Raw genomic sequence first — 119,602 nt, 5'->3', positions numbered from 1 at the left:
CCAAAGAGCCAAAACATAGAACAGAAGCAATATTGTAACAAATTCAATAAAGATTTTAAAAATGGTCCACATCAAAAACATAAAAAAAATAAGGTCATACTACTAACCAGTGTCTAGGGTAAAAATTTGTTCTCATTTATTCATAGGCCAAATCTATAATTGCTAGGATGGTCAAAGTAAGCTATGTAAGGAAGGTGAAAAATCTTGTATAGATAACAGTTCCCCCATTACCAAATACTTTAGGGCCTGCTATTTACCTACTGCTATTCTCTGCTTTTTTCTATTTTTTTTTCTCTAAGCTAAAATATGATCTGTCTTCATCACAGTTTTCTTATCCGACACCCCTATCTACCACTCCCAGATCACAGACTTATCGGTTACTCATCCATGTTACTACTATATCTGATACCCATTGTCTAGAGTTTACCCAACAGTCTGAATTGTAATTATTTGCTTATTTGTCTGCTTCCCCCACTAGACCATGAGTTCCTTGAAGGTACCATGAGTTCCTTGAGTGCACCATGAATTCCTTGAGGGTTCCTTAATGTCTTATTCATTGCTCTCCCTTCAGAATCTGGCATAATATATAGTTCAGAGAAGCTGGTACTCAATCAAAGTTTGCTAAAAGAATGGACCCATCCTTTTTCACAAACAAAGTCCATGCATTCATGCTCAGTTGCTTCAATTGAGTCAGACTCTTTGTGAACCTATGGACTGAAGCCCACCAGGCTCCTCTGTCCATGGGATTCTCCAGGCAAGAATACTGGAGTGGGTTGCCATGCCCTTCTCCAGGGGATCTTTCCAACCCATGGATTGAACCTGAGTTTCATGCATCTTCTGCTTTGCAAGCAAGTTCTTTACCACTGAGCCACCAGGGAAGCCCTAAACAAGGTCCATTTCCTGCCAAAGAGTACCAGATAGGTTTGGTTACCTTGGATACTTAATTGCTCATGGGAAAATATTCAATACAGGCGCAAGGTACCAATTAGTTACTTTACTCTCACTCTCTTTGACTTACTTGTGTTAGTGGGGAGGCCAGAGAAGAATGGATAAGGTCCATAGATAGAACTTTATTTGAGCCAGTTTCAACTTCCTACCTTTTAAAAACTTTTGTTAAAGTTCCTAATGAGAAGCAGAACTGACATATTTGAGTTCCACCTTTTATTTCCCAGACTGACTGCAGAGAAAACCTGAAGGGCAAAAACATAGGAAGAGACAGAAGACTTGAAAGACTGCCGACCCACTGGGAGGGAGGAATGGAGGAAGTTTGCTAAAAATGTTAATAGTCTGTGCAAAGTCCCAGCCAGAAGAGCTCTTTAGGTTTCAAAATTTGCCTCTTCCGGTTCCACATAGTCCCTGAAGATGGGAAGTATGCTCCTGGGCTGGGTCCAAAAGCAAGGCCTATCTCCTAGTTTCCAAGGCTGCCTCTGGGGTCATTTTTCTGCCTCATCAAAGCAGATTTTAAAAAATCGACTTTTCAAAATACTCACCATCTTGTGAAATGGATATGAGAAACAAATATACACATCCTGCTTTTGGGGACTCTGTCCCTTCCCTCAGATATTTGCTACCTGGGGCCATTCTTTTATAATTATTGGACTATAGTTGATTTATAATGTTGTGTTAGTTTCAGATGTAAAGCAAAGTGAATCAGTTATACATATACATATATCCACTCTTCTTAGATTCTTTTCCACTATAGGCCATTACAGAGTATTGTATAGTTTCCTGTGCTATACAGTAGGTCAGGAGTCCCCAACCTTTTTGTGGAAAGGGACCAGTTTTGTGAAAGACAGATTTTCCATGGACTAGGGGTGGGGGAGATGGTTTCAGTTTTACCCACTGCTCACCTCCTGTTGTGGAACCTGGCTCCTAACAGGCCATGGGCTGGTACCAACCAGTCCATGGCCTGGGGTTTGAGGTCCCCTGCAGCAGTAGGTCCTGATTAATTATCTATATTTATATATAGTAGTGTATACATGTCAATCCCAATCTCTCAGTGTACCTTCCCTCTACCCTCACCCCCTGGTAACCATATATTTTCTACATCTGTAACTCTATTTGTGTTTTGTAGATAAGTTCATTTGAACTCTTTTTTTTTTTTTTAGATTCCACCTATAAGCAATATCATATGATATTTGTCGTTTTCTGTCTGACTTACTTCACTCAGCCTGGCAATCTCTAGGTACATCCATGTTGCTGCAAATGGTATTATTTCATTTTTTCAGGCTGAGTAATATTCTACTATACATATGTGCTACATCTTTATCCATTACTCTGTCAGTGGACATTTAGCTTGCTTCCATGTCCTGGCTATTGTAAATAGCACTGCAGTGAACACTGGGGTGCATGGATCTTTTTGAATTATGGTTTTCTCTCTATATATGTCTAGGAGTGGGATTTCAGGACCATATGGTAGCTTTAAGTCTTTAGGTTTGTCTTTTTTTCCCTTAATCTTTTTTTTTTTAATTTTTATTGGAGTATAGTAGTATAGTTGCTTTACAATATTGTGTTAGTTTCTGCTCTACAGCAAAGTGAATTAGCCATACACATACATATATCCCCTCTTTTTGGGATTCCCCTCTCATTTAGGTCACCACAAAGCATTGAGTAGAGTTCCCTGTGTTATACATAGGTTCCATATATTCCCTATGTTATATGTAGGTTCTCATTAGTTATCTATTTTATACATAGTATCAATAGTATATATATATGTCAGTCAGTCCAAATCTCCCAATTCATCCTATCCACCTTTTCTCCCTTGCTATCCATATGTTTGTTCTCTATGTCTATGTCTCTATTTCTGCTTTGTAAATAAGATCATCTATACCATTTTTTTCAGATTCCACATGTATGTATTAACATATGGTATTTGTTTTTCTCTTTCTGACTTGCTTCACTGTGTTTGACAGTCTCTATAAATGACCTAAATTTCATTCCTTTTTACGGCTAAGTAATATTCCATTATGTATATGTACCACATCTTTATTCATTCCTCTGATAGACATTTATGTTGTTTTCATGTCCTGGCTATTGGAAATAGTGCTGCAATGTACATTGGGGTGCATGTGTCTTTTTTTAAAGATTTATTTATTTATTGTTGCACTGGGTCTTTGTTGCTGCAGGCAGGCCTTTCTTAGTTGCAGAAGAGGGGCTACTCTTAATTGTAGCACACAAGCTTCTCATTGCTGTGGCTTCTTTTGACGCGGAGCATGGGCTCTAAGGTTTTCGAGCTTCAGTACTTTCAGCAATTGGGCTTGGTAGTTGCAGCTTCCAGGCTCCAGAGCACAGTCAGTAGTTGTGGTGCACGGACTTAGTTGTTCCAAGGCATGTGGGATCTTCCTGGACCAGGGGTCAAATCCATGTTACCTGCATTGGCAGGTGGATTCTTAACCAGTGGACCACCAGGGAAGTCCAACATATTTTTTTTTTTTTCAACATATATTTTTAAGCAAGCATGATCTTTTGTTTTATGCCTTCACATATTTAGGGCAGAAAAGATTGATAAGCTTTGAGCTTTTAGCCAGTGCATGACTGGTTGCTTCGGTAAGATGAGCTGATTTTTGAGTCCCACTTTGTCTTAGGCTTTTGTTGTTACACTCAATCTTTACATCAAAAGAAGAAACAGATTAATTTTTAAATTCTGTTTCCCCCTCCAAGTACTGAGAGGTTTGATCTTGGGCCCTGATTGACTGTGACTTACCTCCTGCTCCGTCTTCCCGGAGAGTGTCTGCTATCTAATAACAAGGCAGAGGCGAGGTGTAGAGGGGCCTGTGAGTGCTGGGAAGCTAGCAGTAATGAAGGTGGATTAAGAACAGCCTCAACAAGAATATACACTGGAGAAAATACAGTCTCATCAATCAGTGGTGCTGGGAAAACTGGACAACTCCATGCGAACGAATGAATTAGAACACTCTGTGACACCATACACAAAAATAAACTCAGTTCAGTTCAGTTCAGTTCAGTTCAGTCACTCAGTCATGTCTCTTTGTGACCCCATGGACTGCAGCATGCCAGGCTTTCCTGTCGTTCACCAACACCCGGAGCTTGCTCAAACTCATGTGCATTGAGTCAGTGATGCCATTCAACCATTTCAATAAACTCAAAATTAAAGTCCTAAATGTAAGACCAGATACTATAAAAATCTAAGAGGAAAACATAGGCAGGACACTTTCTTTTTTGATCCACCTCCTTGAGTAATAAAAATAAAAATAAGCAAATGGGACCTAATTAAATTTTAAAACTTTTACACAGCAAAGGAAACCATCAACAACACAGAGACAACCCTCAGAATAGGAGAAAATATTTGCAAATGAAGCAACTGACAAGGGATTAATCTCTAAATTATACAAACAGCTCTTGCAGCTCAATATCAAAAAAATGAACCACCCAATTTTTAAAAATGAATGGAAGCTCTACATAGACGTTTCTCCAAAGAAGACATACAGATGGCTAAAAAGTACATAAGGTGTCATCTCAAACCCATTAGAATGGCTATCATCAAAAAAATCTACAAACAATAAATGCTGGGAAAAGTGTGCAGAAAAGGGAACCCTCCTATACCGTTGGTAGGAATATAAACTGGTACAGCCACTTTGGAGGTTCCTTCAAAAACTAAAAATAGAACTACTATCATGTGACCCAGCAATCCCACTACTGGGCATATACCCAGAGAAAATCATAATTCAAAAAGACACATTTGGGCTTCCCTGGTGATCCAGTAGTTAAGAATCCACCTGCCAATGGAGGGGACATTTGATCCCTGGTCCAGGAAGATCCCACATGCCATGGAGCAACTAAGCCTGTGCGCCACAAATACTGACCTGTGCTCGAGAGCCTGGGAGTTACAACTACTGAGCCCAGGCTTTGCAACAAGAGAAGCCACCACAGGGAGAAGCCTGTGATCACAATGAAGAGTAACCCCTGATCACCACAACTAGAGAAAGCCCAAGTGCAACAATGAAGACTCAGTGCAGCCTGAAATAAATTAAATATATATTATGTAAGTGAAAGTCACTCAGTGGTGTCTGACTCTTTGCAACCCCATGGACTATACAGCCCATGGAACCTAAAAATGGAGTTGGTAGCCGTTCCCTCCTCCAGGGGATCTTCCCAACCCAAAGGTCGAATCCAGGTCTCCCACACTGCAGGTGGATTCTTTACCAGCTGAGCCACAAGGGATGCCCAAGAATACTGGAGTGGGTAGCCTCTCCCTTCTCCAGTGGATCTTCCTGACCCAGGAATTGAATTGGGGTCTCCTGTATTGCAGATGGATTCTTTACCAGCTGAGCTTTTTATTGATTTCTCTGTTAGAAAGGAAGTCCATAGCTGGGAAGGTCATTTCTTTCCCTCCTCCAAGGTATGTAGTGTAAAGTTTTCGTGGCTGTCCTTTTTTTTGGCCACACCAGGTGGCAAGTGCAGGATCTTAGTTTCCCCCACCAGGGATCAAGGAACTTGCACCCTCTGCAGTAAAAGGGCTTAAACACTGGACTGCCCAGGATGTCCCCTTTTATGGCTCTCCTTTTAATCACATTCACAAATTAAATATAGTTCTTATTCTTAGACGTCTGCAGCATATCCAACCACCTGTTAGCAGCCTACACACCTCCTCTCAGTCTTCTCTCCAGGGTCACTCCCCTGGGCAGGAGAGAGGGGAGGGGGTCCCCCTCCAGACTGCATTCTCATTCCAGCTCATCATTTCATTCACTCAGCAAACATTTATTGGTGCAAGTACCAGTCAAAGTGCCAGGCACCGGGAATCAAAACATGAATAAAACCAAGTCCCTGACCTCAAAGTGCTTACCATCTAATAGCGGAAGTCTGTCATAAATAATTCAACCTTGCCCAAAGAGAGGCTGGCCTTTGCCCTTGGCTCCTGGGAAGCAACCTCTAAGCCCTTGGAATGTCTTGACTAACAATAATGTCTTTGTTTGCACAGGCATCTTTTGCCTCAACAGATAATCCAGCAATGTGACACGTAATCAGCCAGACCTCAGGAACAGCTGGAGAATGAGGTCGGCCAACCAGGTCTATATGACCAAGTTCAACAACAAACTTTAGACGCCAAGGTACAGGTGAGATTCTCTGGTTGGCAATATGCCATGAGTTTTGTCACACAATTACTAGGAAATTTAAAGCTGTCCATGATGCTACTGGGAGAAGACCAGTGGGCAAGATCCATGTTTGGAAGTTTCCACTCCATTCATTTCTTCCCTTGGTTGACTTAATATGTTTCATTTCACTGTGATAAACTTTAACGGGGAATAAAACAGCTTTCAGTGAGCGTATTGAGTCCTTCTGGTGAATTATCAAATCAAAGGACTGTCTTGGAGACTATCCTAACTTTGGGAAATAGATATGTAGTGGAATGGGGATGGCACAAAGATGAGAATGGCTAATTCCACCTGCAGAGATAATGTTCCAAACAGGTATCTGTTTATTCAACATGTGGATGGTAGGGACTTCCCTGGTGGTCCAGTGGCTAAGACTTCATGTTCCCAACACAACAGGCCTGGGTTTGATCCCTGGTCAGGGAACTAGACCCCACATGCTGCAACTAAGTTTGTATGCCACAACTAAAAAGATCCCATGTGCTGCAACTAAGACCTGGAGCAGCCAAAAATACACAGATGGGTAGGTATATTCACCAAGTGGATGAAATCAGAGAGAGGAGGGCTGGTTGGGGGAGGTGGCGAGGGGAGAAATATGAAACACGTGTTTGTACTAAACCATTAAGCAGCATGGCTAGAAAGGAGGCAGTAAAAGCGGCAAGGTATTCCATGAGACGAGACAGATACACGAAGGCCAGGTCATGAAGAAACTCGCACAGCAGGTCAAGGAGCTTTATGCGTGCCTTGTAGGCCATGGGAAGTCCTTGAAGTAACATGATCAGATTTGCATTTTTACAAAGGGTCACTCTGCCAGTTGTTGCAACAGAGACAGATTAGAGCTGAGGGGGAGGTGGCAGGGAAGACTGGGGGCAGGGAAACCAGGTGAGAGACGCTGGCAGCGCTGCAGGAGAGAAATGATGGAGACTTGAATTAAGGCGTAACTACTGCCGAGTCAATCTCCCAGTCATTTCAAAATCGGCTTGCCCCAAACTGAGCTCATTATCTTTCCGCCCCGGAGTCCCTCCCAGTCATGTTCTTCCTGAGATGCTTATCCTTGTTAATAGCATATAGGCACCCAAGTTAGGAACTTAAGAATCATTCTGATGATTCCTGTCCATTTCTTTTTTTTTTTCTTTCTTAATGTCTTTATGCATAATTTATGGCAAGACAATTACTCGGCCCTCCTTTTTCACAGATTTGGTATTTGTTGCTATTTGCCAAAACTGGAAACCACCCAAATCAATACTTCACATTTTTTACACTCATTCACATTTTGTTGTTGTTCAGTCGCTTGGTCATGTCTGACTCTTTTGCGACCCCACGGACTGTAGCATGCCAGGCTCCTCTGTCCACTGGAGCGGGTTGCCGTTTCCTCCTTCTGTCCATTTTCATTTCACAGCTAGCGAGTCACCACGTCCTTAAGTCCCACCTCTCTCTTCTCCATTTCCTCTACAATCTAAGTTTGGAGTTAGATGTCAAAATAACTAATATCCAATCACAGAAACCGACAACACAACCGTCTTTGAAATGGGTGGCAGGAGGTGAACTCATAATTCACAGAGAAATATGACCAGGAGACACAGTCTATTCAGTGATTGATAAATCATACTGGCTCATTTAAAAACATGAGGGCACACCCCTGAGAAACATCCTTCAAGGTACCATTCAACAGTATCAAGTTGTACGTGGTGATAAGTTTGGCTGATTTGTTCTTTGATTCATGCATCTGTCCCCAGAGAGCACTCTTTGAGGGAAATAGTCCTTCCAGACCAGATTATTTTTGGGCAGTCTGGTCAAGTCTCTACTGACACTAGCAGGCACAGCTCCTGAAATGATACAGTTGGCTGCTGAGAGCACAAACTAGAGCATTCAGAAGATCATTAAACAGAGACTAAACCTCTAAGCAGCCTACGACATGCTTTTTGGCAAGAGGAACACGATGTTCCTATTACAGAATTGACCTAAATTCAGGAAACAGCTTACTGATGTAGGCATGCTTAAATCTGTGGCCAGCTGGGTCATTACTGGGTACGGAAGGGGGTTTCTTCCTTCTCCAATTTTACAGTGTCAGCCTGAGCAGCCCTCTAAGAGCCCAACACTGAGGCTAGTTCCAGTGGGGTGCTGAATTTGTGTAATTAGGCTCTGCTTAACCACAGCTTCTGCCCGGATCCGTTCCCAGAATTGACCAACACAAAGAAACAACTGCATGTCAGACAAGATCTGACCTGGATCCTTCTGAAATTTTCTCCACAGGATACTAGTACACTGGAGTGGAATAGTGAAGACCTTTTTTCTACTAAGAGAAGTCCTAGAAAAGTGGAAAGCAGTATGGGGAGCAGATTGAGGCCATGGGAAATGGGACACATTTCCTGAACAAAGAGCAGAATCTAACTGGTTGGTGTTAGAGGCCGCCTTCCACCCCCACAGCTGCCACAGAGCTCCCGTCCACAAATCTAAGTGGATCCTGCCTGCTCAAAGCACTTCATCAGTTCCCTTTCATCCATGATATAAAACCCCAAACCTCTGTATAACACACCTTATACACACAGGCCACTTACAGTCAGGCCCATCTCTTTCCAGCCTCCTTTACCACAGCCTCCCAGCCCCCCTTTAACCTTGAGCCATGCTGAACCAACTTCAGGCCCCAGAGCAAGTCCTGCTCAGCTCTTGAGGGGTGCAACTGCATAAACTCCTGCTTCTGTGAGAAACTGCCCCCTCCTTGTCCACAGAGCACATTTCTGTCCCTCCTCTGAGTCTCAGCCCAGCTCTGAAACCTCCCTCTGCTCCTCCCAATCTCCCCTGCCCCCTTTTTGCACTAAAGCCATCATCCCACCATCTAGATGCTGGTGGGTTTATTTCCTCACTGGATCCTGAGCTCAAGGGTAGGGATGAAATCCTGTTCCACACCATAACCCACTCTACATCCCCGGACCTAACACAAGGCTTATTTTCTGGAAGATGTTCAAATGTTGGTGGAAGCAGTGAATGAACTCTATTTGCATTTTATCTCTGGCTGTGTCGAAACCAGAGAAAATCACACTTGTCTTCTCAGAAGAGGGAACATATTCAAATACCAAGAACTGCAGTTCCTGGTAAGACCTTTTAGAAAATGACGTTACCAACAGCAGCAACCAGAAACTCAGCAGAATGCTTAAGTGCTAAACAGAGTGAAATGGGCCAACACTTGAACAGTCATGGTTTAGGTAGCCTGAAGGAGTGGAGGTGGGGGAGATTCCTGACAGTCTAAAGTTTAAGAACCACAAATAACTTCTTAAGAATGACATATATTTACACTGTGGATCTGTGATACATTTTCACAGGAGTTGCTGCTCAAATCCAAAGACCACCCAATGTGGGAACCTTCCCCTACTGTTAAAGCCAGCATTTCAGATAGAAGACAAGCTCTTTCCAGCTGGAATGGATTTGGAAGTTCTGCCTTAAAATGAAGGCACTTTGTTCTTGTCACCGGCCACCTCCCCAGCCCTCCTCTGAGACCAGCCACCATCCTGTGCCTCCCAGAGGAGGCTGCCCTGCCTAGTTCTCCATGAGGCTCTCCGGGTGGCTGGGGCTCTGGGGAGGGCTCTTCAGCGTGGGGGTAGACAGGTGCTCCAACTCATAGCATCCATTCTCAGAGGCCCTGGGTGTGAGCTTCCCCATTACGCCCTCCTTCTGGCTCTTCTTGTGCTCAATAATCTGCTGGAGCTGGTAGCCAGCATATTCTGGCTTGGTGGTCAGTGGGCCGATTGGCACAGCTACGCCAAGAACATCTGACACCATGTAGGGGCGCAGCCAGCCCACCAGAGGAGTGCTTCCAGGGCTGTAGTGGGCCTGCTTGTGGTAGAAGAGAAGCCCATCCACCTACGAGAGAGGAAACCTGGGATGAGAAGGGATTCTGGGGCCCACGTCTCCAGGAGAGCTATGTACAGTGTGACAATTCCTATGGTCCAATTCTTTTTTCCTGGGTCACTGCCAGATGAAAGACAGTCCTCATTTCTCACACATGCATTTCTCTAAATGAAGAAATGGCCTAGAAAATGAAATTTTAATATATAAAAACATACAAAGTACTTTCCCATTTACAGGGTGCTTTCCTACCCACTATTTCACCCTCTTCAAGTATGTGTTAGTCACTCAGTTGTGTCCGACTCTTTGTGACCCTATGGACTAGAGCCCACCAGGCTCCTCCGTCCATGGAATGTTCCAGGCAAGAATACTGGAGTGGGTAGCCATTCCCTTCTCCAAGGGATCTTCCAGACCCAGGGATGGAATCTGTCTCCTGCACTGCAGGGAGATTCTTTACCATCTGAGCCACCAGGGAAGCCCAATTTCACTCTCTAACCCACCATGAAAGCGTCTGAGAGCTGGGGCTGCTCTGGCTCCGGGAGTTCCGGGGCCTCCCCCAAACACACTGAGGATGAAGTAGCAATCCACCCTGAGCCCAGGTCTTCTCTCCTCTGATTCCATGTACTTCCTACCACCTGGAGGTCCCAGTAGTGGGGGATGTGCTCCACACAGGGAACAAAGCGGGGAAACTGGACAAGCCCCTCCAAGATGCCTGACTGCTGAGTGCAAGGGAAGCAGCCGGCCAAGCAGCCAGCATTTCTGGCTGCCTGAACCTCCCCCTAAATTGTTTGAGAGCTACGTTCTGGGAAACTCAGTTTTTCTCAACGGGAAGACCTCCCACAGTCCCATATTTTCTTTTCTGTGATTCAGTGACTCATCTCTAAAAAGCATTTATTGTCACTGGGGCATAAGGGTTATAAATAAAGATGGTGTTCTTACCACCTTCTTAATTGACTCCCAGAAATGAAGGCAGCTCAGCCTTCGCTATTTCCTTATTCGGGAAGCTATGGTTCTTTTAGCAAAATTATATTCAGTTCAAGCAAACACTTGTGGGCGAGGCAGAATTTTAAAGGGTACGATGGGCAAAGGAAGTCTATGGAGAGGGTACTGGCACATTCTGAGGAGGACAAAAGGCTGCCCCGGGCTTAGCAGACCCTGGGGACCTGAGACTTTGTGTTGAGCACTAGAACCCGGGAAGTCCTGGGCAACTGGGGACAAGTTAGTCACCCTGCTGCCCTGCCACTGCTCAGCATGCACTGCCGTCCCTGGGGACCATCTGCTGGTCGGAGGAAGGAAGGGTTAGGAGTTCAAAGCCCTGCAGTCTGTTGGCCACAGAAGCGCCTTTACAGCATAATCAGCCGTGGCAGTCAAACATGGGGCTGATTCTCACGCTTGTAGCAGAGGACACAAGGACCCAGGAATGGAACCCTCACCTCTCTCTGGGCCTCAGTTTCTCCATCTGTAAAATGAGGGAGTGAGATGAGCTTTCCTTTCAGGGCCCTTCCAGCTCTGGCCTTCTGACTTATCTGACTCTGAAGGGTCATGAGCACATCCTTTCCCGCGAGTCAGCTTTCAGCCCTTTTTCTGATGCTCTGACACAGCAAAGTCAGAGGCACTCTTAAGACTCCAGGTAGCCAAGTTTCCCTGTGTCCCACCATCACGTCAGAGCAATAAAGACAATGGTTTTGTTACCTCAAAAGGGAAGTCCATAGACAGCACTTTACACAGGCTCTCAGGGGTACAAGGGAAGTTCTTCAGTCCCACAAATTTAAACTGAAACATGAATTAGAACAAATAATGAGTATAGGTTACAAACAATACTGGTTCCAGCAGTTGAAGAGCTAATAATGAATCAAAGAAGAAAATTTTTACTCTCACCCTAACCGCCCCCCTCTACCTGTCCTCTAATTACTAGGCATAGAATTCTCAACCTTGTTTTTTACAGGAGAACCATCTGGGAAACTCTTAAAAATTACTGATGCCCAGGCCTCACCCTGAAATTCTGACTGAACTGCTCTGGGGTGGGACCCAAGCATTTTTGTTTTTTAAGTTCTCCTGTTGATTTTAACATATGATCAAGACTGTGAACCACCACCCTGTACTAGGTGTGGGGACTCTGTTATTCTCCCAACCCTATGACAGCTGCCCCAAACAAAGGGCTGGTGAAATGCCACAACAGCAAAAATTTTTATACTAAAGCAACATAACAAAGTGATGAGGATTATGACAAGCTCTCAGTCAGATTGCTCGGGTCTGAAGCGCACCTCTGTCAATCATTTAATCTCCATATGCCTCTATTTTCCTGTCTATAAAAAGGGATAATAAAAGCATCCACTGCATAAGCTTGTCATGCAGACACAGTGAGACAGTACAGGTAGAGCATACAGAACAGCATCTCAGAGGAAGCAGCACCCATGTTCTTCCTGGACCTTATTGATAACGTCACTAGAAGTACTGGCTCCATTTACTGTCCTGTAATTGGTTATCTAGTTGCCTTTAAAAATGCTGTAAGCAACCCAAGCAAATGCCAGTCTATAGAGCTTAACAAATAAAATGCAATGAAAATAGCCATCCTGTGTTTAATCACTGAGCAAATAGCAAAGACACTTGGGCTATCATCCTGGACCGTGGGACCTTGGGGAAGGCAGCGCCCTCTCTCTGCACCTGCATCCTCTTCTATAAAGAGAGGGAACTCACTAGATGAGGTCACTCTTAGCTCAGATACAAAAGCAGGGGTTCTCAAAGTGTGGTCCATGGGCCAGCAGTACCAATTTCACTGGGGAACTTGTTAGAAATGCAAACTCTCAGGCTTTACCTCAGACCTACTGAATCAGAAACTCTGGGGGTGAAGCCCAGGAGCTTGAATTTCAACAAGCCTCCAGTGGCTATGGATGCAAGCTACAGTTTGAGAACCACCATATTAGCATTCTATATAGCATTATTAATAAAAGAAGTTATTAGCATTTTCTATCAACCACTATTCATTGAGTGCTCACCCTAAGTATTATGCTAGAAAGACATACACATTTATATCATTTGGTTCACAGAACAGCTCTGTAAGGTAGGTGTTATTAACCCTATTAAACAGATAAAGAAATTAAAGCCAAGTGAAGATATTAACTTAACCAAGTAATTGTTAAAAGCCAAAACTGGAATCTGGATGACTATTGAGTGCATACTTTTCCCACTATGCCATGCTGCCTCAAAAAGAAAAAATAAAGATAATTTTATCCATAATGATTGAATTCAGACAACAGAGCAATCCAAACTGATCCCCAGAAAGAACTCTGCAGTCCTAACACCAGGCCTTACTGGATTGAGCTTGGTTTTCTCTCCCAGTCCTTCTTCCTCTGGTAACTTTGAATGCATCCAGTAGAATCGGAAATCAGTCTGCCAAAGAGACAGGGAAAGATGAAATGAGGCTCACTGTTTCACGAACAAAATATTGTTTTATGAACAAAAACACTCCGTTCTAAAAACTGCTTGATGGTCAAAAGGCACAAATGTCCAGTTATAAGATAAATAAGTACTAGACATTGAAAGTACAACACGATGACTATGGTTAACTTTGCCGTCTGGTATATATGATAGCTGTTGCAAGTTGTTGATCCTAACAGTTCTCAAGGCAAGGAAAAACTATTTCTTTCTTTTTTTTGGTATCTATATGAGGTGATGGGTGTTAACTTACAGTACCATATATGTAAATCAAATAATTGTGCTGTACACCTTAAACTTACACAGTGCTGTATGTCAGTTACACTTCAATAAAACTGTGAAAAAAAATAGTCACCTGATTGATGAAAACATAAGCCCTCCTCTCATTACCCTCAATTCTGTTAAAACACTGCTATAAGGTCAGGAAGATATCATAAAATCTTTGGATATATTTTCCTTAAATCCAATAGGATTATTAATAGTAGTAATGCCAACATTTATCACTGAAGCCTACCATGTTTCAGGCTCTATGCTAAGGACCTTATGCACATAATCGTATTAATCATCAAGCATCCTCTCCAAACTGCATTATTACTATCTCCATCTTACAGGTGATGACTCAGGCTGAGAGAGATTACATCACTCACCCAGGCGCACACAACATTACCACAGGACCAGGACTCTACAACTCCAAAGCACATTGTATTAACTTTTGTCTTACTTTACCTGAGAGTTAGGAACTACTTTGTAGTTGTAACTTCTCATAAACTACTACTTCTGATACATATCCTTCTGTTGATATTTAGGGGCTTTTCTTTTTCTTTTCAAATTTTCAACCCCCCCAAAACAAACAAACAAAAAAAAACCACAGTCTTTTTTCTTCATATTATCAAAATATAGGTGGCTTTAGTTATCAAATTTGTAGATTGTGAATTTATGTTACGAAATACCCTTCAACAGAATTAAAGAAAAATAGGTTCTGGACTGAATTTGTGAATTCTGAGTTTGGGGCTTGGCTCTGTGTTTGGGCAAGGTAGTTAACATCTGCAGCTCTCAGTTTTCATATCTAAACAGTCAGGAGTAAAAACAATAGTACATACTTATCTTTTAGAGTCGTTGTAAGGGATTCAGTGAGATCATGCTCACAAAGTGCTTAGTGATACAGGTCTTGGCTATTATTTTTTGAATTAGATGCATGTTAAAATTCTGAACTACCACCATCTGGCATGATTTGGAAACCTAGGCTGGGGTAATGGCTATGGAAAGAAGCAGCCTATGGTGATAACCTGTGATTCGAATGCTTAGGCCTCCGTGAGGATCACTTGGAGGCTTGTTAAAACATAAGCCCCATCCCCATAGTTTCTGATTCAACAGGTTGAAGAATTTGCATTTTGAACAACCTTCTAAGGCCACACATTGATAACTACAATGATAAACTATTACCAATTAAGAGGGAGCATTAAAAACCCACTACTATAAAACTGGACAGAGCTTGCCAGGTGGCTCAGTGGTAAAGAAGCCACCTGCCAATGCAGGAGATGTGGGTACGATCCCTGAGTTGGGAAGGTACCCTGGAGTAGGAAATGGCAACCCACTCCAGTGTGCTTGCTTGGAAAATTCCAAAGCAGCCTGGTGGGCTACAGTCCATGGGGTTGCAAAGAGCTGGACATGACCTGGTGACTAAACAACAACAAATAAAACCAGGACAAGGTTGGGGGAGCATGGGAGTAGAGATGGACCCTGCGGGGTGACCTGGCCTCTCTCTTGATGACTGCTTGTCACTTGTAAGTATCACCAATCTGAGAAAAATGTTGTGGGAAGGTGAAACTTGAGGGGAGAATATTGGGGGTGGGGGGTGTATTTCCTCACTTGGAAAACCTGCTTCCAGAGCTAGCCCCTCAGGGGTTCATGCCCTTATAGTCATACTAAGGAGGCTCTGACATTCAGGGTCAGGATGTGGCTGGTAAGGAGTGGAGGTGGCAGAAGTCTATCTGATGGTGCTTAACATTCCACCTTCTCTTCCTGGTGCCGCCTGCACTAGGCAGCATCCCCTCCACCCACAGTCTTTCCTGCCAGCAAGCCTCCCACTCTGGAGAGAGGGGAGGGCTACAGCTTCCACGAAGTCCCAGCCTATCCCTCCACTCTGCTTCTCTTTCCTCCCCTCGAGAATGGTGATGCTTCCCTTAGTTCCTCCTACCTCTTTTTAGAAATGAAGCTAATTTAAACACACTCAAAGATGCAAGGAACATTAGATGATGTTCTTGATATACCACATCCTGTAAACATCAAGAAGCTGGTCACGGACTAAACCCACATGCTGAGCCACTTTCCTGGGAAGGGAGGAGAAAGCAGGAGAAGACATGAGGAGAGCATCAGTCCTTACCTGGCAGTCATAAAACGGGTGTCCCCGCCAGCACATCACATCCAGAACGTAGTATGTCTGGTTCACCTCATTGTAAATGCAGTCCAGAATGGTGTAGTCTGTGGGCAGAAAGTCAGTACAGGGTACCCATCAGGGCTCCCTCCACCATAATCGAGGGAGCCCCATCTTCAGGGCTTGGGAACTGCATCCAACAACCCTCAGTGATCACAGCAAGCACCAGCACTAAGGGACAAAGTTCTTCACAGCCTTTTCTGGCTGCCTGGTATAGCCCAAAGGTGGCCTGAGGTGTGACAGTACAAGAGGGGTCAAGGCCGTGCCACATGTGAACCTTTAGATAAGGTTTAAGAGAAGCTCAAGCTTGAAAGCAAGTAATGTCACCTTGCTTATTTAACTTCTATGCAGAGTACATCATGAGAAACGCTGGGCTGGAGGAAGCACAAGCTGGAATCAACACTGCCGGAAGAAATATCAATAGCCTCAGATATGCAGATGACACCACCCTTATGGCAGAAAATGAAGAAGAACTAAAGAGCCTCTTGATGAAAGTGAAAGAGGAGAGTGAAAAAGTTGGCTTAAAGCTCAACATTCAGAAAACTAAGATCATGGCATCCGGTCCCATTACTTCATGGCAAGTAGATGGGGAAACAGTGTAAACAGTGGCTGACTTTATTTTTCTGGGCTCCAAGATTGCTGCAGGTGGTGATTGTAGCCATGGAATTAAAAGACGCTTACTCCTTGGAAGGAAAGTTATAACCAACCTAGACAGCATATTAAAAAGCAGAGACATTACTTTGCCAACAAAGGTCCGTCTAGTCAAGGCTATGGTTTTTCCAGTGGTCATGTATGGATGTGAGAGTTGGACTATAAAGAAAGCTGAGCACCAAAGAATTGATGCTTTTGAACTGTGGTGTTGGAGAAGTCTTTTAAGAGTCCCTTGGACTGCAAGGAGATCTAACCAGTCTAACCTAAAGATCAGTCCTGAGTGTTCATTGGAAGGACTGATGTTGAAGCTGAAACTCCAATATTTTGGCCACCTGATGCGAAGAGCTGACTCATTTGAAAAGACCGTGATGCTGGAAAGATTGAGGGCAGGAGAAGGGGATGACAGAGGATGAGATGGTTGGATGGAATCACTGACTCGATGGACATGGGTTTGAGTAGACTCCAGGAGTTGGTGATGGAAGGGAGGCCTCGCGTGCTGCGGTTCATGGGGTCGCAAAGAGTCGGACACGACTGAGCGACTGAACTGAACTGAATCTTCCATTTTAGTTGACAGTTACTTTTGAGTTTCTATCATAGGCACTGAGTTCTGTGGGGAGTATTGACTGTAAGTCATCCCTGCCTTTAGGGAAGTTACAATCCAGTTGAGATAAGGTGATTGAAGAGGAAAAAACCAAGAGCTGCACTGTATAGCACAAACTAAGAGAAATGAGAGTTCCAGGAAAAGGGGACTGAATAGCAGGAAATGCTTCACGAACAGATAGGATATGAACAGTCTGGTGGGATCAGAGGACTAAAATAGCAGGGCAGGGGGCAGGGGAGGGCCCATTTCAGGCCAGAGTGAAAAAAAGCAATGGCGGGGTCAGGGCTCAGGACAGAGGACAGCAGGAAGCACCAAGGGAGCTTAGAGACAAGAGAACTGTGTAGGCCCAGCTCTGCCAACTCCTTGCTGAATGACCGCGGGCAAGTTATTTAACCTTTAGTCTCCTCGGCTGGCCCCAGGTGGGAGGGAGAAGCTAAGGTGAGGACAAAGATAAAGGAGATAAGGGCATTTGGCAGGAAGCCCCCGGCAACAGCTTACTGTATGTTACACTTGGTCTTCTGAGGGACCTCTCCCCAGAAAACCGCACCTGTAACCTTGTGACGGAAATCCATGGGAAAGGTGCGCTGACTTTAATTCAGGGGTTTAATTCAGCAGGCCTCATAAGTGGCAACTATTCTGCAACTGAGGAGGCCTGACCTTGAAGGAGAGCCCAGTGGGCAGGACAGTATCTTTGTGCAGTTCCAAAGGTGTTCTTTCAAAGTGGGTCTTTAAAACAACTAAGCAAGTAACCAAGTACTGTCTCTTACTGATTATAAAACTTAATAAACAGACAACGTTATGTGGGCACCTTTCGCTGTTGTTGAGTTTCGCCTGTTGCCTCCTGGCAGAAGGGAAGAAAACCTGTTGACACAGTAGCCGCTCTTGGTGTAGGCACTGGTAGAACCCTGTGGGGAGAGACAGTTACATCAGGCATCAAGGTCTCCTCCTCCTTTTGCTTCCACATTCTGCACGGGTGCCATTAGTCCAAGGATGGCTCTCACCAAATTCCTCCCGCAGCACAGTGTTTCAATCCCTGGGCAGGCACAGCTGCCTGACAGATAAGGAACACAGAGCGTGCAGAGAACCCCTCAAGTTGCAGGCTGGGCATGCTGGCACGGGCATGGGAGTGGCTACTCACCTGGGAAGCCACGATAAGGGCTCTTTTTCCAACAGGGCACACGACCACAATCCATTCCTGCCCCAAATCTGAAGGGACGTCAATTAACCACTCTGAGAGCATTAACTGGGAACACAAAAAATGGTGTTAAAAGTGAACAAGGCTGATGATCCGAGTGGATTTGTGGACAGAACAGGGAAAGGTGAAGATGGGGTGAATTGAGAGACAGCACTGACATATATACATTATCATGTGTAAAACAAATAGCTGGTGGGAAGTTGCCATTAATATTTAACACAGGGAGCCCAACCTGCTGCTCTGTGATGATCTAAAGGCGTGGAATGGGGGTAGGAGGGAGGCTCAAGAGAGAGGGGAGATATATATATATATATATATATATAAATAAAATGATGAGGATTCGAGTTGTTGTATGGCAGAAACCAATACAAGACTGTAAAGCAATTTTCCACAAATTAAAAAAAAAAACAAAAAAACAGTCAACAGGGCTGTGCTGCTCCTGTGTTTACAGTGACAAAGAATTTATGTCCTGGGACTTCCCTGGTGGTTCAGTGGCTAAGACTTCTCCTTCCCAATGCAGGAGGTCCAGGTTCAATCCCTCGTTAGGGAAGATCCCACAAGCTGCAACGAAAGATCCTGCCTGCCACAACTAAGAACTCAATGCAGCAAATAAATAAATATTAAGAAGAAAAGAATTATATATATATATATATATATACACATATGTATATATGTACATGTATGTATATGTACATATATATGTATACATATATATGTATATGTATATATGTACATATGTGTATATATGTATATATACATATATATATGTGTATACATGTATATGTGTATATGTATATGTATATATATGGCTTCCCTGGTGGCTCAGATGGTAAAGAATCTGCTGCAAGGCAGGAGACCCAGGTTCAATTCTCGGGTCAGAAAGATCCCCTGGAACAGGAAATGGCAACCTGCTCCAGTATTCTTGCCTGGAGAATTCCACTGACAGAGGAGCCTGGCGGGCTACAGTCCACGGGGTTGCAAAGAGTTTGACACGAGTGAGTGACTAACACTTTCACTTCATGTATATATTATAATGAAAATACATGTAAAAGAATGAAAACAGAAAACAGTGACAGTGGGACCTCCACCTCACTAGCTCTTAGTAATCAACTCATCTCCTGTTCACCCTGAACTTCTCACCTTCCTTATCTGCATCCTTATATATTCTTACTACCTCATTTCCTATACTGGAGGATTCGACCCTCTTTCCTTCCTTCCTTTGTCCACCCACCTACCTTTATCACACCATTATGTTCTAGGGGTTATACCTCAGAGATGAATAAAATCCTTTACCTTGAGATACTCTAAACTAGATCAAGTCCCAAACTACTGACCCAAACACTACACTAAAAGATGTTAGGAAATCTACCTTAAAAAAGAAAAAAAAGGCTGTGGTAAAAGGAATTTGAAAAGATCTGCTCTTCCCTTCATCACTGGTCCCTCCCACTGATACCAAGACTTTGGCCTATCAGGTAGTCCCTCCCATTGAATCTACCGTCTCTCCCAACTCTCCTTCCCTGTAGGCCACAAAATACACAACCGCTAATCCTCAAATCCAAGGCAAAAATGAAACCTTTATACTCTACATTTCTATTAAGCTCTTCCACTTTCTCTAACTATTAATACTTCATATTTCCTGCCGCTGCCTTCCCACCCACTCTGACACCCTCAGTCCCGATTTGCTACCCCCCAGATGTGCCTTACCTCCCTGCAGCCGAGCATGTCTATTCCCTCATCTCCCCCTCCTTCCTCCACTCCTGGTGTGATGCTGCCAGTCATATTCTCCTCCTTGACACATGCTCCCTTGGCTCCATGACCCACAACTTTTCTGTTTCTCCTCCAAACAGTCCTCCATACATGCCCCTAAAACATGTAAATAATCTTCAGGGGGCTGTTTTAGGTCCCCCTTTTCTTTTCTCTTAGATGCTGTCCCCCGTTAGGGGTGGATCTCATCTACTTCTGTAGCTTTACTTGTCATTCCAAAGAAGATGCCTCCTAATTCTCTTCTTTTTCATCTCCATACTTCTTTCCTTTGCTCCAATTTCATATTTCCAGCTGTCTACTTGGTATCTCTTTCTCTGCTGGTCCTCTCTGTACCTTAAACTCAGCATATCCAAAACAGAATTCACTGCCTTCTGTACCCCAAGTACTTCCCATTCCTGAAACACCCACCCTTCCCCTTCTGCATTCTGTGCCCTATTTATAATATCATCACCTCCCTCTACGTTAATCAATCTTAAACCCAAGGCATAATCAACAATCCCTTAAACAACAGTAGTAATACAACATCAAAAGCACAAATGAGGAAACAAAAGATAAATTCAGACTACATCAAGCTGGACAACTTCTGTGCTGCCAAAAACATCATAAAGAAAGTGAAGACAACCCACATAATGGAAAATATTTGCAAATCACGTATCTCATAGAGAACTTATAAAGAACTCTTACAACTCAATAACAGAAGACAAATAATTCCACTTTTATATGGGCGAAGAATTTGAACAGACATTTCTCCAAAGATACTGGCTAATAAACACATGAAAAGAAGCTCAACATCATTAGTCACTAGGGAAATGCAAATCAAAACTGTGGAACAGCACTTCACACCCACTAGGATGGCTATACTCTAAACGCTGGACCATAACAGGTACTGGCAAATATGCGGAGAAAGGAGCTCTCACACATCCTTGGTGGGAATGTAAAATGGTATAATCACTTTGGAAAATAGTCTGGCAGCTCCTCAAAAGGCTAAACACAGAGTTATCACATGACCTAGTGACTCCACTCCCAGGTATATATCCAAGAGAAGTGAAAACGGATGTCCTCACAAAAACATGGTAAACAAGTATACATAGCAGCGATATTCATAATAGCCCCAAAGTGGAACAATTCAAACCACCAACTGATGGATGGAAAAACAAATGTGGTATATCTATACAACAGAATATTACTTGAAAAGGAATGAAGTTCTAACACATGCTACAACATACATGAATCCTTTTGCTAAATGAAAAAAGCCAGATACACTTTTATGCCCTCAGTAAACTCACCATCAGCTCTTTTAGCAAACCTAGCTCCCTACCACAGTCTCTCTCTTCCAGGCCTTTCTACACACTGATGTGGGAGTCCCCCCATGAAGTCCCACCTCTGCCCCTGGCTCAAAAATTCTTAGTGCTTCCTCACAGTATAGGCCAGAGTCTAAATCGCTGTACATATTTCTGCTCTATACCTCCCCCAACCCTACACTGCTCCATCCGCACACACCCTCTGTACATCCCTCCTGAACACATCATATATTCCTCTCCACATCATATATTCCTCTCCCACCTCTGCCTCTTGTTCAGTCTTATTGTGCTGCCTGAAACACCCTGAAATGCTCTGTACCTCTGCCTGTCCTACCCATGATTCAAAGCTGTCTTCTCTTTCATTAACCTTTTCCTGATTTCAAAACCCTGCTTCCTTCCCTGCTGGAAGTTAATAGCACTTTCTTACTGAAAAAAACATACTCTACACTTACTCTAGGAGTGCACGGGCTATTTCCAGCCCATGTCTACTTTCTGAGCATAGCCTAGCTTAACAAAGAACAGGGCCTTCAACAATGTTTGCTGGGGACTTGCCCAGTGGTCCAGTGGTTAAGACTCATGCTTCCATTGCACAGGTTTGATCCCTGGTCAGGGAACTAAGATTCTGCATCCACAAAGGCTTGCTCAACAGAACTCAACTGTACTTTGTCACAGAAGATGTTGTCTGTGCTATATTTGAGGCAGAGAAAGAGGATGGGAGTGTGTGTACCCAGGAACCATATTCTACAAGTAGGAGAGGAGGCTGAGGTGACAAGACACTTGGGTCACAGAGAGAAGTATGCAGTAGCAGGGTAGACCCCTGGCCCCACTCAGATACATGCCCTACCTCTGCAATAGCTGGGTTGCCCAGAGCACTGGACAGTCTCCAGGCCTGCCTCCCCTATGGCACCACAAGCCACAATGGTTTCTTCTCTGGAATTAGCAGGGCACTAAGTGAAGTTTGCTATAGTGGTCTGTTGTCTCATATAGTGGTCTGTTACAGTGGTCTCAACCTCAGCTGGCTAGCCTGGAGGTGCTGGGCAGTTCCCAGTCTTCAAGGGCAGCTATACTTCCAACCTCCAACCACCTGAATGTAAAGATCCAAGACTGGCATATTAGTCTACCACTTGAGAAAGATTACTAACCTGGGAGGTGGGGTGGGGCACAGTGCTGGACTGGGCAGGCCTAATCTAAAACATCTGTATAATGACTAGTAGAGAAAGCGAAGAATGGAATCAGCTAGCATATCAATAGCTCAGGGGTTTCTGGCAACAGGTCAGAAGCCTTTGCTAACAGCATGGGGTGATGATTCTGAAACCCACTATCCAGACTCCATCAGCGACACCCAGCAGCACACAGAGCTGTAAGCCATCTCTTCATCTCAGAAATGCTCTGCCCATCAGCACTTTCAATGCAGTTCCTATTCTTCCTGTCTCTTCCTCTCTGTTCATGGTTAAGTAAAGAGCTCTGATTGCACAGTAAATGGAGCGGGACCAGCTACACCTAATCTTCTCTGGACCACTCACTTGATTAGCATAGCGTTTTGGTAACTTCTTGCCAGTGTCAACCTCCATTTCCTCATCATCTTTCTTTTCTTCTTCTTCTTCACTCTCCATCCCCGTCCAGTCATCTTCAGCCAGTCTTCTGGCATGGTTCACATAATCCAGCCGCTTTCTGGGAGGAAAAAAAAAAGTCATATATGACAGATGTAATTCAAAGTCTCTAAATTCAGGAGCAATTTGGAAATTGTGGTGGGAGTAAGAGATGATAGAATTTCCTTTGTAAGCCTTAACTAGTGACCACCTCCTCACAGATCCTAAATAGGAAACCCAGTTTAAGCACACTCGGCTTTCTTCAGAGTTTCCTAGGAACAAGCAAAGTACAATATTTAAAGGAATTTTCAAGTTTTGCCAGTGGCTGATCCCACTCCCTCCCACTCCACCCTAGACACCCATCTCCATGCACAGAGCTGACACTTCTCTGCCTGGCAGACATCAGTCTGAAGGCTCTCAGGGACTGCAAGGAGGAAACACTGGGATGCAGTGAGAAGTCTGAGACAGGGACAGCTTCTGGGGCTTTCTGAGGAACAGCAATGCATCTCTCCTAACTTTCAAAAAAGACCACTTAGAAGAGCTAAGGAAATCTAATAATAATGTATCAACATTTATTCATCAGCTGTAACAAGTATACCATATGATGTGGGGAATTCCCTGGCAGTCCAGTGGTTAGGACTTGGCATGTTCACCACTGTGGGCCTAGGTTCGATCCCTGGTCGGGGAACTAAGACCCTGCAAGCCGCTCAGCGTGACCAAAAAAAAAGAGTGAGAGAGAGAAAGGAACTTGATGTCTAGAAGACAGATTTTTCACCATGTACTCTTTTATGTATTGTGAATTTTGAACCATATGAATGTATTATCTATTCCAAACTAATTAATCACAATTAATTAACTGTGGAGGTTATGGGGAAGGAGCGATCTGAGAATGTAATCTGCAAGCAACCCAGAAGCCACAGGGAACCATCTCTGCTATACACATCTAGCGATGAAGCAGTGGGCAAAAATGGAGACTGCATCCAAACTGCAGCTGTTGACAGTTTCTCCTAATCCTTAATTCCTTACCCAGAAGAGGCCTGTGTTGCACTGAGAATAAAAGGACAGGCCTTGCCTTCAGAGCAGCCCAGCCTCAAACACTCGCTATCCTATAAACTCTCTTTCCCTGTTTGCTCAGCTTGGCACTGAGACTGAAGTGTATGGAAGACATTTCCTCAGATTCCCTGTGGAATTATTTGTCTGGAACTCCCAAGGGCTCCACAGAAACATCTGGGCTGAAGGAAGACAGGAAGCCCACACCAAAGCCAGAAGTCAGAGTGCAGGAGAAGCCACACAGGGAATGTGCGGAATGGAAGTCTGGGCGTGACTTTCATAAGTCCTTAAACTGCAAAGCTCAGTACTGCTGCCAGGAAAAAAGAAAAGAAAAAGTTAACCAGATAGTTGAGCTTTTGCTTTCAAACTTCAGTCTCTTCCTACTTCCTCACCTTTTCCCAAGCTCTGGATGTCAAGGATGTCTACCTCTGCCGGGATTTATCCCTCCCGACCTTGTGAGCAAGAACAATCTCCAAAGGGGCCACTTTGAAGGGGGTTCTGTAAAGACAAGCCCGGAGCCTCCTGTGTGGTTCACAGCTGCCAGCCTACAGAGAGAAGCTAAGGAGTTAAAACATCTCTTACAATTTCTGCAGTTCCAGTAACTGGCGCCGCCGCTCACTCTGCTCCAAGGAACTGTACTTGGACTTGTACTGGGACAGGCGGGGGTGTGGGGCGGCTGTGCTGTTCAGATCTTGAGACACAGAAAAGCTACCAGCCAGGGCTTGACTCAGCTCTTCCATCTTCCCTACAAAGGAAAACATAAGAAAATGGTTCATTCATTTTGTATCACCTCCTGGGTATAGGCAGTTATGATGTAACATGATGGCTACATTTCTAAGAAACCTCACTTAATCCAAAATCACAATTATTTCCATCAGTGAAAAAAGGAAATCAAAGGGTGAGTTACATATGAGCAAAAACTTTTTTCCTCACAGATATTTTAATAATGATCATTTTGATAGTTCTGAATGTATAAACTTCAACATCAATCACTAAGCAAATCTACCTGGTGACTGAATCTAATTTTTGCTCTTTGCCATCATTCACCAGGGATCTTATCACTAATTCCTTCTTACTACCATTGGAATTCAGTGATGTGATCAACTATCGAGTTTTTCCCTGAATAGTTCTAAAAATGCTTTTCAATAACTAATGTAATTGTCTTTTTAAGACAATTTTTTTAAAAGTAATTTCAGATGCAAGTTTGATGGGCTGTTTAGTTTTCTAAAAAATGCCAACTCACATCAAGAAAATCAAGCTCCAGGAAAAGTGCTGGTTCTGAAGCCTCGGGAGGAAGACAAGGAGCCAAAAACCCAAACCTTGCAGTTACTTTCTCGGTCTGTAGTTTGTTTTGTATGTTTGTTTGGGGCAGGCACAAGCAAGGTTTCAAGGCCACATATGGAGGACTCACTTGGAAAAGAACTAGAATATGGAAGGCCACCTCCCAGTTCAGTTAACACCAGCTTCTCTAAGAGTGTAAAGGACTAACTGTGGCACGTTCGGGAGACAGAGAGTAGATGTCACACTAGAGACAGACTACCAAGGGCAACCCTAAAGAATGGGAGTGGAAAGAGACGATTTCACACTTCACTCACCCTTCCCTGAATGAAAGCATGGGGCAGTACAGAAGCTTGTTGCTGTTTAGTCGCTCAGTCAAATCTGACTCTTTGCAACCCTATGGACTGTATGTAGCCCATCAGGCTCCTCTGTCCATGGGATTTCCCAGGCAAGAATACTGGAGTGGGTTGCCACTTCCTGCTCCAGGGGATCGTCCCCACCCAGGGATGGAACCCGAGTCTCCTGCTTGGCAGGTGTATTCTTTATTACTGAGCCACCCGAGAAGCCCTGCACAGGTGCTAACCCAAGGATTAAATGTGTGCCTCAGGGAATTCCCTGGTAGTCAAAGGTTAGGACTCTGTGCTTTCCCTGCCCAGGGTTCAGTCCCTGGTCTGGGAACTAAGATCCTACAAGCTGCCACGGCCAGGAAACAAAAAGTGTGCCTCAGACTGTAAGAAAACAGGAATATTTGGGAGAAATTTGACTCACACAGCTGGGCTGGCCCAACCCTTCAAGTTCTAGTACAAACCAGAGGGCATCACTAGTGCTTAACTCCACCCCAGGCCAGGTCCAGCACTCTCAGCATCAAAACCAACAGGTTCATTTTAGAGCCTCCATAGTTAAAAACACAACTCTATGGGCCTCTACTTGGCAACGAGTTATTTTCCATTGCACACTTGAACTCAGATTTTATTTCTTAATTTACAGCATTAGGTTTTGTTTTTTGGTTTTTTTTTAATGCCTGCTGCAGGGTTTGTGGGATCTTAGTTCCTCAACCAGGGATGGAACCCCACCGTGAAAGCACCAAGTCCTAACCACTGGACAGCCAGAAAATTCCCTAGTTTTTGTTTTTTTTTTCCTAATTTGAAAGGAACTTTTGTGTGTGTGTGGTTAAAAACACATGACATAAAAGTTTACCACTTCATCATTAAGTGTACAATCCAGTTGTGTTAATTACATTCACTGTTATGCAAGCAATTTCCAGAACTCTCTACTCTTGCAAAATGGAAACTTTACCCACTAAACATGAATGGAAAAAAACCAAAAACTTAAAAGTTATCAGTATGGATTTGAGGCATCCTGACACATACATGTTATGCAACTAGGGGTGGCCATTCATGCTTGAGGCTAGGTGGTAAGTACTTAGGATTCTAAATTGTATGCTATTTTCTGTATTTTTCCATACTTTTGTGTAAGTCTGAACACTTCCATAATAAAATTTTTTAAATATTCATTATGACTTCAGTTTACTGAAGTAATGACCAAACCAAAAATACATTTATTAGGCCTCATCATGCCTTATCGTGGTGTGGGCTCATGCTCTGCCAAGAAGTATAAAATCCTTAAAACTGATGCCTTGTATACTGGGGCGGCTCGGCCCCCCCGCCCCGCTCCCCTGTACCACGCTTTATGGCTGTCCTTGGCTAGCTCCTGATCTTTCAAGCTACTCTTCGAATGGAGATAACTCAAGCGTTTTGACTTGGCGGTCTCAACACCTGCATTCATCCTCTAACTCTCAATTTCCGACCAGCCCAGGCCTCTCCTCCGAGCTCCAGACTCCGCGTGTTACCCGCCACGGCTTCTTCCTCCTTTCCCTCCCCCTCTGGGGACCCCCGCGTCGAATCCCCCAGCCCAGGATTTGGGCTTCCTCGGCGTCTCCCACTGGGCTTCAGTTCGGGGGCCTCTACCTGTTCCACTCGACAGTCCTCCCCACCACATCCCTGCACTGTTTTTCCCTATGGACCGGGTGCATGACTCGTCCCTCCCCCACGAAAGTATCCCCGAGGGGTCCTGGCTCGACAGCCGGGAACTTGAGAGTGGAAGCCCGCCCAAAGAGAGGCCCCGGCCTCGCTCGGCCCCTCCAGATCATGCCTCGGGAGGCCGGGAGCGTGGAGCCGGCCCGAGGGAGTCACTGCCGGGAGCCTAGGGACAAAGCCAGAGCCGGCGAGGCGCAAGCTCGAACTCAGGACTCACCAGGCCGAGGTGACGATTTCACGCGCAGCCTCCACCACCGCCGGGCCGACCAATCAGCTGCCGTGAGAGGGCCGGCCCCGCCCCCTTGACCGCCGCCCGGCCCACCCACCTCGCGCGGGTAGTTTCCGGCTCCTCCAGCCGTTGAGAACCCTGGGAGTTACTCCGCGATTCGGTCACAGGTTTGCGGCTACTTCCGCCCGCAACGGCCGTGTATTTTCCAGTCCGCCCGAATTTGGGGTCCTCCTTCTGCTTTTGTGTTGTGACCCGCCTGCAAGGTGACTTGGGTGGACCGAGGCCTCACTCCTTGGCACAAGCTGCTCCAGGTTTCTTTGGCCAACAACAGGAACTCCGATCTCGTGGCCGGGCATTCAAGTTCCTCCAGCGCCTGTGTCCTGTCGCCTCCCCAAGATTCTCACAGTCCTTAAGGGTCCAGCTGCAGTCCGCTCCCACTCCCGTGCCCGATACAGGCAACGCAAGTTGCCCTGAATGACTGCCTCCTCCCCACCCACCCCGCGGACCCCTAAGTCTCACAGTCGTCCCTTCCCCATTTCCTCCTTAGAACACTGGAAACCTTGATTACAGCCCGTTAGTCGGCTGTGAGCTTGGCAATGGTAGGGACCTGGTTTGATTTCTGCCTCCGGCAAACGGCAAGGTACTGGTGAAGGAATGATTGATTGAATTGGCGCTAAGGGTAGAGGGAAGCAGCTGAGGTTTAGAAAGTTAATCAAACTAGACAGCGGCCTTTGTAAACTAGGACCGCAGAGATGCAAAATAGAAATGTGAATAGCCATTTATTGAATACTTACGTTGAGGCGGATACCGTGTTTCACATGCATTATCTTATTTAATCTTACAGTAATACAAGGAAGTACAGACTGAAGCGCAGAGAGGTTAAGTAACTTGGTGGAAGTCACACAGCTTTTGAGCCAAATATTTAAGTTTGCGGCATGGTTGTCTTACAGGGAAGTTGAATATTACTATACTACAGAAAAAGTGTTGGCACATTTTGAGTCCAAGGAATGCCAAGGTGTGGATTTGTTGCATATTTTATGTACACAATTCCATCCATTTGGAGGTCAGATTGATGGAAGGGCAGAGGGGTCCTGGAAGACCAATTTTGTAAAAAAAAATTTTAGAATTTATATAAGTGAGCTTTAACTTGGCAATGATTAGGCTGTGCACTAGGTTATTTGGTGCATCGGCAGATAAAAGGTGATTTATGAGACTGACTTTGACACCAGGATATTAAGTATTTTGTGTCTTAGAACCACCATTCTCTACCCACCACCACGGAGGTCGCAGAAAATAAAAGCCCTATACATTGGAGGAAAATAGACTGACATGGACAAATTCATGCACTGAGGTCCAGGAGAATGGCTCCAGTCCATCATTCACACCAGCTGAATAACTTCCCATGTCACTGAAAAACACAAACTAAATGACACTCAGCCCAGGGGCTCATCTGGGGCCAGTTTACCATAAGGGGAACTATGCTCTACCTGCAACAATGATACCATAACTGTAGCCTCTTGCACTCCACAAGGTTGACCACATACACCTGTATTTAATGTCTTTAAACTAGTTTACTTTTTAGAAAAGCCTAGTACTTTTATTGTGCCCATCTTTGCATGAAATGTTGCCTTGGTATCTCTAATTTTCTTGAGATCCCTAGTCTTTCCCATTCTATTGTTTTCCTCTATTTCTTTGCATTGCTCACTGAGGAAGGCTTTCTTATCTCTCCTTGCTATTCTTTGGAATTCTGCATTCAAATAGATATATCTTTCCTTTTCTCCTTTGCCTTTAACTTCTTTTTTCAGGTATTTGTAAGGCCTCCTCAGACAACCATTTTGCCTTTTTGCATTTCTTTTCCTTGGGGATGGTCTTGATCATTGCCTCCTGTACTATGTCACAAACCTCCACCCATGGTTCTTCAGGCACTCTGTCTATCAATAAAGGACAGAAATGGTATGGGCCTAACAGAATCAGAAATATTAAGAAGAGGTGGCAAGAATACATAGAACAACTATACAAAAAAGATCTTCATGACCCAGATAACCATAACCACTTCATGATCATTCATCTAGAGCCAGACATCCTGGAATTCAAAGTCAAGTGGGCCTTAGGAAGCATCACCACAAACAAAGCTAGTGGAGGAGATGGAGTTCCAGTTGAGCTATTTCAAATCCTAAAAGATGATGCTGTGAAATTGCTGCACTCGATATATTTAATAAATATAATAAATTTGCACTCAGCAAACTTGGAAAACTCAGCAGGACTGGAAAAGGTCAGTTTTCATTCCAATCCCAAAGAAAGGCAATGCCAAAGATTGTTCAAACTACTGGACAGTTGCACTCATCTCACATGCTAGCAGAGTAATGCTCAAAATTCTCCAAGTCAGACTTCAACAGTACATGAACCGTGAACTTCCAGATATTCAAGCTTGATTAAGAAAGGCAGAGGAACCAGAGATCAAATTTCTAACATCTGTTGAATCATTGAAAAAGCAAGAGAGTTCCATAAAAACATCTATTTCTGCTTTATTGACTATGCCAAAGCCTTTGACTGTGTGGATCACAACAAATTGGAAAATTCTTCAAGAGATGAGAATGAATACCAGACCACCTTACCTGCCTCCTGAGAAGTCTGCAGGTCAGGAAGCAACAGTTAGAACTGGATGTGGAACAACAGACTGGTTCCAAATCGGGGATTTCGCTGGCAGTCCAGTAGTTAAGACTCTGGTTCCACCTCTAGTCAGGGAACTAAGATCCTGCGTGCTGAGCCACATGGCCAAAAAAAAAAAAAGTGGAATTTGTGTACCACCTAAAATCTGGTAGGGTTTCCCAGGCGGTGCAGTGGTAAAGAATCCACCTGCCAATGTAGGAGAGACCAGAGACTCGGGTTCTATTCCTGTGTTGGGAAGATCCCCTGGAGAAGGAAATGGCAACCTACTCCAGCATTCTTGCCTGGGAAATCCCATGGACAGAGGAACATGGCAGGTTACTGTCCTTGGGGCTGCAGAAGAGTCAGACAGGACCAAGTGACTGAGCACACAAAATCTGGTAAGCACCTACAGGCAGAAGAATCTCTACCTTGAAAATAGGAGATTGAGGGCAGAAAGGTGTCCACCCTTTTCCCAAAGAGGAGCCCTGAGTGTCTCTCTCACTCAATTAACAAATATGTGTTTAATGCCTGCTGTTGGTCAGGTACTGTGCCAGGCCCAAGAGATACTAAAACTACCAAGACTGAGTTGATGCCTGCCTTTCAGGAACTTACAGCCCAACTGTGGTAGGAAAGACAAACAATAGATGCCATAGCTGAGTGCAGACCAGTACCAGGGAGCTCAGGTGACTGGGCAGAGAATGAGTTGGGTGGAGCTGCTGAAGCTACAGTGTTTGGGAAACTCCTCTCCCAGGAGGTAACATCTGAATCTAGACCTAAATAATGAAAAAAGGAGCCAGTCACAAGGATAGGAAGACCAACCATTTCCAGTGGAAGGCCACCATGGGTGCAAAGAGAGGCTTTGTGTGAAGGGTAGACAGAAAGCCTTTATACAGTTCATGAGGTTCTCACAGCAAGTATACAGGATAGTTTGCCATTCCCTCCTCCAGTGGATCATGTTTTGTCAGAATGCTCTGCTATGACCCGTCCGTCTTGGGTGGCGCTACACTGCAGGGCTCATAGCTTCATTGAGTTACGCAGGCCCCTTTGCCATGACAAGGCAGTAATCCATGAAGGGGTGAACTGTAAAGAAGACAGAACACCAAAGAATTAATGCCTTTGAACTGTGGTGCTAGAGAAGACTTCTGAAAGTCCCTTGGACAGCAAGGAGATCAAATCAGTCATCAACTTTAAGGGAAATCAACCCTGAATACTGGTTGGAAGGACTGATGCTGCTGAAGCTGAAGCACCAGTATTTTGGTCACCTGATTTGAACAGCCTACTCATTGGGAAAGTCTCTGATGCTGGGAAAGATTGAGGGCTCGAGAAGAGGGTGTCAGAGGATGAGATGGCTGGATGGCATCACCAATGCAATGGACCTGAACTAGGGCAAACTTTGGGAGATGGTGAGGGACAGGGAGGCCTGGCGTGCTGCAGTCCATGGGGTCGCCAAGAGTCATATACGACTGGGTGACTGAACAACAACAGACAGAAAACCAGCAGGAGGGGGACGCAGAGGGAGACAGAGGGAGTCATAGAGGCAGGCGGGACACAGGCCTGTGGGCCAAAAGGAGTTCGGGTTTTACCTCCGTTACAAAGGTTTTTAAACAGCTGTAACCTAACCAAATTTGAGCTGCAGAGAGAATACACTGGCTATTGGATAGAGAACTGAATTCAGCCAAGCAAGCATGGAGGTCAGGAGGTCAGTAAGCAGCACTTGCACTCAAGTTGTGGCCGTGGACATTATTGGAAGGGCTGGACTGGGGATATAGTCTAGAAAAGAAACCAAGAGGGCTTACTGTTCTTAAAAGGAAGACGTCACTAAGAATTATACATGTGTAAAAGTCTAGCCCCCAGCAAAGACTTTCCCCTTGAAGTTATTGAAACTGAAAAGGGAACTGCTTTCCCCTATGTAATTCAATATTATTTAAGGCCTGGAAGGGGAAATTGAGACTGTGGAGTTGAAATAACTCACTCAGGCCATCACCTACGCCATCTTAAGACCAGTGCTTCTCACTGCCCACTTGGAGACACCTGCAGGAGAGGACCTTTTCAACTGTTTGTGGCAGGAAGGAGAAGTTGAACTGAGAGCATGACAAAGTTGTGTATCAGTGGGAGGGGTCTGATGAGCCAGGATGCAGAAACTCAGTCATAGGAGACTATAAAGTTCTGGGACATGGCAAACCTCTTCTCCATCCCAGCATGGTTCCTAGGGCTCAGCTCTGGGTTGCAGGAAGCATGTAAGAGTGATTAAGGTTTTAGGCTCTGGAGTTGGATGGCTTGGGTCTAAATTTTAACTCAGTTACTTGCTGGCTCTGGGGCCTGCATGTTTATTTCATCTCCCATATGCCTCAGTTTCCCATTTTGTAAAATGTGGCTAATAGCACCTACCTCATAAGATTATTATAGTTAAGTGAGTCATTCTAGGTAAAGTCTTTAGAACAGTACCTGGCACAGGCTAAGTCCTCAAAAATGTTTTGTTTGTATTTAACTTCTTCTAATAAGATAACCTTTCTCAAACTTCCCTGGTGGTCCAGTGGTTAAGACTCTGCCTCCAGGACTTCCCTGGTGGTCCAGTGGCTAAGACTCCATGCTCCCAATGCAGGGGGCCTGAGTTCGATCCCTGGTCAGGGTACTAGATCACACAGGCTGCAGCTAAAGGTCCCAAGTGCCACATCTAAGACCCAGCACAGCCAAATAAGTAAATATATTTTTTAAAAAAAGATTTTGCTTCCACTGTGGAGGGGGTAAGGGTGTGGGTTTGACCCCTGGTAAGGGAAGTTCTCCATGCTGCATGATGCAGCCAGAAAACCAAACAACAGCAAAAAGATAATCTTCCCCTTACTGATTTACTTACATCATAAATAAATCAACCCCAGATTAGCCTAAGAGGATGTCTTCCCTGCAGACAACAGTGCTTACCCAGATTAAAGGGCTTGAAACAACTTGTCCAAGTTATGTACAGCCAGAAAGCAATGGGGCGAGGATTTTAATCCAGGCCCCACTGATTCCAAAGTCCTAATCTTTCCTCTGCAAGATCAAACCAGTCAATCCTAAAGGAAATAAATCCTGAATGTTTGTTAGAAGGACTGATGCTGAAGCTGAAGCTCCAGTACTTTGGCCACCTGATGGGACTCATTGGAAAAGACCCTGATGCTGAAAAAGATGGAAGGCAGAAGGAGGAGAGGACAACAGAGGATGAGATGGTTGGATGGCATCACTGACTCCACGCACATGAGTCTGAGCAAGCTCTAGGAGGTGGTGAAGGACAAGGAAGCCTGGTGAGCTGCAGTCCATGGGGTCGCAAAGAGTCAGACACAATTAAGCAACCAAACAGCTGGTGGTTAGGACTCTTGAGGTTTGTTTTTTCTATTTTGATTTGTTTTTGTTGTTGTTTGTTTATTGACTGTGCTGTGTCTTCATTGCTGTGAGCAGCGGCAAGTTGTGGCAAGCAGGGGCTATTCTCATTGCGTTGGCTTCTCTTGTTGCAGAACTTGGGCTTTAGGGCACGCAGGCTCAGTAGTTGCAGCCCACCGACTTAGTTGCCCCGAGGCATGTGGAATCTTCCTAGTTTAGTCACTCAGTCATGTCCGACTATCACTCTCGTCCCCTTCTCCTCCTGCCTTCAGTCTTTCCCAGCATCAGGGTCTTTTCTAATGAGTTGGCTCTTTGCATCAGGTGGCTAAAGTATTGGAACTTTAGCATCTTCCCGGACTGGGGATCAAACTGGCAGGCAGACTCCCAACCACCGGACCACCTGAGAAATCTGTTAGAACTCCAATCTTTCACTGCCCAGGATCCCACAAGCCTCGAGACGTGACCAAAAAAAAAAAAAAAGCAAATTCTCAGGCCCACTCCAGACCTCTTAAATCAGAAACTCAGAAGGAATGGGCAGCATCTGTTTTCACAAGCCCTCTGGGTGATTCTGATGCCTGCTCAAGTTGAGAATTAGTCTAAGCCGTAAGTGTATGGAACTTGGAGCCAGCAGGAAGCAAATCCAAGGTGCGTATGTGTGTAAATAAGTGACTGGGGTTTTGATAGTGGCTCAGTGGTAAAGAATTCACCTGTCAATACAGGAGACATGGGTTCGATCCCTGATCTGGGAAAATCCCACGTGCCACGGAGCAACTGGGCCAGTGGCCCACAACTATTGAGCCTGTGCTATGGAACCTGGGAGCCGCAGTTACTGAAGCCTGCAGGCTCTAGAGCCTGTGCTCCCCAACAAGAGAAGCCACAGTGAGAAGTCTGCGCACTGAAACCAGAGAGTAGCCCCTACTTGCCACAACTAAAGAAAAGCTTGAGCAGCAAGGAAGACTCAGCACAGCCAAAATAAATAAACATATTTTAAAAACTTAATAACTAGAACTGGAAAAAAAAAAAAAAAAAGAACCAAAACTGAAACAAATGAAACTGTAAAACTTGTAGAAGAAACCACAAGGGAAAATCTTTATGACATTGAATTTGCCAGTGGTTTCTTGGTTATGACACTGAAAGCACAGGCAACAGAAGAAAAAAGTAGATAAATTGGACTACATCAAAAGTAAAAACTTCTGTACATCAAAAGACACTATGGGGAATTCCCTGGCAGTCCAGTGATTAGGACTCTGTGCTTCCACTCCCAGGGGCCCAGGTTCAATCCTGGTTGGGGAACTAAGATTCCCTAAAGCTGCATGGCATGTCCAAAAAAAAAAACCCAGAAAGCAAAAATAAACAAGGACCTTGTCAAGAGTGAATAGACAACCTACAGAGAAAATTTTGTAAATCAAATATCTGACAAAAGGCTGATATCCAGAATACAAAAAAGAACTACAGCTCAACCAAAAAGACCTAACTTATTTTTTTTTTTTTTTTTAAGACCTAACTTAAAACAGGCAGGAGGGGACGTCTTTGTTGGCACAGTTGATGAGTCTGCCTGCCAATGCAGGGGACATGGATTTGATCTGGGCTCTGGAGAGATACCACATACTTCAGACAACTAAGCCCATGCACCACAACTACTGAAGCCCATGCTCTAGAGCCTACGAGCTGCAGCTACTGAAGCCAGCATGCCCTAGAACCGGTGCTCTGAAACAAGAGAAACCACAGCCATGAGAAGCCCGCACACCACAACTAGAGAGTAGCCCTTTCTCAACACAACTAGAGAAAGCCCTCGAGCAGCAGGGAAAATCCAGCACAGCCATAAAAAAAATAAACATAAAGTAACCCAAGGGAAGAAGCCCAGATCTAAGATTTTCCATTGTCCTCTCCCTATGGGGTCAGGACAACATTCTTCTGCTAGCTTCCATGGATGACAATATGCACAGAATGCTGCCCCCCAGAGAAGATCACCAGGCCAGAGTCTTTACTGGGGCTCCGTTACACAGAAATGGTTAAACTGTCAGAATAGATGGCTAGTTGGAATTTGCTATATGACTCAGGGGGCTCAAACTGGTGCTCTCTGACAACCTAGGGGGTGGGAAGGGGTGGAAGGTGGGAGGGAGGTTCAAGAGGGAGGAGATATATGTATACCCATGGCTGATCCATGTCGAGGTATGACAGAAATCAACACAACATTGTAAAGCAATTATCCTTCAATTAGAAATAAATTAAAAAATAAATGGCTAACTGTCCACCTCGGGGCAGTTTTCAGCCCCTTCGGGACTCCAACTATTGCTCCAAAACTCCCACCCTTCATCGTGGTGTGGCTCAGAGCCCCACCCTAACTCACACTGCTGTTATCTGTGCCAAGGGCACCAGGCAAAGACATTCCTATCAGATAGGATGGTCCAAAAGTTTAGGGATTACCTCCCAGAAGAAAGGGTGATGACCTTTTGGGGCAAAGTTATATTCTTTTTTTTTTTTTAATATTTGTTTGTTTATTTTAACTGTGATGGATCTTTACCCGTTGTGACATGTGGGTTTTTTTTTTTTATTTTTATTTTAGTTGCAGCATAAGAACTCTTAGCTGTGGTTCGTGGGATTTAGTTTCCTGACCAGGGATTGAACCCAGGGCCCTGGCATTGGGAACACAGAGTGTTAGCCACTGAACCACCATGGAATTCCCCTAAGTTAAGTTCTTTACTACACCGTAATGCCAGTGGGAAGTGGCTATGGCAAATGGTGTGATAATGGTTCAGAATGACCAGACCCTGGGAGACCCAGAGTGAGGCCTGTTAGATACTCCTCTGGCTTGCTCAGCTCCCAAACCCTCAGCTGCTAGTGAGTCCAGAGATGTAAACAGCTAGCTTACTGTAGCCTCTGTCTTCTTCAGATAGGGACTGTGACTTCTCTGTACTAATTTTTCACGAGCTTTGAGAGCACCATGCCTATCACCAGGGCAGGAGCTAAGGAGAGACAAATGAAGGGTGCAAAATTTAAGCAGGTGCTCATTTTTGGGGTCTAGCAAGTGCCCTGGGTGCCTTCTCCCCTTTTTTTAAAAAAAATATTTATATGGCTGCACCAGATCTTAGTTGCAGGATGCAGGATACAGTTCCCTGTTGTTGTTTAGTTGCTAAGTTGTGTCCAACTCTTTTAGACCCTATGGACCATAGCCCGCCAGGCTCTTCTGTCCATGGGATTTCCAGGCAAGAATACTGGAGTGGGTTGCCATTTCTCAAGGGGACTTTCCCAACCTAGGGTTCGAACCTGTGTCTTCTGCTTGGCAAGTGGTTTCTTTACCACTGAGCCACATGGGAAGCCCACATTTAAGGCTGAGTTGTGAGGCATGCAGAATCTTAGTTCCCCGAACAGGGATCAAACCTGCATTGGGAGCTCACTAGACCACTAGGGAAGTCCCTCCTTTGCCTCACCTTGATCCAGCCCAGCTGGTCACTACAAAGAGGCTAAATTTGAAGCAGTTATTAAGCATCTACTGTATGCAAGGCCTCATCCTAGGTCTCATGGTGGTGACACAGCTAATTTTCCATCATGCCTGAGCCACACTCTTGGGCAGTCACACTAGCCACAGGCAACTTGAGACTAATATTAAAATACCATGCAAGTTAACTGCTGCTGCTGGGGGATGAGACAAATGCATCTCAGCCAAGTTGCCAGTTTTCACAGCCAAGGCATCCTAGACCAGCTGACAACCACCCAGCCTATCCCCAGACTTAAGAGACAGCATAGTCAAAGTCAGCAGAGTCATTAATCCAATACACATTCAATCACAAAATCTAAGTGAGCCCAGCAAAGATCTGAAGTGCCAGGTGACCTGCAAATTCATGAGCTAAATAAATGCCTACTGTTTTTAACTCTTGAGTTTCAGGTTGGGTTTGTTATACACCGTTATTGAGGCAATAGATAACTGATACAGAAATTGGCCAGACCAAACCAACACAATAATGTGAAGCAATTATCCTTTGATTAAAAATAAATAAATTTAAAAAAAAAAATTCCTCACACCAGAGGTGCATGTGACTAAGCAGGCACAGAACTGGGCAGTGCCAAAAGCTCTGACCTAAGTACTTAAAGACTGAGGCCTGGGCTCTTCTTTCCTTTTGTTGCTACTCCTCTGGCTTCTACAGCCCCCAAACCCTCAGCTGCTCTTGACTACTGTGGTCAGAGACATATTTACCTTGACATAGCTCACATGCGAAATCAAGTGCAAAGGCCTCAGGTGGAATGACAGCCTGGGACCTGCCTTTATCCACAACGTTCCCAGGTCAGCTTGGTTCTATAATTTTGTTTTTTTTTTGGCTATGCCACAGGATATGTGGGATCTTAATTTCCCAACCAGGGATCCAACTCATGGCCCCTGGTTTGGAAGCTCATAAGCCTTAACCACCGGGCTGCCAGGGAAGTCCCAATCCTATCATTTTGACTCTTCAGATCCAGCCAGAGTCTCTTGGACATCCCTTGACAGTGGGGCCTGCCCAAGAGTCCATCTGGGCACACAAGCTCATTAGAGGGCTTTGTGATATCGTCACATTATCTTCATTTCACAGATGAACAAACAAGGCTCTGAGGTGGGAGGACGCTTATTTGTGATTAAATGGGAAATAGATGGGGAAACAGCGGAAACAGTGCCAGATTTTATTTTTTTGAGCTCCAAAATCACTGCAGATGGTGATTGCAGCCATGAAATTAAAAGATGCTTACTCCTTGGTAGGAAAGTTATGACCAACCTGGATAGCATATTTAAAAGCAGAGACATTACTTTGCCAACAAAGGTCCGTCTAGTCAAGGCTATGATTTTTCCAGTGGTCATGTATGGATGTGAGAGTTGGACTGTAAAGAAAGCTGAGCGCTAAAGAATTGATGCTTTTGGACTGTGGTGTTGGAGAAGACTCTTGAGAGTCCCTTGGACTGCAAGGAGATCCAACCAGTCTAACCTAAAGGAGATCATTCCTGGGTGTTCATTGGAAGGACTGATGTTGAAGCTGAAACTCCAATATTTTGGCCACCTGATGCGAAGAGCTGACTCACTTGAAAAGACCCTGATGCTTGGAAAGATTGAGGGCAGGAGGAGAAGGGGACAACAGAGGATGAGATGGTTGGATGGCATCACTGACTCGATGGACACGAGTTTGAGTAAGCTCCGGGAGTTGGCGATGGACAGGGAGGCCTGGCGTGCTGCGGTTCATGGGGTCACAAAGAGTGGGATATGACTGAGTGACTGAACTCAACTGAATTACCACAGAATCTTCTCTACTTCTCTATGGTTGAGATCAGAGACAGAATGCCCATTATATTTTCTGTAAGTTTCAGTTTCCTCCTTAGAATGCTTGATTCGAAATTCTTGGTCAGTTTCCAGAGGTTTGGATTGTGGCGCTGTTGCCATAGGGTGCAGTAGCAGTCAGTTGGAGAAACTCAGGAAAATAGAGCCATATGATGATAAAATGACCTGATGTACCAGTGAGATGTTATTCTTTCCAAAAAGAAAGAACTACATTGGAAATTTCTCCAAGTCATTGTATTAAGAAAGACATGTTTCAAAGCCCCACCAAATATAGGCAAGTAAGTGGGAAGAGAGGTAAGGACTAATCAAAGGCAGCAGAGAGAACATGAAAAATTAAACTTTTTACAAGTTTAATCTGGAGCCATTCTGTCAAACTAGAAGTCACAGATAAGAAAATTTATATTGTAGTTGTTGTTGAGTCTGTTGGGGGATGTTGTTCCTTTGGGTGCATCCGTTTGTTGCCTGGCAAGTCATAAATTTGTTGCTTAGTCACTAAGTTGTCTGACTTTTGCCACTTCACAGCCTGTAGCCCTCCAGGCTCCTCTGTCCATGGAATTCTCCAAGAAAGAATACTGGAGTGGGTTGCCATTTCCTTCTCCAGGGGCACAATTTTTAATCCATTAGGCTTTTTTGTGTAATATGCTTATCTCCCTGTACTTCTGTGACCTGGGGAAAGAGGATGGGAGCTCAGCTCACATGCCAGTAACTTCTGTCAGGGCTTTATAGGAATTAAGCCATTTATTCCTCTCTATAGTTTTAAATGTCAGTACTATTATTACCCATCTCCCTTTTCATTTTTATAAACTGTGGTATGTATATGGTGGTGGTTTAGTCACTAAGTTGTGTCCGACTCTTTATGACCCTATGGACTGTAGCCTGCCACGCTCCTCTGTCCATGGGATTTCCCAGGCAAGAATACTGGAGTGGGTTGCCATTTCCTTCTCCAGGTGTGTGTGTGTATAACAAAATTTGTCATTTTAGACATTTTTAAGTGTACAATTCAGTGGTATTATATTTGCAATGTTGTACAACCATTACCACTATCTATTTCCCATTTTTTTTCATTGCCCCAATCAGAAACTCTGGACCCATTAAATAATAATTTCCCATTCTTTCCCCCCACTCTATATTACCATATATGTGACAAGGAAAATGGAGGCACATAGAGGCCAAGTAAAATAATCATTACACAGCTAGTTGGGCACAGACCTGGTGGCCTTCTGAATCACTTGTCTTGCAGGGGTTTTTTTTTTTTGGTTTGTTTTTTAAGCCCAAAGTTTCTGGTTACAGGTTCTGGTAAGTTATTTCTTTCCACTCTTTCCCCCCGAAGAGAGAAGAAATAGCTTTTCTAAAGAATCTTGAATTTTACTCCTAACTTTCTAAACCAAGTTTCCTTCATGAGAACTTTGAAGTTGTATCTGCTTGAGTGCTAAGGGCAGGATTCAACTACACCAAAGGGACCAGTCTGCCTTGCCCTGTGGGGTCTAGTGAGAGTTGGAGGGCTGCAGGCAGTTTCCACTTTCTAGAACCACCAAATTCTCCCCCATAAGATCCTTAATTCTAAGATCCCTGAGGACACTCCTCAAATGGACAAGAGATTCTGCTCAGCCACCACACTGGAGGAGTGGGATTCTTTCTTCTTCTTCTCTTAAATGAATGGCACTGAGAAGAATACAGACTTTGGAGCTGCATGAACCTAGACCCGACCCCAGCTTTGGACAAGTTCTCCCAATTTGTTTGCCAAACTGAAAATGTGTAAATACCACCACCTACCTGTAAGGGTTGTTAGGAAAAGAAATGGCGGCTTAATACAGACAGGACCTCAATGAATGTTAGTCAAACCTTGGCAACTCAATGCGTGCTCCTTGTTCAATTCAAACCTTTACACCCTGTTGGGGACCAACCATGTTGTCTAGAGCTGCTGCTTCTCTGCTGGCTTGGATACTCAGGTTCAGGAACTCTCTCTAAACCCTGATGTTTCCCAAGGGCTGGCTGTGACAATGTTTGCACTTTTTTTTCTGTTTGGACATGCCCTGTGCCATGGGACATCCTTGTTCCCGACCAGGGATCAAACCAGCGCCCCCTGCATTGGAAGCACAGAGTCTTAACCACTGGCTTGCCAGGGAAGTCCCGCATGACTCTTTAGAAGCATTCCAGCTCCACCACTTAATTGGCTATGCAATCTGGGGTAGTTTGACCCATCTCTGCCTCAGTTCCCTTATTTGAAAAGTAGATAACTGGGCTCCCCACATCATTGAATTGTTGGATTAAATGGATTAAGATACATAATGCACTAATTGTCTGACATACAGTAGAAGCATCTGCTATTATTGTCATCTCCAGTGTCACCTTCTCTTGTTTCTTCACCAAATGTTGCCTTACACCTGGGGAAATGGAGATGGTACAGGTAAAAGCAACCCAGTGGTCTTGGCATTCTATTATTTTCCTTGTAGTGGTACTGAGTAAAAGAAGTAGTCTTCCTTCAGTGAGCCGGCAGCATTAGAACAGATCCTCTCCCTTCATGTTCTTCAATTGTCATCAGGCTAGGCTCCCTGACTCCCAATTCATCCTTTGTGTCCCTCAATAAAACCCACTCTAATTGGGCAATTAACCTTTCTCTAAATTAAAGGCTGGGCAGGTAGTGATGGCAGGCTGTGATGGATAGTAGCTGTGGAGCCGCTGCTCTGGGCAGGCAGCCCTGGGGCCTCCTGAGGGCTCCATTCCTAAGAATTTTCCAAGATCCTCCTGGGCTACGTCTAACCACTAGATGGACAAGCTACAGGGTGATTATTTCCTTAGGCAAGCAAACACTTCAGCCCTTTAATATGGTATTTCCTGAGGCTGGAATAGTAACAGGAAGTCCTGTGGGGAAGAGTTCTGCCAAAACACTCATTCTGAGGAAGGGATCAGTAAACTGACAAATCTGCCCAGCGCTGTACAACATCCTGCAGCCTCCACACGTGGAACCCAGGGCAGGTCTCACCCACAGGCAGCTCACTGCCATCACTATTCTTCTGTGGGTTCCTGAATTCAGGGAGACCTATAGATGCGACCCTATGTGACAAACCCAGACAAAAATCTGCACTTAAAAAGCAGGTAGGTCATTTATTGGCATTAGGAGAGCATTCCTTTAAACAAGAGAAAGAACTCTGACCACTAAAATCTCATCCATTTTATGAAAACTTGAGACCAACCTCTACGACATCTATATACAGTTTAATCACGAACAAGAGCAAGGATTCGAGTTAAATTAAACCACACTTCCTGTTACAAGGAAATGAAAGGAAAGCTGGGGGCGAGGGTAGGCCCTCCCCCATCCCAAGTCCCTGCATTCACACCGCAATGTTTCAGGTACAAGAACATAACAATTCCCCAGTGCAGCACAAAACCGCTTCCCATTGTTTCTTACGGCAGTCACTGAATTACCAATTGTCCAGGGGCTAAGAAAATTTCGTGGAAAAGGGCGTACCCTTTGGCTCCGCGCGTGGCCTGTAGCTGAGGAAGCAAGTTCTTAAGAACCGACGACTGGCTGATACACTCTTGCGGAGACGCGCCTTCATAGAATCTCAAGCTCGTGTCTCAGCTTCACCATCTATAAAATGCAGTCTTGGCGAGGGGAGATCCGCTAGGCGTCCAAATCGAAGTCGTCACGCTCCTCATTGTACTCCAGCACGTGCCGCTTGATCTTGGACGAGTCAACCCAGGTGACAAAGTCCTCCATGCTTCGCGTGACAAGGAAGGCGGGGTCTGTGACCACGTCGGGGCCCACGCGCACGTGGCCCTGCTCCACGAATGCCACGGCGGCCTGGAGGTGCTGAGCCATGCGCAGCTTAAGCAGCACGGTGGGCAGGCGGCGGCGGCAAAAGGACGAGGCCGTGACGAAATCGCAGAGCTCCAGCGATCCCCGCGTGGGCACTAGGCCGAGCGCATACAGCTTATCCAGCAGCGCGGCCGAGGAGCGCACGCGAAACGGGTCACGCTCCGGCAGATCGCGCAGGCGCCGGGCCAACTCGCGCACAGCACGGCTCAGCTGGTTGTAGCGCGTATAGTCCTCGCGCCGCTGCAGCCGATAACGCCGCAACACGCGTAGCTCATGCAGGTTGTGATCTGTGACCTCCCAGTTCAGGAAGTCCACCTGCTTCAGCAGCTTCTGCTCGTGAAACTTAAGCTTCCGCACCATGATGGCGGCTCAAACGCTGCCGGTCCGGAGGCTCGGCGCGCATTCCGGCTGTCGCGCGACTTCCGCCTCAGTACGGCTAGACCCGGCCGCCTTGGGGACCCTGCGCCAATGAAAGGAAGACTCAGGGCCAGGCCTCCCATTACCATTGGTCAGGATGAGGCCACGCCCCGTGTTCGTATCTCGCGTTTCTTCTCCGCGTTCTCTGAGGGAGGCGGAGGGAAGAAACGCCCGGAGAGGCCGGGGGTGGGAGAGGCGGCCTCCGAGGCGAGTCTGTGAGGTTTTAAGTTGCTGAGAATTATTTACCTAGTGCCGTAATTATTTCCTCTTGTTTAGGTGTCTGTCATTCAGGGCCTCTCTGGAGAGCCTCTTCCAGAAGAGCCCAAGAGGATAGCTCCGGGAAAGAGGGGTGACCGCCGCGCTAATATGGATTTACTGTGCTAACTGTGGCGGGGGGCGGGGGGAGGGTAGGGGGGCTGCCCTCTCACCGAGTAGGGGCCTCTCGGAGCCGACAGGGGCTGATCGAGTATCCCCACAGCCTACTAACCACAAGTCCATTACGAGGCGGCGGAGCTTTTTCACCCTACCAATTGGGGCTTGAATTCAGTACTGATTCCCAGGCTACTTCCTGCACGCCCAGAATCAGGATCTACACTGGAGTCGCTTGGAAATCTGTATTGTTAACAAGAATGCCAGGTGATTCATAAAATCCACTAAATTTGAAAAACTTGGATAGTACAAATCCTTACTCTTTAATCCGGGCTGAAAAGAATTAGCCTGGCAGGTTGGATTTCTGGAGTATTTAGTGAACAGACAACACTTTTCCTGCAAATTATATCTGTTTTAGTTTAGTGCAGCGCTACAGGACTAACTTCTTTATTTACCCAAGACTATGACGCCACCTAGCTTCTTTGCCTATAATTTTATTTTTGTACGCTTTTCATTGTTTTTTTAAAGATACAATATTTGATATGGGCGATACTATATGTAACATGTGAGATACAAAGAATACTTGTGGACCCAACAGCCAGTTTAAGAAAGCATCACCAGGACCTATTCAACCACTGTCCCAGTCAGAGGTAGAGATATCTGTTGTCCTGAATTTAGTGTTTATCTTTGCCTTTTATTTAAAAAGAAAAATAGTTCTATCATTTTATGCATCCCTAAGTATATTGAGAATTTTCTTACTTGAAGCATAGCCCATGGATCAGCAGAGAGCTGTTGAAAATGCAGAATTTCAGACCCCATTCTGAACTTACAGAATCAGAATCTGCATTTAACCAGATCCCCAGGTAATTTGCATGCATGATATTTGAGAAGTGTTGCTTAGATGATATCACATATGGAATTTTTTATAAATAGCTGCAGTTGCTTTTAAAAAAACTGCTGCATTATATTCCATTGTTTTGTTGTTATTCACTTGCTCAGTTGTGTTTGACTCTTTGCGACCCCACAGACTGCAGCACTCCAGGCTTCCCTGTCCTTCACTATCTTCTTGAGTTTGCTTAAACTCATGTCCATTGAGTTGATGATGCCATCCGGTCATCTCATCCTCTGTTGTTCCCTTCTCCTCCTGCCTTCAATCTTTCTTAGTATCAGCGTCTTTCCTGATGAGTCGGCTCTTTGAGTCAGGTGGCCAAAGTATTGGAGCTTCAACTTCAGCATCAGTCCTTCCAATTAATATTCAGGGTTGATTTCCTTTAGGATGGACTGGTTGGATCTCCTTGCAGTCCAAGGGACTCTCAAGAGTCTTCTCCAACATCACAGTTGGAAAGCATCAATTCTTCAGAGCTCAGCCTTCTTTATGGTCCAACTCTCACATCCATATATGACTACTAGAAAAACCATTGTTTGGTTCTATCCAATTTATTAATCCATCTCCTGTTGGATTTTTTTTTTTTTTGGGAGTGACTATGTTCCTGTAGGTTTCCTGTTGTACCTATGCAGTAGCTTCTAGTATACATCTTGAAGTTTAATTACTGAGTTGTAAAGGATACGTGAACATGTAAAGTGCATGCTCAGCTTTACTGCTGCTGCTGCTAAGTCGCTTCAGTCGTGTCCGACTCTGTGCGACCCCATAGATGGCAGCCCACCAGGCTCCGCCGTCCCTGGGATTCTCCAGGCAAGAACACTGGAGTGGGCTGCCATTTCCTTCTCCGATGTATGAAAGTGAAAAGTGAGAGTGAAGTCGCTCAGTCCTATCCGACTCTTTGCGACCCCATGGACTGCAGCCTACCAGGCTCCTCCGTCCATGGGATTTTCCAGGCAAGAGTGCTGGAGTGGGGTGCCGTTGCCTTCTCCGGCTCAGCTTCACTAGCTATTTTCAAATTGTTTTCCAAAGGGGCTGTACCAATTTATATTCCTTTGTCGCTACATGAGAGTTTCCTTTGCTCCTCATTCTTGACAGTGCTTGGTTGGTAGACTTTTTAAATATTTGTGAATCTGATGAGTGTGTGATGGTATTTCATTGTGATTTTAATTTGCATTTCCTGATGAATAAAGGTTTCATATATGTTTCTTCCTCTGTGGAATGCCTCTTTGTGTATTTTTCTGTTGGTTTGTGGGGTAGGTAGAATAGTGACCCCCCCCCACCCCCCAAGATGTCCACCCAGAGCCTGTGATGTTACCTTATATGAGAAAAGGGATCTTGCGGATGTGATTAAATTAAGGATCTTGAGACAGTGACATTGTCCTGGATTAACTGAGTCTCATTAATCACAAATGTCCTTAGAAGTGAAGAGGGAGGCAGAAGAGTCAGGGATATATGATGATGCATGCAGAAGTCTCAGGTGTGATTTCTGACTTTGAGGATGATTGGGAGCCAGGAGCAGAGGAGTGTGGGCAACCTTCAGAAGTGGGAAAAAGCAAAGAAATGTTTTTTTTTGCCTAGAGCCTTCAGGAGGAACATGGCCCTTGCTGACACCTTGATTTGAGCCCAGTGAGATCCAGTTTGGTTTTCTGGTCTCGAACACAGTGAAAGAATAAATCTGTGTTGTTGTAAGCCACTAAGTGTGTGGTAATTTGTTGCAGCTGCAACAGGAAACATACAGATTGTTTGCTTTTTTTCTACTTTATTTGAAGGTGTGATTTGTATATTCTGGATAGTAATCCTTAACCAGTTATCTATGGTGTGCAAATATCTTTTCCCAGTTTGCACTTCATCCCCACCTTTCATATTCCCCCAGCCCCACTCCCTTCCATCTTCAGCCTTTGTTTGGTGTGTGTGGGAGGACTCTCCCCAGACAATAAACATAATAAATAAGTAAATTATATTTGTTAGCAGGTGATAAGTGTCATGAAACAAAATTGAGCCAGACAGAGCTTGGGGTAAGGATGGGCTGTAATTTTAAACAGGGCATGTCAAGGTAGGTCTTACTGAGAAGGTAATATTTCCTGGTGGGTTAGCCATGTGGATATCTAGAGGAAGAGCATTTCAAGAAGAGGAAGCAGTGAGTGCAAATGCCTTAAGATAGAAATGTGCCTGGCATCTCAGAAGAGGAATAACAAAGCCATCTTGGCTAGAGCAGAGTGGGCCAGTAGGTGAGGAAAGGGGGCTCAGATAACAGAGGCTCCACAGGCTCTCTTAAGGTCTTTGGTTTTTAGGTTGAGTGAGATGAGGACACTGGAGGGTTTTGAACTGAGAACTGACATCTAACTTATGTTTTAAAAGAACCACTCTGACTGCTGTGTTGAGAACAGACTGTCAGGAGGCAGACGTGGAAACATAGAGGCCATTAGGAAATTACGGTGATGTAGGTGAGAAGGGTGGTAGCTGGGACCAGGAAAGCAGTTGTGAGATGCCAGTGAGAGAGGAGTTCCAGAATAAGGAGAAAGGGCAAAGGTCAAAAGGTCAACGCTCCAGTTTTGGACCGAAGCAAGTGGCAGAAAGTACTTACTGCCTGAGATGGGGGAGATTGCCAAACAACAGATTTGGGCGGCAAGATTAGAAATTCAGCTTTGGACATGTTGGGTTGGAGATGTCTACTAGACATGCAAAGGGAGATGGCAAGGAGAACGACATGTAAGTCTGGTGTTTTATTTTTTATTTTTGTTTTTTGCCAAACCTCGAGGCATGTAGGATCTTAGTTCCCCAACCAGGGATAGAACTTATGCCCCCTGTAGTAGAAGCATCAAGTCCTAACCACCGGACCACCAGGGGGTTCCCTCAGTTTGGTATCAGCCCAGAAAAAGGCCTGAGCTGAAGATTTAAAATTTGGGATATTATTGGCAGAAAGATGGTGTTTGAAGCCATGAGTCTGGGTGAAATTGTCAAATAAGTGAAAATAGAAAAAGACAAGAGGACCACGCTACTAGTAGGCACTCTGGTGTCAAGAATTATTGACTTTTTGTCCCTTTCCGGCATTCAAGAAGTCGAAGCGAGGTGTGAAATTCTGGATTTCCTTGGGTCTTCCGGTTGGAGCCATGATCAACTGTGCTGACCACACAGGAGCCAAAAATCTGTATATCATCTCTGTGAAGGCAATCAATGAATGACTGAACAGACTTCCTGCTGCTGTTGTGGGTGACATGGTGATGGCCACAATCAAGAAAGGCAAATCAGAGCTGAGAAAGAACGTACATCCAGCGATGGTAATTTGACAGTGAAACTTATACTGGAGAAAAGATGGTGTGTTTCTTTATTTTGAAGATAATGCAGGGGTCAGAGTAAACAATCCCTGGAGGAGGAAATGGCATTCCACTCCAGTATCCTGTCCGTGTACGGACAGAGGAGCTTGGCGGGCTACAGTTCATGTGGTCACAAATAGTCTGACACGACTGAGCAACTGAGCACATAGTAAACAGTAAAGGCAAGATGAAAGGTTCTGCTGTTACAGGATCAGTTGCAAAGGAGTGTGCAGACCTGTGGCCCAGGATTGCATCCAGTGCTGGTAGCATTGCATGCTTCTTCGATGTATTTGTAAAAAAGATGTAAAATAAAAATTATCTTCTCCCCCTCCCAAAAATAAACAACAGAATTATTGGAGAGAAGTGGATGAACCAGTGTGGTAGAAGGGAAACCAGGAGAGTATGGCTGGCCAGTGCAAACGAAGAAAGTGTATCCAGGGGGAAGGAGTGATCAACCTGGTCAAATGCTACAGAGAGCCTAAGTACAAGAGAAGGGCTGAGAATAACCATTAGGTCACTGATGACTGACAAGAAGAGTTTCAGTGGAGTGTGAGATTGAAAGAATGGCTAGAGGGGTTTAAGAAGAGAAAGGGAGGAAAAATGTTGCAAACAGCTGTTAGAGATGGCTGTTTTGAGGACTTTGCTGCAAAGGTGAGCAGATAAGGGACTTGCTAGATGGTCCAGTAGTTAAGAATCTGCCTTGCAATGCAGGGGGCATGAATTTGATCCCTGGTCAGGGAACTAAGATCTTACGTGCCCGGGGCAACTAAGGCCGTAAGCAGCAACTTCAGAGCCCTTGCGCTCTGGAGCCCATAACATGCCATAACAAAGATCCTGCATGCCACAAGTAAGACCTGATGCAGCCAAAAAAAAAAAAAACAAAACACCAGAGGTGGGGTGCGGGGGGGGGGGGGAGTGGAGTCAAGAATCTATTTTTTAAAGGTGTGGATTGACTCTTCCCTCAATATCGACATCTTGTTGGTTGTCATTCCAGTCTGTTCTACCCCCATAAAATCCCAAATCTACTTCTCTCCAAACCATTACCTCAGGCCTTCATCATCTCTTGAATGCATTTCTGTAGTAAAAGTCCAGTGTGTCTACCATGCTAGCCACCAGCAGAATCAGCCTGGAAACCACTAGCCATTGTTCTCCCTTACTGATTCCTTTCCTAAAGGAGGAAAGCTGGGATGGGGGACTGATGCTGTTTCCTGTGTCTGAGTCAGGGTCGCAGCAGGAAAGAGAGAACACACTCCAATTAGAATAATACGAGGATAATTTAATAAAAAATTTCCCAAAGGAATGGGCAGGGTGTGGGGAAACCACAAAGGTTAGTGCAGTTGCCTGAGAGTGGTAACTGTGGGTCCTGTTACCCATAGGTTTGAAGAGAGTTGGGAATAGAAGATATAGGTTCTGGAAATCTCGGTGAAGCTTAAGAGTGAGTTTTCCTCAAGAACCTGAAAATAGGGTGGCTACTGTGAGACAGAAACCACCACTTCCCTCAACAGATACAGAAATAAATCCAAGGTGTAAATGTGTATAAATATGTGACTTGGGTTTCCCTGGTGGCTCAGTGGTAAAGAACCCACCTGCCAATGCAGGAGTTATGGGTTTGATCCCTAATCTGGGAAGATCCCACATGCCATGGAGCAACTAAGCCCGTGTGCCACAGCTGTTAAGCCTGTGCTCTAGGTGCTCCGCAAGAGAGGCCACTGCGACCACTCTAGAAGCTTGTGCACCACAACTAGAGAGTAGCCCCACTAGTTGCAACCAGAGAAAGCCTACGTGCACCAACAAAGACCTAGCACAACCAAAATAAATAAATAAAATTATAAATATGTGACTGAAGCATTTGGGAACCAACTAAAGACCATCAGGGTGGTGACTGGGGCTCCCTCTGAGGGGTAGGGTTAGACTAGGGGTTAGGCTGAGCGCCGAAGAACTGATACTTTCAAACTGTGGTGTTGGAGAAGATTCTTGAGAGTCCCTTGGACAGTGAGGAGATAAAACCAGTCAATCCTATAGGAAATTAACCCTGAATATTCACTGGAAGGACTGATACTGAAGCTCCAATGCTTTGGCCACCTGATCCGAAGAGCCAACTCATTGGAAAAGACCCTGATGCTGGGAAAGATTGATGGCAGGAGGAGAAGGGAGTGACAGAGAATGAGATGGTTGGGTGGCTTCATCAACTCAATGGACATGAGTTTGAGCAAATGCTGGGAGACAGTGAAGGACAGGGAAGCCTGGCATGCTGCAGTCCATGGGGTCACAAAGAGTTGGACACAACTAGTTGAACAGCAACTAGTAGGGTGAGTAGAAATCCCATCAATTTTATTAAGTGAGTTAATAAAGGTAGAACATTTACAACAGTCTAGCACTCAACAAGCACTAAGAGAGTAGCTGCTTCTGTTAAACCAAGTTTGGAGAGAGGTTCTGCAAACACAAGAGAGATCATAGAAAAGGGGTGTCCCCAAAGCATCCCTGAATATGTAGGAAACATATTCAGGCTCTGGTCCTGGTGATCCTAGGCTGAACTGAGTCCTTAGAATCAAGGCTGCACCTATGGTTGAGGGGACCAGACCTTAAGGTTTCTTGGCGGAGAGAACCATTGGTTCCTCCCATCCTGAGGCACTCAGTTTCACTGAACCAAACTTCTGGTAACTGGGCTTCCCAGGGAGCAGCTCAAATTGCCTTGATCTATTGATGCATAAATTCAGGTGTGTCTGGACAGTTGAATTTCTTTTTGCAAAGTAATACCTGGGCTTCTGGGGTTTACACATAAACCTTTATTCTGGTCAAATGCCAGCTCTGCATGGGGCATTGGATCTACTCACTGAACCAGTGAAATTGCCTTTTGGAGCTAGAAGCCTGCAAATTACACCCTTCAAAACAACCCAAAGTGGGGAATTCCCTGGCAGTTTAGGGGTTAGGGCTCTGTGCTTCTACTGCAGGGGGCATGGGTTCTATTCCTGGTTGGGGAACTAAGATGCTGCATGCTAAGCCGCCAAAAGAAAAAAACTAAAACAACAGCCCAAGGTGCCCACCTTTACAGCACCACCTTGTGCCAGTTAATCTACAACAAGTGGGAAGTATGAGCATGAGGGGGAAGGAGGTTCTAGTTAGAGGAGGTAGACAAGGCTCACGGCATAGCCAGGAAGGGGAGTAGGGGCTGAAGCCTTTGTTCATCTTGGGTACCTCCCGTCGACTTAAAAAAATTGCACAACATGAGAGTTGCAAATTAAGTTTTATCTGGGGGCAAATGCAGATTGTAGCTTTGGAAACAGCACCTCAGATAGCTCTGAAAAGCTGTTCCACAGAGGTGGGGGGGGCGCGGGGAGGACAGTATATATGTAATTTTGGTAAAGGGGGAGTACATTGTAATCAAGCAAATATTTTTTGTAGAAGTCTCTGCTAGTCTTATGAAGCTTCTGTTAATCAGCATTAAGGATTTTAGTTTTAGTGCTTTTCTTAATATGAGGAGATACAAGAATTGGGCTCATAACAGCTCCCGAGAATATCTATCTGAAGACCTGTTTTTCCCTGAGCATAGAGTACCCCATTTCTGCTTTCCACCCTGAACTCCTTAAGGGATGTTGAAGGTCAGTGCTGCAGCAGCACATGCTTTAATCCTTACAGAGTTATAGGTAGATGGTAAGTGCCAATTTGTAGTTGACACTCCTCCTCCGGGAAGCGTTCCTTGATCTTTGTTCAACCCAGGTTGGGATAGGTGACCTTCCAGTCACATTTCATGGCACTGACCACACTGCACAGGGAACATGGCTTTATTTTCCTGATCCATCTGAACTTCCGGTAGGTGAGGAAAATGCCTTATTCGTCTTTGTAGCCCAGGAGGCCTGGTACAGAATACTCAGTTAATGTTTCTTTGAGTGCAGGATCAAATGAATGAGACAAAGACAGAATGAATGAACAGAGGACAAGAGTTGTTATTGTTAGATCACTCAGGCGTGTCCAACTCTTTGGTACATCATCAACTGCAGAATGCCAGGCTTCCCTGTCCTTCACTATCTACTGGAGTTTGCTCAAACTCATGTTCATGGAGTCAGTGATGTCATCCAACCGTCTCATCCTATGTCACCCCCTTCCCCTCCCACGTTCAGTCTTCCCCAGCATCAGGGTCTCTTTCAATGTGCGGGCTCTTCTTGTACGACAAGAGGGTAGACTGTAAACTCTCCAGGGCAGGCACCACCACTACCGTGTGGTACCGTGATCCCCAGTGCCCAGCACAATGTCTGGCAGAATCAATGACCAGGGTCAAGTCCCCTTTACCTCCTCCCAGAGCCCCAACCCGACCATTCCCCTCTTCTTCTTGGTGCTAGCAAAGACAAGACGCTGGTCTCCGCCAGCCGCCCAAAGCACGACGGAACCTGATCGTGCCTACTCTAGTTCCCCGTCACTACAGATGCAGAGTCTTGTCTTTCTTCCTGAAGCGAGTCGCCCAGGACAAGGGTTCTCCTGGCCCTGTCCGTTTAGGGTATGAGGACCCGTAGCAGCCCTTATTCCAGCCTGTTCAAGCTTTTTCCAGGAGGGCACCGCTGGCTCTGGGGCCCCCTCCAGAAAACAATCCCCAGGCGGCGCCACGGCCGCGTCCGCCGGAGCGCTGGCGGGGCGGGGAAGCGGGAGCGGGGATCTGCGGGTTTCCGCGCACCCTTCCTCCTCCTCCCGTGTCCTGGCTCTGGCGCTCTCCTTGTAGCCTCGCACGTTGCAAACTTTCAGAGTTTTCCTCACTTGCGTCACGGAAAAGGCAAGAGGGTGACGGAGGCCGGGAGGCGAGGCGGCTGCTGGAGAGCTCCCCCGCGCGGCGCTTGAGCCCCTCGGGGCGAGAGGTGTCTCCCTGAGAGCGCGGACAGGCTGCGGGGGTGCGGCTGCCCTAGGGCTGTCCCCGGAGGCTGCCTCTCGTCCGCGATCGATCGTCTCCTTGCTCTCGCATCCCGATCTCCCCGCGAGTGAGCGAAGGCGCCCGCCACAAGAGAAAAGAGAGGAGTAGGCGGGAGCCGGGCTGTTGCGTCCCAGGCCAGCGGGAGGGCGGAGCCGGGCAGTCCCTGGCCAGCCAGGACGCACGGAAGTGCCGCGGAGTTTGTCCAATTCCCCAGCCTGCTTTCCTTTTCCCTCCCTCTCCCCACCCCTCAACCCCCCTCCCCGTCCCCCCGCCGGCTATTCCCTCCTTCCTCGGGACGCCACCTCCCGGAATCGCCTTTTTTTCTGTTGTTTTGGATCTGGCTTCTCGCTGACGGCGCCGAGGAGCCGCGAACGCTAGAGAAGAACGCGGGCTCGGGGCGCAGCCCGCCGCCCACCGGCGGGATCCCGCAGGGCAGAGCAGAGGACGGACGGACAGACGGCTGGACAGACGGCCGGCCGCACCATCACCTCTCCGAGCTCACTCTCCAAACTCCTGTTGAGTGTGTGCGTGCACGCGAGGGGTGAGGGGTCTACGTCCGGCTCGCCGGGGCCGGTTACCAAGGGGATTACCTTTGGACGGGGGTCCTTGGACTCAGATCAGGGTCATCTTCAGGCTCAGAAACTGCTGAGGAATTAGGCAAACAAAAGAGGCCACTCAGCTAGTGGCCAGGAGTCGCCTGAGCGCCTCGTCGCGTCCCCTCCTTTCCCCCGGGTGGAGGCTGGCCGCTTGGGGGCGGGGAGAGGGCACCCGAGCCGGCTGGGGGCTGGGGGCCGGGCCGGGCCGCCGGGTCGCAGAGTTGGCCGGCCTGTTGTGTAAGCCTCAGTCCTTGTTTTCCCGGCCTGGCTTGTTGTGAAGCCGGACACATCCACCCCTGGATTCGACTCAGGAGGTTGCCGATTTTCTCCTTGCCCCTCTTGGATTTTCTGGATTTTTGAAAACCCAGTGGCCCAGGAAGAGGAGGAGGAAGGAGGAAGGAGATCTGCAGAGGAATGTGAGAGCCTCCAGAGGCCCAGGCTGGAGGAGCCAGAAGGAGCTGGGAGCCAGAGCTGCCGGAGTTTCTGGGACGGTGGTTTCCCAGTGATTCTCTTCTATTTTAGAACATTGTTTCAGCGGAGAGTGTCCAATTTTGCCTGCTCAGGGCTGGTTTTCTCCTAGTCACTTGACTTTTCTTCTAGGAGTGGGAGGAGGAGAGACTCTCCCGTGCAGGGGCTGCGGAAGGAAGGGAGGAAGACATGAGCCCTCCCCGCTCACAGGCATGTGCCAGCAGACCTGGTAGGGCCGATTCTGGGCCGTGGACATTGCTTTGAAGAGAGGAAGGCTGGATACCCTCTGTGGGTGCTCAGACCCCGCAGTAAGGACTGAGAGACTGAGGGCTGTGGCCGGCCTTGAGCTGCTCGTGCATCCTCAGACACCCTAACAAGTGTCCTCAGTTCTGGACAGGACTCTCCTCATCGTTCTCTACCACTGGCCCAGACATGGCACTCAAAGGGCGAGCCCTCTATGACTTCCGCAGCGAGAACAAGGAGGAGATCAGCATCTGGCAGGACGAGGACCTGGTCATCTTCAGCGAGACCTCGCTGGATGGCTGGCTGCAGGGCCAGAACAGCCGTGGGGAGACCGGGCTCTTCCCTGCCTCTTATGTGGAGATCCTCCGTTCTGACACCGGCTCCAACCATGCCGACTACTCCGGCAGCCCTGCAGGCTCTCTGAGCACCCAGGTGAGCTTGTATGACAGCTCCAACACTTCCAGGAGTGGTGGCTTCCTGTCAAACCAGGGTAGTTTCGAGGAGGACGATGACGATGACTGGGATGACTGGGATGATGGATGCACGGTGGTGGAGGAGCCACGGGCTGGTGGGCTGGGCACCAACGGGCACCCTCCGCTCAACCTCTCCTACCCTGGTGCCTACCCCAGCCAACACATGGCCTTCCGGCCCAAGCCGCCGCTGGAGCGGCAGGACAGCCTGGCCTCTGCCAAGCGAGGCAGCGTGGTGGGGCGCAACCTCAACCGCTTCTCATGCTTCGTGCGCTCTGGTGTGGAGGCCTTCATCCTGGGCGACGTGCCCATGATGGCCAAGATCGCTGAGACATACTCCATTGAAATGGGCCCTCGCGGCCCCCAGTGGAAGGCCAACCCCCACCCGTTTTCCTGCTCCGTGGAGGACCCCACCAAACAGACCAAATTCAAGGGCATCAAAAGCTACATCTCCTACAAGCTCACACCCACTCATGCCAGCTCACCTGTCTACCGGCGCTACAAACACTTCGACTGGCTCTACAACCGTCTGTTGCACAAATTCACTGTCATTTCAGTGCCTCACCTCCCGGAGAAGCAGGCCACAGGTCGCTTTGAGGAGGACTTCATTGAGAAGCGGAAGCGGCGGCTTATCCTCTGGATGGACCACATGACCAGCCACCCTGTGCTGTCCCAGTATGAGGGTTTCCAGCATTTCCTCAGCTGCCTGGATGACAAGCAGTGGAAGATGGGCAAACGCCGGGCCGAGAAGGACGAGATGGTGGGCGCCAGCTTCCTGCTCACCTTCCAGATCCCTACGGAGCACCAGGACCTGCAGGACGTGGAGGACCGCGTAGACACCTTCAAAGCCTTCAGCAAGAAGATGGACGACAGCGTCCTGCAGCTCAGCACGGTGGCCTCGGAGCTGGTGCGCAAGCATGTGGGGGGCTTCCGCAAGGAATTCCAGAAGCTGGGCAATGCCTTCCAGGCCATCAGCCACGCCTTCCAGATGGACCCCCCCTTCAGCTCTGAGGCCCTCAACAGCGCCATCTCTCACACGGGCCGAACCTATGAAATGGTTGGTGAGATGTTCGCCGAGCAGCCCAAGAATGACCTCTTCCGGATGCTCGACACACTGTCTCTCTACCAGGGCCTGCTCTCCAACTTCCCCGACATCATCCACCTGCAGAAAGGTAAGGGCCAGTGTGGGCTGGAGACCCTGACAGCGTCTGCGCTCTGCAGGGCACAGGGGCTGTGAGGATGGCCTAGATGGGGCAGAGCAGCTCAGCTAGTCTTTCGGTCTCTGTCTCATTCGTTCATTCAGCAAGGGTGTTGAGTACCTAGCAGATGACAGGTGCTATTCTAGGTACAGGATATTTATGGGCAGGTCTGGTCCCTGTCCTCATGGAGTTCACGGTTTACCTTCTTGTCTGTTCATTCATTCACTCACTCATTCATTCATTCATTCATTTTCTCTGTTTCTGTATCATTTACTCATTATATATCGAGTCCTTCAAGTTATTAGGTTGAGTTCTGGGAACATGGAGCTGACCAGGGCCCAGGCCTTGCCCTTGAGGAGCCCACAGGCTTATGGGGGACATGGACACAGACCCAGATAACGAGAGCACAGAGCGTAGCCTATTTTCCCACTTGTCACCAGCTCACCTCCCTGCCTTTGCAACTTCAGAGACTGTTCTCATGGCTGCACATCCTATCTATGAGTTTCCTCCCTATCTGTGTTCAGGAGGGGTGGCTGTCCCCATTCTGCAGACGAAGGAGCTGTGTCCACAGAAGGGTGGCTTGCACAAGGAGTCCGTGGCCTCGCTGGGACTGTCCCTTCCTTTTGCACCTCCCCAAGGACACATGCTTTTTGGCCACCTCCCAAGCTCAGCCGTGTGTTCAGTTCTCACGGTCTCCTCCCTAGGGGAGGGACAGGATGGGTCCCTGTTACCGTGCGGCTGTCAAGGAACTGCCAGGGAAGTGACTCATAGCCGGGTCACCGAGGGGCACCCGGAGTGGGCTGAAGGAGAAACCGGGGGTCCAGGGCACTGCCCACGTGGTCCATCCGATTCCCGCTTCCTGAGCCTGGCTTCTCTTCTTGCCTGAGCACTGAGTCAGGAGCTGACCCGGCAGGTGGCTGAGTCTTGCGGACTACAGGCAGGGCAGGAGGGAGGTGTGGTCCTCCCCAGGGCTGCTTGGTAACTCAGGAAGAACGTCTGCAGGGCGTGGGGCTGGCTCCCAGGCCCCTGAGCCCTGAGGTCAGGCCTGGCTTGGTGGAGAGTTTTCCTCTGGGCGGGGTCAGGAAGCCGGCTCTGCACTGAGCCTGGGGAACAGCAAACATCACCGCCCTACCTTGGTCGCTGGTAGCAAACCAGCCTTGTTCTCCTTTTGTTGTTGTTATTCAGTCACTAAGTTGTGTCCGATTCTTTGCGACCCTGTGGACTGCAGCACAACGGGCTTGCCTGTCCTTCTCTATCTCCCAGAGTTTGCTCAGATTCATGTCCATTGAGTCAGTGATGCCATCCAACCATCTTTAGGAGGTTAACTTCTAAACCTTCTCCAGCTTCCAGACTCTTTTCTCCCCTTACTGTCTGTCTCTTCCTCCTTCTCTCTGCTTTTTTTTTTTTTTTTCTTCTCCACATTCCTCTTTGCCTCCTTCCCTTCTTTCAGCTTCAGGAGACATGACCTGAGTTCTGGTCTTGGCTCTGCCCCCAATTTGCTGTGTGTCCCTGGGCAGTGCCTTCCCCTCTCTGGGCATTAGTTCCTCAATCTGTAACACAGACTGGACACTGTGAGCTCTCAGGCCTTCAAGGGAGTGGGGTGGGGGAGAGAGTCCTGGGGAGGGTCTGGTCAAGGACAGAGTGATACCTTAGTTTCGGCTCTGAGTTCTGGGCAGGGACAGGGCAGGGGTGGTGGCTGGGGCCGGCTGGCCCACTGGGGCAGGTGTTGCCTTGTGCGGAAGTAGAGCCACGCTCACTGCTGCACTAGGGCCTGGGAAAACTGGTTCAACCAGCTCCTCGGGTGGCGTGTTCCTGTGTGGGCAGCAGGAGAAAGGTGAGCAGGGGCACAGTGATGAAACAGCTGCTGCCATGCGTGTCTGGGGACCCTCCACCCAGGGCAGAGCTGGGGGTGGGAAGGCAACCCTGTACTCAGGGCTCCCAGGCTCCCATTAGAGCAAGAGGGAGTAAAGGCAGTCTGGCCTTTCTGACCCTGGATCGGGGGGACAGAGCTGAGAGAGGCCACTTCTGAGTTTCCACTGGAGGCTAAGATGAGGGGCCAGTGGTCCTCTGGGGGTGATGTATTCAACCTCAGACAGAGGCCGCACCCACCTTCCCTTACCCAGAGGACGCCTCCCCATTCAGCCAAGGGCTTTGGGGCTTACTCTTCCACTTTCTAGGCTCTGTACCACCACTCCCAGCCCTGTGTGGGGCAGGTACTACAGTGGTTAGGGAGTGGGGCTTGAATTTGGCTGAGACAGAATCGGGCAGGCTTTGGGGAACCACAGCCTGCCGCGGAGAGAAGAGGTCCCATGGTGGCCCTGTGGATAGAGACCTTTCACAGAGGGAGGAGCAGGAAAGTTGGGGCCTGGGTGCCCAGGATGCTGTCAGCCTGTTCATACACTCTAAAACATCGTGAGCATGTGGGAGAGGCTTTGCAAGGAAGGAGACAGGAGGCCTGGTAGGGTTTAGGAGACCAGAATTTGGACAACTGTTGTCTTTGAGGTGACCCTGATTGAATTTCCTCCCCTGAGAAAGCTTAGGAAAATGGGCCACGGAACCCATTTGGTGCAGAGTTGAAGCCCACCAGCCTGGTCTGCTACCAGCCTGGTCCCTGGAGCTCAGTTCAGGGGTTTCTCCTAAAGGGAGAAGGGTAACCATGTGATTTATCATCCAAACCAGGGCAATCTTGTGGGGGGAAAAGAGAGCCTTGATAATAGTTAACCTGGGACAGCAAAGGGAAACAGTGACTGTCCAGGGCCCCTGCCTGAGAGCCAGCCAGGGCAGGACTCTGTCCTAAGACTCGTCACAAACCACGGAGGTCAGTGTGGGTCCCTCTGTTCTCAAATGAGGGGCAGTGAGGGGGGCTGATCATCAGAGCAGGAATTGGAACCCCAGTGTCTCTAACTATACAGCCAGGCTGTTGCCACTGTGCCAGACAGATGGGACAGGGAGGTCCCTGAGGGGTGGTGCCTGGGGTAGACAAGCCAGAAGGGGAAGGACCAGGGAAGGAGTTGAGTACTCTCTCACCAACTCAGCTGGCATCCTCTGTGGACTAGAGGCAGGCCCTGGACCACACAGCATGCATGGAGGGGTCATGGTGCTTACAGGTTGTCCAAGGCAAAGTGGCCCTTGCAGGACCAAGTTCTACCCTGGGGGAATAGGTGGGTTTAGCCTCTGTGCTCTGGGCCATCACCTAACTTTCCTTCTGCCTCCCCTCCTAGGCTCCCATGAACAAAGAATCATATGGCCCTAAGCCACCACCAGCTGGGTCTTGGCTGTGAGTGAAAAGCAGTTTGCACCTAGCTACACATAGCATCTGGAGCTCTTATCTTGTCAGGCTCCATCCCAAGTGCTTTAAACGTATTAGTTCAATTAAACCTCTGCTCTAACTAGAAGGCGGGTACCATCATTATCCCATTTTACTGATGTGGAAACTCTAAAGTGCTATATTGCCCTGAGCAGCTGTCAGCAGCATCATATGTAGTCCAACCTGTCCTGTTTGACAGTGGGGAAACCTGCAGTCCTTGTTGGAGGTGACACAGTGGATTAGGACCCAGACCTCCTGCCCTCAACCTAGGGTAGGGACAAGATGGATTCAGGTGGGAGTTTAGGGAACATGCCTGAGACCCTGGGGATCTGAAACTCCAACCTTCCCGTCCCTGTTTCTGGGATCCGGCCTACAGGACAACTGCCAGGGCAGGAGGTGCCCAGGGTCCTCAGCTCTCAGGGTGAGTCCTAGGTGGAATGTGGTGGGGTGAGGGGGGACTGGCCCAAACCCTGACTCCCAGTTTGTCTCTGGGGTGCGTTAGTGTTAGCTGGTACCAGTCCCACATCTGAGTCACAGGGTGGAGGGTGACAGAGAGCAGGGTGGGGCCTCCTCTGGCCCCCATAGCCTTTGCCCCCCATCCCTGGCTCCCTGCCTGTCTGTGGATACCTAGCAATTGCAATAGATTCATTCCTATTATCTGGGCCTCAGTTTCCTTCCTCTAGAGCCATGGGCTTGTGCTTAGTCGCTCAGTCATGTCTGACACTTTGTGACCCCATGGACTTTGTAACCCACCAGACTCCTGTCTGTGGGATTCTCTAGGCAAGAGTCCTGGAGTGGGTAACCATTCCCTTCTCCAGGGGATCTTCCCAACCCAGGGATCAAACCTAGGTCTCCCGAGTTGCAGGTGGATTTTTTACCATTTGAGCTACCAGGGAAGCCCAGGGCCATGGGCTGTTTAAGGCCTTAAATAGCTTCTCAAATGCAGGTCCACCCCCACCGCACCCAGACTTTCTCAGGAAGGTGGAATCCAGGCTGGTATGTTCCCTTTGCAGAAGCCTAACTCTAGTTTCTTTGTCCAGCTATTTTCTACCTTTCTTCTTCTGGTTCTTTCTACCCCTTGGGACCTTCTCAAATTCCCTAGTCCATTGTCTGGATGTCTCACGTATGTGCCTGGAGGACCTGGCCTGGGCTCCCTGCACTAGAAGTGGTGTCCACTCCCCGCTCTGCAGGGCTCCCTTGGGGCCAGATATCCCGCACTTTGTGGGCAGGAAGGAGGCTGGGAGCCCCTAGACAAGTCCTTTCCCACCAGGGCCTGAGTTTCCTCTGAAGAATACTGGCATGGTGGTGGAGATGAAGGTGGCCGTGGGGGTGGGGGCTGGACAGCTGTCCTCTAAGGCCGCTCCAGCTCTGAGGCCTCTCATGAGGGTCTCATCTTGGTCCCATGGTCAATCCCTCTCCTTCTGCCCGGGTCTGGGCGATCAACCTGGGAAAGGGACCCAATTTGGAAGAATCTGAATGAATCAATAAGGATGAAACCAGAGGCAAGAAGAGGTGGTTCAAGGAAGGTGCTGCAAGGACTGAGTGGGCTGGGAGCTGGGCACTGCGGAGTTCTTTTGGGTGCTGTGTGAGCAGTCCTGGAAGTGTTGCAAATGTGACTCGGCCTGCCCGAAATGGCGCTATTTGCTGATTAGCCATACACTTGCCACCTTCCACGGGTACTGCTCCCTCTAAGGGCAGAGTTATTTCCAGCACATAATAAATGCTCAGTAAATGCGTCCTGAATGCATTGAACAACTTGAGAGTAAACAGACTGTGTTTCAAAGGTCCCTGAGAGGCCCCCTTAAGGAGGAGGTGGGAAGCATGAAAAACAAGCCTGTTGCTCATGTGCAGTGGGTGCTTTTGAAGCGCTCCGGGAGCATGCTGTCCTCTGTGCCAAGCCTGCCCACCTCCATACTCTTCTTCACACGGTGGATTCCCTACAGCCCTGAGAGGAGTGCCTTGCTAGGCACAGGCAGACTGCCTCCCCAGCTCAGCAACTGCCCACTGGCTTCAGCGTAGCATCAGCCAAGTGCCCATTAATTCAGAACTGAAATCGTTTCACCAGCTGCTTGTTGATTCACTCAGGTTCTTCCAAATTGGGTCCCTTCTGCAGGTTCATCCCCTGACTCCCCATCTGTCACCTGGTTATGACAATGGCCTCCTCTAGTCCCCTGGGGACTGGGGTGAGGAGGGAGCAGAGCTTATATGTGAGATACACACAGAGGAAAACTCCAGGTGGCCTTTCAGCCTCTGTTTTAGAATCAGCAGTGTGTTGGGGGCAGGGAGAAGGATGCTCCATGTGGGAGTGGCACCTGATCAGAGCCTTGAACTATGCATAAGGATCCAGGAGGCAGAGATAGGGAGGTAGGAGAGAAAGGGTGAGTTTGATGAATATGGGGTCAGTGCAGAACAGGTGCAGGGGTCAACTCCCAGAGGGCCTCCCAGGCCAGGAGAACGGGGGACCTTGCTCTGCAGGCCAGAAGGAAGCCAGAGGAGACCTGGAGCTATGGGTACCAGCTTGGCTGCTCGTCAGGTGCCGTAGAGAACCTCTCAGAGGTTGGGACTGAAGTGGGGAGACCCGTGGGGGGGGGCCTGTTGTAGCAGTCCAGTGAGATTGAATTAGTTTAGCAGACACGTGTCAGAATCTGCGTGGGCTAGGCTTTGTTCTAGGTGCTAGAGACATTGAGCTCATACCTGGAGAGATGCAGTCAGAAAAACCACAGAGAGGGAAGAGCTGTGGTAGAGGGAAGCCCAGGACGCCTGAGAGCATGGAGACACACCTGATGCACTGGGACCGCCCAGAAGGCTTCCTGGAGAAGGTGATATCTGAGCTGAATGGGGAACCAGCATGAGGGGTGATGAGGCCTCTGGTGGATGGGGACAGCCTGGTTGTAGAAGTCAGTACAGCTCGCAGGGTTGTGACTGGTCAGGTGTGTGCTGCTGGCGGTGCCTCAGGTTTGGAGGGAAGCTGGCTTAGGACATGCTGAAGGTGAGGGTTCGGGGACATCCCGGTGGAGACATCAAGTGGCTGGACCATGGGTCTGGAGTCCAGGAGGGGGGCCCGAGTTGAGCCGGTGAGGGTGCTGTCTGCCCTCGAAGGGTCTCAGGGCAGGGTTAGGGAGCAAATGGGAGCGACCGGAGCCCTAACCGCCCTTGCCCTCCGCTCTGTCCGTGCCAGGCGCCTTCGCCAAGGTGAAGGAGAGCCAGCGCATGAGTGACGAGGGCCGCATGGCGCAGGAGGAGGCTGACGGCATCCGCCGGCGCTGCCGCGTGGTGGGCTTTGCCCTGCAGGCCGAGATGAACCACTTCCACCAGCGCCGCGAGCTCGACTTCAAGCACATGATGCAGAACTACTTGCGCCAGCAGATCCTGTTCTACCAGCGGGTCGGCCAGCAGCTGGAGAAGACGCTGCGCATGTATGACAGCCTCTGACCGCATGGCCCAGGCCCTCGCCCCGCCCCCGGGGCTTTCCCACACCAGCAGTGCCTGGAGGGCGGGGAGTTGGGGGTGGCCTCTGGAGGAGTCATGAATATCCCTGGGAGAGTCCCCCACCCCTTAGAGTTGGGGGCACAGCAGGGATGAGAACAGGGCCAGGAGCCCTCCAGGCCCAGGCCTGGGCTGCTGGTCAGTCATTTGAGGCCAGGCCGGGGTCTTAGCTTCCCCTGGAGCCTTTAGCGCATGCCCACCTGGCCACTTCCCCCTCATTTGTTCGGTAGACATGCGGGCTTGCTGCGGCCCCAGGTCAGACACTGGGCATCCAGGGCTGCGACACGCCTGCTCTTGTCCCCAGTTGAAGTGGGGGGTCAGACACAGAAGCAGGCAGGGGCAATACAGAATGATCGATGGTAAGGAAGGGGCTTCTGGAAGCTTGTGGAAGGGACCACTCGTTCTGCCGGTCAGGGATGACTCCATGGAGCAGGTGACGTGGGAGCAGTGTGTCTTGAAGGATGACAAGAACCTGCCAGACAGTGGGGACAGTGGACCGGGAAGGCATTCAGAGAAGAACAGCCTGGACAAAGCTGTGGAGGCATAGAAACACCTCTTCTCCTCTCCTTTATCTGTTTGGTGCCCCCTTGGTGTGATAGAGGGCAGGGATCTGCCTGGCTCCCATGCCCCTGTCCCTGCCCTGCTCCCCGCCACCCCGCAGGAGGGGCTGCAGGCCAATTCCCTCCTGACTCCCCCTTCACCAGCTGAGCCCCCTCACTCCCTGGCTAGGGACCATGCAGCATCTTTGCCCTGGGCTCAAGGTGCTGAGACAAGCCACAGACCGCAGGATTTTGGTGGTACCAGCCTGGAGGGCACACCCACAAGTTACTGGGTCTTTGAGTTCACCAGCCATAGCTCTCACACTCCGGGCAGGCTTGGATCTCCGGCTCCCAGGGGCCAGCTTACCCGTCGCCCCAGGGATCCTGGGCCCACCTGCCCGTCACCAGGCTCACTGTGATGCCATCCAGGTCCTGGGGGGATTGTGCTGTCTCCCACTCATGTTTACATCCTCGAGGGAGCTCTTCCCACACCCCCCAGGCCGGGGTATGGTCGGAAACTGACAGATGCCACTGCTGGCCCTCCCGGGAGGTCATGGCTATTTCTGGCTGCTGCTGCTTCAATCTTCATTCTTTCTTGTTTTCTTGATAAACCTTTTCCAATTATGATAACAAAAGTATGACTCCTTATTTGGATCCTGGAGGGGATGAGGGTGGAGGGAAGGATGGAGCTCTAGTTGTCCCTGGGAGCAGCTGGACCAGATTCTGAGGTCGTGATGGGCACAGCATTCACCCCAGAACCTCAAAAGTTGGTGGGGAGAGGGCAGTGCAGGTGGTTGGGGCTAGCTGGGGACCTCTGGGTGGCCATGGACCCCAGCTCAACGCAGACCCTTCCTAGACCTCACTCTCCTCTTTTCTCAAGTGGGTGGAGTCCTGCCGGGGGTTTGGCTCTGCCGCTCTGTGATCCATGACTGAGGGTCACATGAGGAAGGGACAGTCTAGTCCACAGGGGGTTCAGTCTCCCCAGGAGGCCACATCACAGCCTTGCCCCCAGGAAAGCCCAGTCCAAGAGAGGGGGTAGGACTCAGACCCTGTGTCCTTCCCCGGGCCGTCCAGTCCAGGGTGCCCAGCCCTGAGTGGCTTCCTGGTTGGAAACTGAGGTGGACCCCCCAGCTGTGCCCTTGGGCGTGTCCTAGGCAGGATGGACAAGAATCTGTTTGCACACGGGAAAGAGGAGGGCTGGGAGGTCAAGGTCCTCTTGGGGCAGTGGGGACTGGGTGGAGGGAGGGCTGCTGGGGTCCGGGCATCAGGGGAGGCTTTGGCTGTGCTGGGGGCTGCGGGAGCTCACGGCAGTGAGATGGAATAAGGGGCGGCAGGTATAGCAGGGTAGAGGCAGTAAAGGCTCCCAGATCCAGCAGAGCGTCCTCAGAGGAACTTCTGGAATGGGCCCCTGGCCCTGGGTCAAAATTAGGTCAGATTTGGGACTTTCTGTGGAATTTTCCCCTCTCTTCTCCCTGCCCTCCTTTCATTTTCCAACCCATCCGAGGACCTTCCCACCCTTAACCTCTTCTCAGCTTCAACCTCCAGGCCGCCTTCTGCAGTGAGCTCTCTGACCATGGGGAGAGGCGGGGGTGAGGGGTTGGTCTTCCCAGGGCTCGTCTGTGTTGAGTGATGGGAATGCTCTTAACACCAGTGCCTGGAGAGTCCCCTGTTCATGCTTCCTGCCCTGGGAATAGCGTCACCTCTTGTGTTTCTCGAGAGGAGGGACCACCTCCCACACCTTCTGTCCTCAGGGTGAGGGGGTCTGGTCTGACACGTTTCTCAGGAGGGGCTGCACCTAGGAAAAGTATCGAGATGTGAGGTAAGGGAAGGGAAGGACAGGCCAAGCCTCTGAGGTCTCTAGGCTGGGATGGACATCTGTGTAGTGGAAGCGGGGATGTCACAGCCCTTCTCTCAGTGTGGGTCGGGGTGCTGGGGAATTTGAGATTGATCTAGGCTAGCCGGACTCTTTCAGCAAGGGCTGGGGGACCAATGTGCATGGGGGACCAGTCTGGTGGTGGCTGGGCCTGCTGGCCGGCCTCAGTCACACGCCAGGCAGATGTTCCAGACTGAGCTGGGCCCAGCAGCTTCCAGTTTCCTCCCTTGGGAGGAGGGTGGAAAACAAGGCCTCTCTTTCTGCCCTGGGCAGCTACCAGGACCTGGAGGTGGGGGCCAGGGGACCCCGAGCCCCAGTCTTGGCCCAGCCCAGGGAAGGAGTCTGCTTTGTGGCCTCATATGGGAATGGGGATGGTTCTGTGATCCCGCATCCTATTGCCTCCTGGGCACAGGAGGGCCATGGATCACGGGGCCACTGCTGGGCCACGGCTGTAGCAGAGCCAGGTCTGGTCACAGACACGGTTGCCCAACCCAAAGCAGATGGAGCCGCACAACCTGCCCATGGGCACACAGGTCACACCTGGCTACACACACACACACACACACACACACACACACATATGCATGGTCACATGCTGACACACCTGCACTCCCAGCCACAGTGCCACACAGTCACACCTTCCCAGCCACGTCCACACTTGCCCACACCTACATGCATGTTGTCTGTCTCAGCCACTTTGTCACTCATAGCCCCACCATAGTCCTGTGCACACAGGACTCACCCAGGGGCACACACGCACCAAGACATGCATGGCCACAAAGTCACACATGCACATAGCGAAGGTGTCATACACATAGATGCTCATAGACTCGGCCTGCATCACCTCCTGGGGGAACTAGTCCGGATCCTCCATTATCTGACACCACCAAGTTCAGTTCCTCGTTGCACAGATGGGAAACCTAGCTATATCACCCAGCAGGGATGGGGTATGCTCTGGGGTCGGAGACCAGTTCCCAGTAGGCTCTGTGGCCTGGCCTTGGCCACTCCTGGGCAGTCCCTGGGGCCAGGCTGCCTCTGAAGGCCCCTGGCTGAACCCACTCAACAAAGCTCCAGGCATCTCGCATCTAAGAGCCAGGATGTGGTGGGCAAGTCCCAGGCCTGGGCGGGAGGAACATTCCTGCACCATCTCCTCCCCAAGCCTGCAAGGACTGGGCCCGCCCTGCCTGCCCGCCCGCTGACTCAGGCCTCCAGGAGCCAAGCCGGCTTGGCTCCCTCACCCACCCCAACCCACCCCAACCTGCTTCCCCACCACTGCGGCTCTGATCCCTCTCTCTGCTGCTTGGGGCAAGAGGAGATGGTGAGGCCTTGGCAAAAAGACCATGAGGAAGCATAAAAATTCACCTCCCCCAGATATAGCTCAGAAGGGCTGATTGTGAAACCCCGCTCCGGGCTTTGGCAGAGCTTTTTTCCTTTGGTTTTGTTTGGTTAGTCAAACCCCAATGCAGTCTAGTCTGTTTAAAAAGCAGTGTCTCACACAGTTGCGTTCTCCTTGGTCCACATGGCAGCCCTGGTAGGCAGTTATGCCATTTCACAGACAAAGAGACTGAGGCTTGGCCCGAGAGAGGATGCGACCTGGCTAGGATCACACAGTGGGTCAGGGGTGGGGCTAGACTTGAACCCAGCTCTCTGGCCTCATTCCCTAAAGTCACCTTGATTAACTCCAGAGGGGTTGGCAGATCTTAGCTCCATAGGTGTGAAAGAATGGGAGGCTGGCAAACTAACTGCTGAAATGTGCAGGGACTTTGAGGGTGGGGTGACTCCCGCCAGCCCCCCAGGGATGAAGAGGCTGAGGGCGGCATTGCACAGTGAGGTCTGCAGTGACTCAGGGTCTCCATTTACAAATGAACATGTGCGAGGAACATCATTTCATTTTTCTGTAATGACCTGAATTTCCCTTTTGCTTTCTCATTAACCCACCCAATAGAAAAGTAATCTGAAATCAATCTTGGGACCCTCCTTTCCTCAGGGAGGCATGTAAGTTTTGGGGTTGGCACATTTGAAGACCCTAGGCAGACCCCTGGCACTTTGAATTTTAGATGCTGAATCCCTGATCCTATCACTCATATGAAATTTTGCCTGCATTCCTCATTAAAGGTCATTCATATATAGCTACTTGAGTTGGGTTCAGTTAATTACTTGACAGTGTCTTGTCGTGTAGATATTTAATTAAATTTTATTCATTTTGATTTTGTCTTTATTTTCTTTTGCTTTTTGGTGTTTTGCTACTTTTTGTCCACCTGGCTACAAACATTGCTGTGGGTCTTGCAGAGCCCTTGGACCCTGGCACTGGGCCTGGGTGCCCTCCATGGTCCTAGGTTAGCACCGGACCTTTGGCTCATCTTCCTGAGTCTCCTGCCTTCCCACCACCTGCTCCTTTGATCCCACCCTCAAGCCTCCATGGGTCTGGCCCTTTTTCAGTTTGGGGCACTCCAGGTTCCCTCAAGTGTCCTCTTGCCTTCTGGGCCTCAGGGAACCTCAGAGTGAAAGTGAAAGTGAAGTGTTTCAGTCATGTCTGGCTCTTTGCGACCCCGTGGACTGTAGCCCGCCAGGCTCTTCTGTCCATGGGATTCTCCAGGCAAGAATACTAGAGTGGGTTGCCATTTCCTTCTCCAGGGGATCTTCCCAACCCAGGGATCGAACCTGGGTCTCCCGCATTGCAGGCAGACGCTTTATCCTCTGAGCCACCAGGGAACCTCAAGGGGCTGGCAACATCCTTCCACAGCCTCCACCGCACATCCAAGCATCAGGTGCTCTGGGAAGCTGTTTAGAGACCCTGTGCAACCCTTTGTCTTCTGAGGTCTGGTTCTGCCTGGGAAAGGCATTCAAGTCCCCACTGTGCCTGGATCTCCCAGCATCTGGGGCATCTACCACCCCCGGGGCAAGCGGTACCGTGGTGGACAATGGATGGCCAGTGTTTCACAACCACCCAATATGCAAGAGATAATCAACATCATTTCACAGACCGGGAAATAGGGCCCAGTGAGGGAGGTGCAGAGTAGCAGACTGGTGTGAGTGGTACCCAGGGTCTGGGCTACATCTGGTGGGGAAGCAAATGGCTGATGCCTGAGGTAGGAGCTGAGGGCTGGCTGGTGCCTGGAGGTACCTGAGGCCTCTTCTGGGCTTAGTCCCTTGGCTGCCATTGGAAGGAGTGCTCTGGGTGAGGGTAGCATGAGGCTCCAGCACACAGCCCTGCTGCCCCCCAGACACGAAGCCCCTTTCCCTCCACCGCTCAGAGGCAGGATCCGCGTGGCTGAGTCTGAGTACAAATCCACTCTACACCTGCTTGTCGTTGGGATGTTACTCAACGCTGCCATGCTTCCGCTTCTCCATTTATAACAGGAATTCCAGATGGCTATGGGGGGGTCTATGAGCCAAACACGTCAGCAGGACAGTGCCTGCACATAGCCAAGGGCCCAGTAAGGAGCAGCTGGGATTACCAGCCTCTGAGCAGCCCTAGAGACAGGTGGGACCAGGAATACCATTACCCCACTACATGAGTGAGAAAACTGATTGGATGAGCTCTCTAAGGCCACCCAGTGGGTGGATGTCAGGGCTGGGCCCGAGTGCACAACAGCGGCCACTGAATGGCTGCCACGTGCTGCTCCGTGCTGGGCACTGGCCTCAGTACCCCCGTAAACTGTCTCCTTGCTCACCATGGTCTGGAAGGTGAGAACCACTTCTGGACCTCTCCAGCAGACGGAGACTCAGAGGCAGAGTCACCTGCGTGAGACGGTGCAGCTGCTTGGTGGCAGGGAGGACTGACTTCTGCCTGGACACAGCCGTGCCCTTCCCATGGCACCAGGCGCCCTTCCAAGGCTGGCAGGCTGGTTGGTGGGCAGGGGTGGGTGGGCAACTGTCCTATGGCAGAGAGAGTGCAGGAGTGCTAGAATCGAAGGGAATCACGGGGGAGGTGGTGGGGATTGGTGGAGGTGACCATGCGCCTTCAAGGCGTTAGGTGGAAAGGCAGAGGGCTTGGCCCACAGAGAGCGCTGAGCAAATATTTATTGAGTGATCATTTTCTGTGGGCTTCTCTGATGGCTTAGATGGTAAAGAACCTGCCTTAGGCTGGGGTATGGGAGCAGGATCTGAAGGCAACTGGACAGATGAGGCTGGGGGCGGGGCGGGGGGGGGGGGGCTGGGTTCTGGTGTCCAGGAAGAATGTGAGTCAGAAGCCTCCTTGTTCGAGGGGCTGACATGGGAGGCGGTGGTGAGGGTTGGTAAGGAAATGCTAGGACTGGGGACCCTGTGGGTGCTGTGGTTGAGCTGGAGAGCATGGGGGCTGCAGTCCTGGGGCTTCTGTGTGGGGCCGGGTGGGGCAGGCAGGGTGGGGCGAAGGCTCTGTGCCTGGTGTCCCAGAGTGTGTGTGCATCCCCCTGTGTGCTTGCTGGGGGGCTGACGCTGGGTGTGAGGTCCCCACCGGGGTGCTCTTTGCCTGTAGCCAACCGGTTGCACATCCTCCCCACTGTGTCCCTAGCCCTCACTTCCAAGCTCAGGTCCTGCTTTGGAATCATGCTTGAAAGTGAATATGAAAGTTGCTCATTGGTGTTCGACTCTTTGCGACCCCATGGGCTATACAGTCTGTGGAATTCTCTAGGCCAGAATACTGGAGTGGGTAGCCTTTCCCTTCTCCAGGGGATCTTCCCAATCCAGGGATCGAACCCAGGCCTCCCACATTGCTGGCAGATTCTTTACCAACTAAGCCACAGGAGAAGCCCAAGAACACTGGAGTGGGTAGCCTCTTCCATCTCCAGGGGATCTTCCCAACCAAGGAATTGAACCAGGGTCTCCTGCATTGCAGGTAGATTCTTTACCAACTGAGCTCTCAGGGAATCGTGCTTAGCTTCTCTCTTTTTCTCGCTTTACATCCACCCATGAGCAAAGTGCCTCAAAAGAGACCCCACATTGGATCCATCTCACCATGAGTCCCAGGCCAGTCCCATGCTTGCCCAGACTACTGTAGTAGTCTCCAAACACTTCTGTTGTCTCTTCCTCCCAAGGATCTAACAGGAGCCAGAGTGAACTGTGTGTCTTTTTTCTTTAATATTTATTTGTTTGGCTGTGTTGGGCGTATATATGTGTACCTGCCACATGTGGGCACTTCCTTGCGGCCACTACAACTACTCTAGTTGTAGTTCATGGGCTTAGTTGCCTCTCGGCTCGTGGGATCTCAGTTCCCTGACCAGGGATTGAACCCGCGTCCCCTGCATTGGGAGGCAGATTTTTAACTACTGGATCATCACAGGAGTCTCCAGAGTGGTTTTTAAGACCATATTCTAAATCAAATCACATCTGTCCCGTGCTTTCGACCTCCAGGGCATCCTGCTGTTCTTAAGAGAGATTCCTAACTCTTATTACAGCCACAAGGCCCCTGTGATCTCACTGTAAAATCCCGTGTATTTTGGTCACAGAATTCCAGACCTACTGAACTGCCATTTCTCAAGCTTGTTATACCTCAGGACCTTTCCATTTGTGGGTCCCCTCTGTCTGGAATGTTCTTTTTTCTGCCTTCTAAAAAAAAGCTATATGTAGCATCTAACTTGGGCACTTTTAAGTACTTGTAGAGGAGACTGTGTGATATCTAGAGTTTGCTGGAAGCAAGGAATGCTGGGAGTAAGACACTGGCCCAGGGTTGATAATTGTTCTTCCTCCCAAATGTTTGTGTGGTTTGAACCTCAGTTAATTCAGGTCTTTGCTTAAAACATCACCTCCTTGGAGAAGCCTTCCTTGACTTCTTAGTTCTAGTGCTTTGTATCTTTACCCTGCCTCCCCCCCTCTTCATTTTACTTATTATCAATTGCCAATTAAATATGTACATGTATTTAACTTTTTATTTTGGAAAGTTGCCAGCATATACAAAATAGAGAAACTAATACAGTATCATGGATCGCTGTGTGTCCATACCTGAGCTTCAACAATTATCAACCCTGGGCCAGTATCTTACTCCCCCACATTTGTTGCTTCCAAAAAACTCAAGATATCACACAATCTCCTCTGCAAGTTAGATGTTAAATATATCTGTTTATTAGAAGACAGCCTTCAGAGGACCTGGGGTAACTCTGTTGTGCCCAGCACAGTGCCTGGCTCATAGCTGGTGACCCAGAATGTCTACATGGCAGTATCTCGGGTCTCTGGGGAGAAGGTGTGTGTGGGTTCTGGTTTGCACAGGTCGGCTGCTGTCAGGGAGTCAATCTGCACATGTCTGCATGCACGGCCGCATGTGGCAGTCCCTTAAATTGTGTGTGTGTGCACACACGTGTGTGTTGCCGCAGCAGCTGGTGGCTGAATGCATGCTTCCCGGCTGATGTCATCTCCCACACCCCCTAGGAGCCAGTGACTTGCTCTGGGGAGTCGTTCCCTCTTCCTAAGCAAAGTGTGGGTATGAATGGGTGGGAGGGATCAGATCCTATCCACTGCCCCCACCCCCACCCCGCCCTACTTTAGAGGGCTGGGTTCAAGGCCAGAGTAGAGAGCCCCTCCCTGCTCCTCTCTGGTTAGCGGGAGGCTGTGCCGTCCTAGCCGGCCGAGCAGGCAGCCTCCTTCCCTCCCTGCACTGCACCCTGCCCTGTTGGCTTGGCTGGGAGGAGTGTGGGGTACATACGTGAGGGTGGTGGTGTTCCAACCTGACCAACTCTTCAGGCTCCTCGGGTGACTCCTGGGTAATTGGGCAAACAGGGCCACTCACACTGGGGGTGACTGGGTGCAGAGCTCTGGTCCAGGTCTCAGAGTCCCCCACTTCCTACCCTGGTTCTGCGTCATAAGAGGTGGACCCTGGGGGCATGGGCAGTGGGAAGGAGTGCTTCCAGCCCAACACCAGGCTTACTCTTGGGGGCTGCTTCTGCTCAGACCTGGCTTCCACAGGAGCGTCTCTCAGTCTGCCCCCAGAGCCCTGTCGGCTCCAGGGCCCGTCTCCTCCTCGTTCAAGCTCTGCATCATCTTCCTCCCTCTTAATACTCTGACTTAACCTCAGGTAAGTCCTCTGATTCAATGGGGAGGCGGGAGGTCAGAGTGGGGCTGCTGGCTTCTCCTACCTAGAACCTGGCCCCTTGCTGCACACCTCACTCTCCTTGCCCAAGCTCAGCAAAGCACATGCTCCCACGTCCATATTCTTCAGGTGGGAGATGCATGCATCTGGCCTTCCAGGAAGACTGAACATTTGTTCAGCACCTACTATGCACCAGGTACTGTGACGGCTGTGATAAATTACAAAGATCACAGTAACACCAACCTGGAAGCACCTACAGCAGGCCAGATCCATGCCAGGCAATTCAACAACAACTGCTGTTACAACTGCGACTCATCACAGTGTCAACATTTATTGACTGTTTGTTTACACACGTACTGAGTGTTCACTGCGTGTCCGGGGCTCTTCTAAGAGCTTTGCCACAGCCATGACCCTTTGAAACAAAGCCTTGGTCGGTTGCTCTGCTAGGTCCTAACTCAGGCAGAGGAGCGGGAGCTGGCTTGGGCCTCTGGCTGGCCACATTGCACAGATGCTGGAAGGGACAGGAGATGGGGCAGAAACGAAGCAGCGGGGCTCTAGGCAGAAAGCAGATGGCCTGCTCCTCCCAGCGGCTCTATCCTCTCCGGTGTCAATGATCCCATCACGAGTTAAAACAGGTGGGTGGACTTGTACAAGTTCACTGGGCTGGCACAGTCTCCACCTCTGCCCTCCCTCCTTCAGTTCATGGATTCCGCCCCCAGATTCTGAGGTCCTCAGGGCAGATGATGGGGCAGAAGGGCGAAGGTCCTGAGGTCTGGAAGCTTCTCGGAGTCCTCAGACCTTGCCCCAGCCATCTGTGCAGGTGCCACCCTCTCAAGGCAACCTTTTAGCCGGGTTGACTCAGAAGGGGCCTTTCCCCCGAGTCACCGCCTTCCAGGAGTGCCCAGGCTCTGCCAGCCTCGCCCACCTGCCTGCTTGCTCAACAGCCCTTTACAACAGGCTCCACCTTCCTCAACAAGACCCAACAGGGTTCCCCCTGCCGCTCTCTGGTTCTTGGCGGTCTCTGCCCCGGTCAGCATGGCTGGCAGCCCTGGCCCACCTGTGCTTGCCCTGCTGCCTTTGTGGGAACCAGGAATCCCACTGCTGGGAGAGGCATCCTTGGCGTCTGGAGGGGTTTGGAGACTTGAGGAGGCCAAGCTCTGCCAGCGGGTTGCTGTGTGACTGTGGCAAGGCATTCCTGTAAGGTTGGGACTCTGAGCCCCCAAGCTGAATGCAGGCAGTCCCGCAGTGGTTAGACCAGCTGGGCCAGGAAGGTTCTGGCAAGGGGCTGGAGTAGCAGGGGAGCCTGAGTGGTAGGGGTTCTAGTTTGTTTCCCCCTCCTGCCCTGTGTAATCCATTTTGACTCTCTCTCTGGTGGGCTTCCACATTTAACTTGGTCCAAGTGTTCTGCCCATGAGACTCTGAGCAGACAGACCTCAGGTCTTTGGGTGGGAGGGAGCCATGGTTTGGGTGTGGAGGGACAGAGAAGAGTCTGGGAGGGAGAGAGTCAAACCTGCCCTTTAGAAACCTGAGGTCTGCCTGGGCTCGGGAGGGGAGGCAGGAGCCGGAGCAGCAGTGGGGAGCCTCGTCAGCTCTCCTGGGGGATGAGGGAAGCTGGGAAAAGAGGTCTGGGTGGGCCTGGTGGTGAGAGACCTCTTGGGTCTGTGGGGAGGGGCTGTATTCTTGCAATAGATGTTTCCTGACCATCTTTGCATGCCTCGCATTGGGCTGGCATGACCCTGCCCCGAGGGAGCACACAGCGTTGAACTATGCTTCCTACAAGGTGTAGACCTCCTGCAGGGAAGGGCTGCAAGGCTGGGACCTTCTCCCAGGCTGGGGACCTCCGAGATCTGGGAGGGGAGGGGACTTGGGTGCTCCAGAGACAGTCCCAGTAGCAGGGCAGCACACAGGCTGGAGGTCAGAGTCAGCGTTTATTTAGGGGAGGCAGAAGAGTTAGCTTGGAAGCCTCCGTCCAGCCCCTCCTGCTCCCCACCCTCTCCACCTTCTATGGAGAGCTCTGGGGAGGCCCAGCCTCACTTCCTGATCATGCTGGGAGGTAGCGGGCCAGCGGCTTCTTCCCTCTTCTGACTGCCGAGCTCTGCCCTGGAGGAGACCCAACGCACTGACTGGTAACCTTGGCTGGACACCTCCCTTCTTCGTCCCTCCCTCTGCAGGTGGGGAGGGGCCAGGGAGGGAAGGACGGGCTGGATCGCAGATGGCGGGGTGCACAGAGTTGCTGCACTGGCCAGGGACCTGTCTGTCGCTGGGAGGTAAGGGTGGGAGTGGGCAACTCCTTGCCGACTCTCTTCGCTGGATCAGACTTGCCTGCCAGCCTCACCCCTGCTTCAAGGACTTAGACAGCCTAGCTAATTTCAACTTCAGGACTGACACCTGAGCCCTTTGTGACCTCACAAAGCTTCAGAAGGAAGCCTTGGGTGTAGCTCCAGGCTAAGGGCTAGCTGAGCTGGCAGTTTCTAGGTTGGGGGCCCAGAGAGCCATGTTAAGGTAGAAAAGTCACTTCTGGGCCACTGGTTGATTTAAGCAAGGGCTGCTTCTGTCTTTAGGGGCTCCCAGGACATCAGAAGGGTGAAGGAACACAGTACCACCCACCAGTTATCCTGGTGGCCACAGGGGGCTCTCCGAGGAGTTGGCACCTTTTATGACGACAATAGCCATCAGTTAAATACTGTACCTCATTGCACAGAGAATGCACATGTGAGCAGTAGGTGGGCTGGGCATGCTCGGCCTTAGCACTGCGTGGCTGCTCCTGGTGTGGAAAGACCCAGCGCTCTGTAAGGAGAAAGGAAGCAGCCAGAGCCGGAGGGCCTCCCACCAGCCAGCTCACGCCGCTGGGTTAGGGCACACACGGTGTGGTAGTTACTCACTGGCATGTCTGGGGCTCTTCAGGAAGGTCTGGGTATATTTCTGTTTGCTTCTCCCACAGGATTTTTGGCACCAAATACCCTTGCCAGTGCCTGAATAATCCCAGCGGTGATTACCCAGGCATGACATTAACTATGAGAGGACCTAGGATGGGGCTGTAGAGAGAGGAGTCCAGCACGTCTGGTTGGCCCCATCTTGGCTCCAGTCACTTGTCAGGGCTCCCTCACATGTGCCAGCCAGGAACAGCAGACCCAACCTGAGAAATTGGTGGTGTGTGTATGTGTCAGGGGGTGTTGCTGCTCAGGTACCTCCAGCCCTTTAAGATCTGGAATCTTCAGGGCCCAGAGGAAGATGCTAACACCCTTGGCAGTTCCCATTGGTCAGGAGAGATTGGTTGTGGGGAAGGAAGACCATTTCTCTTCCTTCCTATTGGAGGACAATGGTTCCAGCTCTGCGGGTTCTACAGCTGCCCCGGCAACTCCACTTAAAGGGCCAGCTCACAGAATGAGGAGAGGGGCTCAAAGGAAGCCCCCGGCCCTTTTTTTTTAGCATCTAAGAGGCTAAACCACTGAGGGTGGTGGGCAAGGCTTCTTCCAAGCTGGGGACCTGGGCCCCTCTGGCAAGCCCTACCCTGCTCCCCACACCCCTTTCCATCATCTTTCCTACAGTGGGGTCACTTCCCCACTGTGCGGAAGTGAGTTTGGACCTAGTGATGGGCCGAATATCCCAGGTACCACATGGCCAGCTCCTGGGACCGTGGGAGGACCATAGGCAAGGGGCGCTCAACTCTGGAGTTTGGGTACTTATAAGTGCATGTTTGTGTGTGTGTGTAGGGGGTACACAGGCAAGTATGTATCTCTGTGTTGTGTTTCTGAAGGTCTGAAAGTGCACAGCTGTGAGCACAAGCCCACACTGTGTGTGTGTGTGTGTGTGTGTGTGTGTGTGTAACAAGGTCAGAGGCTCCCGGACATTCCTGAGTGCTTGTACACAGGCTGGCGCCTATCCTCAGTGCCTGGGAGGAACCAGCTCCTTAAATGAAGGAATGGTGAGTTATTTTGTAAAGTGGGTAGCAACCTCCTTAAGTTGGGGGTGCTTATCTGAAATCTGCAAGGGATTTACCTAATAAACCGAGGACCCGTGTTTAGAATGGGCTCAGGATGGTGTGCCAGTCAAAGACCCTCTCCCAGGTCCTGGCAGAGACGCTGGCACAATGCCTGGGTGCCAGCCCACTGTCCAGCCCAGGCTTGAAGGAGCAAGAGCAGTATCGGCCTGTGCCAGCTCGCTGGGGGCAGGGCAGGCTGGGCCACGTGAACAGAGAGGGTGTCGTCAGGCCTCTTGGGGGAACCTGAGCCGAGCCAGATCCTGCCTGGCGGGTCCGTCACCTTCATCTCAGCTTACACTCCCAGGGAAACTGGCTGCTCTGGGTGGAGGCTGGCCCTAGATATCAGGGCCCTGAGGATGCAGCCTTGAACTCCAGAGAGAAGCTGACCAGAGAGTGGGGCGTGGCATGGAGACGCCCTTGGCAGGGCCCCTGGGTGAGGCTGGCATGGGGTGGATTGGAGAGGCCAGGCTTGAAAAGGAAGCCAGAGCCAGGACTCTGAGCTCCGGGTACAGAGGGATCTCTGCAGAGCCGCCACTTATGGGTCCTGGCCACCTTCCATGAAGGGGAGGCTTTCAATGTGGCAACAGGAACTGGCTGTGCTCAGGGTTCTTCGTCTACCCAATGCAGGAGACATGAGACACAGGTTAGAACTCTGGGTTGGAAAGATCCCCTGGAGTAGGAAATGGCAACCCACTCCAGAATTCTTGCCTGGAAATCCCCATGGACAGAGGAGCCTGGTGGGCTACAGTCCGTAAGGTCGTGAAGAGTCAGAAAGAATGAAGTGACTTAACGTGCACGCATGGCTGCCTGCTCTGCGAGGCTCTAGACAAGCCTCTTGCCCTATTAGTCCCCCTGGGTCCTCTGGGGGCCCTTCCTGCAGTGACCCACCAGGATTCCAGGTTTCCTTCCCAAGACTTCTGAGAGTGGGGGAAGTCCTAGGAGGCTGGATGCTGAGATGTGAAGGGCATCGTGGGGAGGGGTGGCCCAGGGACAGAATCGTGGGAGGGAGGGAATCTCCTCTCTTGCCCTAATTCCTGGTTCAGATGCTACAGATGTGGAAACAGCAGAGAGGTGATGCTGCTGAGCTGCCAGAGGCTGGCTGGGGCCCCCCACCCCCAATGCAGCTGTGCTCAGGTCCCAGACGCCCCTCCCTTCCCCCTTCCCCCTCCCCCGGCCTCCCACGTCCCCCCAGAGCTCAGACCACTTTCCTGCTGTTCTTCCGAGGACTTCAACCTGCTCCCAGGGCCTGGGCTCTTCTCTGGGAGCTAGAATCTGTCTCCATTGCCCACGACCCTGGGAGACCCTCTGAAGGGAAAGGACCAGAGAGTGGTGGCTCGTCAGCAACTCATGAAAGACCGTCTGAGGCTGCTTTGTCTCAGATCTATCTCTGGCTACAGGGACAGACGACTTTTTGGAACATTTGCTGCTCGCTCTGCCTTTGAAAAGAAGCACTCTTGGTCCTCTCGTTGGAAGGGTTGGTTGTTCAGTCCCTCGGTTGTGTCCGACTCTTTGTGACCCCATGGACTGCAGTCTGCCAGGCTCCTCTGTCCATGGGACTGCCTAAGCAAGAATATACTGGAGCAGGGTGCCATTTCTTACTCCAGGGGATCTTCCCACCCAGGGATTGAACCCGTGGCTCCTGCACTGACAGATGGGTTCTTTACCTTTGAGCCACCAGGGAAACCCTGTTGGAAGGGCAGAGACCAGCAGAAATCTTCCATGGGAAAATCTCCAGGGAACCGAGCAGGGGCACCTGTGGTGGTCCCCTTCTATCCCTCTCCCCATGCCCCAGCCTTGGGATCCCCAAGTCCCCCTCTATCCCTCTCCCCATGCCCCAGCCTTGGGATCGCCAAGTCCCCCTCTGTCCCTGGCCCCATGCCCCAGCCTTGGGATCCCCAAGTCCCCCTCTGTCCCTGGCCCCATGCCCCAGCCTTGGGATCCCCAAGTCCCCCTCTGTCCCTGGCCCCATGCCCCAGCCTTGGGATCCCCAAGTCCCCCTCTCTCCCCATCTTTGCTGTTCCAACCTCTTGAGAGGTGGACAGAGAAATAGGGCTGTGGAGCCCAAAACTGAGGCTAAGACATCTGCAGCTGGGGCTCTGAATGTTTCTTGGTTTTGTTTTTCTTTTCTTCAAGCTCTTTGAAGAGGGCCTAGTTATCTCTACCAAACCAAAGCCCCATCCCACAAAGACTGACCCACCTGCCCGCACAGGTGGAGGCAGAGATCTGAAAGGCTCCAGGAGGTGGAAATTCAGGCCCCATCTATCCTGGTGACAGGCCTGGGGGAGTGCAGGCTAGTGTGGACGGGACCCCAGTACACAGTCAGACAAACAACACACAGCTGTCCAGAACCTCTGAAGCACCTTTTATCCAGGCCTCACAGAGCCCAGTGCCCCCAAGTACCCACCCCACAGTCCTCAAGGGGCACAGGCATTGCAGCAGTCCAGGGCTTGAGAACCTGTATGCTCCCCAGCCCAGCCCTCTCCAGGGCCACAGACCCACTCTCGCCTAGCCATCAGTCCATCAAGGTGGGGCCTTGGGACTGAGCTGGCCTCAGACCTTTCTCCATCCCTTATCCCAGGGGCTCCATCAGTCTGGGCTGGCTCAGCACCATGTTAAAGAGCTTCCTTGCAATCCCCCTTAAATAAAACCATCCCAGAGCAACCCACCCACCTGGCACCCTGGATATATGATTCCACTGCTTATGCTTTTGAGAGAGTAGGGGGGACCCTCTCCTCCTGCCCTCTGCCCCAGGGAATAGCATCTCCCTGAAAAACCAGGGGAAGTTTTCCTCCCCATCCTGGGGCAGAGATGAGGGCAGGCCTGGCATGGCATGGAAAATCCAGGAATCCCCATCTGGCCCCGCCATCCCTCTCTGCTCCTTGCCCTCTTAGCAGCCTGGGTCAAGTGTGACTTACCCAAGGTCACAGACCCAGGACTCAGAGTCCTGCTTATCTAGGAGGCGGCTCTGGTTTTGATCACCCACACTAGCTCCAGGGCAGGGACCTGACTCTGAGCCCGCCTCTGTTCTCGGCCCCTTGCAGTTCTTTGGCCGGAAGTGAGCTGGGGAGGTTCCAGCTCTTGTCTCCACTTGGTCCTGGATCCCTGGGCCTGCTTCCCAGCACCCTCCACACCCTGGTGTCTCCAGGACTCTCTGGCCCTGGGGAGACTCAGACAGCACCAGGGCATGGGAGCAATGGGGCCGGGGCCCAAGCAAGCCTGTCCCTGGCCCAATCGGCATCTGGGCCCAGGCTAGGCCTCACACCCAGTACTGGCCGTTCTTGAGGGCAGGGTTGGCTGTCCGGCAGAACTGCAGCAGCTCGGGGTCAGGCTGGCCCCCCGGTGGGGACCCCTGGCCAGGCACCGCCGTCAGTGGGATGGCCTGGCCTGGCTCCACCTTGCGGAAGGTCTCGGCGTCACTGGCCAGGCCGTTTCGGGGCTTGGCAGTCAGCACCTGGACGTTGTGCTTGCCTGTCTTGTTGCGTTTGCGGAGGTAGAAGAGCAGAGGCACGATGAGGGCCAGGAGCAGGAGGACCAGGCAAATGGGGATGATGACGCTGAACATGTTGGCCTCCAGGAAGCCCAGGAAGCCCCCGCTGGCCATGGGGGGCACAGGGCTGGAGGTCGCTGGGCTTGGCCCGCCCGTGGGGGTGCCGCTCTCTGGCTCCCCGGTTTCGGTCCGAGCAGCCTCAGGCAGACTGAGCAGGGCCACTCTGTAGGTCCGGGCTGCATTGAAAGGCTCCGTGGCAAAGTCCAGCGAGGCCACAGCGGGAGGGACACCCCTTGCCCACAGCTCCAGAATGAGACTGTCACCCGTGGGGCCGGGAGAGCTACCCTCTGGTCTGCCTACCTCCAGCCCCAGTCGGCCATCCTCAAGGTCCTGCTGGGTGAACTGCTCCACAAGCTGGCCTCCCCGAGGCTCTGTCCTGGCCCGGGGCACTCGAACCACGCGGCCGTGCCGGGGTCCTGCCAAGAGCCGGAAACGCGGCACACTGCCCGTGCGGTTGGCCAGCTCTCCCGCATCTAAGACAGTGGGGTCCAGGCGCAGGGTGGCACCCTGGGGCCACGGCCCACCTGTCCACACGTGCAGCAGAGCTCTCACGGTGACGTTCACCGTGGCGGATGCGTTGGCACCCCTGGCCAGCGCCAGGATGCTGAACTGATCGTGAGAGGAGGAGAAGTTGGTGAAGGCAAAGACCACGTCTCCCTGGTCTACCTGGAGCTGGCTGAAGGCTGTGGCAGGCTGCCCGCCCACCAGCAGATGCCCATACCGGGGCCCCCGGGTGAGGCGGTAGGCTGCGTCTGGCTCCTCCCGATCGGAAACCACGCGGAGCTGCTGCCGGCTCAGGGAGGAGCGCCCTAAAGCTTGGGGCACCTCCAGAGGCGCCCGCAGCTGCACCTCAATGGCTGAGGGCAGGACGTCCACGGCCAGGGACATGAGCAGCGGGGGGCTGGCCCCGTCGGAGACACTCAGCTGGAACACGCCCACCACGCTGCTCCCATTGGCCACGAACGCCAGGCGTCCTGCATCCACATCAGCCTGCGTGAAGCGGGTCACCGGCCCCGGGCTGGCCCCCGCCAGGCTCAGGAAGCCGTTGTGGGGGGCCCGCTGCACCTCATACTCGATCTCCCCGGGAGTGGAGTCTGGGTCCACCACGCTCAGCTGGGCCCGGGAGACAGGGCTGCGGGAGCCTCGGGTGAGCCGGAGCGGGACGGAGGGCTGAGGCTGCGGCGGCCGCTCATTCACATCGCGCACCGTGATGGTGAAGGCCTCTGAGGTCTGCGGTCCCGCCACGGAGGTCCCCGCCGGCCCTTGGAGGTGGGCGCGGAAGCGGAAGCCATCCTGCTGGGTGCCCCCGCCGCCGTGGGCGTACACCAGCTGACCTGCGGCCAGCTCAGACTGCAGGAAGTGGGGCCGCGCGGCGTGGAGGGGCTCCTCGGACACCAACAGCTGGCCCCGCGTGGGGAACTGCGTGATCTGGAAGAGCACGTCATGCTCCAGGCGTCGGGGCGATGGGACGCTGGCCAGGAGGTTGGCGGCGTCGAGGGCCGCGGTGGTGATCTCTGCCCTCTGGCCTTCTGAGACCCAGAGACCTGGGGACAGGACACAGGCTGTGAAGGTCCCGTCCACCAAAGGGAGAGCCATGGACCTTCAGACCAGAGTCTTCAAGGCCCGGTTGTCTCTCCCCGCTGAGACCAGGCACCCAGCCTGGGCCTCAGGGTCCCAGGAGGACTGGGATCGTATCCCCCTGCTGACCCCACCTGCCCATCCTCCCTGTAATATACCAGGTCCTCAGAGCTGACATGAGCTGCTGACCTTTGGCCTTGTGCCCCCCACCCCCAAATTTGCCAGCCTATGATGCTGTTCACCTTTGTTCCTCCAGAGGCGGCTGGGGCGCTGGGGACAGGCAGCCTCGAAAGTCACGGTCACGGCAAGGGTGGCGACCATGTCTGGGGCAGGGGGTGAGGACAGCTGGAGCTCCAGGGTGTCATGGGCCTCCCAGAAGGGCTCAGAGGGCATCTCGTGCTCAAACAGAACGTTCCCAGCATACACCTGCGGGGACACCCCACTGGTTGGATGGGATCCTGCAGGGCCTGGGACCCCCTCGGAGGCTGGCGCTGGCACTGGGCCCTGGGGTCTCCCTGGTAGACCCCCAGAGCCCAGCCACCCTCGAGGCTCTCCCCAGTGTGCCTCGCTCTATGTCTCCTTCATCAGCTTAGCAGGTCGCCACAAAACAGTCACGTGACAGTGAAGAGCTAGGCTCTGGATCCGGACGCCTCTGTCAAACCCCAGCTCTGCTACCTTGGGCGAGTCACCTAATCTCTCGGAGCCCCTGGGAAAGCAGTACTCTATCTGTGCCTCTGTCCACAGCAGCTCGGTCCTCTTTTGCATGAAATCCCTGTCCCTCCTCCCTACTGAAGCCACCACTTCTACCAATGCCCATCTTCTCCCCACGGCATCAACGTCCCCCCAGACGGATCAGTCCCATCATTAGGTAACTATGCTTTCCGTCCATCTTAAAGAAGAAACCTCTCCTGACTTTACTTTTTACACCAACATTTGTTCTTCCACCTTTTAGGCTCTTTGCAGCAAAAAGCCAGAAGGAATAGTCTGTACTCTCCCCTATGCAGTCTTGAGCACACTGCCCCCAGACTTGGGTTCCTGCTGTTGCCAAGGGGACCATGGCCTCCATGTCACTGAATCCAGAGGCCAGTTCTCAGCAGCATTGGACACAAGTGAGTGTTCCTTCCTCCAGCCTACCCGATGGCTTCCAAGCGGTTCTGCTCCCTTGGTTGACCTCCAGCCTTACTAGTTGCTTCTTCATAGACTCTCCTGCTGGTCCTGCCCCTTCCCCCCAATGTCTGTGGTTTGGCCTTGACAGTCTGCCTACAGGCACTACCCATGTACTCTCACTGGGTCTCACATCCTCAGATGCCAGCCATGAGACGACCCCTTTATTTGTCTCTCCAACCCTGGGCTTCACTCTCCTGAACTCCAGGCTCATAGCCACCTGCTTCCTGGGCAGCTCCACTGGGATGTCTGAGGGACATCTCAAACTCAGCATATCCGAGACGACCCCTGACCTGCTCCGCCTCTCCCAGCCTTCCCACTGTGGAGGGCATGGCTCTGTTCTTCCCGTGGCTCGGGTCCCCAGAGCCTGAGTCACCCCTGATTCCTCGCTTCCTCTCTTAACAGTGTCATCTCTGGCCTGGATCATTGCCGGAGCCTCCTAACTGTGTCCTGGCTCTCTCTCTGCCCCTCACGCATGCATGCTAAGTCACTTCGGTAGTGTCCGACTCTTTGCAACCCTATGGAGCCTAGCCCGCCAGGCTCCTCTGTCCATGGGGAGTCTCCAGGTAAGGAGTGGGTTGTCAGGCCCTCCTCGAGGGGATCTTTCTGACCCAGGGATAGAACCTGCATCTCTTAGGTCTCCTGCATTCGCAGGTGGGTTCTAACACAGAAGTCAGGGTGAGCCTTTAAAAATGTAAGTTGGGTTCTGTCAGTCTTGCTCAAACAGTGCAATGGCTCAGCACCCTTAGGTTTCAAAGACCCGATGTGACCCGTTACCTGCGACCTCACCTCCTCCCTCTCCACTCCAGCCACGCCCGCTGTTCTCTAGGGCCAGCTGTTAAACACCAAGGAATAGTCTCCACTTCCATCAAGAAATCCACTCCCTCCCCTTCTAATCCCAATGTGTCTTCTTGGCTTATCTTTTGTTTTCCCCTTTTAGGAGACACAGGGAACTATTTTCCTTCTCGTGGAAAAACAGGACTTGTGCAATAGTGAGGAGGAAGCCGACTGGGGTCACAGTGTGTGGGAGGCTCTAGGCTTCCATCTCACTATTGCACCGGGGTTGTGGTGAAGTGGGGCACCCTGCCGAGTCAGGATGGGGAGCAGAGCTGGTCTAAGCTGGAGGTGCTCTTCAGAGGCTGTCCAGGAGAGGGGAACACAAACTTTTTAAGAAACTGGAAATCAGGTTGTGTGTGGGTGAAATACCCCAAAGGTTATATCTTGACCACTAATTTAAAAATATTAAATGCATGTGCAAGCCAAATAAAACACATCTGTGGGCCAGCTGTGGTCCACAAGGACTGCCAGTTGTGACCTCTGGCCCGGTGCTGACCGATGAGCAGGAAGGAAACAGAAACCCTCGGGAGCTGAGAGGGGGGAAGCTGGAGGTCTGGGTACACGAGGTACTTGTGGGTGGGGGGGCTGTCTGGTTGGGGATGAGGCAAGTCACAGGTGAGGTGAGGAGGGGTCCCTGGCTTCTGGGAACCAGCAGCATCCTTTGCTGAAAGAATCTTGGACTAGCAATCTGAAGGCATAGCCCCGGGATGGCTTCAAATAGCCACGGGATCCGAATAAAGTCCTTTGACCTCTGTAAGCCTCAGCTTCCTTATCTGTAGAATGGAGACACCTGGCCCCTGTCTCCTCTCCACTCCCCCCAGCTCAGAGTACTGTGCCACCGAGGCACTGTCAGATCCCACCCGGTTCTGCCCTGCCCCTTTCACCAAGGGGAGGGTGTGTCTGCCTCAAAGCCTCCTCCAGCTTCCCTGGGTGGTGCTGCCAGCCTGGCCCCCTGGTGGCCATTCAATCTAGTCCACGGTGTGGGGGAGGGGCCTGAAGTCCTCCTCCTGCTCCACCCCCCTCCCCGGGCATCCTGGGATTCAGGGTGCACAGCTGCCCTGCTGAATATTTAATTGTGGGGGGGGGGCTGGGAAGGGGGGCCATAGCAGATGCTGGGAGCACAGAGAACACGAGCCTGGGGGACGGTGATGTGAGAGACCTGAGAACCTCTTCCCACCCTCATTAAAGTTCCTTCCTGCCCTCACCTGGAAGGCCCCCATCCCCACCCCCCACCGCCATGCTCCGCCTTCAGGGAGAGCCAAGGCTGCCCTGGAATGCCGGGCGCCTCCTGTGCTTACAGGGACCATAATTTAAATGATGGCTGCTGGCCCCACTGGCCCAGGTAGCACAGAGCACTCTGGAACCCCCACAGAAGCAGCCCGGTGGTCTGCCTCTTCCCATGGTTGAGAGTTCTAGCTTTCACTGGTGGCCTCTGCTCGGGGACAGCTGTGTCCTGCAGCTGCCCTGAAGCATGGCTGGCAGCTTCACCCCCAGCTCGACTTACTCAGCTGCTTGTGTCCACTCGTCTGCTTTCAGGACCCACTCTGCTTCTTTCTGGCTCTTCACCTGAGCCCCGGGCACACATCTCTGCCCTCAAGCCCACCAGCTGCCTTCATCCCAAACTCTATCCCCCCCAAACCAAGCACTGTCCCTCACCAGCCACTGGGGGTGTCTAGTGTCCCTATGCAGTATACTCTTGCCCTAGTCCCCTAGGGTCCAAGTGCAGTTTCTTCTGGAAGCCAAGTCTGAGAATCCGATCCCTGCTCTGGGCCCCTAGAGCCCTGGTCTCCTGCATCCTTCTTCCTTTCTCTGGAACACTAAGCCCCATCCCTCCCCCACCCCCCAGCCTGGCAGCTTCTGGAAGATGGGGCATGCAGGGCCTGGACCATGGCAGGCCCAGGGAGGCTGGAGCTGGGACCCGTGTCAAGTGTGTCCAGGGGGAGAGTGGGCCTTAGACTGGATGGAGTCTAAGCCTTGAGTGGCTGAAGAGAGCGGCCCTTACCTCTGCCTGAGTGAAGTTCTCCAGGGCCTCCCCGGTGCTGCCCTGCTGGGTGTGGAAGAGCCGGCCAAGCCGGGGGCCCCCCAACACCCGGTAGAGCAGGTGTTGGGGGTCAGTGCCCGCACTGGAACTGGCTCTCAGGCTCTGGCTGCTGAGCGGCTGGACGGACCCTGCAAGAGGCCAAGGGGGACTGTCGGCCTCTGACCAGGAGCCAGGGCCAGACCCGCGGCCGCTGGGGAGGCAGAGGGGCCCTAGCGTGGCTCGCCCACCTGGGCAGACGGTCAGCGTCCGGCTGCCCTCCAGGGAGAGGAGCAGCTGCTTCTGGGCCGTCACCCGGAAGAAGTGTCCCGCGGAGCTGTGCTCGCCATCAGACAGGCTGAAGCGGAAGCCTCCGTCCAGAGCTCCTAGGACGGGAGGGGAGTTGAGCCTCGCCGGCCCACGCGGGCACCCAACCTCGGGGCACCCCCACCTCCCGGCACCCACCTCTGTGTGAGAACAGCACAAGTCCGCCGTCAAGCTGGGCCTGGGTGAAGCTGTGGATCTCGGTGCTCGGCGCTGTACTCAGCACCACCCGTCCATTGCTGGGCCGCTCCAGGGTGTAGACCAGGTCCTCGGGTCCGGAGTCGCTGTCTGTGCCCCTAAGGGCCTCCGCTGGGATGGGCACCGTGGTCTCCTCCCACATCTGGGGATACAGGCCTGTGAGGGGTCTGCTCCCACCAAGCCCACCCACTTCATTCCTCCCTGGCCTGGGCGCATCGTCAGGGCTCCAACTGTACCGCCATACGGGGCTCCCCCGCACAAAGGGGCCCTCCACCCCATTCACTTTCCCCTGTTGGCCCAAGGTTCCCATGCCCAGGCTCCCAGCTCTCCATCCGCCCTAGTCCAGCTTGTCCCTCAAGACCAGCTCATGTACCCCTAACCCAGGAAGCCCCCAGCTTTCACCTGGCAGAGACCCCCCAACCCTGACCCATAGTGCTGACTCTGTGGTTCACCAGCAGGGCAGGGGTCTCCCTTCAGACCCCCCATGGTGAGTCTGGGCAGGAGCACGGGATGGGAATCGGATCAGGATACTTAGAAATGGGCGCTCTTTCCAGGTGAGGGAGGGGGTGGGAGGCGTGGTGAGCTGGAGAGGCTGGTGGCAGGCCACTGTCTTGCAGTGCTTGATGGGGGCCCAGGTGTTCCCAGTGCAATCACCAGCCCCCAGGCAGGTGGGTAAAGGCTTCCTGGGTGCAGGCAGCCCCTCCCCAGGCTGAGTGAAGGGGAGACCCCACAAGCCTCCGTCCTGTCAGCAGGACAGAATCACGTTCCGAGGGTCCAATTGGATCAGCAACTTATGAGCGGTACTGGGGAGGGGCTCCCTGGAAAACCAAGCACGCTGGGATTCCCTCTCCCAGCCCAAGGCTGACCTCAGCCAGAGCTCTGGAAGGAGGGCCATATTGTATAGACCGGGCCTTAGCACAGGGCTCCTGGCACAAACACGGTAGACAGCACCACCTGGTGGCGAAACAGCACACAGCGCCATCTGACTGTGGTCTCCGGGCAGCCCTCAGCCTGAAACCTAACCTCTGCGGGCCTCCCCCGCACCAGGCTGTTCCGCACAGGCACATCCTATACACCAAAGATTCTCATGTCACAGACAGCCCAAAGCAGCCCTCTTCTGAAACCTTCCATAGCTGCTGCTGAGCCAGAGGCTATACCCTAGAGGTCAGCATTCAGGGCCCTGCCCGTCTGCTGTCCTGCTGTGTGGCCCTGGTCAAGCCACACTCTTTCCGTTCCATCGGTGACTCCCACTGTGACCCTGGAGAAGTCCTGTCACCTGTCTGGGCCTCAGCTTCCACCTCTGCTGGATGGGGACAGCACCACCCTGCAGTAGTGTAAGAGTCAGGGGACTGGGGAGTCAAGCTGCGGCCTGCACTTGCTGGGGGTGGGAGTGGGGAGCAGTTGGAGTCCACCCCTAAGGGTTAGAAACAGCTTTCTTCAGGAGTCCTGGTGCTGAGCCAGAGCAAAAGCTTCCTGATGAGGGTGAGTCCAGGGAGCAGCGGGATCAAGCATGTCCATTCACAAGGCTGTCTGCTGCCCTTGTAAGTGACAAAGCCTCACACCTGTGTTTTATTTTTGGTGCGGTAGCTCTTCTCTCCTCCCAACAACCTAGGGCATCATGGGGCAGGATCCCCATTTTACAGAGGGGGATACTGAGGCTCACAGAAGGGGAGCTACGTGCTGGGCTTCTCTGGTGGGGACGGGGACAGTGGGAGGCGGCCCTAGAACGCTCTCACCTGCAGGCCTGTGTTTGTGGTGAGGATGGGGGGCTGGTCGTTGACAGGCAGGATTGTGATGGTGAAGACCACGGGGTGGCTCTGGCGGTCCATCTCTGAGGCGTTAGCCACTAGGACAAAACTGTCTGCCAGCGTCTCGCTCCCATCATGCACGTAGCGGATCAGCTGCTGTTCCACCTGTGAGCAGGCCCCGGGCCAGAGGTCAGGCCCCAGCAGGCCTGAGTCCCCTGGTGGGTCTCAGGCCCAGCACCCTTCATGCCCTGCCTTTGGGCACGGGAGACTGACTCCTTCAGAGCCTCTGTTTCTGCGGGCGGCGATGGGGACTGTCATTTCTCCCAGAGTGAAAGAATGAAGGAAATGGGGATACTCATCTGTCTCTGCCGGTGAAGGAGGGTGAGATGAGATGCCCTGTAAATGTGGGCTCCTGCCGCCTCTCCCTGCATACCCCCAGACTTGACCCCCAGAGCTGGACTGCACCCTGGGCCTCCCTGACCGTACCTCTCTCCAGGAGAAGGCGCTGAGGCTCCCGTCTTGAGGCCCCTCCTCTCTCTGCAGGGCCCCGTGCCGAGGCGGCTCCAGCAGCTGCAGGTGGAGGGCCGGCAGCGTGGGGAAGTAGGGCCCAGCGACGCGGAGCAGGGGCGGGGCCAGGGTGCGGGCACCGCCCTCCGGGACACTGAAGTTCTGTGCCTCCAGGGGGATGGCGGCGGGCAGCACCTCCAGCTCCACGCGGACGCCCTCGAGGGGAGCACCTAGGCCTGAGGACACATCCAGGGAGAAGGTGTCGCTCCAGACCTCAGGGCGGGAGTGCAGGTACAGGACCCTGCCCGCATCCACTGCCTCCTGGGAGAAACGGTGCACGGGGTCCAGGCTGGGCGGCTCGGCTGCCACGGCGCCGTGGGACAGCATCACCAGGTAGCCGGCGCTCGGCGGGGTCTTCACCGAGAACACGATGTCTGCCGGCGGCACTGCCTCCTGGGCTGCCTGGTTATCAGAGGGGTCACAGGGGGAGCCTGTTGAGGCCTCTGAGACACACACACTCTGGTGGAAATGTATACAATCACACAGCCTCAGGTTCAGTGACACGGACGCACAGTCTTACCACACGCCAATGTGTGCACCCAGACACACACACGTCACACACGGACATACACACTGACTCGCCATGCCACGCTACTGCCACCAGAGGGCGCCCCGTCCTTCTGAGCGACCTGGATTTCTACACTACGGGGCTCTATGGAGCTTGCAGACCCGAGTCCAGTCCAGGGCCTGGATGGAAGGTGCTCCCTCATCTGATGACCCAGCCATAACAGGCTACACACCACCCCAAGCTCACATGTCTGATTCTGCCCCTCTGCCTGGAAGACTGTCCCCCTGCTCTCTGCTGTTAAACCCCAGACTTTTCAAAGCCTAGCTCTTCAAAGCTGCCTTCTCCTGGGCAAAGACTTCCAGCCACCAGACATGTTTAGTCACCATCTGCCCTGAAGTCTTGACAGGTTCAACAATCACAAGAGGCTCAGAAGTTGGCAGCTTATTCCCAGTAGGAGAATAAGGCCCAGAGAGGGCAAGCGACTGGTGTGAGGTCACACAACAAGGCAATGGACCTACTGGATGGCCTATGGTTGCTCAGTGAGGTTCCTGGGTGGCCAGCAGCCCTCAAGGCCTGGTCTGAGGTCCAGGAAAAGAACTGAGGACACAGGAGCTGGCCAGGGGGGGGTGGGGGAAGCCAAACCTGTCTCTAAGGCCTGTAATCCTCAAAGTCTGCACCCGTCAAAACCCTCCAGACAGCCTACTCCTATTTGAATGCAGATGCTCAGGCTCCACATCAGACTCTGTGGTCTGGGTAGAGCCCAGGAATCTGCATGTTGGCCACAGCGTGTTCATGTGTGCATGTGACATGTGCAGGAACATGCAACCCACAGGCAGCCGTGCATACACAACAATGCCCAGATACCCTCAGGCACACAACATGCAGATGCACAGGTACACACCCAAGGCACATACACACACCTGGCCCAGAAGCCACCACACTTACATCCCAAACCATCCAAGCAAGCATGCCTGGCATGACTGCTGGGGGTAGGGGCCTCGTTTACCCGGCCCAGACCCCTGCTCAGCCCTTTACCTCCAGTAGGTCCCTTCTGATCTCAGCTGCCTCTCCCTGGAAGACATAGATCTTCTTGTGCCGGACCAGGTGCAGGGGGGCCACTGGCCCCTCGATGGCAATGGTCACTTGCAGGGTGGCTTCCGTGTGCACAGGCCCTGCCTCCACAGAGAAGGCGAGGGTATCACGGGGGCTGAGGCTGCCGTTGTGGCTGTAGAGAATGGCTGTCTCCAGCAGGTCCTGCTGGGTGAAGCTGGTGACCGGCTGGCCAGCCCGGAGCAGCTGCCCCCAGCGTGGACCGGATGTGACCTGGTAGCGGACCTCATCTCCACTGCGGATATCTAGGTTGGTGTCCAGGGGGAGCATAGCTGTGTCAATGGTGCCCTGGCCTCCTTGAGGGACCACCAGGCCGGAGCCATTGGCCACACGGAGGTAAGGCTCAGAGGCCTGCACTTCGAGCAGCGCGGTGGCCTGGTGCTGCCCATCAGACACCTGCAGCTGGATCCAGCCGCGGTCAGCCCCCGAGTGCACAAAAAGGACCCGCCGGTTCCTGAGATCCTCCTGGGTAAAGCGGTATATGGGCCGGGAGGGCTCGTCCACAGCCACGATACTGCCGAAGAGGAGGTCCTTGCGGGTCAGCACCAGCTGAGCATCTGCAAAGCCGGAGTCGGCGTCGCTGAAGGCCACGTCGTCTGTGGTCAGCAGCCGCTGCCCGCCGCGAGCCACGTGGAAGACGCGGCTGATGGTCTGCACAGGAGCGTGGTCGTTCACGGGCTGGATGGCCACGCGGAAGACACCCCGGACCTCCTCCCAGGCCATGTCACTGCTGCCCTCGCCCTGGCGGGTAGCCACAAAGGGGATGTCATCTTCCGTGGTCTCCGAGTTGTCGTGCTGGTAGACCAGCCGGCCGTGCAGCAGGTCCTCGTTGGTGAAGGATGTCACCATGGTGGCCTTGTCCTGTGCATCCCGCCACACCAACCTGCCGTGGCGGGGTCGCTCCATGACCTCATAGAGGTAGCTGGCGCTGTTGAGACTCTTGACGAAGAGGTGGTCAGCAGAGAGGACACCCTCCCCGCCCTCGGGCACCGAGAGGAGGACGTTGGTGAGGACGGGGGCATCCGGATCACCGCCGATGTAGATGGGGAAGGTGTACAGCGGGGAGAAGTGTGGCGGGGCCGTGACACGGAAACGGAAGGCATCCTCCACTGCCTCTGAGTCACGAGCTGTGGCCCCGTAAGTCACCCGGCCGGCCCGCAGGTCATCCTGGGTGAAGCTCTGGCCGTCTGACAGCCGCGTGCCCTGGAGCTGAAGATTGCCCTTCCTGGGGGCCTGCACCACCTCATAGAGGAAAGTGGTGGGGTGCGGGCCTGCCTCCTCCAGGGTGGCCTCCAGGTGGGCTGTGGTGAGGGCCTCCTGCTGGGTGTTCTGGGTATGCAGTGGTTCCAGCCGCAGCAGCCGCACCGTGGCTCTCTGGACCGTCACTGGGAAGGTCAGATTGCTCAGGGCCTCCTGGCCCACCTGCACCTCCAGGGCCACGCTCTCCACTGTGTCCTTGGCGTGGTGCTGGGGGTCAGTGCTCAGGTACCGGACGCGGCCCTGCTCCACGTCCCGCTGGTGGAAGGCCTGTGTAGATCGCCACTCGGTGCCCTCCGCCCCGCCTGCCCCCTGCTTCTGCAGCTCTCCCAAACGCAGGGCCCCGGTGACTCGGAACAGCACACTCACATCCTGCCCCACGGCATTGGTCTGCACCGACAGGTTGGTGGGCAAGACAGGTGCAGCGGAGCCCTGGGCCAGGCGCAGCCCCGTGTTGTGGAGGACCTGAATGGCCGGCCTGACGGCCACCACCTTCAGCGTGACTGGGGGGCTGGCTTGCAGCCCATCGCTGACCCGGAATGTCAGGTCCGCGGCGGGCCCGCCGCGATGGACGTAGACCAGGCTGCCTGCCTCCAGCTCCCGGCAGGAGAACTCGGTTGCTGGCTCCCCGGGCTGGTCTCGGCGCTCCACGGGTAGGCCGGCGGGGGCACCTAGGAGCTGGAAGGTGAGGCCCTCGCAGACAGAGTCTGGGTCGTAGGCCTGGAAGACCTCCGGCCCCAGGGGCTTCTGAGTGTGTTCCAGGATCACCATGAGGCTGCCGTGCGGGAAGATGACGCGAGGTGGGTCATTGACAGGGTTCACCTGAATGGGCAGGATGTATGTTTGGCCCCTGCGAAGGCAGGAAGGCACGGCCCCCCGGGTCGTCACTGACACCTCGAGCACCAGCTGGTCGGAGGGGTCCTCGGAGCCATCATGGACAAAGCGGGCCTTGCGGTTCACCACGTCCAGGAGGGTGAACATCTTCCGCGCCTGGGCGCCTGGGATGTCCAGCTCCAGCTCGCCGTGGCGGGCCCCGCGGCTCACGCTGAACAGTACCTGGGACTTGCGCAGCTCGGCCTCATTCAGGTCCAGCGTGGGCTGCACATGTCGCCACTCCAGCCAGGCTGTGCCTCCCTCAGCCACCACCAGCGGGCTGATGGTCAGCAGCTGGGTGAAATTGGCAAAGACGGGAGGCAGCCCCGGTTCTGGCACGCAGGGCTCGGGCAGCTCCATGGCCGACCACACCTCGGGCGCCAGGGTGGAGAAAGCTTCGTATGGGCCGTAGGCGTCTTCCTCGTACTCGTCTTCCTCCAGCCTGCAGCCGGCTGCCATGTTGCGGGTCAGCAAGGCTTCCCGGAGCCCCTGCCTCTGACCGTTGACGCTGAGATCCTCCATGCAGCCCAGGAGGGAGACGTTGACAGCCAGGCCCAGGCGGTGCTCCTGGAGGTGGCGAGAGGCCTCGGCATCCAGCCCCCCGAGGAGGAGATTGCCTCGTGGCTCCAGGTAGCTGAGGACCCCACGGTTGGAAGTCCGTGTTGGGTACTGGTCCACGGAGATTTCCAGCCGGTGAGTATCCACGTGGATGCTGACCTCGTGGGGCTGCCCATCGGCCACAGGCATGCTGTTGTGGAGTAGTACAGTGCCCTGGCCCTTCTCCACCACGGCCCGCAGGTGGCCCTCAAATATGTCCACGTAGACGAAGTCCCCCTGCCGGCCCCCAGCCTGGAAGGCCAGGGGCGCCTTCTGGCTCCGTGTGGTGAGTGTAAACTCTAGGGTGCCTTCGTCCCGAGTGCCCCAGGCAGGGAAGGCGGCCAGCGAGTAGGGCCCAGAGAAGCCCATGGCCACATCATCACCTGCAGAGAACTCCTCGGCACAGCCCTCAGGCACATCCGCTGTCAGCGGCCGGAGGAGGCTGCGGCCATTGAGGATGGCTGTGTGGAGGCAACCCCGCAGGGGTCGGCTGGCTCTCGTCAGGTAGGGCAGGTCAAGGCTCCCCGTGCCCCCCAGGAAGAGCCCATAGGGGACCTCCAGGGGGGCCCTCTGGACTGGGGCTGAGGCATTCAGGAGCCCATCGACTGACAGCAAGGCCCAGCTGTCTGACACGGTCAGCTCCACGATGTGGGGGACAGAGTCGCTCAGCAGCGCCTCTGCCGGGGTCTGCACCCTCACCTCCTCCTGGCCCAGGAGAAGTCGGACCTGAGGAGACACAGCAGCAGGGAAGGAAGCACATTGCACCCAGCACTTCTGCGGTAAAAGCGTAACTGGCTTCCCACACTCGGGGTCCCCGAAGCAGAGGGCCTAGAACAAGTGCTTCTCAAGCCACTCCCTTCTCTTTCCTGCCAGCTCTTTACTCATCCCCCAGACCCTCCCCAGAGTGATTTCTGAACCAGGCCCAGAAGGGCTCAGGGGACCTCGATGTGAATCAGATGAATCAGATGTGGTCCCTGCCCACCCAGACCTGTCATAAAGCAAGATGCTTTCCTAGAGATTCAGCCTGGGAAATCAAGAGGATTTCCTAGAGATTTAGGCTGAAAGAATGTCTCCCTTCTTTCCCTGGGTGAGAAGTGCCAGAAAAACCTCCTTGGAATACAGAAGATTCCTCCCCTGGAATAACGGGCACCTGGGAATCCCCTGCTGTGTCCCCCAAGTAGAGCAAAACCCCCTGGAGTCACTGAGGCAGCCAGGCTCACTGTTCAGGGATGGGGCACCCAACCACACGCTCTGTATTTTGACTTGTCCAAGGTGGGGGTCCTTGGGGAGAGAAGAGAGACATGGTTCTGTCTCTAGGACATTGACCCCAGAACTGGCCCTGGTGCGGGGCTCCCACAGCCAGATGGTAGAATGGGTGGCGGCAGAGTATGGAAACTGAAAGAGCAGAGCACTAGGAACTTATGGCCTTGGGAGTCCGTGTACGGAGCCCCTTTCTAGGAGTGGGGCATCAATAGACCTGGCAGGAAGAAAGAACATCAGTGCCAGGGTGTACCAGGCCATGTTCAACAGTGACACCTTGTGGCAGTGAGAGGCAATGGCGGCATCAGATGGACTGGGGACCAGAGTCCTCTCCCCACTGGAGTGTGGAAACAGATGGCTCCCCCAAAGGTGGACTAAGACTGCATGTCCTCAAACTCTTCATGGTTAGGGGAAAGCCTCCAGAGACGGCCAGAAGACTCTTTTTGAATAAAACTTGTGGTGACTTGAACGATGAAATAAAATTAAGGAAGCTGTGGGGCTTCCCAGGTGGCTCAGTGGTAAAGAATCCGCCTGCCAGTGCAGGAGACACGGGTTCGTTCCCTGGGTCAGGAAGATCCCCTGGAGAAGGAAATGGCTACCTGCTCCAGTATTCTTGCCTGGAGAATCTCATGGACAGAGGAGCCTGGCAGGCTACAATCCATGGAGTCACAAAAAAGTTGGACATGACTTAGCGATTGAACAGCAGTAGCATTCCTGGCTGTTCCATCACCGACAGACAGTGGTGATACTGTCATAGTAGTGATAGAGGGTGGCCAGGGCTTTGCCAGAGGAATGCACAGGGGTGCTGGGACCCAGGAGAGGGGAATCCGCCCAGGTGAGGAAGGGGTGCCCATGCTGAGACTTCAAGGAGAGGCTGGAGTGAGGCAGGTGCAGGGAATGAATGAAGCTTGCATCAGGCAGAGTGGTGAGCAAAGGCCTGCCAAGAGCAAGAGACCATGGGATGGCAGAGAATGGAGAGCAGTCAGGGTGCTCAGAACACCGAGGGCCGGCGAGGGGTCTTGGTGAGAAGCGTGGCTGGAGAGCAAAAGGGCAGAGCCGGTTCCTGAGGGGGCTCACACTTCTGTCCATCTCACCGTGGGGGCGGGGGGGCCCTGGAGGCCTCAAGGTGAAAGTGACATGCACAAGGTCACAGTTGGTGGGTGGGGGGTGCACTGGAAGCTAGAGAAGGAGTCCAGTAGGGCGACGTCACTGACCTGCAGGCGCCCGGAGTAGAGCTGCAGGAGCAGGTAGTCAGCCGGGCCTGCCGCCAGGAGAAGCAGGGCCTCAGGCTGGGCCGTGGAAAACTCCAGCTGTAGGGCTATGTCAGTCAGAGCTGTGGCCACAGGCACCTCCAGGTGGTTCTCTCCGAAGAAGGAGGCTGTGTGACAAGAGAGAGCTGTGATGAAGTGCGGCCCTGTGCCTGGAGGAGGAAAGGTGCCTCAGGGCGGACGGCTGGGCGGTAGGGACAGCGCTTCAGGCCAGGGCTCCCCCACGGTTCTCCACGGTGCCCCCCGTGGCCTCTGCTGGTCCTGGCACCAGAAGGCATGGCCTCGCCTCATGTCCAGCCCGGACCCTGGCTCTGAAGGAGGTCAGACCCAGCAATCCCAAGCATCGAGGTCTCCTCCTCGGGGGTTTCTGGGGCCAGAGGCTTCTGCCAGCTCTGGCTCTCTTCCCCTGGGCCCTAGAGGAATCCGCATCCGGGGTCTGGCTTCTTCCTGGCTCAAAGGGAAACCATCACTGGCCTAATCAACGGGCCCGATGGCCACAACCCCCAGGAGTGAAGCTCTAGGAGAACCACTGCTACCCAAACTGACCCCTGATCAGACTCCTTCTCCGAGGCGCCCATCTGGCTTAGCTCCTGGATTGGCTGGCCAAGGCTGAGCCCTGGTGGCGGTGAGTCCACCCGAGAGCAAAGGCTCTGAGCCCAGATGGAGACCATGTGTGATGCCAGACCCAAAAGGGGCCAAAGCTTCCTCCATCACCCTGTATTGCTTCCTGCTGCTTAGATATTAATGGTCCCTGGTGAGCTGTCAGATCCGGCCCCATTATTTCCACCGTGGCCCGGAAGCCAGGGTTCAGCTGAGTTCTCCAAGCCTGGGTCTCAGACTGAAGGCAAGGCCTGGGAGTGGCTGACGGTCTGATGGGGCCTCCCACGACAGGAGGTCATATTTGGGGTTTCCCAGGGTCACTGTGTAGGCCCTACACTGGGACGCCTTCTCTTTTTACGTTGTCACCCCCTCCAGGAAGTTTCTCCAAATGAGCTTCCCTTGGCCTCTAAACTGCTGCCACAATTTCTGGTCCATTCCTTTCATGGAGACTAGTGCCAAATATATTACTGACTCTGCCCCCTTGATGTCCAGGGCTGGGGTGGGGTAAGGGGAGACAGGAGGGGGTTAAAAAGATGATTCATCCTCCTTGGGCTTCTCTTAAATCCTCTGTGAGTCAGTCAAGCCTGTTGGCCTCATTAGGGATGATCTGACACCAGCCATCTATGCGCTGTTCCCCAGGGGGCCTGAGCCAGCTAACCTGCACCTGAGGAAGCTGCATCAGCCACTGGAGGAGTCCCAGACTCGTGTGCCCTAAAGGCAGTCAACACAGCCTGTAGAGATGGAGGGATGCCCAAGAAAGATGAAGCTCTCCCCTTCAGGCTGAGCTGAAATCCCTTCTACTTATCCCCTCTTGCCAGCACTTGCTAGCCACACCAGAGCCTTCTCTAGGAAGCTAAAGAAATCAAAGCAAAATCACAAAGCCATCTAGGTCGACACGGCTCGGTGGACCCAGCACACCTTGGCGTCCGCGAGGGGCAGACCAGGGAACTGGCAGCTGGCAGGCGCCTACAGGGCTGTTTAATCTGCGAGACCACAGATTCTGAGGAACAAAATGCAGCACACGAAGATGGGGGCAGCCACAGGCAAGGAGCGGAGGCAGGTGGCCCCCCGTAGGATGGAGCCACCACCATGGCAAAGCTCAGAGTGGCTGGCAAGAGACGACCGTAACACTTTCAGGAATTTTGTAAGCCAGGTGACGCTGCCCAGAGAGCTTCTTTATACCACAGGAAGAGGCAAAACACATCGATCAGGGCTCCCTCTCTCCCGGAGAGCCTGTTGCTAAACCTTCACTGGCCTAACTTGCACTGGCTGGGGGCCCCTCTGCTTCCCAGCTGTGTGCGAGTGAGCCCAGGCCCCCACCCACGCTCCCTTTCACTAAAGGTGGGTGTCAACCTGCCAGGGTGCGGTCCAGCTGGGGACCAGGCAGGAAGTGAAGCAGCTGGCTGGCTCTAACCATTGAACCACCTGCCTGCAGCGCCCTCCTGGCGCGGGGGAGTGGCAGCCTGTTTGGTCCGGTTCTCCAGGCCAGAGCGGGAGGGCGTCAGGAAGCAGAGGAACTTTCCAGAGAGAGCTGGGGTCTGAATGGGCCCATTGAGGGGCTGGGCCGTGCTGTTTCCTGTGGGGCCACGCGGGAAGGGCTCACACAGGCTGCCTTGTGCAGCCGGCAGCGCACAGGCCGGGAAGCCCCCTCGCCCCAACAGAGGCCTCTGAGGCCTTGCTGGCTGCGGTTTTGGAAACTCTGACAGCGCCATTCCCCCCATCTCCTGGTCTCCTTCTGCCGCCTCTCTAACTGTCTCTGATGGGTGGCAGTGGTAAAAACCAAGAGTCCCTGTCCTGAGAGGTGGGCCGGGGGAGCAGCTGGAGAGGGCCTTCAAATGGAGAAGGCAGGCAGGATAAAGACGGCATGAGCTAGGAATCAGTCCTGGAGGGCTTCCTGGGGGAGGTGAGGGTTATGCAGAGGAGAGGGAGGGAAATGGGCAATCTCGGAGGGAAGCAAGGCCAAGTGGCTGATGTACAGGTTCTGGAAATGTTGAAGACAGAGGAGTAGAGAGGAGAGCAGCAGGGGCCACACCAGGCTCGGCAGCCTGATAGGGATGCCAGGGCAGTGAGGGGGAGAGAGGAGGCCTCATTACAGCCTGGAGGCCTGGCCTTGACTCTCCTGGGTCAAGAAGACCCATGATTCATCAAAACACCAGTTTAGGCCTGCAGCAGCTATGTGGGCTGTCCTCTGGGCGAGAAGGAGCCCAATTCAGGCCTCAGTGTCACCATTCTGTAAAATGGGCACCCCTTCCCACTCTCTCTCCCACTCCTGTCTGTAGGGCTTAGTCCTGAAAGTCCCTTTCTGGCCTGAGGTCTGCTCTCAAAGGTGAGTGTGCAGAAGGTCAATGGTGTGGGCTGCTTGGGCAGCTCCAAACTTTTGGCATGGGGGGATCAGGATGCCTCAGAGGGCCCGAGGGACAAGCAGGAGGGGCAGGAGGAGCGCCCCAGGTACGGGTTTCACTGCCTGGAAGAAGGTACACAGGCGGGTGTCCGGGGCTGCGGAGATGTATACTCGCCTGTGTGTGCCAGTGTGTGGGTGGCTGCTGGGAGTGTGTTTTGGGTTTGCGTAAGGCTGTGTGTTTGTGCATGTGTGCGCGTGTGGGCCGGGAGCTGCCAGGACAGAGCAATGATTGTGCCCAGGCCTGTCCTGCCCCTCGGTGCCCGCCTGCCGTGACTTGGCTGCTCTGGGCTCCATGAAAGGGGCAGTGTATTCCTGGAGGGCTGCCACCCCTCCCGCCCGGCACCCATCCGCCCGAGAGGTTTGCTGAAGGTGGAACATCCCACAGCTTCCCGCCCTTCCTGCCCACGAACAGGGCGCTGCTGTCTGGGTCCGGGGCGGGCGCCTCCATCCCTCTTCCTGAGACGAGGGCCGAGGGCACAGAAAGAGTCTGTCTCCATCCCCGCCGCACCCCTTCCTCACACATGGAGGTGAAGCCTAGGCCAAGGTCCCCCAACAAGCCACCCTCTGGCAGAGCATGGGTTACGCTGGCATCTCCTGGCTCCCTGGGCCACTCCTAGGATGTTTATGAGTGAGGACCTGGTCCCTGTCCCTGGGGGACCCCAAACATGAGGCTTACTTGCATCGTAGCATTCAACCCTCTGCCTGAGAGCAGGATTTTGGCCTCTCAGTCTCTCACGGGCTCCCCAACCACCCCCCAGGCTGGCCAGGGGCAGGGGCTCAAGCAAAGGTACCTTTCCAGTCCTGGGGCTGCTGTAGACCCAGCTCCTTCCAGGTCCTCAGAACCCCTGGGGTTGGCCAAGTCTGTCTCTCCCTGTCTCTGTCCCACGACCCCCTTGTCTCTGCCTCTGCTCATCCACTTCTCTCCCTCTCTTGGTCTTCGGAGCCCCCTCTTCCCCTTCCCATCCCGGCTGTAACTGGGGGTACCACCCTTGCCTTAGGACAGTCCAGAGAGCCAGACCTACCCCCCCAGCCCTTGGTGATGGTTGCACAATATCAAGGTTCTCTGTGGCCCTTGCCTGGAGGAGGGCACTTGGCTTCCATTTACCAGACAGAAACTGAGGCTTCAGAGGAGAAGCAATTTGACAGAAGCAGAAAGCCTGCAGCTCCGGGCCTTGCCACCTGTCAGAACGCTGCCTGCCTGGGCACCCCACCCCACCCACCCTCGGGCAATCAATTTCTGTGTGCCCTGCTTCCATCACATTCCTGGTCGCCTGGAGGCAGCCAGGCGGCCCTGGAGCCGGCATGCGTCATGGGCAGCAGCAGCATTCCTGGGTGTCTGCTGCCGCCTGACTTTATAAGGGAGAAAGTTTGGGAGCCCAGAGCTGCTGGGCAGGATGGCTGGTGGGGAATGCCTGGCCCTGTAGTCAAGGGTGGGGTGGTGGGAGACCTGGACCAGTGGATGTGGGGGAGATTCAGCTAGTGATGCTGAGATGGAGCAGGAGGTGAGAGGTGGGCGGGGAGAAAAGTGGGAACCCATACATTCATTCATTCACCATTCATTCACCAGTATAATAACGTAGCCATGGGAATGTAAAAGGGGAACGAAGCCGAGAGACACAGAAAGCCTGAGAAAGGTATGAAAAGTGAGCTTAAAAAATAAGAACCCCCCTCCTCCACAAAGACTGAATTCAGGAATCCAGACGGAGACCTGAAGTAGGAGATGGAGGAAGAAAAACCAAGAGAGAGCGGGCAGGATGTGGGACAGGAGCAGGGAGGGAGAGGAGGCGGGGAGATCTGCCAGCCAGCAGGGGGAGGAGGGGTCCCACTCTGGGGTGAAGCTGGGCTTCTCCTCCAGGACCTCTCGGGGTTTGGCCCCAGGGGTGACAGATCCTGTTTCTAACCAGATCCTCGGTAGGCAGCAGTGAGGCTGGGAGAGTCCCTCTGAGGGAGTCTGAGGGGCTGCGGAGAGCGCCAAGGCAGGGCTGAAGGGCTCTCTGTCTCCCCTCGGGGAGGGGTGTGTGTGGCCCACCTGAGGGCTGAAAGCTGGGCCTGTGATGCCAGGGATGGGCTGGGCGCTGTGCCCTGTCACCCAGGTTCTCTGGACCTCATGCCTGATCCCCTCCTCGCGCCTCCAAGGGACTCATTTTTTCTTCACCAGCACTCTGTTCCCAAGCCAGGGAACCTCTGGGGAGGCCGGGGTGGGGTGGAAAGTTCCCTCTGATTCAGAACCAGGGCTTCCGCCCCCAGGATTGCCAGTGAGGCCGATGTTCCCACCACCGCCCCCTCCCATTTCAGAGCTGGGAAAGCGAAAGTGTGGGGATGAGAACTTGACCCCACAGAGCACGGTAGACTCCCGAACGACCTCAGTGGGCTGCGTGTGGGCATGAGTGTGTGTGAGTGCGGGTCAGCGCCACGCATCACGGCAGGTCAAGGTGAGTGTGGGCAGGTGAGGATTCGGTGCCTTGGACCCAGTCTGGCTCTGGATGCTGGACCATGACTCCCTGGCTACAGCTGCTCCCAGGGCTCCCAGGTGAGGGAGAAGCTGTCCTCGCACCTACTCAGGTGCCTGACCTTCCCTCATCACATCCCACAGTCCCCCCAGCCTCAGCCGTCCCAAACCGAGCTATGACCTTCCACCCAGGCTGTTTCCACTGAAGATAACAAGGGGGAAAGTTAGAGGGATGACTTCAGGTCAGACCAAAAGGACAGCGTAGCCTGCGCATGGTGATGACACTGGGGTCACAGAGCCAAGGCTAGATGGCTCAGCACCTGTGGGGCTGGCGCCTAGGAGATGCTCACACGCCTGCAGACCCACAGTGCTCATGGCACTGGCTCTGCTACCCTGATTCCAGGCCAGGGACTGACCCAGGGCCACCCCAGGGGCCCGCCAACCACCCGCACCTCTCCTGGCCTGCAAGCCATAGCCGTAGGAACAACAATAGATGATGGGAGTCAACTTCCGTGGTGGCTTCCCTGGTGGCTCAGAGGGTAAAGAATCCACCTGCAATGTGGGAGACCTGGGTTCAATCCCTGGGTTGGGAAGATCCCCTGGAGAAGGGAACGGCTACCCGCTTCAGTATTCTTGCCTGGAGAATTCCATGGACAGAGGAGCCTGGTAGGCTACAGTCCATGGGGTTGCAAACAGTCGGGCACGACTGAGCAACTTTCACTTTCACTTTCGTGGGAGTTAAAAAAGCAGCCTTCTTGGGAGACAGTAGCTGTCTCCATAGAGCATAGGTCTATGAGGGAAGGTCCTCCTGCCCACCTCCCCATCTCAACACTATGGAGACCTCAATGGGGTCAAGATGACCCCGCCCTTCCTCACTCTAAGAACTTTCGAGCTCTAAGACTCCCTCTCGGGGTACTTAACCTCTTCAGTTGCCTTTCTGGCTCCTTGCAAGGCCCAAAAGGCCAAGGCAGGATAATAGTTTCCTTAGCTATTGGCTGATCTCCGACCCTGGTCATTGGCCTTGGTTATCATTTAATCAAGCATCCGAGGCCACCCGTGCTGAGCGGCATATGCTGGGGAGCATTTCCAATTCACGGACCCCCTGTGGAAGGTGAGCACCCCAGGAAAGGAAGCAGGGGATGGGTGGGGGTGGGAGATGCCGAGCTTGGTCCACAGGCACCAACAGGGGCAAGGCTGGTGCCCTGGGCGCCCAGTCACGTGTCCCAACCCTGGGGCCACGTGGGGCACAGAGGAAGTGGGAGGGAAAATGAGAGGTTTTGCTGGAAGCAGCAGCCCAGAGTCCACCCAGGCTGGAGGGTTGGGGTGGGGAGGAAGCAGGGCCCTCAAAGAAGTCTTTGTGGAGCCTCTGCTGCTCCCTGGGGTGGGGCGGCCGCAGTGCGAAGCAATTCCCAGCGGCTTTTCCTTGCCTTGTAATTTGCCTCCTTCTAGGGCAGCTGGGTGGATTTCCATGCCCTTTTCTACATCCCCTTCCCTCCGGCTTTCTTGGCCGCAGAAGCAAGGTGGGATCCTCATCTCAGCGGACCTTGGCTGAGAAGAAAGAGAGGGAAGGACCCTTGCCTGGCATCGGGCCTGCAGCCCCCAGGCCCCAGCAGGGTCCTTGTGAGGTTGCTCCCATTTTACAGGTGAGGAAACTGAGGCTTGAAGACGGCAGTCGTCTGTGTTAGGGTGTCAAGATGGGCTGCGGCAGGGCTGGGATTCAAGCCCCCGTGCATGCAGCTCTAGAGCTGGGTGCTGTGGATTCAGGGAGGGGTGTGTGCACACAGAAGCACAGAGGGGATGGGGTTAGTCACTGTCTGTGAATCGGAAGTGCAGCATCTGCTTCTGGCCCCAGGGGGAGGAGGGTGTGAGAGCTGGCCCCCTGCCTGGGCAAGACACACTTTTTCCCTTCCCTTCCTGTCCTAGGGGGCTCCCTCTCTCAGGGCTGGGGGTGGAGGTGGGAGGGAGTGAGCGGGGCGGGGGAGCATCTGCTTGCCATGGGTGGTTTGGCAGCCGGCCTTTCCCAGTGTGGCTGGCTTGGGGCCGGCAGGGCCAGGGAAGGACCTTCTTCAAGGCTGGCTGAAGGAGGCACGTTCCAGAAACCAGTGATAAGTGCTACTCATGCCCACTGGGGTCTTGGAGGTCAGAGAAGAGGGTGGAGAGGCAGGGGTGTTGGCTCTGCCCGGGGTGAGACAGGGCTCTCTGGTGGGCCAGCCCCTGTCGTGGCCAGAAGCCAGAGCCTGGAAGCCTGTTGCTCATCTCCAAGTCTCCCCATCATTCTGGGCTGAGAAACCGCTGAGGGCAGGGCTGCCGGAGAGATGTCTCAGGGCTTCCCCCAGCCTGGCAGGCAGATCTTGGAGACAGTGAGTGTGCAAGCTGGGATGGGGATACTGGAAGCAGTGACTGTGGCTTTGGACAGAGGCCTGGACCCATTTGGCTCAGATTGTGCTCAACAGGCCGAGTGCCTCGGAGAAGCCACCACCATCTGTGCCTCAGTTCCCCCGCCTGAAATATATGATAGAGGAGTGGGGTGACCCCACAGACAGAAGTCTCACATCCAGGAGACTGGGGGAAGCAGAGGCTTGGATCAGGGATCACCCACCAACCTATACACACACCCTTGGCCTCTGGCTAGCCCAGCCCAGCAGAGAGTGGCTGGTGGAGAGGTGTGATTTCTGCAGCAGGCAGAGCAGAGCCGCCTCCAGCCTGAGTGGCCACAGGCCTGGCTAGACTGGAGGCTCTGGAGGACAGGACCCAGCGCCTGTATCCACAGGTCAGTGCATCTGCCATCCTGAAGGCCCACACACATGCACCAGCAGAGCAAACGTCGGCGCCCAAGGGGATGCAGGGACAATGATGGTGACATGCCCGCAGGAAGGCTTTCCTACCAGCACTGTTGTCTGACTGCAGACAGGCTGAGAAGCAAGTCCCTGGCACTGGTGCTGTGCCTGCAGGAATGTGTGGCCTCAGAGGGTGGACCAGGAAACCTCAGTGACCTGGCTGGGGAACTCTGTGCTAACCAGGATCCACCAAGATCCCCAGCCCGACACCCCCTGCCCCACCGCTGGGCAGGCCTGACTCCTCTTGGAATAGTTCCGAGTCTAGCACCTTCACCTGCCGGCTCTGTAGACCTCTCCAGCCTGTCTGCACCCACTGAGCTCTGCCCCATCTCTGGCCCCCTCTCTTCAGCCCCCCACTTCTTCCCGGGGTTTGGGCACTGCGTCTTTGCTCTGGTACGCCTAGCTCTGTCTCCAGCACCAAGTCTCCAGGGCTTGGGCCTGCCTGCCAATGTCCCCTGGACATTTACACCAGGAACACCCATGGGAAGCCCCCCAAACCCAAGCCCACTTGTTCAAGCCAGACTCAGCATCATCTATCTTCCAACCTGCTCACCACCCAGTGACGGGCCCACAGGCACCCGCTGCTGGGCAGAAATCTGAAAGTCGCTCTGACCCTCTCCCTCCTCCTGACCTTGAATGAACTTCCCATCCATTCAGCCCCTGCATCGTCCTTCAAATGTGTCTCCCATCTTGCTTCTCTGTGTCATTCCGCAAGACAGATGGTCACCATCCCTCGCCTGGCTTAATGAATTTCCTGCCTCCCTTTGTTAATCGCAGCCACAGTTAGCCTAAACTGAGTCGCTCCATCATCCTCGATTGCCTGGATGCCTTCTATGGCTCCCCAGTGCCTCCCACCAAGCCCCAGACCTCTGGTGTGGCATTGAAGGTGCTGGGTGACCCTGTCCCCACCCCGCCAGGCTCTCCTGTTCACTCCTCCAAACACCCAAAGGTGCCAGCCTCACCAGATCTTGGCTGTTTTCCCTCCACACCTGACAGGTCTGCACTCCGGCCTTTGCTCAGGCTGGGCTTTCTGCCCAGCAAGCTCTCCTTTCCCTTTTGCCTGTGAAATGCCTTCACGCTCCTTCAGGAAAGACAGGCTCCCCACCCTTCCCCGCAGCCCATAGCTCCTTCTCTGCATTTGGGGTGCAAAGAGACTCCACCGTGGCTTGAGGAGTTGTGTGACTATCACCTCTCTCTGTTAACACTGTGAGCCTCTGGGACAAGACTGGGGACGGGAGGTGGCGAGAAAGGGAGGAGAAGGCCTGGCAGGGCAGGCGGGGGCCGTGTTCCCTGGCTGACCCAGCCGGGAGGGGCTGCACCTAAGAGGCTTGCCCCAGCTCTGCCCCTGCAATTTGTCTTACCTCCAGGCTTGCTTCCAGTCCTCCTATGCCCTCCAGGGCCCCAGTGCCTGCAGGTTGGGGTGGGGTGGGCGTGGGACGGGACACAATGGCTGGGGCGCAGTGGGGCACTGCCCCAGCTGGAGAGTGCTTTTCTGGGCCTGTGGTGACAGTCTGGTGCTTGTTTTGAAAGAAAATAGACTCTGAGCCCCTATTTATAGCTGGAGGCCATAGCCACAGACAGGAGATGGATGGCGTTTGAGGCTGTGCAGTCCCGTGCTCAGGAAGGGGCCGGGGGTGGAGCCATTCCCAGGCCCCCTGCCCCCCTTTCTGAGCCTCCAAGGAAACGTCTGAGGGATCCTAACGTTCCCTGGGACAGGATGTAGCCTGCGCTCTGGGGCGGGAAGGAGGGGGCTTGGGTGATGGAAATTTTCTCGCAGCATGGGTCCCAGGGGCCCAGAGTCCGTGGTGGGAATGGCTGGAGGTGAGGGTGTGTGATGTCTAGGAGCCTAGGAGGCGGAGAAGGGCCTGCGGAGGGTGGGGGTGCCGGCTGCCACTGATACTGGGTGATGGACAGAGAACAGGCCAGAGAGATGGGGCAGCCAGAGAGGGCCGGGCAGCGGTGGGGAAAGAGATGGAGAGACGGCCTTGGGGAGAGACGGGGAGAGGCGGGGGTGGGGGGTGGAGCGGTGGCCCAGCTGACATGGTGAATAGAGGGGAGACAGAGGGAGCGGGGAGGAGCTGAAGTGGGGGTTCTGTCCCACAGAGAGTCTTCACGGTGCTCTGGGCAGACTGGTTAGTGCGCATCGAATCCAGGTGAGGAAGGGCAGGAGTCAGGCATCTCTGGGGCCTGTACCCCAGAAGGCCAGACCGCTGCCCACTCCCAGCACCCCCAGGGCTGCAGACCCTGTGTGCCTGGCAGTCTAAGGCTGGGAGGCCCCCGGGTCCGTCTGGAGGCAAGCAAAGCTGTGGGGGCAGAGCTGATGAAGGGCTTTGTCGCCAAGGTCTCTGAAGGGCTGTCCTGAACAGGGGGGCGGGGTTGTTCCAGGACTGCTGGGGACAGGTCTGGGTTCTGACTTGCTGGGTGGGGAGTTCCCTGGGCCTGGAGGGGTTCCAAGCCGAGGCGGTGGCTCGCGCTCACACCTGCCGCCAGTTTCTATTCAGGCCCCTCCCTTGGTTGGGCCGTTGGGGGCTAGGGGGTGTCTATAGTCCCGGTCATGTGTCATGGAGTTATAGCCACAACCGGTGACTCAGACAGTTAAAAAAGGAGCAGCTCTGAGCAATGACTCAACTGGCTCTGGAGGGGCTGGGTGGGTCTGGCTGGTACAGGATGGGGTGGTCTGGGTTTATTTTTGGTGGGGTGGGGCTGGGGCCAGGGGGCTGGAAGATGGGAACCGGGGGTGGAGAGGAGCCGTTGCTCTCATCCCAGGAGAACCCCAGAGCTCTGTGCCAACTTAGAAAAACGGTTTCTCCATGCCAGGGAGCTCTGGCAGCCTGGGCCTCCTCTCGGTCCTGTTCTAAGCCCAGCCTGCCTTGCTGTGTGGACCCAGACAAGCAGCCGGCTCTCTCTGGATAGAAGCAGAGGTCTTTCTCCTGCTCCCAAGAGGCTTCAGATCAGAATTTTAGAGCTGACCTTGGAGAATGGACATCTGACCCAGAGACCCAGAGAGGGACAGAGGTCTGCCCAAGGCCACACAGCAGGGCCAGTTATCCCAAGGGCTGCCATCACACATCTGGCTCAAGTCCTTGCAATATCTCTCCTATTCCAGGGCTGTCAACAGTTGGAGGGGCAGGCCCCCGTTTGAGTACCTTTTCCCTGGAGGGGCTCAGCTGGGCTCCAGATGAGTGTCTGGAAGTATAAGGGCCAGATGCCCAGAGATGGAGCCTGAGCTGGGGACAGGAGCCTGGACTCTATTAGCACACTACCGGGGAGCTGGCTAGTCTTTGCCCAACAGTCTGTTCAGGGGATGAAGGCAGAGGATGCCCCCACACTGGGATCATGGCTTGTGGGGGCCAAGGCTCTTTACCCAGAGAGTCTGTCCAGTTGGCACTCCCCTAGGCTGCTCACCCCAGTCTTCATCCATTTCCTGAGACCTTCCCTCATCTCTACCAACTCTGATCTCACATATCCACAGATTCAGGCATCACCTATACCTCTGGTGGGTCCAAGCAGCCCAGGCAGGGCAGAGAGAATCCTCAGTTCTTCATTCGAGATCCTCTTGCTACAGATGCAGCCACTGCTGCTTGTTGAGTGGCAGTAATAGCCCCACAGGAGCTCCTCGGGAACCATCTCACATCACTGGGCCCTGGCCTCCAGCCCCTACCGTCAGAGGAGCCCGTGAAGGGTGGGGAGAGAGCAGGGAAAAGACAAGCTTCCAGGCTTCTAATCCTATAAAGGTCTTGATGCCTGCTCCTTCTCTCCATCCCCATCCATCTACTCCTGGGACAGGAGTCATTTGGTCACTCATTCAACAGATTGGTTGTGCTGCATCCTGGCTCAATCATTTCTATCCAAGGGGCCATTAGGCTTTGGGGTGGGGCTCAGAGGGGCTGTTCTGCTTCTCTTCATACAGGAGGGCTGTGTGGACCTCAGCCCAGTGAGTCAATCAGATGTAGCCCCCCCACCCTTTCTGAAGGGTCCTGGGCTGGCTGGCAGGCAGAGGCTGGCTGGCAGGCAGAGGCTGGCTTGACAGCTCCCCTGGGAGCCTGCCTCCCATTTTCCACATCACTTTGCCCCAGACAGACCCTCTCCTAGGGCCACCTCATTCAATCTCCTGCTTTGGAAACTTTCTCAAAGATTCCTAAGCAGGAACCCCGCATTCCCACCCTGCTCCAATGATGGGCCTGCCTCCCTCCAGAAGAAGATGGTAATAATGGAATATCAGCAACCTCAGGGGCAGGCACCTACTGAGCATTTACTCCAGACAAATCCTCAACACACAAGAGGCAGGAATTATTTATCCCATTTTAGAGAAGAGAAAACTGAGGCTCAGAAAGGCCTGGTCACTTGCATTGAGTGGCTGGGTGGTAATTGAATTCTGAGCTCTCTAACACCGTGTTCTTGACCAGGTGAGCCTGGCCTCCTGCCTCCCCCAGCCCTGCAGAGCTGAGGATTCAGAGGAGGAAGAGGTGGGGACTGAGTCAGGACTGAGGGGCGGGCGGGAGGGAAGCTTACTCTGAGCTGCTCCAAGACGCCCAAAAAGGGTGATTCGTTCCTTCCCTCACCACGGTGAGAAGCATATGTGTGTGTGTGTGTGTGTGTGTCTGGGCCTGAGGCTGGCCTGGCTGGCCTCCAGCTGTAGGAGAGCTGCGCGGGCCCCAGTTGCTGTATGCAGGGAAGCGGCAGGGAGGGGCTGGTGTCGTGGGAATCAACATCCTGGGCCCACTGATATTTATAGCTGCCCCCTCCTGAAATATGGGGAGGAGGGGCTGCTCTTAGGTGGGAACGGAAGTTGGTCTCCTCCTCCCCGCCCCTTCGATCTTCCCAGAGAGCAGGATGGCCCAGGCTAAGGGGCCCTGGCTGGGTGGTGGAGCTGGGGGCTGTGTCCTGAGCTGGGGGCTTCCCCCAGGCTGCTGGCTCGGGGCCTGGACACTCTCCTTGTTAGGCCCTTAGCCAGGCTGTTGAAAGTACTCTGTGTGTGTGTGCACACATGTGTGAAACCATGCACACACACACACACACACATATGCACGCATACCTACTAGGTGTCACAGTGATGGAGGTCATGGAACAGGGGCAGCAGCCAGGTGAGGGTGGGGGGGGGGGAAAGGCCTGTAACCCCACAGAGATGGAGGGTAGGGCCCCAGAAGGGTGGCAGACCAGGCTGTATCCCTCAATAATCAATGGTTAGAAAAGGCATCCCAAGCAGGGGGTGATGCTGGAGCTGAACCTTGAAGGACAGAGAGAAAAAGAGAGAAGACCAGCTGTAGGCAACAGCATTGGCAGTGGTGGAAGGGTCCCAGGGATTATTGATTGTTATCTGATGGTTTAGTTCACCATCCAGACAATGGGACACAGCATAATCTTTGAACGTGGGTCCCAGCTGATCTCCTGGGGAGAGAGAGGGCCCAGCCAAAGCCCTGGGTCCTGCAGGCAGGTGGAACCATGGCGGGTGCTATAATCTTGATTTGGATTCTTTGAAAGCCAGGAAGTCCTCTCTTGTATCTGACCTGACTCTCCCCTGCTCTCAGAATGTTTTAACTCAAAGCAATTAATTAGTTTTCAAGTTTTTTAGTTTTTTTTTTTTTTTTTTTTTACAAAGCCACAGAACGCTTTATCAAAACTGTATCTTACACAAAACCTCCATCTATAAACACATGTTCATGGGACTGCTATGATGAATCAGGGTGGCACAAGCATCCTGTATTCCCAGATATGGGAATGTAAAGTCCCGGAGCACCTCGGACACAGTCTGAAAATCTCTGTTGGCTCAGTGATCTCTATGCCCCTTGTGGGCTCCGTCCTGGGCTCCTCAAGATCGTGGTGACCTCAGAGAAAAGCAGAGGGGACGTCCGCCCTCTGGGAGCTGCTGGCCATATGGGGAAGGCCACACCCAAACCAGGATACAAGGACAAGGAGCCAAGAGGCCTACCACCCACCCTGCTAAGTACTTGCTATCTGACTGAGAAGACAGCAGGCCCTCTCTGGGTCCTGATTTCCCTATGAACAACTTGGGGCAGCTGGCCTGGGCTGGGGAGTCTCTGCAGTGAGGTCTGGGAGGGGAGGCCACCTCACTGACCACCAGGACACTTAAGCCACGAGAGACACACACTGAAACAGTTTAGCCTGAGCAGTGGTAGGACGCCTGGCTGATACCCATGAGCACTGGCAGAGCTGGCTCTTTGGCAGGCTGGGAGCGGCAGGGGTGTGGGCAGGAGCTGAGTGGGAGGCAGGAATGGTCAACAGGAGAGGCGCTGTCCAGAACATGGGTGAGCCATGCCACCAAGCCACCGTGACGGCAGCCCCAGGGCACTCCCCTGCATCTGAAGCCACATTTGCCATCCCAGCAGTTGGGGGTGGGGTGGTAGGCATTTTTGAAGAGGATCTGCTTGTGCCGTGAGGAAGTGGGGAGGGTCTAAAAAGGTGAGGGGCACTTGCTGGAGGGGTCTGCGGAGATGGACACAGAGATCCGGGGTCCTCAGGGGACTGTCTTTCTGCTAAAGACCTGTCTCTCTCCCCTGGTGGGGGGCGGCCCACCTGGCCTGAGCTGGGAAAGGTGACTGTTGTTGGGGTGAGTGAGAACACCATAGCCCGTGTGCCCAAAGAGTGGCCTGAGGCTAGTCCCCGATGTTCTCAGAGTCTCAGTTTCCATATCTGTAAATGGGAATGTTTCGTGACTTGCAGAGCTGCCATAAGGCTGCAGGACAACGTGGCCAGTGCCCACTCAGGGGCTTTCTCTGGAGTTATGGACCCTGTTGGGAGTTACAGACCGTTCTGAGAAGTAGAAAGAGCCACGAGACCCTACCCCAGGGAGAATCCAAGTTCAAAATTGTTCATATGAATTCAGTTCATTCAAAAGTTACTCACATAATTCAGTAATAATGGTACTACAGTTCTTCTGAAACACACTCTAAACCTGTACCTGGAGAAGGAGTCTTTTATTATTATATTTTCTTGGTCTCATCTCCAAGCATGTGGGATCTTAGTTCCCCGACCAGAGATCAAACCTGTGCTTTTTGCATTGCAAGTGCAGAGTCTTAACCACTGGACCACCGGGGAAGTCCCTGGAGAAGGAGTCTTAACTCTCAAAGGCTCTATAGTACCATAGTACCGGGCACACACTGGGAAAGGGCGTGTTAGAAGCAAAAGGGCAGCTGGATGGGACGGGAGTCGGGGAGAGGTGGTAAAAGAGCCGAGGGACCTGGAAGGGAGGAGACTCGAGTCCCAGACCCAAAGGCCCCCTTGTTTACTGAGCCCCAGCGCAGCTCAGCAGCCCTGCCCCCCCATCTTGTCCTCACCTCTTTCCCTGAAGGCTCCACCCAGCCCAGGTCTGGGAGCTGGTTGTGTACACGGTTTCTCGGGCCCACAGCTGTGTGCACCAATGTGTGTGTGTATCAGGGCTGTTTCCAATTCCCCCCCCACCCGCCCCCTCCTGGGCAGCACGCCCAGTTCCCTATACACTTCCTCTGCGCGCTCTGCAAACCCTACTCCCCTCCCGCCCTTCGCTGGCCGCCTGGCCCACCTGGCGCAGCCCCCTCCTTGGGCCCCCCAGGCGGGCAGCACTGAAAGGCTCTTCTTGTCTTGGCCGGGCAGGCAGGCGGGCGAGTGTTGGGAAGGGGGGCTCAGCTATACTTGGTTCTGGAACAGCACTTTCAGAGTCCGGGTGGGCTGGGCGGAGGGCACTGGCCCTTGCCCGGCTCTAGAGGGCTGGAGCCCCAGCGTACACACACACACACATACACAAGACTCAGAGGCTGTCTCTGTCTCCGGTCAGAGAGGGTCCCCCAGACCATCCTTAGAGGCAACGGAGTCCTACCCTGGCTCAATTCCTTGCTCTGATGCTCCCCTGCCCCCATGCTAGCCCTGCTCTCTAAGACACCCCCATCAGTTCAGGGCCCCCACCCAGATGATACAAGAACCCTCTCTGCCTGGCACTCCCTCCTGAGTCCCACTTGCATCCCTCATCTTCTGCCTTTCAAAGTCAGCTACAGTAGGCAGGGAAGAGGTGCAGAAGCCACTAGCCCTGTATGCTCTGTGCCCACTCTGACCTCCCGGTTTCACTTGTGCTATACCCCCCTACTGGAACCACATCAGCTCCAACTCAATCTCCCCAGTGCTTGTGGCTCTGCCGGGATTCCCATAAGGCTCAGAAGGGAATGGACACCACACTTATCATGCACACTGGCATAGGGGCCCAAGCCTCACTGACTATGCAGGTGGGGAACTCCCACAAAGTGGGACTGGGGGGTTCCTCCTGGGCAGCAGGGCTTCTATGTGGGTTAGACCACTTTGCTTCCCTCCTGGGCCCTCAGGTTCCCTGTGTGTACAATTGGAAGGTTGGCCCAGGTGGTCTCCAAAGGTGCTTGACTCTCAGGCCCCATGACCTGGATGCTCTGGAATGTTGACGAGTGCGGGGAAAGCATCCCAGTGTGCCTCACTCTGGTACCTGAGACTCAGAGGCTTTTGGGGTAGGCTTTTGGTGTCCAAGAGGGGTGGCAGTGATACCTTCCACGGGTAAGGGCTGCCCCTATTGCAGAGACCAGGACAGGGAGCTAAGCCTGGGGACAGAGGTGGGCTGCTGAAGGGGAGCTCAGACTGGGAGGGGGAGAGGGTACTGGCTCCCCCATCCCCTCACCACTTCCAAATCCCTCCTATAGGAAGGGGTTGCTTGATGTTTTTAACCCCACTGGCACCATGCTGCTCTCCTCTCTAAAACCTGCGCTGGCTCCCTACTGCCAGCAGGGCTTGGGCTGTGAGCTGCATTTTGCCATTTCAGGTTTCTCTGCCCCACCCCAGTGGCTCTTTCTGGCTTGTGCTAAAAAATACATGCCTTCCAGCCAGGCTACTGGCCTCCTAATCTCCGCTCATACCCATCTCAGAGCCTGTGCTCACTGACGGCCTTCCCATCCTCCAAGGCTTAGCTCAAGGATCACCCTCTGTCCCGTCCTAGCTTGCCTACGAATTTCTCTTCACCATACTCTTCGTCTGGATCTTTGCAGACATGATAGCAATTGCTGTTTGAGTTTTAATGTGCTTTCCTGCCTTCTGAATGAGTCCAAGTCCAATCTGTATTTCTGTGCACTCCTGACTGCCCAGCACAATGTCTGCACATTGTTGATGCTCGGAAGGTATTTGGGAATGGCTCTCAGTTGAAGCCCAAGGAAGTGGGTCCTGGAGTTGCTCCTTTGGCTAGAGGCTGGGGGCTGGGTGTGCACCCATCTCTCTAGTCAGCTCAGATGCCCCCTTCCCATCTCTCTAGGGGCTTAGCCTATCACCCACCCTGTGAGACCTTGAAGGATGGGGTTCCTGGGGATGGGAACAGGGAGCCTGGGGATCCAGCTCTGCCTCATTCCAGTGGGGGGCTCTCCCCTGACTCATTTCCCTTTTGGGTACCGCGTGATTACTGTCCGTTTTAACTGGCTTCCCCATCTGATGGGGAGAGGGGTGTGGCCTAGGTCCTTGGAAGGGAGACTCAGGCCCTTCTTCAGCTCAAAGTTGTTCTTGGGAATGGTCCCGAAAGATGTAGGCTGAAGCACTGATTCATACATACATGGGTAGTAATGACTGATGAACCCTGAGGCCACAGTTCTTGTGGCATAACTAGACCATGCCTTCACCAAGGGAAGAATGCCATAATGGTGGGATTTCTGGCATTGGAATAGAGACTGGATATGTCCTAGCACCTCTCAGACGGCATTCCATTTCTGCTGGAGTCAAGTACCAATGTCTGGGACAGGGAGGTGTGCAGGGGGTCAGGGAGGTGTGCAGGGGGTCACCCAGGGCTGTCTGTCTGAGGGGCGCCAGCCCTGCCTCTAGGAGGCTGAAGAGTGGGTGGTCCTGTCTGTCACCAGCTAGGCTTTCTCAGTGAGGAGAGAGAAGACAGGAAGGGGAGGAAGGGGTGGTGGTGAAGACAGAGAACACACCCGGCAGAGTGGGCCACAGCTGGAGGAGACCCAAGGATGCTGGAGGAGGTGGAGGCTGGGGTGAATTCGGGGCCCCACACGGGGTGGGGAGGGTGGCTTCCTCCGCATTGCCCACCTTGCACACTCCCCGTTCCTGGCCTGGGTGTCGGAAGTTGGGTACTCCCTGTCACCGGGTGTCCTTTGGGCATCGACTCGGTCACAGAGAGCCTGCTGGATATGGGGAGCCCAGGCGGCACCGGGGCGTCCCTTCTGGGTCTAGAGGACAATCCTGCACAGAGCCACGCCCTAGACAAGCGACCCAGGGGCCAGCCTCAGATAACCAGAGCCGACGTGACCCCCAGATAGCAAGCTGTCGCTGGGGATCTTGCCTCCCCTGGGGGTGGGGTGGTACCCACAGAGACCCCAGCCGGGAACAGCAGAAGTGCAGCCCCCTTGTTTCCCCGACTGGGGGCCACTTCTGGGTCCTCCTGTCCCTTTTCTCTGCCTAAGAAACCCTCCACCGCTCCCGCCAGTCTGGGTCGGGGTCTCCGGCCCCTCACTCACCTGTGGATGCTGGTCCCACCAACACAGCGAAGGTCAGAGCCAGGGCCAGGGCGGGGGCTGGAAGCGGGAGCCGGGGACCCCAGCGCATCGCGGCGGCGGGCTGGGCAGCGGGGACTTGCGAGGAGCGGAGTCTGGAGCCTGGAGCTTGGACGCAGGAGTCTTTTGAGTTGAGAGAACTGGCGCGGGCTGGGGCTCCCGGGCGTCCCGCCGCCTACTTAACGCCGGGGCGGGGCAGGCGCCGACCCGCGCTCCGGTTTCAGGCCGGGGCTCTCCTGGCCGCCCCCCCACCCCCAGCCGTCTTAAAGGGCCCGTGCTGGTTCTCCTCCCCGTCGAGGATGAGAAGATCCTTGCAGCTCGGTCAGACCCAGGCTCCACCTTAGAGATTCGGAACAAAATCCCAGAAGAGCCCGGACTCCCCGGGACTCCCGGGAGAACTCCTTTGCGAGGAGATGTGAGCTGGGCTGGTCCCCTCGCTTCTCTGCCCTCTGCTCTTGCAAGGATTGTGGGTGCGGGGCGTCCTCACGCCAGGTCTGGGAGGAAGGACAGATGCCCTCCACCCCACGGACTGCTTTGGGGCTGCTTTGCCTCTGAGGTGTCTTGAGGATGCCATTTGGTCAGAGAAGCACCAGCCTGAAGTTCTGTACAGCGAAGTGCCCACTGGCATTGCCATTTTGACCTTTTCTGCCTCAATGACTCTGTCGGTAAAGGAGAGATGTTTTAGATTCTCCCACAAGGCAGGAGGGATCCTCAACTCCATGGGATCATTTGCCTCAACTGGACCCTGCCAAGTGGCTGTCGACCACTCCTGCCCTCCTTTCATGGAGGAGGAGACTGGCTCAGAGCTGGAAGTGGTTCTCGAGAGGCCCCCAGATGGACAGTAGGTACCTGGTCTTATGGGACCAGAACCCAAGGCCTCCTGAATCTGGTGTTTCAACTTCCTCTGGGGCGGCCTCCTAGAAATCTGGCCCTGGATTTATCACCTACCTAACAGTTTCAGGCTGGGGCCCTGCTCTCCTTGGCTCCTTCCCAGGCAACAATCTCAGCCTTGTCCCAAACAGAAGAAAGGGCAATCTTACTGTAGAGCTTCTGGCGTCAAGAGGCTCTGCTTGCCCTCTGTCTAGTCCCAGCATTGGCATCGCCTGGTCTTGGTTTCTTTGCCCAGCGAATGGGTGGAAGAGCACCCCTGGAGTGTCTCCCCTCCCTTCCTCCATCAGAATCTATTACCCTTGCCTGCTTTAGCCCACCCACAACCCCATCCCACCACTCACTCTCTCCTCAACCTCTCCCCTAACGTGTGGGTATGGCCCTTCAAAGTTTGCAACAAAATTGTGCCCCGTTCTGCAAATGAAGAAACTGAGGCTGAGGGAGGTTAAGGGACTTGAGCAAGTCTACACAGCTTCCCTGGTGGCTCAGATGATAAAGAATCTGCTTGCAATGCAGGCGACCCAGTTTTCATTCCTGGGTCGGGAGGATTCCCTACAGAAGGGAATGGCAACCCACTCCAGTATTCTTGCCTGGAGAATACCATGGCCAGAGGAGCCTGGTGGGCTACAGTCCATGGGATCACAAAGAGCTGAGCATGAATGAGTGATAAACACTTTAACTTAAACACAGCTACTAGGAGGTAGAGTCAGGTCTTTGGCCCCAAGCCCACAGTACAGTGGTAACTGGGGCTCTGGGTTCAAATCCCAGCTCTCCTGCTTAGCTGTCCAACTTGAGCAAATCACTTCATGTCTCTGTGGTTTCCTTCTTTGTAAAATTGGCTTTGTGAGGATTAAAGGCTTTAATGTACCTCAAGTGCCTAGCCCAGGGTATACAGCAGGTGCTCAACGAATGCTTGTCTTTTTATCCCTCCTTGCCCTGTAGGCCTGCTGTACATCCTCCCTGGGTCTCACAGTTTGCATGTAACTTCCAGAGGCAGCTGCACACAGTAGGTACCCAATAAATGCATGCTGGGATTGACTTAGAAGCCAGCTGCTGCTGTTCTGGGGGAATTTTGGCAAACCCAACAACTCCCCTCTAGTTCACCCTAGGAGGCCTGGGGTGGCTGGGCTGTGCTTAGCTGGTCTTGGTGGCAGTAAAGCCATCAATTCCATACTTGTCCCTTGTTTTTCCTTCTCTCCAAGTCCGCAAGGTACCTGGTCCTTGTTAGGGACTAATTACTGGCCAAGTGTGGGGGCCAAGTGTGGGCCCCAAGTTGCCGGGGCTGCTGAGAAGACAACATTTGGAGGAAAAGAGTTTCTTCTTAGGAATGAAAAGAAAGAAAGGAGGAGAGGACTTTTGCTTCTTTATGAATCAAAAATATGGGTGGAGATTTCCAGCCACCCCATCTGCCCATCCTTCCCCCTCCCCATCTTTTCGCAGCTCCTCCCCATCCCCACCCACTCAGATTTACCACAACTACCAGGAGTTATTGGTCTGTCTGTGGAGCCTCCAGACGGAGTTCCCACCCACAGCTTAGATTCAAGTCGGGATTCGCTTGCAGCCTCCCCCTGCCTGGTTGCTAGCTGAGGAGAGAAACACAGGCCTGGAAAAATAATGGCAACTGGCAGGGCAGTAATAACCCACTGTGACTTCCCTGCTCGGGCTTCTCAGTTTACAAAACATCCACCTGGTCTCTTGACAACCTTGGGAAGAGTGTGTGTTGGGGGACAGTGTTCCTTTTTCACTGATGAGAAAACTGAGGCTCTAGCAGTAAAGGGATGCTGGGGCCCTGGAGCCAGCCTGCCGGGCCTTTGTTCAGCCTGTAGCCAGGGATTTGAGCCCCGGATTGGTGCTGAGCGGCGTCATATCAGGAAGACTGGCGCAAAGTTGAGGCCTTTTGTCTTGAAACTGATCCCTGACCGCCTCTTATCATCTCAGAACAAAGGCCATGGTCGGGCAGTGCCTGCTCCTCAATTGTCCCCCCTCCCCGCCAGCCTCCTCAGCGTGCCCCCCACTAAGGCCCCCACATCCACATCTTGAGTAGAGCCCATCAGGACCTCCCGAGCATCCTCAAACTTCTTCCTCTGCCTTCTGACTTTCTCTGGCTTGGGTTGACCAGGTGTCCCTAGTGACCATCCCTGACTGCCCCTGCCTCTCTGGCCATATCTCACCGTCCTCCAGGAAGTCCTCCCTGCCTTCCTTCCCACCCTGAACTCCCTTTTCACAGACTCCCTCTGTATTCTCCTAGTGCCCCCCCGCTTCCCCCCCCACCTCCCCGGGGCACGACGAGTTGAGACAATACTTCCTGTCCTCTCGGTAGATTTCTTCCCAGCAAAGCACAGGACAGGGTGCCCAGGATGGGGGAAGAGGTGGGAAGACCTAGGATACACTTGAAGAATGAGGAAGGATGCCCACGGCTGAGGGCTGAAGGAGAAGTCAAAATTCTGCCTCAGTTTCTCCAAATGATGGGCTTCTGGGAGGAGAGACGACAGACCCTCGCATCACCGGCTTCTCCACTGCAGAGTTCAGTCAGGCGTGCGGGCCAGGTCCTCCCGGTCACCCCCATGCTTACGCCGTTTGGATGAAGAGTGCCCGCTCTGGCTGTGGCTGTGGCCGTGCCATGCCTTGGGTGGGGCCTGGCACTCTGAGTGCCTCTGTGTTTTGTACCCTGACTGCCTGGGCCCCACCCAGGGAGCCTGTGGCCAAAGCCAGATTGTGGGTAAATGGCGGGTGCTGTGCCCTAGTGGGGCAAAGCCTCAGCTCCCGTTGCACAGGTCCTCACCTCAGGGAAGTGGCCTTCCACCATGAAGGATCTAGTACCCAGGCCACTACTGTGCAGTTGGGGCTTTTGGTCTCAATTCCGTGACCCCAAAGTCACATGGCCAGGAGCTCCATGGTGGTGGGCCCCAGGCCTGGGCCCCTGACCCAGGGCCTAGGCTAGGAGTGGCCTTGCTCCTGCTCCTGGCTGGAGGCATCCATGAGGCTCCTCCAAGCGCAAGACAGCCAGGACGGGAGGGGTGGGGCCTGCTATTCCCAACAATTACACAGTTCAGGAGCTGAAAAGTTATGTTTGCTGCCCTTGGGAGCCGGCTGTGGGCTGTGGATGGGAGGCCTGTGGCAGGGTTTCTCTTGGCCAGGGGCAGGCTCTCCCCGTGCCCAAGCTGTCCTGGGGAGGTGGGGGTTGGGGGAGGTCGGGGACCCAGATCTCAGGGCCTCTGTTCCCAGGAGCAGCACTCATCTTCCACACCACGTCCACAAAGGCTTGTGGCTTCAGTGGCTGTGACCAGCTGGCCGCAGCTGACTCCTCCTGGGGTTGTGCTATTTCTAAATATTGGCTCAGGCTGTTAACCCCTGCTCTGCTCCATCTGTGGATATTCAGCTTGGCTGCAGAGAGAGCCTCTGGGAGTCTTCGTTTGGATGGAAAATATTCGTGAACGTATTTGCTCAGGGTCTAGTGTGGGGCAGATCCTTTTGGGGGCTGGGGTGGGGCTCCTAAAAGAAGGGTGAGAAATACCTGCTTAGGATCGGGGATGAGGCTTCAGTGGGTGTTAGGAGACATGGTCTGAGCTGGCAGCTGGGCAGGGCAGTGGAAAGAATGTGGGGTTAGGAGCCAGAGGTCTTGTCCTGCCAGGCCTTTTCTGTGTGGCCTCAGGCGAGTCACTTCACCTCTCAGCACCTTCACCCTCGTCTGTAAACTAGAACTGCTGCGGTGCTTGGATGGCGCCCACCAACGGAGGCGCAGGGGCTTTATGAACTGAAGGGCAGCACCTGTTGGTTATGAAGAGGGCAACTCTTGATGCCAGGGTTGTGTTCTCTGCACATCTCCCAGGAATCCTTTGAAGGAGAGGTAAAACTCACAACCAAGAGGTGGTTGGAATGAGCTGACAGGGCTGTCTTCAGCCTGTGTGGGGTTTAGTGCGTGTCCCACTTCACCTAAGAGTGTATAGCTTGGATTTCAGCCCCTGTTGGTCCCGTTAGCTAGGGGTCCGTGTACAGTGAAAACACCGTGAAAGCCAGCCTCCAAGATGGCCCTCATCTTCTGGCACTCGCAACCTTGTGGAGTCAGTGTCCACACTGAATAGGGCTGACCTGAATGGCCACTGAAGGTGTCCTACTCTTTGCAACCGCCTGGACTGTATAGCCCACCAGGCTCCTCTCTCCTTGGGATTTTCCAGGTGATAATACTGGAGTGGATTTCCATTCCCTTCTCCAAGGGATCTTCCCGACCCAGGAATCGAACCCAGGTCTCTTGCATTGTAGGTGGATTCTTTGCCCTGTGAGCTACCAGGGAATGGCCAACAGGGCTTTGCAGAAATGATGGAGTATGATTTCCAGGCAAAGTCACAAAAGACATGGTGACCTCTGCCTTGTTCTCTTCTGATTACTTGCTCTGGGGAAAGCTAGCCACCATGAGCTGAGGACAGGTGAGCAACCTGCAGAGAGCTCCTGTGGAGAAGAGCTGAGGCCTTTTGTCAACGGTCAGCACCGACTCCCCATTCAGCTGAGTGAGCCATCTTGGAAGCGTATATGCCAGCCCCAGCCATACTTTCAGATGACTGTAGCTCCTGACTGCCACTTCTGGAGAAATCTGGAGCCAGAACCATCCAGTTAAGCCACTTCTAAACTCCAGAGCCACAGAAACTGTGTGTGATGATAAATGTTTATCACTCTTTTATGTTCTTAAGCTTTGAGGATAATTTGTTACACAGCAAGAGATAACTGATACAAACTTCCATGAATGTAAATTGTAGTCTAGTCAGCCAGACTGGGCCTGTGTCTGGGTTTAGAAAGTAGGACTCTGTTCCCATGAGGAGTGACCTTTCTCTTGATCAATCAGTGGATTGACTCATTCATTTATTCCACAAACATTTCTTAAGCACTCACCATATGTCAGGACACTTTGTTGGGGACTGAAGCACAAGGGTAAGTGACAGGAGCCCTGCGTTTGGGAACTCATCGTCTCTGTAAGTGACTTGATGATTATTGGATGTGGGGAGTAAGGACAAGGGAGATGTCCAGGACAAGCCCAGATTTCTTGCTTGGATACTTAGATGGGTTATGGCATCATTCATCGAGGTAAATGGGGTCAAGGGGCATCTCATGAGAAGAACTCTGGGCATGTTAATTTTTAAATGTTTTGAGAATCTCAAGTGATACTGTGCAGGCTGTCAGATACATGGATTTAAACTCCTAAGAAGGGCTGAGCCAGAGATATATATATTTGAGAATTGTTGGAATACAGATAATGGAAATGAAGCAACAGAGGAGATGAGAGTTCCCAGAGAGAGGAGAATGGTGGAAAGGGAGAGGAAGTTCCCAAGACTGAACTCTGAGACGCCAACATTTTTTTCTAAAAAAAAAAAAAAATTTTTTTTTACATCATTTCAGACT

At 52.5% G+C, this 119,602-nt stretch overlaps 4 protein-coding genes across 6 annotated transcripts; 1 reads left to right on the top strand and 3 right to left on the bottom strand.

Moving 5' to 3' along the window:
• Positions 1 to 9,378: 9,378 nt before the first annotated feature.
• Positions 9,379 to 53,240, bottom strand: SNUPN (snurportin 1). 2 transcript variants are annotated; one of them, XM_061158954.1, is made up of 9 exons: positions 53,109 to 53,240; positions 24,556 to 24,718; positions 22,858 to 23,005; positions 18,213 to 18,317; positions 17,883 to 17,979; positions 15,772 to 15,869; positions 13,266 to 13,343; positions 11,646 to 11,726; positions 9,379 to 9,968 (listed from the first exon to the last, which is right to left on the bottom strand). In XM_061158954.1, the coding sequence occupies exons 2-9, from the start codon at positions 24,711 to 24,713 to the stop codon at positions 9,645 to 9,647; spliced, it is 1,089 nt and encodes a 362-aa protein (XP_061014937.1). In that variant the 5' UTR covers positions 24,714 to 24,718; positions 53,109 to 53,240; the 3' UTR covers positions 9,379 to 9,644. The 2 variants fall into 2 exon arrangements, with proteins under 2 accessions (XP_061014937.1, XP_061014936.1); XM_061158953.1 differs by lacking the exon at positions 53,109 to 53,240 and adding an exon at positions 27,505 to 27,630.
• On the bottom strand, positions 41,904 to 43,077 carry IMP3 (IMP U3 small nucleolar ribonucleoprotein 3). The gene has a single exon (XM_061159641.1). It carries the CDS (start codon positions 42,996 to 42,998, stop codon positions 42,444 to 42,446), a length of 555 nt encoding a protein of 184 aa, XP_061015624.1. The 5' UTR covers positions 42,999 to 43,077; the 3' UTR covers positions 41,904 to 42,443.
• On the top strand, positions 52,066 to 66,828 carry SNX33 (sorting nexin 33). 2 transcript variants are annotated; one of them, XM_061158952.1, is made up of 3 exons: positions 52,066 to 53,042; positions 53,715 to 55,467; positions 61,980 to 66,828. In XM_061158952.1, exons 2-3 carry the CDS (start codon positions 54,015 to 54,017, stop codon positions 62,231 to 62,233), a joined length of 1,707 nt encoding a protein of 568 aa, XP_061014935.1. In that variant the 5' UTR covers positions 52,066 to 53,042; positions 53,715 to 54,014; the 3' UTR covers positions 62,234 to 66,828. The 2 variants fall into 2 exon arrangements, with proteins under 2 accessions (XP_061014935.1, XP_061014934.1); XM_061158951.1 differs by lacking the exon at positions 52,066 to 53,042 and having other exon boundaries at positions 53,462 to 55,467.
• An 11,195-nt stretch (positions 66,829 to 78,023) lies between these two features.
• On the bottom strand, positions 78,024 to 113,461 carry CSPG4 (chondroitin sulfate proteoglycan 4). Its single transcript, XM_061158950.1, has 10 exons — positions 113,288 to 113,461; positions 94,484 to 94,647; positions 89,208 to 92,735; positions 87,584 to 88,066; positions 87,086 to 87,262; positions 85,293 to 85,491; positions 85,079 to 85,213; positions 84,813 to 84,979; positions 81,052 to 81,235; positions 78,024 to 80,775 (listed from the first exon to the last, which is right to left on the bottom strand). Exons 1-10 carry the CDS (start codon positions 113,373 to 113,375, stop codon positions 78,941 to 78,943), a joined length of 6,960 nt encoding a protein of 2,319 aa, XP_061014933.1. The 5' UTR covers positions 113,376 to 113,461; the 3' UTR covers positions 78,024 to 78,940.
• Between the last annotated feature and the right edge of the window lie 6,141 nt (positions 113,462 to 119,602).

Source organism: Dama dama, chromosome 13 (genome assembly GCF_033118175.1).
Source record: "Dama dama isolate Ldn47 chromosome 13, ASM3311817v1, whole genome shotgun sequence".
NCBI lineage: Eukaryota > Metazoa > Chordata > Mammalia > Artiodactyla > Cervidae > Dama > Dama dama.
This window is presented reverse-complemented; position numbering and strand designations above follow the sequence as displayed.

Bases quoted from the DNA above. Each gene is read 5' to 3' on its own strand.
- IMP3 (XM_061159641.1), bottom strand. From the start codon at position 42,998: ATGGTGCGGAAGCTTAAGTTTCACGAGCAGAAGCTGCTGAAGCAGGTG.
- CSPG4 (XM_061158950.1), bottom strand. From the start codon at position 113,375: ATGCGCTGGGGTCCCCGGCTCCCGCTTCCAGCCCCCGCCCTGGCCCTG. The intron at 85,492-87,085 runs GTGAGAGCGTTC...CTGTATCCCCAG, and splicing joins CCACAAACACAGGCCTGCAG to ATGTGGGAGGAGACCACGGT. The intron at 81,236-84,812 runs GTAAGGGCCGCT...GTGTCCCCGCAG, and splicing joins AGAACTTCACTCAGGCAGAG to GTGTATGCTGGGAACGTTCT.
- SNUPN (XM_061158954.1), bottom strand. From the start codon at position 24,713: ATGGAAGAGCTGAGTCAAGCCCTGGCTGGTAGCTTTTCTGTGTCTCAA. The intron at 23,006-24,555 runs GTAAGAGATGTT...TTTTCCTCCCAG, and splicing joins TTACTGGAACTGCAGAAATT to AAAGCGGCTGGATTATGTGA. The intron at 13,344-15,771 runs GTAAGGACTGAT...TCTCTTTGGCAG, and splicing joins ACCCGTTTTATGACTGCCAG to ACTGATTTCCGATTCTACTG.
- SNX33 (XM_061158952.1), top strand. From the start codon at position 54,015: ATGGCACTCAAAGGGCGAGCCCTCTATGACTTCCGCAGCGAGAACAAG. The intron at 55,468-61,979 runs GTAAGGGCCAGT...TGTCCGTGCCAG, and splicing joins CATCATCCACCTGCAGAAAG to GCGCCTTCGCCAAGGTGAAG.